Source organism: Dasypus novemcinctus, chromosome 21 (assembly GCF_030445035.2).
Source record: "Dasypus novemcinctus isolate mDasNov1 chromosome 21, mDasNov1.1.hap2, whole genome shotgun sequence".
Taxonomy (NCBI): domain Eukaryota; kingdom Metazoa; phylum Chordata; class Mammalia; order Cingulata; family Dasypodidae; genus Dasypus; species Dasypus novemcinctus.
Genome location: NC_080693.1, coordinates 73,495,026 through 73,609,281, shown reverse-complemented (window position 1 = coordinate 73,609,281; position 114,256 = coordinate 73,495,026). Strand labels below are relative to the sequence as shown.

Here is a 114,256-nt window from a genome sequence, read left to right as displayed (position 1 = left end):
AGCTGAGATTTCCCAGTGGATTTGTTCAGGCATTATGCAAAGGGATGGGCACCCAACATAAAATAAGCAAACAACAAACAAAAAACTGGCTTTTTGTATCCTGCTTTGAGATATTATCCCACTTTCAACAAAAGCTGAAGAGAAACTGAATTGCACTAACATTTAGTTCTTTCAAACCTATTGAGCTATGTGTGGCTTCTGTAACTCTACCTGTAACTTAAAATGACATGTAATTATAATTGACAGTAATGTTTGGGGAACCATAGCCTTAACAATTAGAATTATATAAGGTGAGAATAAGAGAGAAACCAGTGTAAACCCAATGACTTTGTTTCATAAGTTCAAAACTGGTGAATATAAGTATCAAATATTAAATCATAATTACTTATGCATTAGGCAAATTAGCTTTAGTGAAAAGAATGAAATATCAGAAATATTAACAAATCATAAGTCACTTCATGCTCTCTTTTTTTACATTTCCGTTTTTGTAATTGAGCTAATAGTGCTGATGCTGGTGTCCTGAATTTGAATAATTGAGCTTGTTCAATGACTTTTTTCCCCTTGTTCTTTTTAAGCATTTTCTTGACAAGTCTTCATGTAATTCAGTATTTATGTTTCAGTAGTCACTGGTAGGGGGAAACAGATGTGACTAAACCAATTGGGCTCCCATCTACCATATAGGAGATCCAGGGTTTGATGCTCAGGGCCTCCTGGTGAGGGCAAGCTGGCCCACACGATGAGCTGACCCATGCAGGAGTGCTGCCGACATTCCTGTGTGGGAATGCCATCCCCGCACAAGAAGCCACCACTCGCAGGTGTGCTGGCCGACGCAGAGGGCTGGCGTAGCAAAATGACGCAACAAGAGACACAGAGGAGAGAAAATAAGAAAACTTAGCAGAACAGGGAATAGAGGTGGTGCAAGAGAGCAATCTCTCTCCCACTCGGGAAGGTCCTATGATCAGTTCCTGGAGCCACCTAATGAGAATACAAGCAGATACAGAAGAATACACAGCAAATGGACACAGAGAACAGGCAGCGGGAGGCAGGGTGGGGGGAGAAATAGAAATAAATAAAAATAAATCTTAAAAAAAGTAATTGATACAATTCCTGATTCTCAAATGATTTTAATTAATAATAAACAGCATTTTAAAATATGGGATTTTGAGTCACACAGCAACAAAACACACAAATTCCCTTTTTATTTTGAGAAACACTGTGTACTTCAGCAGGGTTTTCATCATGACCTGAGAACTCCTAACAGGTTTAAAGTAAACATCTTCCATTCCTCTTGGTAGCTATTTCAAAACTCATAACACTCTCCTCAGTTGTCTCACATGCCTTTTGGTCTGTTCACTGTGTACCCTATTTTCCAGAAAAATACCTGGACTCTCTCAGAGGTGCAATCTTTACTTTATGTTGTCATAGTTAAAAATTCTCTCAGTTCTCATTTTCATTTCCTTCTTTCCTTGTCACAGAGGGGGAAAAAGTGTCCCTTCTCCTTTTCAAGGCCGTGCTTCTGGGAATCCTGTCTTATTCCCCACCCCACCAAACATTGCTCCATCTTTTGCTTGATTTCCCCTATATTTTCAGTATCTCCCTCTTTACTTCCCCCTTCCAAATACCATCTAAAATTATCCTTGGCCAAAACAAACCATTTTACTTACCATACACCCAATTACCTTTCTTTCATAGCCAAGGTTCTAGAAAGAATGAATGATACTCATGTATTTTGCTTCCCACCTCTCACTCAACACTTTGCATTAAAAATTCAAAACATATGTATGGAGCAACTCTTAATGTGCTAAGCTCTGTGGTATTTACAATGGTGAAGAATTTGAAATCTTCTGGGGCAGAGAGATTGTAGTCAATAGGGAGAGGCAGTTAAGAGTAGGAGTTAATTCTAGGAGAGCAAGTAGAGGTATGTGAGAACATGGTGCATTCATTGAAAAAAAACAAGTGTAAATATGACTAGAGTTGGAGAACGGAAATAAGACAAGGGAAGGCTGGAGATGGAAACATGGACCAGAGGATAAAAAGTCTGGCTATCCTGCAAAGAAATTAAGATCCTGTCAGGTGGGCAATAGGGATGATAAAATAAAAATTGCATGTCAGAAAGATCATTTATATGTGGTGTGAAAATGGATTGTTTCTAATGTCAAGATAGCCGACAGGCAAAAGATAGAGGCAAGGACAATAAATCTTGAATATCTAATAAACTTCCAGAAAGAAAGAATAGAAAGGCTAGAAAGAAAGCAATATTTGACCAAAGCATTAGCTGAAAAATTCCCAAAACTTAAAAGATACAAGTTCTTGATTGCAAATGACCATAAATTATAAAGATGGATAAAACACAAAAACAAAACCTACATCTAAGCACATCAGTAAAAATTCATGAACTTGAGGTTTAAAAGAGAATCTGATTCAAATATAAGGGGCAGAAGAGCCATGTGTAGGGAAATTATAAATGAGTCTAACTCCATTACATTGGGGTGCATAAATTCCTAGGTAAGGCCCTCTGACAGGTGCTGAATTCCTGAGATTGTCTGCTCTGCCTAAAGTGTCTAGATGTCTCTACAGCCCTCAGGAGCCCCGATGTTTGAGGCACTGTTTACTGTGCCAGTCAGTGAGATCCTGCTGAGATGTGCATAAGCATAACCTCTGGATTGACCTCCTAACTCACTTTGAAATCTGCATTCTCCAATGTGGCCATCAGTTGTGGATAGTGTACCACACTAATGAAAGATGTTGTTAGTGGGATAGAGTATGGGAGGGGGAGGGGCTGGGATATATGGGAATTCCCTATATTTTTGATGTAACATTTATGTAATCTAACACTTCTTTAAAAATTAAAAAAAATTTTTTTAAAGAGAATCTGGAAAAATTCTAAGAAGTAAAACAAACTACCACAAATGAGAAGCAGAGTTCTGTCAGCATTCTTTTCAGCAAAAGCAGATGCAAGAAATCAATATATATAATTTTATCTTTTTAAAAAATTTTTAAAAATTAATTTATTGAAGTATATCACTCATAAACATACATAAACAATAAATGTATAGTAATAGTTGTGAACTTACAAAACAACATATATAACATCATACAGGACTCTCATAACTCACCTTACCACCAATAACTTGCATTGTTGTTAAACCTATTTAACTAATAATTAAAGATCATTGTCAAAATAATACTACTAACCAAACATTTTTCCCCAACCCACCCTATTATTATCTTTATGTTATTTATATATGAACATACATAAACAATTAAGTGTATAGTAAAAGTTGTGAACTTACAAAGCAAACATGCATAATATCACACAGGGGTCCCATACACCAACCCGCCACCAACACCTTGCATTGTCATGAGACATTTGTTACAAATTATGAAAGAATATTGTCAAAATCTTACTATTAATTATAGTGCTTATTTTACATTTGGTGTGCTTTCCCCCCAACCCACCCTATTATTATTTTTTGAACATTTTTTTTAATGACAGAAGTTGTAAACTTATAAAACAATCATGCACATGTGCAGAATTCCCAAACAACATCCCTCTATCAACACATCACACTGTGGTGGAAAATTTGTTACAGATAATATCATCTGATTATTACCACATCCATAGTGTACATTTGGCTCATTTTCCATACTGCCTCATTATCAACACAGTACATCTTTGGCGTAGATGCAAGAATTGTATATTATTACTGCTAACCACAGTCCATAGGTCACTCCAGTTGTATTTTCCCCATGCTTCTCCACATTCCCAGCACCCTGCAGTAGTGAAGTACATTTGCTCTAGCTCACAAAGGACACTCTTGCATCTGTACCATCAACCACAATTCTCATCCACCTCTTGGTTTACTGTGCTCTTCAGTTCCTAGATTATTCTCTAGCATTCTGTCAGTTGGCATTTACATTCCTAGACTACCATTTTCAGCCACATCTTCATTTGTAAACTAGCTGTTACTCAGTATTTGTTACCATCTACTCTATAAATTTCCACACTTTTACAGTAAAGTTAATTAGAACTTCTACATACATTAAACATCAGTAGTCCATCTCAGTCCTCCTTTTATCTCCTTAAAGAATCCACCACCTACCACCAGGTCTTGAAGACATTTCCCTACAATTTCCTCTAGAAATTTTATGGTTCTTCCTTTTATTTTTAGGTTTTGATCCATTTTGAGTTAACTTTTGGATGAGGTGTGAGATAGGGGCCCTCTTTTCTTTTTTCAGCTATGGAGATCCAGTTCTTTCAGCACCGTTTGTTAAATAGACTGTTCTGCCTGAGCTGTGTGAGTTTGACAGGCTAGTTAAAAATCACTTGACCATACATGTGAGGGTCTGTTTCTGAACCATCAATTTGGTTCCATTGGTCTATGTGTCTGTCTTTATGCCAGCACCAAGCTGTTTTTACCAATATAGCTAGGTAATATGATTTAAAGTCTGGAGATGAGGTTTTTCTTTTCTTTTTTATGGTGATTCTGGCTATTCAGGACCCCTTACCCTTCCAAATAAATTAGATAATTGTGTTTTCAATTTTTAAAAAATGCTGGTGGAATTTTTATCAGGATTGCTTTAAATCTGTGTGTCAATCTGAGTAGAAGTGACACCTTAATGGTTTTAGTCTTCTAATCTATGAGCATGGAATGTTCTTCCAGTTATTTAGGCCTTTTTAAAATTTCTTTTAACACTGAGTTGCAGTTTTCTGAATACAAGTGCTTTACATAATTGGTTAAGTTTATTCCTGACTACTTGACTTTTATCTGTCATATTTTATTTTCACCACTCTTTTGACACTTTTGGTTACTTTTATTGATATAATCTTCATTTCTAGACTCTCTTCCTGGCCTCTCTCTCCTGTCTTTTCTTTTCATGTTCTAGCACACCCTTTAGTATTTCCTGAAAATCTGGTCTCTTGCTTAGAAATTCTCTCTTTCTGTTTATCTGTGAATATTCTACTCTCACCCTCATTTTTGAAAGTCAGTCTTGCTGGATTTAAGATTCTTGGTTGGAAGTTTTTCTCTTGTAGTATCTTAAATATATCAGACCACTGAGAAATCAGTTCTTAATCTTATTGGGAACCCCTTATATGTTATACATTGCTTTTCTCTTACTGTTCTCAGAATTCTCTCTTTGTTTTTGGCATCTGACATTCTGATGAGTATGTGTCTCAGAATTGGTCTATTTGGAATTTTTCAGATGGGAGTATGTTGTGCTTCTTGGACATGGATATGTATGTCCTTCAATAGTGTTGGGAAATTTACTACCATTATTTTTTCAGATATTCCTTCTGCCTCTTTTTCCTTCTCTTCTCCTTCTGGGAAACTGATGACACATATGTTTGCACACCTTTTGCTGTCATTTATTTCCCTGAGACCTTGTTCAATTTTTCCTTTATTTTCTTCATCTGTTCTTTTGCATGTTCACTTTCAGAGGCCATTTCTTCAAGCTCACCAATCCTTTCTTCTGCCTCCTCAAACCTGCTATTATATGATTCCAATGTTTTTCAGATTTAATTTATTGAGCCTTTCATCCCCATAAGATCTGCTATTCGTCTATGTATGCTTTCAAATTCTTCTTTGTGTTCATCCAGTGTCTTCTTAATATCCTTAATATCTTTAGCCATCTCACTGAATTTTTAAAAAAATATTTATTTGTTTATTTCTCTCCCCTTCCTCCCCCTTGCCCCAGATGTCTGTTCTCTGTGTCTGTTTGCTGTGTGTTCTTCCTTGTCCGCTTCTGTTGTTGTCAGCGGCATGGGATTCTGTGTTTCTTTTTGTTGCGTCATCTTGTTGTGTCAGATCTCTGTGTATGTGGCTCCATTCTTGGGCAGGCTGCACTTTCTTTCATGCTGGGCGGCTCTCCTTATGGGGCTCACTCCCTGCACGTGGGGCTCCCCTACATGGGGACACCGCTGCATGGCAGGGCACTCCTTGCACGCATCAGCACTGCACATGGGCCAGCTCCACATGAGTCAAGGAGGCCCGAGGTTTGAACCGCGGACTTCCCATGTGGTAAATGGACACCCTAACCACTGGGCCAAGTCCGCTTCCCTCATTGAATTTATTAAGGAGATTTGTTTGAATATCTATGATTATTTGTCTCAACTCCTTTATGTCATCTGGAGGCTTATCTTGTTCCTTTAACTGGGCCATATCTTCTTGTTTCTTGGTGTGCATTGTAATTTTTGATGGTGCCTTGGCACCAGGTTTACTAGAGTATTTATTCTGGGTGCAGTTTTTCTCTTTAGTTTAGGGCTTCCTGCTCTTTCTCCCTTGCTGGTTGTGCAGTAGGAACCAAGGATGTAATTGGTGCTATAAGCTATGGAAGCTCAAGCTGCCCTAATTGCCCCAGGGGCCAATGAAGCGTCCCCCAACTTTCTCCTTTGTGAAGGGTAGGGACAGAGTCACAGCTATATGAAAAAATCTAAATCATGCAGGCCTAGACTGTAGTTGCCCAGAGAGACTGATGAAGCTTGACGCCCCTTTCTCCCCTGCCTGGGGCAGGGATGAGCTGCAGGTGTGGGCAGCAATCTATGCAGTGCAGGTCTAAGATGACCACAGTGGCTCCAGTAGACTTTTGATTATTCAGTCTGTGCCAGCCAAAGTTGCCTGCAGTTACCTGGATAGGCTGGTGCAGGGACTGCCAGCCTCCTCCCTGCCTGATGTTGGGCTAAAGCTTATTCTAGGGCTGCAGTCTGATCTGGGTGAAAGAAACTGGTTCCTACAGTCACTGTGATATTTGGTCAGCCCAGCTTCCCCTCAGACTGGAAGCAGAGTCAAAATGGTGGCCACTGACCTCTTTCTGACTTGAACAGATTCACACCCTAGCTGTTCACAGGGTTTTACATTAACCAGCTGAGTCTATTACTCAGTAGCCGAAATCGGTAGCCAACTCTCTCTTCCTCCCCTGTTTTTGGGAAATGGAGCCTGCAATTCCAGCCACAGAATAGCTCCTCAGGTGCTTGCGCTGCTAGAGTAGGATAACCACTGACCTCTGCAGCTTGGCTGGTAATTTCCCAGAGAGGCTGACACAGGCCCCACATCTTCCTCCCTGCTGGAGGTGGCTCTGGGGCCTAGGCTAGAGCTTCAGTCTTATCTAGATGGAAAGAAGTCAGTCCCTGGTAGTACTGTAATTTTCAGTCCACCCTGCTTCCCCTCATGCCAGTTGTGGAGTTAAGTTGGCAGCTTCTGGCCTCTTTCTGACTTGGACAGGCTCCAACTTCAGCTGTTCTTAGGATTATACTTTAGCCTGCTGAAGTTACTCATCAGTAGCTGAAGTCAGTGCCCAACCATCTCTTCCTTTCCCATTTTGAGAAGAGGAGCTTTCCATTCTGGCCACAGAACAGCTCCCGAGGCAGCTTGTGCCTCCACTGGAGGATGGGCACTGGCCTCCATAGCATGGAGTGCTCTACTTTAGAATCTTCTCTGCAGATGGGCAGTCTCCTCCTTCCACTTCTTCAAGGATGTTGCAGGATACTCTTCTGGTCCCCCAAACATGTGCTTCAGCTAGCTCCAGATAGCTCTGGGTGTTTACTAACTGCCCTGTTGCAGGAGCTGACTCTAGGAGTTCCTTACTCCGCTGCCATCTTGCTGGTTGTCAGTAATATATTATTTTTAAATGAATATTTTAATACCATTTCAATTAGCTTCACACCCAAAAAAGAAAAAAGAAAATAAGAAATGATAGAGTAATGGAAATATAGATGGAGAAAATGGACAGATTTCCAACAGATGAAAAAAATTACAAATGGCCAAAAATTGTATTAAAATGTGCTTAATATTGCAAGTATTTAAAATATACATATTGCCATCAAAAGGGCACTATTTTTTATCTAATTAGTAAAAATTTAAAATACCTGTAATATCCAGTTTGGACAAGGCTATGGTGATAAGAATTGTTAGTGTTTGTTGAATCTTCACTATTAGGTAGTGTGCTAAATCCTCTACAGATGTTGTTTCATTTTAATCCTAAAATGACCCTAGAGTACTCTTGTATCCTCTGTATCTTATAAATGAAGAAATGGAGGATTTGAGTAAGTCACTTGCCCAGCATTGTACAGCTAGTAAGAGGTAGAGCTGAGGATTCAAGTGAATGTACTGAAGGATTTATCCTGTCAGGGTGGGAAGAAGTTGTATACATGGCCCTGGTGGGAGAAAAGATGGCTAAGAGAAACAGGCTGATTTGTAACATTGCCAGGTATGTTTGTTAACACTGAAGGGCAATCACAGTAGAATGAAATACTGATTCAATATTCTACATGAGAGGTGGAGAAACCGAGGACCTGAAAAAAAGGAACAGAGACAACATGAATCAGTATAAAAATGGAGAAATAGAAAACCACAGGAAGGCTTTATTTAAAGGCATTATAAAATAAGATAACTGGACCAAATGGATTGATCATCCTAGGGTTTAATATTCCCTTATGGAAAGTAAGTATTTGCAGACTAGAAAGAAAGGAAATAAAAATTGTACTGTTTCAAGAGACATCCTGTTGGTAGATAATGAAGTTTTTCAAAATAGACCTGACAAATACAAATAAAAATAAAATGGAGAGCAGGAATATATCATACGAAGGACATTTTGAGGCAAAAAAAAAAAAAGAGTACATACTAGGACCAAGTAGAATTTATTCTATTTTTAAAGAACAAAAATAAATTATTGAAGGATATCTGACAAAATCTAAATATAGGCAGTGCAGCTGGGCCCGAGGAAGGATGAAAAGTAAGACAGAAAAGCCTGTGAGAAGCAAGCAGATGTTCTCATTCTGTTTCTCCCTCGCTTGTAACAGGATGCTATGCTACTTCGTTCTCTCTGCAAATTGGGTTGTTCTGCTGTTGCTCGTACAGCATTGAGGATGGCTCACACAGACCCTGTGTACTTTGTATGAGTAGCTAGCAAGGCGTCCATGAGGAGTGTTTTGCCTGGTACAAAGTATAGCTCAAGAAAATTAGATGGCTTCTGGCACTAAAGAATATTGCTTCAAAATACACAAAGCAAAAGGCAAGGAGAACTGGAAAATGTGTCCCTAAATTGAGATTTGTATGAACAGAGACATATACAGACGAGGCAATGTAGAATATATAATTTATACTCAGACTCTCAAGATAGATGGTTTGGGTTTTAACCTAGCTTCTGCTACTTGCCAGCTGTGTGAATTGGGGCTTACTTAAACTCTCTGGGCTTCACTTTCCTCATTTGTAAAATAGGGTGATTATAATGGCACTTGCTCGTGAGATTGCTTTGTGTATTAAATGTGTTAATATTTAAGTATGTCTTACACATAATAAATGCTATATATGGCTGTGCTGTAAGTATGCTATGCTATAAAATCAGTGAAATTTCATTTTTCTACCACAATTAGACTGTGTATTTAAATTGGCAAGCTTATTTGCAAGAGTAAATATATATGGCTTTTCAAGAAAATGTTTAAGAAGATTAATGATGGTGGCCTTGCACTGTTAGAGTGCTCCAGATTTTTAAAAAGTGTGGTACGTGTGAAGGAAGAGGCCACATATTGAAGGAAAATAATAAAATCCAGAAGCAATCAGGGCCAGAGCATAGAAGCTTTAACTTAGTTCCTTCTAACAAAGTTCCTTTTAAGGAAACAAGTTACTGAAAAACATTCTCCTAAATTAATTCTCTATATACAAAATGTTGGCAATGTTATTGAATCTGATAATTTTATATCTTCTACAGAAAACATTTACAGACCTACAGAAACAATCAGAAGCTTTTTTTAAAAAAAATAACTGTCTCCTAGATTAATGAGGAGTTCATTCTGCCTCCTGAACAATTTCTGGGCCTCGCCTAATTATCAAAAGGGTAAATCTGATTGAATAAATATTGACAGAAATAGGTAAGGGAATTTCATGCAATTATCATTGGCAATGAAACACAGATGGAGAGTCTGATTTGAGAATAACAAGCATAGTACATTGTTGCCTCTTCAGTTGTGTGTGTGGGAAGTAATTATAGTGCAGAAGAATTAAACAGATTTACTGGCTTTAAGTAGAAAGATCTTGGTCTTTTTTCACCTTTTTTCTTCAGCCAAAAACAAACTCCATGAATTACAAGAAATATTATAATTGCCTTGTCTTCTACTTTAACAAGATGCTCAGAAAAGATGAAATTAAATGTTTAAAATGTTATTTGAATGATACTAGAAAAGGAATATTAAAAATCAGTGATTGCTTATAGGGAAAGTTGTTTGTTTCCTGGGACCTATTGCAGAAATAACAAAACTTTAGGCCTTTGAAGTACAGGTGTTTTCATACGGTGATACCCTAAAGAGTGTCCTATATTTTCTTCTTCAAGAAAGATGCTGAAATTAGTGTACATGCAATGCAACTAAGATGCAGATGAAATTTAGAATTCATTTTGTTTTCCTGAAAAGAAATTACATTGCTCACTTGCCAAGTTTCTAGATGCAGGTTTTAAGAACTAAAATTTCAAATTACTTTCTGATCTGATTTATTTTTTTTATAAACATTAGTTTTAGAAATCTCTCTTTAGTTTTCTTCCAGTTCACTCTGCTCTTCTCTGAACTGGTTCTTTACTTATCTTTGTTTAAAATATTGTGTTTAGGCTCAACTCTCCCAATAGGACCTTCTATTAGAAAGCCAATTGAAAAAGACTAGATTTTCCTTGGTTTGATAGTTCATAATGTTTTGATATGTCCAGCCAACCATCTGCATCTATAAACTCCCTGCTGAGGAACTGGCTGGGAGACAAAGAAATGACAAACAGTAAAGGAGTCATCAAGTGAACACAGAGTTTTTGGCAGCCGGGCTGAATTGAGACCATAATCCTTTTCGGAAATCAGTCTAAAAAAGGACTATTCACAATAAACATGAGATTAAAAGCACAATGTAGTAGTGACTCAAAAGGAACGTGAATTCTTCTCCACAACATGAAGAGACCCACCATCAGGCTGTGTTTCTAGATTCTTGTGCCAGCTTTCGTGAGAGTAAGTTAACTTCAAAAGTGTGTTTGTTTTGTGTATGGAAATATAATGAGAGAGAGAATGCCAAATATTGGGGTGGAAACCATTAAAAGCAGTAAGTTATTAGTAAGTTTTGATTTTTCAAATTATCTGACTGTTTTGTATTGAATGGCTAATTAACCAACTTTAGAACTAAAATTTTCCATGGCTAAAGCATGTTTGGACAAATAGCATATTATTCAGTTTGCTATTGGGTAAATTAAAAGGAATGTGATTGTGTTGTCGCTTTGCAAGTCTGAACTATTTCTGAAGTTATTTAAAAGACTTTTCTCTTTCTTGTTTTCAATTTTACTGCCCATGGAATTGTAAGCATTGGGGGATACAATTTTTTTTTCTGAATTTTGAATTGCTTTTAATTGGCTTATGAAAATTTTCATCAGGAAAATTTAGGGCAATATTTTTATTGACCTTGTTTTTCATACTAAGTAGATAAGAATTTTGACTTAATTTGTTGTACAATGTATTTATTCTCTAGATACTAAAAACTCTATCTGACTAGGAAATAACTGGCTTTTTACAACCAATTTATTATTTCTAAATAATACAATTTCCTATTCAGAGCAATTTAAGTTAACTAGATATTTCATGTTACTATGGTGAGAATATTTTTTCCTGATATTTATATCAGGTTGTGCAGTGGGGGGAAATCAGTCTTATTAGTCATAAACAAACACATTCATGAGATTTACATTACATTAGTTGTTCTTTATTCATAAATATTCTCCAGCACATACATTAATTCATAGAAAGAAAGAAGTGTAGGCACTTGGCAATATATTTAAACTTTTCCCATTCTGCAATTTACAGCACTGATTTCTTCACTTGGTATGTTGCATCTTGGTATCAGTTGGGGTCTCCACTACCACAGCCTATTATGATGGTATTGTCAGCAGGAACTCAGCCACACAGCTGGCAAACTCCTTTGTTCTTTCCTGAACAATTTTTAAACATAGGTCCATGTCCTTTGTTCCACAGAAAGGAACCACAGCAATTCTTTTTGTCTAATAACATTACCCTAGACCTATTTTAGAGTTTCTTCCTGCCACGTTCTCTGTCATCATTCAACCAGACTCCCTTTTTGTTGTTGGTCCTTGTATTAGTTTCCTAACGCTGCTGTAATAAATTACCACAAACCCAGGGGCTTAAAACAACAAAGGTTTATTATCTTATACTTCTGGAGGTCAGAAGTGTGAAATGAGATTCACTAGGCTAAAACCAAGGTATTGGTAGAGTGCGTTCCTTTCAGGTGTCTCTAGAGGAAAATCTGTTTCCTTACCTTTTCTAGTTTCTAGAGGCTGACCGCAATTTTTGGCTTGTATTCTAGCTTTCAAGTCAGCAATGGCACATTCTTTCTCACATCATATCACTCTGACCTCCTCTTCTGCCTCCTGCTTTTAAGTGGAAGTGTTCTAAATGGAACACGTTTTAAGTGGAATAAAATTACATTGGGCCCATCAGAATAATCCAGGATAATCTCACTATTTTAAATTTCAACTGATTAGCAAACAATTTCCTGAGCTATCTTAATTCCCCTTTACCATGTAATGTAACAAGTACTGGGATTAGGGTTGTAGTCATCTTTGGGGGATCTTTAGTCTGGCTATCACATTCCTTTTCCACAATTCCTTGCTTTTTGGACTTGAATAGCAGCGGCACAGTCTTCTCTGGAAACCATGTTTACACTGTCTCTGGCAGTGCCTCCTGAGGCTACCTTGAGTACGCCACTCTTCCCAGTTGAGCTGGCTCCTGAATACAAGCAGGAACTGGCATATTCATGACTTTCCTCTTGCCCTGAAGATGAGATCAGCATTTCGGGCCACGAATCTAGGAGCCAAGAACAACCTCATTGGTGAATTCATAGAAGGGAAAATAAAATTACTATGATCTCTATCCCTGTTCAGTATGGCACTGAAGGAGGACAGCACTACCCTGAAAATCCAGGGCTTATTAGCCACCTGGCCTTGTGTTCCAAGTCATGTCCCAAAGTCCAAGCCCTGGAATATTTTCTGGGCCTCCCTTTCTTCTCCTACAATGTTGGGTTCTGTATCTTGTCAATTGACATCATTTGTGGACATTCAAACTCTAAAATTTTCAGGAGAGACGAAGCAAATTGTATTTTTTGTTATTCTGCCTGATGCAACAATGGTGATATGGACCTTCTTGCAATGGAATCATGTGGCTCTTTCTGGAAAATAGATTAGCAGTTCTTGGGCAGCACTAAGATGACCACATAAATAAATGCACTGTACAACCACTACCAGACTGAAAGATTTAAAGTGCCATACTGAAATCTGCTGTGTTCGCTGTATGAAGCAGATCAGTTAATGGCTTACAGACGGCTGTGGTCCTGAATTCTCATTTATGCGGTGTCTAGACTATAATTAGAATACTCTGCGGACAATTCTATGAAGAGTTGCTGATAAAGTGGCCCATGTGTGTATTGGAAACAGACAGCCTGGCTGACTGGTGCACCTGTGTGTAGAGACGAAGCTAGCTGCCTCTCCCTGTAAACCTGGGCTCTTAACACAAGTTACCCTTCAAAGTCAAGATTGAGCCCATGAAAAGAGGGCCACATGGGCAATTGTCTTCCATTGACAACAGCAGAGCTGTCTGGAAATAATTATGCCTCTATTGCCTCCAACAATAGACTATTAGAATGAAGTTCATTGAAGGACTTCCAAGTACAAATTCATCTGATTTATGTATCTGTTGTCAGGTTATCCTTTTACCCACTCCCCACCTTTCCACACACATGTATGCATGAGTAGTAGCCATAATGGACTTGGAAGATTATTTTATGTGCTGTTTTCTACCAATAGTAAAGCTGGACCAGATACTTTGTAAGAATCAAATTTGTCTATGATACAACCATTCATATTCCTTCAACCCCAGCTCTCCCCACAATAACTGTATTTTTATGCTATTATTTTCCCATCAAAAAGCACTTTTGCAACACTGGCAGTCAGTTAAACATGAGAAGAACTCTATAACCTTTTATCGCTTAGGAGTTCCATAGGAAAATCCCTGTTGACCAGGTAACTCTGGTCTGGCATTAATTACTATACATCTTCACCAACACAGATTTAAGGACACCATTGTCCTTCTACTCTAGTTTCTTCTGCTCACCCTCTCCTATATAGTGTATCAGATTAATTATGCTCCAATTTATAAAGTAGACTTTTGCAATTGTCCTAGGGATTGAAGGATTAGGAACTGAAATACATAGGTCAAAAGATTCAGAATTTTACTTTCTTCACTTTTGAATACGTAATACATGCTCATAGCAAAAAAAAAAAAAAATCAAAAAGTTAAGAAATAAGAGTTTTCTTTACTCACTCCTTCTCTCCTCTGTGCCATAGCCCCTCAAATCCTGTTGCCAGAGGTAATAACTATTACTGGTTGTTAAATATTGGGTTGAATCATATACATTTGCCTTTTTAAAGGTAAAATATAGTTGCCTATTTTTATTCATTAACTTTATATAAGGTAATAGGTTCTGTAACAGATAAAACCCCAAATCTCTGTAGCTTAGCAAACTTCCATCATATAGCAATTCAAAGTGAGTGCTTCTGGTTGAACAGCACTCTTAAAAACAGCTACATAGAGATCTAGCTTCCTCCACCATCTTCAACAGATAGCTCTCAAGGGTGCTCTGGGTTTACTTCTATCTAGCAAGAAGTAACAAAGTGCATGCAGGATTGACTGTTGGCATTTTAATGGATAGGACTGGAAGTAACATTCATTTATGTCAGGCACAGTGCATTAGCCAGAAATCAACCATGTGGCCAGTCTTTTCACCCACCATGGGCTTGTTTTTCTTTGGAATTCAGTTCATCAAAGACTACTTGAAACTATTGTTTTTTGCTAGTCCTATGGAAATGTATGATTTCATTTTTTTTTTTTTTTTAATATTTGGATTATTGTTACCGTTGGTGAAAAGGTGGTTCACATTTTTCTATATCCTGATTTTGGAGGCAAAGAAAACAAAGATGTTGTATTGTATCCACGCAGGCTCTTCTTCACCTACAGCCCTGGCATTCCAGGATGTGGAATCAGACCCCATGCTTCTGCTTTGATCTGCTCAAGCCCATATCAGCATAGTCCATTTCAAGTGTAGGGATATTGGATGGATTTTCAGTGCTTTCTCAAATAATTTTAGATAAATATGTACATGGCAGTCAGGAGAGTTGAAAGCCTCCTATATGTTTTTTCCATAATTTGAGGCAAATTTTAACAATTTGGCTGACTTTTCAGGGGGAGAAGGATCAATGGTTTGGGGTTAAATAATTTTCTGATGTTGTTACAAATGGCTGTTTCCTCTGTGTTATTCTTTCTTTTGTCCATTTTGTTAGATTTTTAAAGAGGAAATTGAGCAAATGACCCTTCTTTCACTTCCATTTTGAAGATGTCAAGCTAATTTTAGTTCAATTATAAACTGTTTATACCCTCCCTCAACTCCCCTACTTCCCAACTTGATTCCTACAGACATTTTTCAATCCTTTAATTTCAAATATTTCACAGGGTTTTTTGTTTTTTGTTTTTTGTTTTGCCATTATATTTGGTGTATGGAAAGCCTTTTTGGGAAACATAAATTTTCCCACTACTCAGAAAAATTATTTTCTGTTGTGTTTTTTTACAACATATTTTCTTCTATATGTTTTCTACTATGAATTATTTTGCTTCCGTATTTTCTGTGCTTTGGATTGTTCTCCACCAAGTGTCTTACTTTGGTCATTTTTTTCTCTCTATTCTACATATTTTTAAACTCATCATTGTTTCTATATGTTGTAATTTTCTTTTGAAATTTGGAAGGATCACAACATTTTTCTCTATACCATGGGCAGATTTAATGTCATTTACTTCTATTCTAATTGCATTATTTGCTTTTCATTTCTTTCTACCTTTCTCTCTTGTTTCTTGAATTTTTCTATGGGTATTAAAGAGGTTTTAAAATTTCCTTCTATTTGTTTTTATAAAGTTGTTTTACCTTTAAAATTATGTATATTTTATGCATCTGAAGTGTAACCTCCATTTTTTCATGTTCCACCGTTTTAGGAATCCTGCTAATATGTGCTCAAAACAAAGCCTGTGAATAAACAGCCTAAATGGATTTTTCCTGAAACTCCTCACTGCCTTCTTGGATGGTGACAGAATCTCTGATCTTGCACTTGGGAGAGAGTGTACATATTCCTTAGTCAATTTTTACAGCAGTGTGGTGTACTGGCTAAGGGTGTGGTCTCCAGACCTCAACTGCCAGGTTAAATCCCTGTCTTAGCCACCATTAGCTGGGTTTGGCAAATGATTTCATCTCTCTCTGCCACATTATCCTTATCTACAAAATGGGGAGAATAATAGGATATAACCAAAAGTTTTTTTTTGTGTGTGTGTGAGGATTAAACTGATTAATTTTCACTCTCTTCTCTGCAATCTCTCTTTTATTCCAGCCATAATAAACAATAGGAAGTATTTTGATATTTCTGTGAGAGTTTCTATTTATTTGCCTTTGAGTTTTGTTGTTGTTGGTCTCATTGTTTCTGTGTTTGGACATTTGGCTTTTGGCTTTTTTGGACCCCAGTTACAAAGAGTCAAGTTAATTATACTCAAGTTCATGGCATGACAAAATGACTAGTTTATCCCAAGCTCCTATCTTATTTTTATTATTTATTTCTGTTAATTTCTTATTCCTATTTCCCACCCTATATCCATTGCCATTTCCCACTCCCAAAGGCAACCTGTTATATTTGTGTTCCTGCAAAATGTGTTTTGCGTGCAGAACTAATTGGTATTAATTCTATTATGCTATAACACTCAATCTTTTCTTACGTTTTAAAATTAACACTACATTTTTAAAATCTCTCCAGGGGTGTGGTTGTGACTCAAGTCATTGACTGTCTGCTTCCCACATGGGAGATCCTGTGTTTGGTTCCCAGTGCCTCCTAAAAACAAACAAAACAATGAAAAAACCAACTTGGGGGGAACTGAAGTGGCTCAGTAACTGAGCACTGGCTTCCCAAATACAAGGTCCCAGGTTCAATCCCTGGCCCCAGTACCTCAAAAAAAAAAGTCTCCGTGTTGGTGAGTGGATACCAATCCATTGTTCCTGTTCCTACGTAGTACTTTGTGGCTGTATCCCTCAAAATGTATTTTCCAACACATGGACACAATACTCCATTTTTGTAAGTATTCTTGTATAAATTCTAACATGGACCCATGTGATAATTTCCTTGGGACACATACCCAGGAGCCGAACTGACTGATGGTGGAATATTGCTAATTAGTAATAAATTTTTCATCAAAATGCCTGGATAAGTCTATATCCCCACCAGCAATGCATGAAAATTCCTCCATTAGAAAGCTCAATACCAAGTGTTGTCAGTCCAAGGAGAGATAAGTGATATCTCATAATTGTTTTTCAAGTTTTATTTCTTCCAATACTATGAATTTGAACATACTTTGATAGGCTTTTTAGCCTTTTGGCTTTCTTCTTCTCTAAACATGCTATTGGAAACAGCTGTTATGACTTTTTTTGCTTTTATTGCACAATGTTTTCTCTTTTAGAGTTCTACATTGACCTCCTTTACTTCCTCTTTTTAACCACACAGGTCAAAATGAATAAGAGACACATAAGCATGGGTCAGCAAACATGGGCCCTTCTCTGTAAGAACTTTATTAAAAAGTGGAGGATGAAAAGACAGACATTATTGGTATGTTTCAGAGTCTATGTTTTCTCATATTTGTAAGAGGAAAATGTATTTTATCAGGCAGAACAAATACTTTGTCTTCATTATTTAATGTCTCATATATTTTATTTTTAACCAGCGGGCTATTTTTGTTTAATTCTGGGCTCTGCCATCATGTAAATCAGACTGCTTTAAGATGTATCATTACATGTCTTTAAGGAGGCATTATTTTTAAAAGAATTCATATTCAGAAATTCCCCACAAAATAAAGCTACATATTTATATCTCAGATAACTATTCTTAATATCTAACCTCATTTGAATTTCATGAAGGCATAGGTCCAAAAATTCAGAGCAAAAGTCAAAGGAAGAGGCAGAATTTAATCTAGAATCAATTCAGAAAGTAATCCAAAATTTAATAAAAACCCAAAAGACAAATTATACCACTTCCATACAACTTCACAATGGAGACAATGTCAATTTGAAAGAAATGATGAGCATATAAACTAACAGGAAAAGAAAACTGCATTTTGAAACTCCATTTCTAATAAAAAAGTAATTTTTTTTCTTAAGAGTGATCATGTGCTTCATATAGAAAATTCAGTAAAAAATAAAAAAGGAGATAAATTCACTCATAAATTTCCGCAGCTAATGTGTTGGTAAATTAGCATCAATCTAATGAACATTTTGTGTGCGTATGTATGTGTTCATGCATTCAACAAATATGTATTGAATATTTGTAATGTGCAAGGTACAGTTCCAGATGTTGGGGGTTGGCAGTGAATAAAGTAGTCAAAAATCCCTGTCTTCAAGGAGAAAGGTTATATAACTATACATAGATGAGCTGGTATTCTATTCTATACATATGCTTTACCTCTTTTTTTTTTTTTAAGATTTATTTTTATTTATTTCTCTCCCCTGCCTCCCCGCCCCCCCAATTGTCTGTTCTCTGTGTCCATTTGCTGTGTGTTCTTCTATGTCCACTTCTGTGGTCAGCAGCACGGGAATCTGTGTCTCTTTTTTTTTTTTTTTTTAAAGATTTATTTATTTTATTTAATTCCCCTCCCCTCCCCCGGTTGTCTGTTCTCTGTGTCTTTTTGCTGCGTCTTGTTTCTTGTCTGCTTCTGTTGTTGTCAGCGGCTCGGGAAGTGTGGGCGGCGCCATTCCTGGGTAGGCTGCCCTTTCTTTCGCGCTGGGCGGCTCTCCTTACGGGCGCACTCCTTGAGCGTGGGGCTCCCCTACACAGGGGACACCCCTGCGTGGGGCGGCACTCCTTGCGCGCATCAGCACTGCACATGGGCCAGCTCCACAAGGGTCGAGGAGGCCCCGGGTTTGAACCGCGGACCTCCCATGTGGTAGACGGACGCCCTAACCACTGGGCCAAAGTTCGTTTCCCCTGTGTCTCTTTTTGTTGCGTCATATTGCTGCGTCAGCTCTCCGTGTGTGCAGCGCCATTCTTGGGCAGGCTGAATTTTCTTTCGCGCTGGGCGGCTCTCCCTACAGGGTGCACTCCTTGCGCATGGGGCTCCCCTTCGCGGGGGACACTCCTTGCACATGGCCCAGCTCCACATGGGTCAAGGAGGCCTGGGGTTTGAACCGTGGACCTCCCATATGGTAGATGGATACCCTATCCATTGGGCCAAGTCCCTATGCTTTACTTCTAAACTTTTGCTTTATATATATTAATAATACCTTCTATCTATCTAGAAAGATGGATATAGATTAAACATACCCACACAATTAAAATGTGGTGAATACAATATATACCTCTTTTAAAGCCCACATTTTCAGCATTGTAATTGAATAATAAAGTGGGCTCTTCTCCCTGGGCTGCAAATGCATAATGTTGCATATCCAATTCCAGAATTTTGTTATAGTGACAAAGACTATTTTTTAACCCTTGTATGAGCAATGTATTAGAACTATCTTCGTTCCTTTACAAGCAAGCAGCAGAAGAGAAAAATATGACCTTGCCCTGTTGATGGAACCTGGTTATGTATTTCATGCTACTTAATATTTCTTTTTCATTGTTACTCATTTCATTGTGCCTATAAACTATTGGGCCATCCATGAAACAATTTAGCCTTTTACTCATTTGATAGACCTAGAATCTTAATTATAACTAAAACTGTCTACAATGTACATATTTGTCTACAATGTACATATTTCTTTGTCTACAATGTACATATTTCAAAGTGTTCAGATTGAAGGACAAAAGAGAATTGAAACATTAAAAACTGGAAAAGAGTAAATGGAATATAAATGGGGAACAGAATTGTTTTAAATTGTTTGTGGATGATTAATCTGTAGTTGAACACCTACTGATTTGCTTCACTTTTCTATATAGGAATGGTTTTTCTCACTTCTTCTACCCTTTGCATACCTATCTTCCTCCAATTTACATCAAGTAAATGACTTTTCTCACATGCCTGCAACGGATTTGGGACGTGTAGATAATTTTAATGATTCTGATTATGTTATTGCATTTGCACCCGAATCTAAAACAACCCAAGAGATAATGAACAAAGTGGCTTCAGCCCCATTCATGAAAGGTATGTTCTGTGGCAGCCTGTGATACTTTTCTTACTCACAAAATACACAAATTCATTTTGAGATTGCCTTGCTAAACATGTTAAATGTTGAAGTGTCTCGATTTTGCTAAAAACATTAATGTATGTTTCTTTCCAATATCAAGGACATTTTCTTACTCTGTTTACTAGCATCCTAGGGATGAAATTTTATGTTCAAAGGTCTATCCTTCTCGTAATACATTTCAAAATGAGATAGTCCAGGGATATTCAAATTTCTTGGTTGTGATAAGATTCTTGAAACATTAAACAGTGATAACAATGTAGTTAAAAAAAAACTTTCAAAACACTCACATAAAAATGGAAGGAATAACTAGATAGCAATACCAAAACCCACAGACACTATTTACAACATGAGGGCATCTCCTTGAAACCAAAAATATAAGTGGTTGGGAAAGAAGCACTTATGGTCACAAGTCCTGCATGAGACTGGCCACTCACTGGGTGGATGGGTGGTTGGATGGGAGCAAAGGAAAGCAGTGGAGCCTCTGATTAACCTGGGATGAGGAACCCCCTATACCCACCAGAAAACAGAGAGGGCCAGTTTGAGAACAGCAACTGAAAATGCTTTCAGTAATTATATTGGTAGTGTATATTAGGACATTGTTCTAAGGCTGTTGGGTGTGTAAAGGGGGATAGAGCAAATGACTAATTGTGAAATGGTGTAATTCTATTACCCCTATGTACTTAAAACCAGGGGTCCCAGTACAGAAGATAGGAGATAGAAAGATCTGGAGCAGGAAATTTACAGGATGAGTGGCAAATACTTTGTCCTTCCAGAAAGCTCTGAAACCATCTAGAACTACCAGGTCACCACAACAGGACTCAGCAGCCAACCTGAAGAGACTTACACTGTAAATGTTGGCAAAAGTTGGGCTTCAATAAAGTTAATAATTGTGATGAATTTGAAACTCATAAAATATATTTAAACCCATGCTTTCCTAATAGTATTAAAAGAATAAATACAACTAATTGTTTACCTGAGAATGATAGGAAATCAATTATTATGAAAAGTCTTAAATAAAGGGGAAATAGCAGCTATTACCTTATATGAGCTGTACATTTGGATAACCAAACTGATGATGGAAAATACTGTTTTATAAAGATTTTCTACTAGTAAATGAAAAAGAAATGACAGAAATAGGATATCACCATTTTGAAACTCCCATTGAATAAATGGATCTAGGCAGTGAGCATCAATGGCTAGCAGCATCTGAAGAAGAGAGATAATCAGAAATTATGAGTCTCCTACAAACAACACATCAATATCTGTATTCTTACCAAAAGTTGAACCTGAGTCTGATAAATCTCTTGACGTAGGAAACACAAAGAACAAAAGGGCATATTGAATTGCACCTGAGTACACAGTCAACAAAATGCAAACTTTGGGAAATTGTATGAGTTAAATGACCTGGACTAGTCAAAAGATCAATTTTGAAGAAAAGGAAGAAATAGAAAAGAAATCTGGAGAGTAAAGGAAACTTCAAAGGAAAACTGGGCAAGTTTGCACTATAGTATCTAAGGATGCACATTTGGATGATAAAGTTACCAATCCAGGGGAAATAGTAATTCTTCCCCAGTAGGTCCAACAACAGATACAGAAGGAAGTCTCTTTGGCTCCATGTAGATTCAGCTGTGTCATAGTTCCTGTCCCTGTCCCAGAGCCCTGCACATTGAATCACATAGTCATTTATCCAGACCTAATAACAGTCATCCATTTTCATAATGTATCTTGAACAAAAAAACACTATCTAAAATTATAAAATCTTATGCTGATTTTGGAAATTTGGCCATATTGACACCATTGTCAAACAAAAAAAATGTGTATACACACACACATATATATAATTAGAATTACATATGTTATATATATGTATATTATACATTACAAAAAGAAAGTGATGAGTATAATTAAGGTTAGAGGTTTATTAAAATATAACTAATAGAAATAACTTTTAACAACATATATACATGTATTATATGTATATATTATTATATATTATACATAATATGTACTTCAACACTGGATAGGCCATTGTCTACATGAGTTTAAAAGTATGCACTGGTAATACTATTATTTAAAATTAATTGTGCTCTCAATTATAAGGTAGCTTTTTTAGAAAGGGATAATATATTTGTGATTAAGAGTGATTGCCATATACCACTTCTGATTTTAGCTAGCATATTAGAAATTTACCCACCCACTCTCTACCTCCCTCCATTCATCTCCCCCCCCCACCCCTTAAAATATGAGCCTCTTTATTTAGTACCAACACTAACTTTAGTGAAAATATAACTTTTAAGCAATTGAATGCAGCATGCGTTCTTTGGGCCATAAACATACTGTCTTATTAGCTATTCTCTTGTTGCACATGGCAGGAAGAACAATCATGGGGCTGCGGAATGAAGAAAGCATGGATGAATTGGATTTGAACTATTCTATTGATGCAGTGAAAGTCATCTTTAATGATACTTTCTCATATCATCTGAAATTTTCTTGGGGACATAGAATCCCCAAGATGAAGGACCACAGAGACCATTCAGGTAACTTTCCTATTAGAAAATTGTTTTTGCTTTATTTTATTTTTTGCTATTACCTCATCAGCCACAAGAGAGCATTTGTGACAGCAGAAGTGAATTGAATGAAATACACCAACACACATGCAAAATATATACTTAAAAAAAAAAAGATGTATTTTATTTATTTATTTTCACTTTATCTGTCTGTTTGTCTTCTTTGTTTGCTTAGTAGGCACCGGGAGCCAAACCCAGAACCTCTGATTTGGGAAGGAGGTGTCTAATCGCTTGAGCCACCTCTGCTCTCGGCTTTGTTGTGTCTCCTTCTTTTTTTTCTCTCCACATCTCTTATTGGGTCAGCTCACTGTGCCTGCCCGTTGCACTGGTTTTCTGTCTTCTTTAGGAGGCACCGAGATCCAAACCAGCAACTTCACAAAAGTCCAGTCACCTGAGCCATATCTGCTTCCTTACAACATATACTTTTAAAATTTTTATGTGGTATCACATATAAAATACAAAATTTCCCATTTTTAACCACTTTCAGGTGTACAATGCAGTAGTATTAATTACATTCATAATATTGTGCTACCTTCACCACTATCTATTACCATAACTTTTTCATCACCCAAACAGATACTTTGTACCTATTATGCAGTAATTCCTCATCCTCTCCAGCTCCCTGGCACCTGGTAACCTCTAATCTAATTTCTGGTTCTATAAATTTGTATATTCTAGTTATTTCATGTAAGTGGAATCATATGATATTTGTCTTTTTGTGTCTGGCTTATTTCTCTTTGCATGATGTCTTCAAGTTTCATCTATGTTGCAGCATGTATTAGAAATTCATTTCTTTCTAATGGCCAAATAATATTCCATTGTATGGATATATCAGACTTTATTTATCCATTCATCTGTGGGCACTTGAGTTGTTTCCATCTTTTGGCTATTGTTAATAATGCTGTTATGAAAACTGGTGTACAAATATCTGTCCAAGTCCCTGTTCACAATTCTTTTGGTTGTATATATGGAAATGGAATTGCCAGGTCATATGTTAGGTCTATGTTTAACTTTAATGTCTATTCAAGTGCTTTGTTCCTTTTTTAAAAATTGGATTGTCTTTTTGTTGTTGCGTTGTAAGTTTTTCAGATAGTCTGGATATTAAACCCTATGATTCTCAGCTATTTTCTCCTAATCTGTAGATTGTCTTTTCACTGTTTTGATAATGTCCTTTAATGTACAAAAGTTTAAAATTTGATGAAATCTGCTTTATCTATTTTTTTTCTTTTTTTCCTCATGCTTTTGGGGTCATTTTTAAGAAATTATTGCCAAATTTTATGCCATAAGTGTCCTTCATTTCTTCTATTGCTGATTTCTTTTTTGGTAAAGTTGATCTTTCGTAGTGAAACAGTTTGATTCTCTTCTCTTTTCCTACTTTTTGTATCTTTGAGATATTTTCTTAGTGGTTACCATGGGCTTTACATCTAACATCCTTAATATGGCTTGAATTGAAACCAATTTAATTTAAGTTCAAGTTTCACAAGATCTGTTCCTTTTTATGTTCTTATCACAAATTAATTTTTATATTTTGTGTACCCAATATCATAGAATTATGACTATTTTTATACATTTGTGTTTCAGATCACATAAGAAATAAAAAGTAAAGTTAAAACCAAACATACAGTCAATAGATTTTAAATGACCTGTGTAGTTACTTTTATTGTGGATCTTTACTTCATCATATGACTTAAGTATGTTGCTGTCCCTTCATTTCATCTTAAAGGACTCCCTTTAGCTTTTCTGGTGGGCAAATCTACTGGTAACAAACTCCCCCAGCCTTTTTTTTTTTTTTTTAACCTGGGAATGTCTTGATTTCTCCATCATTTTTGAAAGACAGCATTTTATTAATGGGTATAGAATTCCTGGTTGACAGTTTTTTTTGTGTTTTGTTTTGCTTTGTTTTTTCACACTTTAAATATGTCATTGCTTTCTGTCCCCTCTGGTTTCTGAAGAGATGAGATATACTTACGGTTTTTAAAACATATATTTTTTATTTTTAAAGAAGTTTTAAATTACATATATGTTACATCAAAAATATAGGAGATTTCCATATTCTCCACCCCCACTTCCCCCCCCCCCCCACTTTCCCCCATTAACAACATCTTTCATTAGTGTGGCATATTTATCATGATTGATGGACACATAGTGAAGCATCGATACTAACCATGGACTATATTTATGCTTTTTGAACTTGAAAAGGATTCAGCATTACTAGTAAAACCTGTATTCTTAAGTAAATTGGCTTATTAAGAAATTATATTGGCTATTATTTCTATGTTACTCATAGAAAAGACCTCAAGGAAGGGCTCATATTCAATAACTCCCAAACATTCTTAAAAAAATTTTTTTAAGCATTTTCTTGACACAAGCAATAGAGGAGCAAAGCTCAACAAAACATTCTTGATTAATGGAAAGAGAATTTAATGAAAAGTTTGGAGTTAATAAATGAATTCTAATGTATTCTTGGGTGTGTCCTACAAAGTTCAACTGAGAATTCTTATCATACACTATATTTTATGGACTTTGAGTCCATTTTGGAACAGCTATACTTTTGTTTTCCCTCTCACCAGGATTGCCCCATCCTGTAATCATGGTTGTGTTATTCTTCTTTTCCTTAAGCTCATTGTCACGCGAAGGATGGAGAAATCACATGTGAAAGTTCAAAGTTCTGGGAGAAAGGTTTTGTAGCTTTTCAAGCTGCCATTAATGCTGCTATCATAGAAGTGAGTATTAAGTTGAAGAAACCTAATTTCATTACAAATTAAAATTTGATAGGTGGTGAGATAAATAGATTATCCTATCCTATCATTTATTAACTGCATTAATTTGGTTCAATACACTGAACAACTTATAATCAAATCATTGTGCAAAGCTTTGGGGATCAGGGAATAAATAGAACTCAGTCACTTTCCTCCAGGAATACTGCATAATGGGAGATATAGAGAGGTACTTAGAATGTCTTTATATTTCTCATGGAGTTATAAATTTTATGGTAGGCAAGCAAAAGAGCAGAAGATTCTCTGCTAAGAAATGCCAGTGAAGATTTAGTAATTGAAGTGACATTTCAGTAACTCTTGAAATCATGAGTAGAATTTTGTCAAGTGAAGAAGGTAAAGAGGGATGTTCAAAGGGATCAAGACAAAACCTGGAGTGAGCATTACAAAAACAAGGGGCCAGATCTTGCCATGCATATATATATTTTTAAAGTATCATGCATATGACTATTTATAATTAGAAAAAAAGCATGAAATTGTCTAATAATAACCACTTGTTTATTGATATCTTATTTTAGATCACAACAAATCATTCAGTAATGGAGCAGCTGATGTCAGTTACTGGAATAAATATGAAGATACTACCTTTTGTTGCTCAAAGAGGAGTTGCAACTGATTTTTTCATTTTCTTCTGCATTATTTCTTTTTCTTCATTCATATACCATCTTTCAATCAATGTTACACAAGAAAGACAATACATTAAGGCATTGATGACAATGATGGGACTTCGAGAGTCAGCATTCTGGTAAATCACTTTGCTACAAACCATCATGCAGGATGAATAAACATAAAGATAGCTGGTTGGACTCTTTAGAGCTATAAAGTATTATTTATAACGAATGCATCCACATACTGTTACATTATAATAAATGAATGGGGTATTTGAACCTCCAGGCTTGATAACTGGAACTTTCCATACTTCTCATACTTGGACGTAAACAAAGTCTGATGCTATAGTTGCATCAACCAATACAAATGGTGGCTCTCCATCACTAGGGAACATATGTGGATGAGCTCAAATATTTAAGAAGTTGAGTTTTCTGAGGTCCAATGAAATATATGTTTCAGATACTTTGTTAGAAATGACGGTTGATTTTTATCCCATGTTAGGGGAATCATTATTTTTTATGATATTGAGGGAAAAAACATTAAGCATGGAACCTTCCATAGTAGAGGTAATACCTGAGACGTTAAGAAAAGTCTTGGCAGGCAGGAAGCCCTGTGTCTCCATTTTAGCACTTAGTAGCTAATTCTTGCCCAAGTTACTTAATCTCTTTAAACATCAGTTTCCTTTTCTGTAAAACATTGATAGTACTATCTATCTCTCATTGATCATGAGTGTTAAAGAAGAAAATGTATATTATATTCTTTACATGGTGCTTAAGAAAAAGTCAACAGCCAATAACTCTTGGCAATTGATAGACCTTTGGGATGTATTATGGCCTGAGAAGACAGCAGATTGATGAGTTTAATCAAGAGATGCTTTAGAGAAATGTAGCAGTAAAAGCATGAATTCTAGAGTCAGAAAGTAATGGTTTGAATCTTGAGTTTGCCTTTCACACAATGCGAATATTTTTCTCAGTGTTAAACAAGATATGTAGATAGATGGAATAGCTCTAGGCATATGCTTTTTGGCTTTAAAAGAATGTCAGATACTGTTGAGTTGCATTGTGGACCACACATTTTTAGTGTTACCAATGTAACACTAGACTTATCCCTCTCCCCCAAAAGTGTTCAACAAAATGAGTTGTAGGAGTGGAGAAGATGGACTGCTGGTTTTGTTTAGAATGGGAGTTTTTTGAGGCATTCCTCTTTGCATTGTGTAATTCAATACTGAGGAAAAAGTTGGTCAGAATATTTAAAAAAACAATGGAAATATATGAAGTCAGAAAAAAGGAACCAATATAATTTTTTTAAAAAAGCAAAATAAATCCAATAAGCATTTATTTTTTGTTTGTATAAGAAAAGGTTGTGGCTTTCTATCTATTTAGCATTTGAATGAAATTAAGGAGAAGTTCATGGAACCAAGAGTTGAACAATTTCAGATGAAAAAAATTGTATCGCAAAAAGGGAATCATTACAATTAAGCTGTAGAAATAAGACTTCCCAGAATATGGCATTTTCTACTTTGGAGAAAAAGGAACTAAGCATTCATCATGAACCATTATAAACCAGTCACCATATTAAACCCATAACACACATCATTTATTTAATTCTTATGTTATTACTTCCAGTAGAGAAAACTAAAGTTTAGAGAGATCAAGTAACTACCTCTTGGGTCTCATAGTTACTGTGAAGCAGATAAAACTTGAACCCAGTACTGTGTAATTGAAAAGCTTATACTCTTTCCACACACACAAACAAAAGCATAAACCAGAATTTTTTTCCTATTTTGGGGGTTTAATAGTAGGAAAAAATATATCTTCATATCTATTTATCTCTCTTTCTAAATCTCTATGTCCTAAACTTGTATTGATATGTAGATCTATACCTATATCTATATCTATTAATCATTTAAATTAGGGGTTGGTAGATTACAGCCTGTGGGGCAAATCTGACCCATTGGCTATTTATGTAAGATCTGCAAATTAAGAATGACTTTTGCATTTTTAAATTTTGGGTAAAAAAAGTACAATAATATTTTAGTGGCACGTGAAAAGTTATATGAAATACAAATTTCAGTGCCCATAAATAAAGTCTTATTGGAAAACATACTTACACGTAGACATACTTATCTATTTATATAGTTTGTGTGATTTCTTTTGTGCTACAGTGGCAGGGTAGAGTAGTAGCAACAGAGACCTTATGGCTGCAATATTTATTTTACAGCCTAAATAAGGCATGAAATACTTACTTTTTAGTTCTTTAGAGAAAAAGTTTGCTGACTCCTCTTCACTAGGACTAACATATCCTACTAGATGTTTTTTCAGAAAACCTCTCTGGAAACTTCTCCCAATTACTTTCACCCCGTTTGTTTCCTTTATATTTGGCAATTAGCACCTATTTTCTCTGTTTACTTGCTTATTACCCCCCACCCCCAAAAAAGTTACAAGAGTCAGCAGCTTTCTGATTTACTAGCTTGCTGTATTCCTTTCATCCTTGATACATAGTAAGCGTCACTTCACATATTATCTGTGAGTGACTGAAGAATGAAGTTGAAGAGTAGCCGTGCTCTGACCTGATGTTTTTTTCCTGTGCTAGGCTCTCCTGGGGTCTGATGTACGCTGGCTTCGTCTTTATTATGTCCATTCTAATGGCTATAATTGTAAAATCTACCCAAGTTGTTGTCCTCACTGGCTCCGTGGTGGTCTTCATTCTCTTTTTCTTCTATGGCATGTCTTTGGTAAGTTGGTGAATTTAATTCTTTCTCTTTCTCTCATGTGGGTCTTTCCCATAGAAACCTGCCATTCCTTTGTCCTGAGCGATGATCCTAGTTGTAACTCTTCTGTTTGCAGTGTCTGCATGAGGCAGTATCTCGGGTTGGAAAAATTAATAAATATACTTTTATATATTTTATGCTACTGAAGATTCTCAAAGGATTACAAACCAGCTCAATTTTCTCCCTTCTCAGATAACTTTAGCTTTCCTGATGAGTGTGTTGATAAAGAAACCTTTCCTTACTGGCTTGGTCATCTTTCTCCTTATTGTCTTTTGGGGGAGCCTGGGATTTGCTGCATTGTACAGACATCTTCCTGCATTTTTGGAATGGACCTTATGTCTTCTTAGCCCCTTTGCCTTCACAGCTGGAATGGCCCAGGTGAGAGTCAATGTAATTGTTTCATTTGTTACAAATGTCAAAACAGATTTCCTCTTATAATTCATATTAGACGTTCTAAGCATTAAAATTCCCACTCACTGTCGCAAAGATAAACTCATAAGAAGGGAAAAGTTGTAATTTTTCTCTCTAAGCACAATTAATTTTTAAAAGTCACTTCATTATTGATGTGGTTCAGTTTCTACTTTTAATGGATTATCCCAACACATTTGTCTGATCTAATGCTCAGGAATCATGACACTTAGCATTAACACAAACATTTGAAAACCAGGAATTAGGTAGAAATTGATTTGTTGAAATCAGCCAGTTCTATACTTTATCATTTTCTTTTTACATGAAACTGAACCTTCTTGCAGAAAAATTAATTCTTGTCATGACATCATCACTACACAAGGCTAAACAAAAGGCTATGTTACATAAAAATTCTTTACACCTTACTAAAGTTCAGTAAGAAATTATTCTGACTTTTTCATAACTATTGAGTATTTTCACTCATTCCATGTTTTTACTCTCAAATGGTGGCCCCTGTCTGGAATGGCTTCCTTTGTTCCCATCCAAAGCTTGATGAAATCCTAGAGAAGGTCCATCTCAAATATCACCGTCCTTGAGTTTTTACCTCCTCCCAGAGGACTTGCCTGCTGCTGCCCCTGGGTCCCTAAGCATTCAGTGCCCCCATGCACTGTGGTACTTTCCATGTTGCTTTGTGGTTAGATGGTTCCATTGCTATGTCCTTCAATAGACCTGAGTTCCGTAAAGACAGAAACTGTGGTACATTTATCTTTTGTATTCTGAGAGTCTTGTAAAAATTAGCAGTAATAATTCTTAATATTAAATTAAATGTATCTATTTTTCCCCAGCTTATACATTTGGACTATGATGTGAATTCTAATGTCCTTTTGGATTCTTCAAACAACTCATCCCTAATAACCGCAACTCTTTTCATGCTGGTGTTTGATGCTCTTCTTTATTTGTTATTGACCTTATATTTTGACACAATTTTGCCCAGTAAGTAGCAGCATACTTGTAATGAAACACAATTTCATTAATTGCATTCTTTTGAAGTAACTGTCTATTATGTGTTGAATACAAATTATCAAAATTTTTCCTCAAAACTCTAATACAAGCTTAATGGTATTCTTTACTGTTTATAGAATCACTCTCTAAGACTTTGTTCTATTATATAACTTTAGTTTGTTTCTTTTTAAAAATAGAGACTTCTGAGAGATTATTGATTATTATAGACCAAGTGTTTACATCAGAACTAAATGAAGATTAGCTGGTATTTGAGATTTGATTTTAGGAATCTCCAAGTGCTCCCCGTCTAACTCATCTGACAGGCCATATTAGGTTATTAAGTTACAATATTTTAATTGTGTGTCAAATGCCTATAGAAAGGTAAGGTCTTTACCTGTGGATCTCTGGAGTTTGCCTTTCTCCTTTTAGTACATACTAGACACATTTCAGGGAAAAGAAAGAAGGGGAAAAGGGGAGATATAAAGAAGGAAGAGACCTTTTGACTCAATTAATGGATTATGTTTCCTAGAATACAGAATACATGGTTCTCTGTGCTTTATAAAAGCCTCCAAAGTAAGAAATATTATGTCCCATGACGTTTGTCATTATGTCATAATATTATCTATCAAAATTATATTTTTAAAAGAAATTAATATAGTATGTACAGTGTCCTTTTTTTTTATTTTCCAACTTTATTTCAATCACAGAATTTTGTGTTATCATTGCTTCTTTTTTTAAGACAGCTTAATTTTTTATCTTCTAATTTATTAAAGTATTTTGCATCCCTTTTTAAATAACTAGGCCTTGCTGATTTGGCTTATTTCAGATTTTTGATAGAAGGTTAAATATGTTCTATTTCTAGGTTGGTAAGAAATTTTTATTAAAATTTATGCATATTTAATTTGATCAAATTATATTTTGTATGGATTAAGAAAATGGCATGGTTTTTAAAAAATCTGTTATTTTGATAAATTCTATTGGTGGAATAAATTCCACTTGATTATTATATATTAATTATATAAAGCACTGCTAGAATTCATTTGTTTTTACTCTATTTAAATTTTACAACCATGTACATATGTGAGATTGACCTAAACAGGTTTTTTTCTTCCTATAACATTTTTTGTATTTTTTTTCATGCCAGCTTTGCTCTGCTCTAAAAAATTGAAGTGGTTGCTTTATGTGAGTTCACTTTCATGCTTCCTAAGAAGCAGTTTGGTGATTTCCTCCATTCTGAATTTATAAGGGTCATATTCCATTAGAGGAGGCAATTCTGGGCTTTGAACATGCTGGCACTGTTAGCCCCATTCCAGGGCTTCCAGGGGCTGTCCCTGCTTCCACTTCTGCCCATGGGCAGACAGTGCACCTCTGGATTTGACTCGTAGTAGTCAGGGCATGACTCCAACCTGGGTAGGCAGTGCACTCCTGAATCATGACTTCCTGTCCCTAAATGATCATTTGGGTCATTAATTCAGGTGTGTACTAAGTGAAACTTTATCTTTTTAACATAACTTGATGTCTATTTAAACCCCACTTCCTTTCTCCAATGAACACCTCTAAGTCTGAAGATTTTTATTTGTCCTGATATCCTTTGTGTGTTTCTGGGATTAGGGGTGGCTGCCCACTGTTATGTGTGATAACATTCATTGTACCTATTACAGTAGAAATAGAGCAATGAGAAACCAGAATACTTCCATTACTATTTGCTCTCCCTTTTTTCTGTCAAGGAAAATTATATTTGGACAGACATAGCAAGTATGTTTTAAGACTAATACATAAAATAAGATGTCTGGTTACTCTAAATGAGGTTACGTTGCATTGGTAACACATCTTTAAAATGCAAGTGATTTGAAGTAATCGAGGGAAAGTTCAGAGAACTACTGTTAGTAATCTCTGAGCATATCAAGAGCAATACTAAAAAAGATGAAATCATAAAGGTGCCCCCTGCTTTTTGAAATAGAAGAAATTATGTATCAACAGCTATGACTTGCTGAGTTTGAAAATTGTTCTGGCTGAAGTTTTAGAAAAAGTTGGAAATAGTTTATTAAATGGAAAGTCTAATAATTGATTGCTAGTTTGAGTTCACTAGGAGAAATAATTTTTAGGAAACCTCATATCAATTTTGACAGGATTCTGAACTGAGAGATCGGAGAAAGTGATACATGTAGTGTATCTGGACTTCAATAAGGCATGCAAAAATGAAAGTCATTTCTGTATCCTTAAAGATAAAAGGGAAACACAAATAGTTTTAGATGGTATATTTTTTATAAAATTCAAAATACCCTCCTAGAAGATTGGAGCATTTTAACAAGGTCTGGGGAGAAATCAGCACTTCCTAGGGGAGCTTTCACAGAACCAATGGATTGGTGACACAAGGAGTAGATTTTGGGTCAGTATTAGGTGGTTGTACCTTACCATGGAGGATTAAAAAAATTGTATTTCCCAGTGTAAGTTCTCTACCACTGGCAATCACGATGTATAGGGCATTCATATGACATATAAAGCACTGTTTAGATTAATTTTGAAGCTCTTTTTCAATCTGAATTTATAAAATTTTAAATCATGTGATAATGGATAAAACTTGATTTCGATGGTTTACTGAAATGTTGCAGGCCTCTTTGAAAGGAACTTCAGACATAAGTAGACAGTAGGTAGATCATTCAGAGGAGATGGAATTTGCTAAACAATCATGGTTGTAAATTTGGATTCTTTCACCTTATTAGGATGAAAATATTTTAAAACCAGTCTCTATATTTATCCTCCTTCTTGTTCAAACTGATAAAATTAACAATATTTATTTGGTAGAATTAACCTATTTCATTCAAATATATCTCTGCTCTTCCAAAGAATCTTTATCTCCAAGGAAGAATTAATTGTCCTTTATTTTTCTCTCTTTCACTCGATCTCCTAAAACTCTGTCTTTGTAACCATATCTCAAAAACTCTGTCTTTGTAACCATAGCTTCTCATCTCTTTTCATAGTTTTCCCCTCTGGCTCCTAGATCTTTAACCACTCTGAGACTGATAATGCAGGGGAAACTTTCCTTCATAAACTTCTCTTAGTGAGATTCAAACCCTTTTTTTTCTTAAAGATATGAGTGTGTTAGAAAAACATTGGTAATAAGACAACTTGACTATGCCTTTTCCCTTTATTTGTTTCGGTCTCTTCTAAAATATTCATTAAATGTAATATGAATTCTAGAATTTGCAAACATATTTTGTGGGTTGGCATTTTTCTTCGAACCTTTCTTTATATGTAACTTTCCTTGTTTCCCTTTTTATAAAAGCAGCCGTTAGAAAAGAAAATACATCATTTTTAGGTTCAACAGACTGATCTGGCCTTGACACTTTCAGGTGGTGAGACACTTTACCCTTTTGATGTCTTTTGACTTACCTTTAAAGTGATAATAACTGTGCCTATTGACCTTGTATAATCTTTATAAGAATAAAATGGGAGAATGTGAAAATGTTTTGCAGAGTAGTCTACAGTCTATGCGCTACACACATGTAATGTTTTAATATTATCCTCTTTCCTAACTTTTCACTACATCCTTTTCAAATTTTGTCTTTTTTACTTCAAAATATTGACATAATGCCTTTCAATAGTCTTTCAAAATAAGCATGTGAAATGTTAAAATTGCACTAATTTGTATCCTGCTTTTCTTTCTTGCCTTTGAAACTGTCATCAATCAGTTAACTGACTATGCATAGACCTAGTCATATTTTATTTCTCCAGAAAAATGCACATGAGCTACTTTTCAAAATGATTAAATATGAAATTTTATATGATGTTTAAAAGTTTTCATTGGTAGGAAAATGAGGTCCACATATATATATAGGTAATATACATGAATATAAACTCAGGAAAATGTTTTATCAATCATCCTTATTATCTTGTGGACACCTCTACAACTCACCCATATTCCATTTTCTCTGTCACTTATAAGCATTTTCTAGTCCTTTTTCTACACTATTGCTGCTAAGATTAATACTTATCAAGTCTGTGTCTGTAATGATAAGAACCATATAATGATAAGAATTATCACCAGAAAGCCCTTTGCTTTGCCTCTTCATTATTATGCATTTGCCCCATTTCTTCTCTTCCCAAGTAGTTGTACCTAATTTTGCTGCCTCCTGTTCCAGGTTCTCAGGGATACCTTTTGTTCCAGATTCATCATTCATTTACTGACTTTTTAAAATACTGCCAACATATGACACAATGTCTGCTTCTCAAAGTAGAAACTCTGGGGAATGTCTTTAACTCTCTGGCCAAACTGAAGTTAAAGTGGTTCTTAATGTTAAATTTAAATTCCTCCTGAAACATCTGACTCAATTTGAGGAGTTTTAAAAAAATTTAGTTAACAATGATACGTGCATCTCATACTAGGAAGCATCATATTAGACTGTAACATCTCAGTTATTTTTCCTCACTGTTCTGAATATGTCAAAGCCTATTAAAACAGTAATAACAAGTTGATCATGTGTGTTGAGGTTTAATATCAAAGGGGTTGCATTCCTATGTGGCCTGAGAGTGACTCTACCCCTTAAAGTGATGACTCACCCAATATTAAATTGCCTATTGCTCATGCAGCTGAATATGGCCATCGGCGTTCTCCCTGGTTTTTCTTGAAGTCCTGTTTTTGGTTTCAACGCCAAAATGTTGATCATATGGCCCTTGAGAATGAAATCGATTCTGATCCTTCGTTGAATGATTCTTTTGAACCAGTGTCTCCAGAATTCCTTGGGAAAGAAGCCATCAGGTAAGAAATTACATAGAGGCACAAATGGAGAACAGGTCGGAGACCAAGGTTCTAAGCAGGCAAAACACTGATGTGAGCAGTGATCTCCTTCTGTGCCCCTTTGGGCCCATCCACACCAGGCTGCTACACCTGTGAAAGGCTACATTCACACTTTTTTTTTTTTTTTTTTTGGTACCGAGGCTGGGGATTGAACCTGGGACCTCGTATATAGGAAGCCTGTGCTCAACCATTGATCCACATGGGCTCCCCTGAGTTGGTTGTTTCATTTGTTTGCTTGTTGTTTGTTTTTTGGAGGCTCCAGGAATCGAACCTGGGACCTCCTATGTGGGAGGTGGGCACTCAGTCACTTGAGACACATCCGCCCCCCCACATTCACTCTTAATAACACCCTGCTTTCTCACCTTGTCAGCATTTACATGTATTAATACATTATTGTATAGCAACCACTGTCAATGAATAAATCATCTTCATATTTCCTTTTTCCTCATTATCTCTTGGTTTTCCTTTTCATACTTTGATATCCCTTTCTATGCCCCCCACTTTGTGATAGACTCTATCATCTCCCTTGTTATTCTTACCCCTTTTTTCTGTAATTCACCCTGTCCCTCTTGTCTTCCATTCCTGATAAATAAGATAAGGAGGCAGGGGCAGGTGTTGCAGTAAAAGGGAGTGAGACAACCCAGGGAGAGGGGAAAGAACGATGAGAAGTTAACACTCTAAAATGATGTTCATGTTTCATGCAATGTTGGTTGCTTTGATTTCCAGGCAACTAGAAAACCCTAAGTTCCCTCAATATTTGTTCAAATTTTTCCCAACACCTAATGTTACATTTGTCTCACCCCTGAATGAAATCTTTCCAAATCTACATCTTCCATCATCTATTTTAATTGTGCGTTTGTAATCCATACAGTTTCTAATTTTTAGTTTCTAAGACCATAGGTTGAATATGAACAGACAGAAAGGAATAATATTCTCTCATTACTTACGCATTAGTGCTGTGTTCTCAACAAGCTGGGCTCTAACTTCAGTGCTCCTCCAGTGCCTAGGCCAGAATCGGGTGCTATTAGAGCAGTCATGGAAGGCCAGGGATGCTGAGAGAAGGCATCACCACCTACCCAGAGGGCAAGGAGAAGGGTATTGAAGGACTGTGAGCTGTAGGTAAAAAGACTAATCCTGTGCGCCAGGAAAATTATCTCTAGTAATCGGTGGAGGTGTTGGACACAGAAAGCCTCATGTAGCTGAGTGCTGGGATGGTCTAGGTAACCCAAGCACGCAGTCCTGCTTTGTTGCTGAGACCTGCACTGTGCCCAGTGGCCCAACACACGAATTCTTGCAAACTCTGGGTCTCACTATCCCATAGACCAATTCAACTGGGCCCACATCACCACTTAGTAGAGAAGCAGAATGAAATGCCAATTAAGATGCATTATTGAACTAACCAGGAAGTGGATTTTATCTAACCTAGAATCTACTACCTCAACGTAAGGATAAATTCCATTAAAGCATAGGGGGAAAAGTCATAATTTCTATTGCACAGATGAAAGGAAGGAATCAAACAAGCTAATTTTCTTTATTGCCTTAAAAAAAAAAAAAAAAAAAAGATGGGGAAATGGAGACTAGGAGAAACCAAGAAACTTGCCTGAAGTCGCATGGTTTAGGAAGAGGCAGTACATGAACCCACATGTGCTCGACACCAAAGCCACTCTACTTCCCTGCCTGTCCTCTTTGTAGTTCTGTCCATACTTAACTGGATTATGACCAGACTGACTGGTTTGTTGCAACAATGTAAGAAATTAATGCAGATCAAAGGCTCAGCACAGGGACCGGCCTATTGTACACCTTCAATGTATTTTAAATCCGTAATCAGTCATTTCTTTGATTTTCTCCTCTCTCGTCATCATTGGAGGTTTACTACATTGCAAGCATGTGTGGTTTTTCTTTCCTCTCAGCTAAATGAGGGTTTTAGTTGTTTATTGCTTTCTTAAGTAAAGCAGTTCCAAGAAAAGTGAAGTCACAGCCTAGGTTGCTTATTTTCAGTTCTTAAAAAAGAGCCAGTTTCAAAAGGGAAGCTCCCCTGCCCTAGCACACAGGCTTACCATTTTCTGGCATGTGGTGATTCCTGATAAGCCTACTTTGATTTGGTACCCAAAAACTAAAACCCCCAACGTGCCCTGTCTTTTGATGCCAAGCAGGAAGCACTAGTGGCAACAGTGAGAGTCATTAATATTCAGAGAAACCGGAACAGTTCCGCTAACATGCCCACGCGGCCCCTTCCAGTCCAGAGCCACCGGCATCTTGGGGGGACTGTTGGACAAAACACACAGCACCCTCCTTTTCCCAGGCCCACACCCCAGAGACATGGTACTGCCCAGGCAACAATGTCAGCCCACCAGGCAGCGTTTACCAGAAGGCAGGTGAGGACAGACTGGGCAGAAATGGCTCAGGGGGTTCTCGGCAGCCGGGGTCAGTCTGCTGGCAGAAAAGGTTTTAGATCCGGGGCGACCCTCAGTCGGGCAGACTTGTGTTCAAAGTCTTAAAGAGTTCACCACAGGTCCAGCTCAAGGGGCGACTGCTGGGTACCCCATAATAATTTTGTAATAAAGTTTTAACCTAAGCACCCTCTAACAGATCCATGGACTATATCAAAGTTAAATTTCAAAGTAACCAAAAGCAGCTGCCGCCCTGTGAAAGCCAAGAGGATCCAAAGGGGTCCTGGGTGGGATCCTGGGGCAGAAAAAGGACCTGAGGCAAGAAAGGAAATCCAACTAAAGCCTGGACTTCAGTGGACAATCGCGGAGCCCTATTGGTTCATTTAAGAAATGAAACAGGGTAATGTAAGCTGTTAATAGGGGAAACTTGGGTGGGGTATATGGGAAGGCTCTATGCCATCTTTGCAATTTTTCTGTAAATCGAAACTGTTGTAAGAAATAAAGTTTATTGTTTTAAAAAGGCAACTGAAGAATGGAAGTAAGAACTGACTACTCCCAGCAGCAGGGCCTTGGTGTCTTCCATGTGCCAGAAACCACGTCACACAAAGTGTGTCACATGCATCTGCATTTTTTCCTTACACCAGTGTTAAGAGCTGAGTATAATCTGCATTTTAGAGATGAAGAAGCTGAAGCACAGAGAGGTTAGGTAACCTGCTCAGAGTCACACAGCAAGTTTAGTGCCAGGTGAAGAGCTCAAATTCAGGTCTGTAGGACTGCAATGCTCCCATTAAAACTCAACAGTGCTGCTTCAAAAACCCTGAATTTTGAACAAAGCTGCTCAAAAGAAGCTTCAAACTTTTAACAAGCCCAGATCAAGAATTTAAAACAATGTGTACTCTCCAATATGTCCTACCTTTAAAGAAATTTCTATAGTTTGAAAACATAACGGCATATAAAACCGTTTATTGCTTGGAACATCAGTAACCCAGACAACGCTATAGCAATATTGGAACAAAATTCGACTCCCTTGACATTCTCAAGCTCAAGAGAAATGAGGCCGGGGTCATAGGCAGAGAGCAGAAGCCAAATGTTCTACACAACCACAACACAAGAGTCACTCCCTGCAAAAAGACATAAGAATTCTAAACCTGCAGGTTGCTCCCTTGTGATCTCACCGAAAGTTAGGAGGCAGAAGTTTAGTTAAGGTCTGAAGGTCATTCCCAGTCTCGATTTTAATGCCACTCTATGGCATCTTTCGACAGAGAAATTCTGAGCATGCTTCAACATTTCTGGGTGAAGAAGCATGGCAGGTGTCACCCTCTGTATCTCGCAGGAAAGTGACCCTAGATGGCTGAGTGGAAGTGGAAGGAGCTGTATCTTTGCAACGGCCACTGTGCCTGCCCTTAGTAAATGCCGTTTGACTTGCGAACTGGATGTGAAAGTCATTGATGGAGGAAAAACGGTGTCTCTGTGATGTCATTCCTTTTTTACGAAGTCTGTTTTCCTGCCCTTAATCACACTTGAATCACTGTGGGCAATGATTGAGAGTCAAATTTTGCACAGTAAAGCAAGTCACAGCAGTAATGGAAAAAAGTATCAATACTTGTAAAATTTGGAAAATGCAACTTGAAATTGTGAGTTAGAGAGAGAATATTAACAAACTCAAAAGAAAAAAATAAAACATCTGCTTTTTATCAGCAAACATATTCAAAGCAAGGGACAATAATGGAAGCAGAGGTAGCTGAAGTTTCCTAGTATTAAAAAAAAATCCTTCATCCGGACATGTTGATGAAGCAAAGCTCTCTGAGAAGCTTTTAGGAAGTATACGTTGTATGATGTCCATGAAACCGACATGGTATTAGAACCTCAACAGCTTCAGAATCTCAGTTGTCTTGATGTTCCAGCACCATCTAAGGAATATTCCCGTATTAGCCTTCCACTTCCAGTTCCCACATGCCTTCATGGATGGGATTATCAGAAAGATCTGTCACTTTCACAGCCTGAAGGCACAGCTCGGGGTTGCACGCCTGAATCACACCCATGACCATCACCTGCTTTCCCGGTTCGAGGCAGGGCCATCCACGCAGCACCGCTAGCCTAGCCTAGCCACCACCAGCTGCCACCTTTCTGCTCCCAAGCATATGTGTTTTGCACGTATTATCTTATTTACTCCACAGATAATCTCTATGGGGCAGTTCAAATGATCATCTGCATTTCATAGCTCACAAACTAAATGCACTGAATTCGGTGACAGAGTTAGTGAGTGGCATGCTGGGATTTGAACCAGACCTTCATCTTTGGGTTTTGGTGTGCTGCTTCTCTTTTCTCTTCCACATTTTCTCCTAACCATTGATTCCATCTCCAGGTTTTTCCTTATCCAGTCATTTCTCACAATCCTTACAGCATTATATTCCCCCTTGCTAGTTGCTGTCTCTGTGGCATAGCCTGTCCAAGTGGTGAAGATCAGGGATGCAGTTTCTGATGAAATGCGCTAGATGCTCCTGCCAGCCACCTGTGCCCATGGGCAGGAAAAGAACCCCAGGTTTTTTCACAGTCCAAAGGCTTTCTTTATCTATCCTCTGTCCACCTCCACCCTTTCCTCAAGATATTTTCCTCTTTTTTTCAGAATCAAAAATCTTAAAAAAGAATATAAAGGAAAGCATGAAAAAGTGGAAGCATTGAAAGGTAATAAAGTAACATGAAATTTTACATGGCAATTTGATTTAGTGACTATGCGTCATTGTAGTAGGGTCTTGCAGGGATTAAAAACAGATATTCCAGATAATATGCCTCTCCTTTATTTGAACTCATAATGTGTTCTTAAAAGTAAAACCCATGTACCAATTTTAGAAAATTGGTTGTGCCATTGAGAATCTTAGGTGTTTGAAAGTTATACAATAGCTTCAATGCAATTCTTTATTATTTTCAACTCAACACACTCTGTGATCCTAATTTATTTATTTATATATGTTTTATGTATTTACTATATAATCTGACTTTCTTTTATGGTAAAAACTGCTTTTATCTAAAAATTGTTAACCATGTAATAATATATCATCTGTAATGCTACAGCTATAGAGTATGATTCATATGAGATAACAATTTTAAAAGAATGAGCTTTGAGATGGATTTCATATTGCTAGCCAAATACATTAATATCATAAGATTTTTTGAAAATCAGAGAATGTGAAGTTAATATTTAGGTTCTGAGTATAATTTTATTTTAAAAACATATGTTAGGTCTGGTATTTGACATATATGAAGGACAGATCACTGCTCTCCTTGGCCACAGTGGAGCTGGGAAAACCACCCTGCTAAACGTGCTCAGTGGGCTGTCGGTCCCAACATCAGGTGAGAGGGTAATTATCCATAGATGAGTACACGGGGCAACAAATTAATTGTCCTTTTATGTTTTGCTAATGATTAGTCACACACAGATATTTAAGAGAAACATTTTTAAAGTTTCTTTAAGTTATATTTTTAAAAGGAATTATGTTCTATTTATCCGGGAAAATGTTGCTTGTGATATAAACATTTCATGACAATTAGGTTTAGGCTTATTTAGTTATTGTTGGGAAAAAATGGCGCTACTGGGACACGGAGACTGATTGACTATAGACAAAGAAAGATTTATTGGGAAGCTTTCCCAACAGAGAGGGTCTGAAGAACAGACTTCAGCCCGCCCCTGGAAGGGGGGGATTTGAATTTATGCAGAACTTTCCTAGGCGGGGGAATGATAGTTGGTGGGAGGGGGTTGAGGGTCCCAGTGAAGAGCAGGGACCAACGGGAAGCCCTTAGAGGTGGAACTTTTCCTGATAGTGACTAAGAGATAGTGGGTTAGGGTGTTATGGTTTCTTGGAATGCTGCAGGAGCAGACGTTTCTTTGTTCTGTAGGAAATTTTATCTCCCTCTGATTTGTAGGTAGGGAAGGTTTCCATTTCCCTTTACTCCTTCCTCTATGTGGTTTCTTTATTTAACCTGTGGGGAAGTGCTGTGCCCTTGGACAGTAGGCTATGCATATCAGGGGAAACTGAGCTACAGCTTGTTAATTATTGCAAACCTCTAACGGTTACTAATTGGCATCCCAACTAGAACTGATGTTATTTTGAACATTGTTGGAGAAAATACAGTGCTTACTGGGACACGGAGACTGAAAGACTATAGACAAAGATTTATTGAGAGGCTCTCCCAATGGAGGGGGTTTGAAGAACAGACTTCAGCCCCCCCTTGGAAGAGGGAAACTTGAATTTATACAGAACTTTCCTAGGCTGGGGAATGATAGTTGGTGGGAGGGGGTTGAGGGTCCGAGTGAAGTGCAGGTGCCAATAGGAAGCCCTTAGAAGTGGAAATTTTCCTGATTGTGACTACAAGATAGTGGGTTAGGGAGTTAAGGTTTCTTGGAATGCTGCAGGAGCAGATGTTACTTTGTTCTGTGGAAATTTTATCTTCCTCTGATATGTAGGTAGGGAAGGTTTCCAGTTCCTTTTACTCTCCTTTCTTATGTGGTTTCTTTATTTAACTCATGGGGAAGTGCCGTGCCCTTGGACACGTAGGCTTATGTGGGATGGGGTTAGCCTTTCCCCAGTGCATATCAGGGGAAACTGAGCTACAGCTTGTTAATTATTGCAAACTTCTAACAAACATTACTTTGAAGTTTTTTTAATTAGGTAAAATATATTTAAATAAATTAGTGATTGACAACCATTGTTTCCATTTTAAAAGATCTTAAATGAAGCAGGATACATGATCTTGAAGCTAACTTTCTACTTTCTGCTTTTAGGTTCAGTCACCATTTATAATCACACAGTTTCAAAAATGGCTGACCTGGAAAATATCAGCAAGCTCATTGGATTCTGTCCGCAATCCAATGTGCAATTTGACTTCCTCACCGTGAGAGAAAATCTCAGGCTGTTTGCAAAAATAAGAGGGATTCAGCCACAAGAAGTGGATCAAGAGGTACATGAACGTGTTAGAAGTCACATAGCCATAAAAATGAAATTTTTTATCTAGCAAAATCCTAAATGTATTTTGGTTAAATTAATTCTACACAAAGCATTCCTAAAGGTTAAAAAAAAAGGGTCTTTGTAAACAACAACAAAATAATAGTGTTTTAAAAATAAATATTTTGGGTTTTGTTCTAAAGATTCTTTATTTGGTTAGGTACAACAAGTTTTACTGGACTTGGAAATGGAAAATATTCAAGACCTCCTTGCTCAAAATTTAAGTGGTGGACAAAAAAGGAAACTAACCTTTGGGATTTCCATTTTAGGAGATCCCCAGGTAAGTAGAATTAAAATTACTGGTGAAATCACATTGAAGGCTATGACATTATTTTATATCAAACTTATTTTGCAAATAATAAATGTCAGAGAACTTTTACAATAAGATATTGAGTGCTAAAGTAACTTTCCCAAATGCTTTTAGAAACATATTGCTTTTAAAAACAACCTTGCTTAAAAGGGAAAAATTCTTTTATGTAATTCCCTACCTGTGCAGGTTTTGCTATTGGATGAACCAACTGCTGGATTAGATCCCCTTTCAAGGCACAAAATATGGAACCTTCTGAAAGAGAGAAAATCAGACAGAGTCATTCTCTTCAGTACCCAGTTCATGGATGAGGCTGACATCCTGGCTGGTAAGTCTTGGGTTCCTTTTATGTATCTTAGTGAGAATTAGAGTCATGTGTGGAATACGAAGAGCTATGTCCCACAGCTAGATCTCCCTGGTGTATGCGATAAGCCAAGGCAGGAGAATGTGGTTCCTATCCATTTGAGTGCATACCAGAATACCTTACCCCATCAAAGTGTTCTGATCCCATTGTAAAGTAACTTATTGATTGTAAAATATGTGATGTATTCAAGTTTTATTCAGTATAGATGTCAGTGAACTTGACACGATTAGATCCTTTGATGCATGATGACTTTTATAAATATACTAGAGAATAAACTAACATTATTTAATCATTTATTTGTTGGATGACAAAGAAAGTGATTTCCTTATGACTAGACTTAGAATATCTATTTCATTGGATCATGCTCCTAAATATATTATTTATTAATGAGTTCATTCTATCTTTTATAAATAGTGAAGAAATAACACCTTAATATGATTTCTTTTTTGGGTCTTTATACTTAGATAAGAAGGTGTTTATATCCAGTGGGAGGCTGAAGTGTGCAGGTTCTTCTCTATTCCTGAAAAAGAAATGGGGCATTGGCTACCATTTAAGGTAAAGCCCATAATGTTGGAGACATATTAGAACATGTTAGAAATACTGGGGACATGTGATATCAGTATTAGTCTATCAAAGTAGGCTACAAAACTAGTAAGTTCATTTCAAGAGCATTGTGCTGAAACTAAGCCATAATTGCCTGCTGTTTTAGCCAGAATATAGGATATGTGAAATCATAGATATTGAGGATAAAAAGATGATTAAACTAGGTTTAAATAAAAGTTTTGGAAAAGTTTTCAAACTTGCTTGTTGCTTGTGAAGATTCATTTGTTGATGTTCCAGCTCCTTTCTGCTATCATATTTCAGATGCTTATTTTTGTTTACCTTAATGATTTCAAGTCTTCTCTGGTCTTCCTGACCTCATTCTCTCCATCATTCCATTCGTCTCAGTCTCCTCTTTCTGATAATCATTATTATTGTGATTAATGTCTATTATGTATTAAGTGCTGGATATATTTTTGCTAAGATGTTTACATAAAGACTATGCATATTATAGTACTTAATCCTCCACATAACTCTAAGAAGAAGGTATAACTGTCATCCTTTGAGAAATGAGGATACCACATGAGAAAAAGTTTTAACAAGCTGTGCAATCTCACAGAATTTATAAGTAACAGAGTCTGAACCAAGATTACAGGCATGGTGTGAACTGCTTTGTATCCTTCTAATTAAATATTAATATTTATCAAAACATAATTTAAATTGCATCATCCCCCATGGTTAAATGGATCCCCCATTACTTACCTAGAGTGCTTAAATTGCTCAAATCTGCCATTCCATCCTTGTTGCTGATTACAAACCAACTGAATCAATACCCTCCAACTAAATGAACTCCCTGTTATCTAGGTAAGCTGCAGATTGTTCTCCTGTTTATGCTTGAAATGAGACTTCAGTCTGCCATGTTTTCCCCAACTCCACTTAACCATATTTAAATATCATACATTCTTCAAGGTCTTTTTTGAATGCTTTTTCCTCAATGAACTTCTTTTCTGCAAACTCAATTAAAATGTTGTCTAAAGCAATCAAATTAACTTCTTTGATTCTCAGTAACTTCATTTACTAAATGGGGTTAAAAATCCAGCAAAACAAATTGAATGAGTGAGTACATGATAAAATGCAAAATGCTTAACTAATTTCACTCATCTTCCCACTCCCTCATGCTTATAATATGTTGATTTATATTGCAGTTAAATGTTATAAACCCCATCATGGAAAAGATTATATTCTTCCCATTTGGTATCCTTAACTGTTCTTAGCACAGGGTCTTATAAGCACAGAATAGTTTCTTTTAAAAATTTTTTTTTTCAGGTTTATGTCATTGTCATAAATTGTGATGCTCTTATCACTTCACCTCCTCAGTAAATTTCAATGGATATGATGAATGATGGGATTTCCAAAATTCAATAATTTTATGATATTTAAAAGTTTTCATCAAAAAGTGGACCAGCCTTGACTTGAATAGATTTCAGCTCAAAAGGATAAAAAAAAAATCTAAAATTTATTGAGCGTTTACTTAGGTTAAGGCTCTGTGTTAACTCTTACATCCTTAATTTTTGTCCGTCTTAGAAATCCCGGGAGAGCTGGGTATTATCTCATCTTGCAGATGAGAAAAGGGATGCTCAGAGACAGAAAGCCGCCTGCCTGAGCTCTGGAACCTGGGTAGGCCTGACATGAAGCCAGTGTTCTTAAGGACTGCACCAAATTACTTGCATTTTATGGGTTGCCTGTTCGAGTCCTAACTTTTTGCAGGACTTATACCTTCTTGTCAAAAGAGAATTCAAGTTGAGTTTTTTAATAGACGGAAACAAAATTGGGCATTCCACTGCCAGGCCGCCCCTCTCCCGAGCCAAGATCTCTTCTGCAGATAACCATGCCCTCTGGTCTCCTTATCTGTCTCTAATGATCCCTTACCATAGCTTCTCTGTCACTTCCTAGAGATTAGTTCTTTTCTATGTCCTGCTTCTTCCAGTAGATTTTGCATTTTTCAGCTCATAAATATCATGAAGTGACAGGCGCATACCACATGCTTAGGAAATTGTTTTTTAGAGATAACTTTTTTTTGAAAAACGATTTTTAATTTGAGAAGTTGTGAGTTTACAAAATATTCATGTATACCATATAGGACTCCCACACATTGCCCCACCACCAACAACCACACATTGTTGTGACACATTTGTTACATTTGATGAAAGAACTAATTTACTCTTTTTAATGTCAGTTTGCAACTGAATGAAATGTGTGATCCAGAGAATATAATGTCACTTATTAAGCAGCACATCCCTGAAGCCAAATTAACAGCACAAAGGGAAGAAAATCTTGTATATATTTTGCCTTTGGAAAGGACAAACAAATTTCCAGGTAACAAAGTCAGAGATCACAGAATGATTTGGGAATAATGTTACTAGCAATAATGATAGCAACTAAGAATAAGAGCGACAATTTCATGTTTACTAAATGCATGACTTTGTGCATTGATGTATATAAAGCTCCCCAAGGTCAGTTCTAATATTAGACTCTGATATCATCCTCATATCCCTTATGAGAAAACTGAGGCATGAAGATACAAAAGGTGTAATTAAGAGATGCAAGATCTCATCAAGCTAAAATTAGGAATATTTGGGAAATTTTTCTCAGGATTACAGTCAGGGCAGGAAAAGGTCTGTGCAAACAGTGGCACAGTATTGAAGGGGAGCTTAAGGACTTGTATACAGCATTTAGGCTGATAAACACTATTATATAATCTTATAATCCAAGTCATTAAAGAGTAATTACAATGAGCTTGGAGGCTGTCAAACATTCTAGGATTCATAACTGTACTCAAACCCAAAAGGTTTAAGGACCACTGTCCTTACTATTTTTCTATTGTATCTCCCTACATGCCCCTTCATTTCCTAAGAGTTTTGAGGTAAATTGCTTTTTTAAAAGTGTAGCTTATAAAAATGTGTTTACTTTATTAAGTTTAAGGAATTTGGCAACTCTTAATGGAGGAGAGAGAGAAAGAGCAAAGTTATATAAATATGCTTTACTTGCATTTTATTTAGATATTTTTTCATTAGGGAAGATTCTGTAGCACCTAATTATTTCTGTAAACATTAGGTCTTTTGTATTTGTTACAGTAGTTGTATAACAATTATCCTTAACATGAAAATATAATCTCTGTTCTCAGAAAATCATTCTTTAATTAATGGGAGCTTAGAATTAAACAGTTCCCATAATCTAACGTAGTTAAAAAGTTTAAAACAAATTATATAAAATATAATACTTTTTAAAACCACATATATAGTCTTCTAAGAATGGAAAAATAAATGTTTAGACCTTTATACTCAAGAAGACATGGAAACTAACATACTGTGTAAATAGTTTTAGAAATACAAAGACATGTATAATGCAGTTTTGTTTCTCATGAATGCATTTGTTTTATCATAAGTGTTCTCTTTTTAAAAAATATAATTATTACCACTATTGTTACAAATCACATTCTTTTAATCTATTTTTTTGCATTCTTTTTAGATCTTTACAGGGATCTTGACAGATGTTCTAACCTGGGCATTGAGAATTATGATGTTTCCATGACAACATTGAGTGAGGTGTTCCTGAAACTAGAAGGAAAATCGGTTTTAGATGAATCAGGTAAAAAAAAAAAAAAAAAATCAACATCAACCTGAATTTTATCTTTCTGAGCAGTATTCTATCTTGAAAATACTTTGAATGGTATTAAATGCTTTTGGAGGTGCTATGATTGGAAAAACATAGTGCAGAGAAGAAATATACCACTGTCCCTCTCTTCCCTTTTCTCTCATTGCTGCTCTCCCATCTTGGTTTCCTTATTTTGTACCATGCATCTTAATAAGCACATACAATACAGCATGTACAATAAGCATGTACAATAAGTCCTTGTGGAGCAGATAATAAGTACACAATATTAGTTGACGTGAGTGTTATAGAGAAAGGTAAATAAGAAAATAAATTGACAGTTATTTTTCTTGCAGCATTCTGAAGACATCATTTCAATGTCTTCATAATTCCATTATTGCTTTTGAAAAATCTGCTGTCAGTATAAATATCATGCCTTGAAAAATGTCTGTCTTTTCTTTCTGATTGCTTCTAAGGTATATCCTTGTTTCTGGATTACTACAAATTATTGTGTTTACTCTTTTCACTCTTATGGTCATTTTTGTTATTTTATGTATGTTTTTTCATTGATTATTTTTTAATCCCCCTTTCCTCCTTTTTCCACTGTTGAAGTTTTATACTAAGTATCTTTTTTAGTGACTACACCTAACTTTTAAGTACATTTAGCCATCTAATGAGATCTAGAGTTAATCAGATTCTCTTCCAAAAGTGGTAACATTTTTTATCCATGGTTATATAACAATTATTGTCTCTAACATTTTCTTGTTCTTGGAAGAGAAATCTATATTTACTAACTCATCTATCAAGTTAGAAATAGTAAGAAAATTTATCTCTGGCAATGAAAAAAAATTTTCTTGGCTGTCTAAATAGAATTTTCACTGATTTAGCTAGAATGAATTAAGGTCTTTAAAGCTACAGACCTAGGACTTTCTTCAGAAAATGCAAGATTTTCTTCTGCTATGTCATTATTTTTGCTTTTTTCTCATTTCTTCAGCAGTCGTTTTAATAATGCCATGATTTAGACTACTTGTATCTTTGACCAAAACTCTCTAGCTCTGACACCTGTGGGTGAAAGAGATGATCATAGGAAAAGTTTAATAATATATACCTACAGTGACACTTTATAAATCTAATTTTTGTTTTATAGATACTGGAATTTGGGGACAGGTACAAAGTGATGGGGCAAAAGACATAGGTAACCTTGCTGAGCTGGAACAAGTTTTGTCTCCCCTTAATGAAGCAAGTAAAACAATCAGCAACATGGCTCTCTGGAGGCTGCAACTGGGTGCAATAGCAAAAGTTCGCTTCTTAAAGTTAAAGAAAGAAAGAAAGAGCCTGATGCTCATGTAAGTATTAGAGTCTTTCGGATTATTTGATTAGTACATTAAAAATAAACTTGAGAGACCAAAACATAAAATACTCAGATTAAAATAAATTCCAACAACTGAATATGGCATTTTAAATAGAGAAACCAAATGCATAGGTGAGTATATAATTAAAACAGGTAAAAACTTGGAGTTTTCTTTTAATTTTGCACAGAATCTGCACTTATTAGCAGGTTAAGTGGTTCTTCAGAAGTATGTGGAAATTAGCTCTTAGGTACCATCCCAAAAATTTCCTTCTTTCCCCTTAGTAGCTCTGATAACATCAGGCCCTGCTAAGGCTTTGCTCCATTATCTGGGGCCTCTGTGTGGTTCACACATTCCCCTACAGCTTCAGTCTCTTCCCTAAGTACTACCTCTTTGCTATACCCAGCTCTCCACTAAGGACAGTCATTCATTCAGAAATATTGGTGAGCACCTCTGCACACTGCTCTGTGATAAATGCTTGTAAAATATAGTAAAATATAGAAAAGTGTATCAGAAAGTATAACACACAACAGACAATCCTATAAACTATGGCTTTTAATAGGAGGGAGATTATGTCCAAATGGGGGCATCAGGGATAGAGTCTTTCATGAGGGAGAATTCGAACTTTGTGTTGGAGAATGGACCTGATGTAGATAAGGAGAGAACAGAGGTTGAAAATTCAGGCAGAGGGGATAGTACTAAGATAGGGATACATGAGGAACCTGAAAAAATGTTACTAATTTGGAATGACTGTAGCATAGAGTGTATTAAAAAGTAACAATAATTTTGAGAATGTATTACATAGAACTAAAGAGGTTTTTTGTTTTTCTTTTTAAAGATTTATTTATTTATTTATTTCTCTCCCCTTCCCCCCACCCCGGTTGTCTGTTCTCTTTGTCCATTTGCCGAATCTTCTTTGTCCATTTCTATTGTTGTCAACAGCACGGGAATCTGTATTTCTTTTTGCTGCATCATCTTGTTGTGTCGTTTCTCCGTCTGTGCAGCGCCATTCCTGGGCAGGCTGCACTTTCTTTCATGCTGGCGGCTCTCCTTATGGGGCGCACTCCTTGCTCGTGGGGCTCCCCTGCGTGGGGATACCCCTGCGTGGCACAACACTCCTTGCACACATCAGCACTGCGCATGGACCAGCTCCACACTGGTCAAGGAGGCCCGGGGTTTGAACCACGGACCTCCCATGTGGTAGACGGACGCCCTAACCATTGGGCCAAGTCCACCGCCAAGAGTTTTTTAATTAATGTTTTTTTATTAGAGAAGTTGTGAGCTTACAGAACAGTCATGCATATGGTGCAGAATTCCTATACATCACCCTTCCACCATCACCTTGCATTGCTGTGGAATACTTGTTACAGGTTATGAAAGGATATCTTCAAAATATAACTACTAACTATGGTCCATAGCTTACATTTGCTATTTTTTCCCATTAAACCCCCTCTTACTAAAACCATGTATTAGTACTGTACATTTGTTATAGTTCATGAAAGAATGCTTTCATATTTGTACTGTTAACCACAGTCCATCATCCACCACATGGTTCAGTGTGTTATACAGTCCCAGGCCTTGCACCATCCAACCACAGTATATATGCTCAGCGAGTCTCACTTTTATCACAGAGTTGTGTAATCATCTACCCCGGTAAATTTTTTAATGTTTTCCATACCCCCTTTTATTGACCATTAGCATTGATATAGTACCTTCTTCGACGTTGATGTATGAATATTACAATACTGCTGTCAACTATAGTACATAAGTTACATTGATTGTATTTTTTCCCCTGCATCACTGTATTCTTACCACCCTGTAATAGTGATGTACATTTGTTCTAGTTCATTGAAGAACATTAGTCTATTTGTACTATTAACCACACTCCTCATCAACTACTGGGTTCACCATGTTATTCAGTCCCAAGATTATTCTCTAGCTTTCTCTCAATTGACATTTACATCCCTAGACTACCCCTTTCTACCACAATCCCATTTATAAACCAGCCATGTTAGTTATACTCATCATGTGTTACCATCAACTCTATCCATTTCCACACTTTTACAGTCAAGCTAATTAAAAATTCTGCATATTTTAAGCATCAGAACCACTGCTCAACCCTCACACAATCTCCTAGTAATCTATACTCCAGATTTTAAGTCCATGTGTTTATTCTTCGTATTTAATTCATATTAGTTAGAACTTACAATATTTGTCCTTTTATGTCTGGCTTATTTCACTCAGCATAATGTCCTCAAGAGAACTTAAGAGTTTTAACTTATGAATAATGAGGAACTATCGAGATTTTCTTTTTTATTTTGAAGAGGTTATTGACATAGTTAGAACAGAATGCCAAGAAACCTAATGGGGCAACAGTGGAAAATTGTTTGGAAATAGTAGACAGTGGAGACAGTGAAAACATTTAGGACAATAAAGAAGGAGGTCAGGAAAGAGATAATAAAGATTCAAATTTGGAACAAATTTTAAGACAAGCAATAATGAAGATATGGTAGGAAATTTCAACCTTTTGAAAAAGGGACTTAAGGAAGAAAAATGAATGAAAACTGATTGAGCTTTGAAATCCACATGAATGACAAATTTTGTAAATTACAGAAATTGGAATCAGAAGGAGGAACAGGTTGGGAGTGTAGGACACTCCAGGTATTGGTGATAAATCAAATTTCAGTGGTCTTGCAAAAGGAAGAAATGCAGGACTGAAGCAGAGCAAAGAAGTAGGCATTGAAGAGAGAGAATGAAGAATTGTGATCATCATATTTCAAAGGCCTGAATGAAATGTCCAAGGTGTGAGGCATTTAGGGAGAGTAAAAGACCAAGGATAGATATATAGGAACCATCTCATTTTAGAAAGAAGAAAAGAGGGGTAAAAAGCATTGTACGTGTGTTTGGTTAGTTTTTTTTTTTTTTTCTTTTGCATTTTCCTCCATGTAGGTTACTACTTTTTGGGATTAGCTTTTTCCTTCATCTTTCGGAATGTTTATACTTTGAGTTGTATTCAAAAAGCTACGCTTGGGGACTGTCTCCTAACATATACTTTCTCTCACCGGGACAACCACCACAAGATCCTCTGACCCCCTTATTGATCATCAATAAAACAGGTGAAAATGGGTCTGAAAATGCAACTTGCAAATGTTTTTCTTGTTAAGAATCCCCAGAAAACATAAAGCATAAATTAAAAGTAGCTTCTATATGTTTTTCAAAGCAAAAAGCAAAAAAGAGGATTTAGAATGGTAAATTATTGACTGACCTTTGAAGTCTCTGTATCTATTTTGTAAGTTAATGTATTCCTGGTCTCTGCAAAAACCTTTACCAAATTTATAAGAAGATAGGAGATTAATACCTCTAAGGATTACAATGTTAACTTGAATTAATAATTTTTACAGCGATAGAGTTGTTAATACCTATGATCTAGGTAAAGTAACCTTGTCATATCCATGATGTCAGAATGGATTTTAGAACCACTGTGTCAGTTCTGCTATTTTAAGGGATACTCAGACAATCCTTTTTGTCTGCTTTGAGTGACATTATTGAAACTTTTAAAAATGTTACTTGACACTGGTTTTATTTCATCCTTGCATCCTTTCACCTTTACCTTTATGGTAGGGTCAAGCATTGATGACTTTATACGTTCATTGAAGAGGCAGAATATAGCTTTGGAAGTAGATGACTTTGGAACAAGAAATGGCACTGATGACCCATCATACAATGGTGCTATTATTGTGTCTGGTACTGAAAAGGTATGTTGGACTCTGTGGCATTTCAAAAGAACAATCTGAGTAATATATACCAGCTGACATAAAAGGATAATTTGACACAAGTAAATGGGATTTTTCTCATTTTTGTAGGAGAACTGGACTACAATTATTTGCCAGAAGCAAATAGCTAATGAAATACAATTTGATTTCATTTCTTATTAAATTGTGTATGATTATGGTGGTATATGGTATAACTAATAAAAGTTAAATCTTTTTATCAATTGTATTTCATTTCAATAAGCTATTTAAATTTGATTATCAATTGTATTTCCATTCAAATTTCATTGTGGTGTTCTTCTAAACATATATCTGATGTTTATATATATTATATTGTGAAGTGCAGCTCCAGTTACCAAGAGTTAATATTATCTTTTATTTTTTTTACAAAATATTTTTGTGTGATTTCTGATGGGAAAAAGCTCAAATCCTAGCTGCAAAGTTTTACACAAGTGGGTCAAATCTTCAGATAAATATTTATACTCAGCACTCTGATATTTTTTAAAAATATGTCTTAATTTCTTGCAATTCAAAGTGTGGCCCATATACCCTAATCATTGGAACACCTGCGAGTTTGTTAGAAATGCAGACTCTCAAGCCCCATATCAGCCCTTCTAAGTTTGAATCTGCATTTTACTAAGATCTGCAAGTGATTGCATGCTCTTTAAAGTGTGGGAAGGATTAGCTTGTTTGGCAACATTTAAAAATTGGTATATTTTACAAACAAATGCAAATTTCTGGCTTCTTTTGAAAAATTACTCCATATGCCAGTTAGACCACAAAACAGCTGAAAAATTGCAGCCAAGTTTAGAAGTGGCATTTACATTCTAATTTGCTGATGCTCCATACTGCTTCACTCATTGATATGACCTGCCAAGACCCTGTAGTTTGAGTTGGAGATACCTATAGTAGACAAATGGAAACAGATGAAAAGATAGTGTTAAATGTGTAAATCACAGTTGCTGTATTGCAAAGTTTAATTATTTATAGCTTGTCAGAGAGTTTTCAGATATAATTTCCATGACAAAATAAAGTGAGATAGTACCTTCAATCAAACCAGTCCTTGATATGTCCTAATGAAGTTAACTGCCAGTATGCTCAGAATAACAGTTTTAAGAAATGGCAAGCTTAACATCAATGAACAGTACTTAAAGTTATTAGGTTAGATGCAATACACCTGATTTATTTATGATTGCTAAAATGCTTTCTCCAAGATTGCCCACCTTTTGGGCAATAGAGATAATGAATTTACTTCTCTTCTTTTTCTTTGTGCGAGAAATAAGTTTTTATTTCAAAAGCAAAAATATTATTGGATGTTGTTTTTAAAGAGAATTTACATGTAATGTTGCTATTGCAAGCTCAGAATTCATCAAAACCTATGATTTCACAACTGCCACCTTCTGCTTTCTACGTATCCACACATTCTTTACTTATAAAATTAATATATTTAATGGGTGTAGTGCTAATCAAAGGTTCAAATAAATGGGGCAGAAGAACCATGCGTAAGACAATTATAAGTGAGTCTAACTCTAATACATTGGGGGAGATAGGTTATCATATTTTCCAAGATAAGGCCTACTGACAGGGTGCTAATTTCTTGGAGTTGTCTGCCCTGCCTACAGTGTCTAGATGTCTCTAGAGCCCTCAGGAGCACCCCTACTTGAGGCATTGTTTACTGTGGTAGACAATGAGATCTTCCTGAGACAGGTATAAGTGTAACCTCTGGAATGACCTCCTGACTCACTTTGAAATTTCTTAGCCATAAAAACTCATTTGCATTCAATATTTCCCTCTTTTGGTCTAGGTCTTTCTCCAAATGGTTGGTGCTTGGATTTAGTCCCTTGGTGCCAGGGACAAAAGTCTACTTTCATGTTAAAATGAGGTTGCAATATGGACCTTTACAGTGTTGTTGCTAGAAATCATTTGAGGTCTTTTGTTTGGTGAGAGTTAAAGGCATAAGTAGCCAAATGACAGATGTTGTTGTGGGTGGAAACCCAAGTAATGGATTCCTTGAGGCATATTTGGAGTTAATCAAATAATAATGGTGGTAGTGACCTTAATCCTTAGCCTTACCATATTATTAATAATTTGAAAGATTTTATATCATATTCATCCACTGAATTTTGTATTTGCTTTCCAAAGACTTAGAATTCATATTTCTTATATTTTAGGATCTAAGATTTTCAGTAACATGTAATACCAAAAGGCTGAATTGCTTTCCTGTCCTCATGGATATAATTAGTAATGGGCTACTTGGAGTTTTTAATTCCTCAGAACACATTCAGACTGACAGAAGCACATATTTTGAAGTAAGTGTAATATCATCTCACTTATACTGAGCCATCAATTGTTTTTAAGAAAAGTCTTGAAATGCTAAATTCACATATTAATTTTATGAAGCAATTCTACAAGATATTTTATGTTCTGCATATTACATATACACATATAGAAGTGTATGTTTTAGTTTTCTAGCCTGCTCAAGCAAATGCCATGCAATGGGTTGGCTTGAGCAATGGGGATTTATTAGCTCAAAGTTTTGAGTCTAGGAAAAAAGTCAAAATCAAGGCATCAAGGTGATGCTTTCTTCCTGAAGACTGGCATTCTGGGGCTAGTTGCCAGTGATCTTTGGATCTTCTCTACACAAGGCAATGCACATGGCAGCCTTTCTTGGCCTCTCCTTCTCTTCTGGGTTCCACTGACCTTCAGCTTCTTGCTTCCTATGGCTTTCTCTCTGTCTGAATTTCATTCTGCTTATAAAGGACTCCAGTAATAAGATTAAGACCCATCCTGATTGAGTAAGGCCACTCCTAAACTGAAATAACCTTACCAAAATTTCCTATGTACAGTAGGTATACACTCACAGGAATGGATTAAGTTTAAGAAGATGTTTTTCCAGGTGCAGAGCTCCAAACCATCACAGTGTATACAATGTGTGTATGAGTGTGTGTGTGTGTGTACAATCCTTAGCAATGATAGTAACATTCTAGCCTTATTCAGATGACTTGGATCAATAGAGCAGCAAAAATACATTCAGTTGGAAAAAGAAGAGATAGCTTTTATGTTAGCTCTGTCACCATTTTTGACCCTAAGTAGTTGGACAGTTGAAACGGCCAAGATCTTTTTGCCCAGTCACCCTGAATATGGCTTCAGATTACATGGCATCCATGAACAACTTAACTCCTGTAGGCCTAAATTCACCAATCTGCAAAAAGAAATGCAGATAAAACTTCATCACAAACTTTTCTTGAGGAGTAAATGAGGCAACATGAACACCAGGCTGAGTTGGCCAACTTAACGAGGGACAAGAGATTAGGCACTTAAATACATACAAAATTGTATGTGTTCAATAAATTGTACTTAATATCATTATTGATACTAACGTTATTTTTCTTAGGAATGTGCCAAAAGAAGTTTCTATTAAAGAATGTTCAGATTAGACTAGAGTGGGGACAGGCTGAGTAAGAATATACAACTTGGTATATTCTATAGCTTTCTGATCACCTTTTGTTTAAAAAAATTAGCCCAATGCAGCCCACAACTTCAGTTTTCTATCCAATTCAAGCACTGCAGTGTCCTCTTGTGGTGAAAAAGACTTGGACTGAGGTGGGGAGTGGTGTGATTTCCTCTTTCATTCCCCCTTATAGTCTAGTGCCTTGGAGAGAAAGAAGACACTGACCTAGATCTGGGACAACCTCTTTTCATCTACCTTCTGAGTAAAACAGTGCTGGGGCTGGGAGTAGAAAGGAAGGATGGTGAGACAGGTATCTTCCTATAGATATCCTTCTTGGGAAATGTCCATGCTGTCTTTACTTGGATCTGCTGCTGATATCATCTATTTTCGTGGGGACCACAGCCTGTGCAATCTGGGAGTTTAGCTTGGTGTAGTGTTTACTTTGACCCCAGTCCCTTCTGTAAATGAGGATACATTTGGTGTTGCGTAGAGAGTTTTACATAGGCCACAGCAGACAGGTCCACACCATCAGGTTTTCTCCAATTTATGTTGATCATTGTTTGGCGTGGCACTCATCCAGGTAGATCAATAAATTTTTCCCCTTCTTTAATCTCTGTATACCTTTCAAAGAGCTATAAGAACTGTGAGTATCCTCTTCTATGTCATTTAAAATGATGAAGATCCGGAATGTGATGTGGGTTTTCCCATCTTCTTCATAAATGTGTTATACCATTATCTTCTCAAGCCACACTTGAGAAGTTCTCCTTCCTTTTGAAATCTCTAGAGGAGAAAAGACAATATCTCCCTACACATTCATAGGTGGCCCCAAGTTAACTCTGAATATTTACCATGTGCTTTATATGAATTAACATTTTTAATGTCCTAACAAAACAATTAGTCAGGTATTATTATATTTTATTAGTATGTTACTATTTTAATTTTTACAACTGAAGAAACAGGCACATAGGGGTGCTGATGTGTATATTTTCTTAGCCATTAAGTAGACTAGTCAGTCATCTGGATAACCAAGGATACAGTGTTCCCCAAAATGAGCAAGTGACCTGCAGTCCCTCTTCAAAAAGATATCTTAACTACAATGCATTTGCTATCCACCAGTTCAGTTGACCTAGAGTTTCTTTGAGATAAATTTTCCCTCTTTGAATTGTTCTTGCTAGTTTGCCACCTAGTCCTTGGCATTCTCCTTACAATTTTGAAAACTCATTTTCTTTTTCCCAAAGCACATAGTTTGTTGTAGGTCAGACCCTGCTTCTGACATCACTCAGTGGCTTTAACCAGCAATTCCAGTGTCCTGAAGTGTTCCCATAAAGCCATTCCTGCATGTCTAGACTTGTCCAGACTACTCTGCTGATATCAAGTGGTTCACTTTGGGTCCCTGCAGGCTGAGACCCACCAGGTCTGATTGTGGGAGGATATAGGCTAACATGGATATCATGTATCATTTATGAACCAAGATGACTGTTGAGAGTAATTGTGAATTTTTCATCCCCAAGGAAGAAATTTCAGGAAATTGAACAAGATTGACTCTTGGCAAAGATATGAGATTGGTGAAGTGACCCTGGGACCTTTTCTTCTCCAGGGCCTCATTTCAACATATGCATCATTGTTTATCAGTATTTATATGCTGTACCATCCTAGAGAGGTACTACCTTCTAGAAGGGGATAAAACATAGAATGAGGAGAGAAGTAAGGAGACCCCAAAACTCTTGACTTGTACTCAGAGGACTTATGATGTTGTGAGACAACAGATGGTAGACCAAATCAAATCCTGTAGAAAAATCCATGGCCTCTTCTGCCTGAACAGGGTTTTGAATTTTTCTTTAAATTCAGTGCCTTTATACAGAGTATGTGCTGTCTGTTTTTCTCTAAGCTGCTTCACATTTATGTTCTAACATCCATCTGCCTGATGCATTTCTTTCTCTCTGTCAGGTCCTTGAAGGCATTTGATTGGGCTACTCCTGCATTAGCTGCCAAACCAGAGAAAATGAATTTGCATAAATATTGAACTGAACTGACCTAGCACCAATTTCCGAGTAGCTCCATTGACAGCCCACAGTCTCTACTTCCTATTAAAACATCAGTCTAAATGTTATAATTATAAGGTCAGAAAGAAGAGTTCATGCCTGCCACACTCTTTATAAACTGTGGGACCTTAGTCAAATCTTCTAACTGGGTTGAATCTGCTTCTTCATAATTAAGTTGAATATTTGTCCAAAACCCAAGTTGCCACAATACAGGGTTGAGAAGGAAATGTGGGTAGGTGGTTGCAAATAGGACCTTAGGCATGGGTGATCAGACTGATTCATTTATTTCGGGGGCTTGATTTGTTGGCTTTTTAAAAAGATTTATTTGTTTTACTTTATTTATTCACCCCTTGTTGTTTGTGCTTGCTGTCTGCTCTCAGCTCTGCGTGATGGAGTGGGCTGCCTTCAACTCTCTGCCATGGCGCAGGCCAGCTTGCCTTCAACAGGAGGTCCCTGGTTGAGGCCCCCAGAAACAAATGAGGGGCCTCCCATATGGTAGAGGGGAGCCCATTTGCTTGAGTCACATCTGCTTCCAGGGGGTTGGTTTTTTAAAAAGTACAAATTAAATGTCCGACCACCTGTCATCAGCTCACAATGGTCTGCATGATTTCAGGAGCACATATCTTGTGAGTCTGGATACCTGAGTAATGCCCTCTTCTGGATACCTGTGGCAGCCTGTTTCACTCCTTACATTGCGATGAGCAGCATTGGAGACTACAAAGTAAGAAGAGTAACAAAATCTCATGTGTTTTCAATACTCAGGATTCCTCCGATGACCATATGTACACATGCAAATGGTGCATTTAATTTTTGTGCTTGAAACAATGAATAACTAACCATTTTAATCCCAGCTATGCTCCAGCTGCACTGGCCTCTTTCCAGCTTCCCCGCACACCAAACTCCCCACTCCGGGGCCTTCTCTCCTGCTCCCTCTGCCTGCGATGCTTTTCTCCTGACCTGTCACCTGGATACAACTACTCACGGCTCAGAGTCTAACGTACGTATCACTTCACAAGGGAACTCTCCCTGATCCAATCCCTAATTATAATTAATCTCCTCTCTAAAAGCTCTCATAAGACTCTGAACCTTCTTTTTAACACATACACCATTTTAATTATGTAACTATCCGTGCACTTTTTGCTTATTGTCTTTATTTCCTCCACTCTGGAACTTAAACCCCATAAGAGCTCCGTGACCAGCACATAGCCAGGCACATAGTACATACTCAGTAAATACTTATTGAAAACAACAGTGAATTGGAAATATCAAGTTCTCCAACCTGTTCTATCATTCTCTTTTCTGTCGCCTTTAGTTGCACTCTCCTTTTAAGAATGTTATCTGTATTCCAACTTTTTTCCTAATGAATCTCTTTATATAGAATCAAGTTCCCATTTAAAGTTTTAATTGCTCTTGTGTTTTACTGTTATAATAGTCTACGTTATATTTTTAAAGACCTCTTGTTACCACAATCACTGTAACAATAAGGCTCATAGTGAGTCACTCATTAGTTTTCACAGTGTTATAGGGAACATTATGACTTACTTCAAGAAAATAGGTAAAGTGCAGGATTTTAAAGGCAGTCTTATTTATCACTAGTTTTCACGATGTAATCTTGAAAAATTTAACTTACTTCAAGACAATAAAAAAGTGTGATGTTTTAAAGGAAGTCTTGCTTGTTCCATCCTAAAGAGTTGTTTATGAAACTGACTAGTTAACCATTTCTTAGATCTCAAATTAAATGCCAATTATAAAAGTACTGTTGAGTTCCACATAAAACTCAAAATTTTACAGGAAATTGTAAAACTATTTCCACTGAACCTTTGTGCAATTTTCAAGTCTTCATAGTGCCAAAAGAAATAATAGCTTTGGGAAGCAACGGTGTTTTCTCATTCCAGGATGAAACATGAGGTAGTGACACTGGTGCCTTTTCCCTTTAGGTAATTAGGTCACCATTATCAATGGTTTGGCCTGAGGCTTCCATCCCCAGAAGCAGAGTGTGGCAAATGGCAGTGGCATTTGCTGAGTCAGCACAGTATTTATAAAAGAGATAACAGCAGAAATAACTGATTTTGTGATTATGTGTTTGCAATGTCTCAAACCTCAATTTTTCAGGACCCATGATGTTTCTTTTATTTCTTTATCAGAAAAAAATTCACTCCCAGCTACGGATTTCAGGCCTCTACCCTTCTGCTTACTGGTTTGGGCAGGCGCTGGTGGATGGTCCTGTGTATTTCTTGATCCTCCTTCTAATACAAATAATGGACTACATTTTCAGCCCCGATGAGATTATATTTATAATTCAAAACCTGTCAATTGAGGTAGGTGGCAAAAACGACAAGAGGGATGTGTTGGTTTTCATTAATGCAATAATATGATTAATCTTAAGCCAAAGAACTTCAAATTACCTGTGTTGAGGCATAGTTTTGGAAAGTTGAGGTTAAAGTTTGAAATACTTTTCTATATAGCATTAACTTTATCCAAACTTAATATTTCTATTTCCAGATCTTGTGTTCTATTGGATATGTTTCATCTCTTATTTTCTTGACATATGTGATTTCATTCATTTTTCGCAATGAAAGAAAAAACAGTGGTATTTGGTCATTTTTCTTTTTAACTGTAAGTATGTATATAGTCCACATTGTTTTATTTTTTAACTCATTTTTACATAAATCTAGGAACATAAATTTTAATCTCTGCACTAAGCAGAATGGTAAATTAATATTGTTCTTTAGAAAATTTGTATTTTTCTAAGACAATCATAGACATATTTAAAACATGCTGTATCTATGAGAATGTAACATCTATAGATTGATGACCTCCAGCATGTCTGCAGCTCTGATCTTTCCCCTGAGTTATAGACATCTACCTCAAAAGTTTACTTACAATTTCACTTGAATATGTAAAAAGCATCTCCATGATCACATAGTTGAGGTATACCTTCTCCTCAAACTTATTCCTCTTCTTTTCTAACTATATTACGTTACTGCACTACAACCCACTCAGCTTGTTGCTCTTGCCAAAATCCTAGAATCGTCTTTGATTCTTCTGTCTCTTCCCACATTCAATCCATTCACAAATTCCTTAAACTCTAAACATTTGTTGTGTCTGCTTGTTGCTTCCCAACTTCAATGTACAACCATTGTCTAAGCTTTCATCATCTCTCACCTGGATTATTGCAACAGATCTGTAACTAGTCTCCCTGCTTTTACTCTTCCCTTCCACAATCTATTCTCCATGTAATAATCAAAACGATCTTTTAAAAATAAATTGTGTTGTGTTGGCACAGAAATAGATAAATATATCCCTGGAACTGAGTAGAGACTCATGAGACAAATACGTGTGAGAATTTATATTTTAGTTTAATAAGAAGATGATGGTTTGTTTAACAAATTAATCTTATATAATTGGCTTGGTAGCTGAAAAAAATGAAGCTAGACTCCTGACTTATACTATAAAAATAAAAATATCTGGAAAAAAGAAAAATTAAGAAAACATATTTATAACCTTGGTGTAGGACAATTTTTAAAGCATTAAAAAATATTGTCAGATTTTACTAAATAAAAATTTAACAGTATATTGAGAAACATAAAATAAAAACCAAATACCAAAATTAACTGCAAAAATATATTGATAAAATATCTTTACAATAGATATGATAAAAAATTTGTGCCTGTCTCTACAACATAAAGAATTATTAAAAACTGCTGCAATCACAGCAAACATGTAATCAATGGGAAAATGAAATGAACAGGAATCTCATATGATTAGTATTAAAAATACTCCACCTCATTAATAGCTGTTCAAATACAAATTAAAACAAGTACATTGATAATTTATTTTTATTTTATTTTATACCTATTTTAATGAAGAGTGCCATTAAGTGCACTCTAATACCTAGTGGTTTTGGGGGGAAGAGATTGCCACAATCTTTTTGAAAAATAATCTGTTAGCATCTGTTGAAATCTTAAATGCACATAAATTTTACTTCTCAGAATCTCTCCTTAAACACTAAATGAGTGAAATGAAAAAAGAAAAATGCAGATTAATATGTGAAAAATAACCCCTTTATCAGAATTTGAGTTTTAGCAAGATCCCTACTCCACCCCCAGTTTGTATAAACAATAAAATTTGAGAAGCCCTGTTCTGTCTCTCTAAAAGTTCATAGTTAAACCAATAGAGTTTAACTGTGCAAAAAGGAAAACTTATTGTTGGCAATATTAATATTAGCTTATAGAATGAGGTGCAAACTGGTAATAAGAACATCGGCAAGATGAATTCCCACCTTCTTGGAAAACAGCCTAAAATTTAGATCATTACATTTTAGTGACACTTTGCTATGCTTTATATTTAGATAGCCATCATCGCAATAGCTGCTAATGAACTAAATAGATATGGATTTCCAGGGCTATTTCTCTGCACCGTATTATTGCCACCCTTCACACTGACTGGCTCCCTATTCATCTACTTTGAGGTACGTAATTTCACTCCTGTCTCAGAGTTGTGAAATGTGTGTCTATTTGAGAATGCTTTGATTTTACAAAAATGTTGTGACAGTCCTTAGCTATGTAAAGTATGAAGTTTATGTTGCCAGAAAACCAGTTCTCTTATTACAAGGCAAAGATCATGTTCTCATTCAGTAGGAAGACTTGCCTCCTGAGAGCGAATATCCTGACTGACCAAGAAGCTAAAAGATGTCAAGTTTTGGACATGTCAAGTTTGAGATGCCTGTTTTAGTTTGTGAGGCTGCTGAAAGCAGATACCATGAAATGGGTTGACTTAAAAATGGAAATCTGTTAGCTTATACTTTGAGGCTAGGAAAACGTCCAAATAAAGGCATCATCAAGGCAATGCTGTCTTCCCTAAGACTGGCTACCGGCAATCCTTGACTCTTCTGCCATATGGCAAGACACACGGTAGCTCTGCTGCTCTCTACCTTCTCTTCTGGGTTTTGTTGCTTTCAGCTTCTTCTCTGGCTTTCTCTCTCTTTGTCTGGATTTCCCTCTCATATAAAGGACTCCAGTGAGAGGATTAAGACCCACCCTGGGCCATGCTTTGGTGACGTAACCTCATTAAAATGTCCTACTTAAAATAGGTTTACAGCCACAGGAATGGATTAGCTTTAAGAACATGGTTTTCTGTGGTAAAAACATCTCCAAACAATCACAATACCTAATAAATATGCAAAGGGAAATCTCAAGTAGCCAATTAGATATATGAATCTGGAATACAATGCATGGGGATGTGTGTGTGGAGATAAGGACTGAAGCTAAATATTTGAGATCCATCAATATATAGGTGGTATTTTAAACCATAGGGCTGGAGTATATAAATTACAGAGTAAGAGAAATGAAAATGATGCCAAGGACTTAGTCTTGAATCTAAAATTTAGGAATTTGGAAGAGAATGATTCAGCAAAGCAGTTTGAGAAGGAGCTAATGAGAGGAGGAAAACTGGAAGACCATTGTGTGCCAGAATATTTTCTCAGAAATTCTCCTTAAATATCAAAAGTGTCAGTATATAAGGGTATGTGCAGATGGCAATAGAGAAGAAAGGAGTGTTTAAACTATCAAATGTTGCAGAGACCACAGGATTTGGCTGCATGGAGGTCACTGGAGAAGTTAACAAGATAGATTTCATTGAAAGGGTGAATATAAAAACCCAATAAGAATAAGTTGAGTAGAGAATGTGAGATAATAGGGTAGTGAAAATGAGTATGTTCTTGAAGGACTAAATACTTGAAGAGCTGAGAAAGAATAGCATACAATGCACAGTGGAAGTATGGCCATCCATTAAAGTGGGAAATTTGACCTACTTAACAATGGGGCTGCTAGAGTACATGAATACAGAGGTAGGTAGTTCAGTGGCTTGTGGCTTTGTTGGTAGAAGGAGGAGATGATTCTCTTCTGAGTGATTCTACTTTCTTAGAGAAATGAGAGCTAAGAGTTAAGTGTGGGAGGAGTTTGAGATGTTAAGAATAGAAGAAAAAACTATAAAATATTATTTCAGAGATTGGGTAAGTAAGGCTTCCAGGTTGTGCTAAAGGATCCCCTGCCCTACTTTGCAGGTTAGGTTAACAAAGTTAGTGCTTTTCCACTGTGGTCTGCTTCTCAGATGCAGTTCAGAGCAGGAGGAGAGTTGGCCTCAACCAGCTTTGGAGTATTGCAAGGTGGGTTTGACAGAAAACGGGGTAAGGGAGCATTGGTTCTATGTAGGGAGGGATAAAAATGGACAGTGGACTCTTAGTTGGGGAATGACAGTTAAAGATATGACAAGGTTTGTGGACAGTGATATAATAAGATACTAGATAAGGATACTAGATTAAGGGATCCAAAAATTAAAATGTTGTGGCAGGGAGGGCAAAGAGCAGGGAGCTGGAAGTTGATTTTGCATGTAGTATAATCATTGGAAGTGGGTGACTGAGAAAAGTATTTCAAAGGATGTCAGGAGCTGGCAAATGATTCAATGTGGAAAAAACAAACGAACCAACAAACCATACCATTACCTGGTGGCACATGGCTGTGATTTACTACATGGATTTAAAATTGCTCAGAAAGAAAGTCTTGGTAAATATATTTCCAGAAACAATTTGACCCTTTACTCTCTATTTACTGAAGAGTTAAAAGATATAAATCTAATGTAAACCAGGAGTTCTCTCTGTAGAAAAATGCACTTACATGTCTGCATGCAAAACTCCCTCTGAAGAACTTCGTCTTTGGTGTGAAGGTATTGTCATAATTATTCTCAGAAGTGAGTGTAATGAACCCAAGAGCCATGCAATGCTTTTGGGGGCAAGAAGAGAGGGAAGGGCCACCAAGGAGTGGATAGAAGGGTAACAGGGGAGAGAGTTTGTCTTAAGACAAAACTTAACAATGGCTTCTATGGCTCCTGCCAGCACTGCACAAGGGTTCTTCTAGCCAGGTAAATCCTGTTAATTCACAGTGTTACAGAAGAAAACATCTCAGCCTATAGCCAAGAACAGGTGAAGAGTTCACTGAGATATCTTGGAAGCAAAGATGAAATACTGCACAGTCAGCAATTGATTTTTATGTGATGCACAAGGAAAAATCATGTAGTGTTTAATTGACACTAAGTTATCTTTTTTTATTAAAAGAGTTGTGGGGTTACAGACAAATTATGCATTAAAAAACAGGGTCCTTATATATTGCCCTGTTAACACCCTGCATTTGTGAGGAGCATTTGTTACAATTGATAAGTCATATTTTTATAATTGTACTATTAACCATAGTCCATGGTTTAACTTAGGGTTTACTGTTTATGTCATACAGTTTCATGGGTTTAAAAAATTTTTTATTCTAATTACATATATACAACCTAAAATTTCCCTTTTAACCACATTCAAATATATAATTCAGTGCTTTTAATTATATTCACTATGTTGTGCTACTGTCACCACTATCCATTAATAAAATTTTCCATCATGCCATATAGAAACATTATATTTTAAGTCTTAATTCCCTATTCTTAACTGTGCCCTCACCCTGTCCCATCGTACCCTATATTCTAGATTCTGACTCCATGAGTTTGCTTATTCTAATTATTTCATTATTTTATGCAATATTTGCCATGTTGTGTTTTTGGTATATTTCCATCAACATGATGTCATCCAAGTTCATCCATGTTGTCACATGTATCAGAGCTTCTTTCCTTTTAGAACTGAATAATATTCCTTTGTGTGTATATTCCTCATTTTGTTTATCCATTTATTGATTTATGGATACTTGGGTTGCTTCCATCTTTTGACAGTTGTGAATAATGTTGTTATGATCATCAGTGTAAAAATATCTGTTCAAGTCCCTGCTTTCAATCCATTTGGATACATGCCTAGTAGTGGGGTTGCTGAGTCATATGGTAATTCTATACTTTCTGAGGAGCCCATCAAACTGTTTTCCACAGCGGCTCTACCATTTTGTATTCTCAACAGCAATGAATAAATGTTTTTATTTCCTCTTCAACACTTGTAATTTTTCATGTTTTAATAGTAGCCATTCTAGTGAATGTGAAATGGTATCTCATTGTGGTTTCAGTGGCCAATGATGTGGAGAATCATTTCATGTGCTTTTTTGCCATTTGTATGTCTTCTTTGGAGAACTGTCTATTCAAGATTTTGCTCAATTTTTTGGGGGGAGGGGCAGGGGGAATTACTGGGGATTGAACCTGGGACCTCATACCTGTGAAGCATGAGCTCAACCACTGAGCACTAAACCTCTCCTCACCCAATTTTTAGTTGGGTTGTTTGTCTTTTTGTAGTTGGGTTAAAGGATTTCCTTATATATTCTGGCTACTAAACCCTTATGAGATGTGTGATTTCCCAATATTTTCTCCCATTGTGCAAGTTGTCAATTTACTTACAGGATAAAGTCCTTTGATGCTCAAAAGTTTTTAATTTTGTTGAGGTCCCGTTTATCTATTATTTCTTTTTTGCTTGTGCTTTGGATATAAAGTCTAAGAAACCATTTCCTAATACAAAGTCCTGAAGAATACTTTTCTTCTACATTTTCTTCTAGGAGTTTTATACTTATTGATCTTAGATATGGGTCTTTGATCCATTTTGAGTTGATTTTTGTTTATGGTGTGAGGTAAGCATCCACATCTATTCTTTTGCAAATGGAGATCCAGATAGCCCAGCAACATTTGTTGAAGTCTATTCTTTCTCAATTGAGTGGTCTTTGTTCCCTTGTCAAAAATCCATTGATCATTAATGCGAGGGTATGTTTCTGAACACTCAATTCAATTCCGCTGGTCTATATGTTTGTTTTTGTGCCAGTACCATGTGATTTTGATTACTGTGGCTTTGGAATAAGTTTTAAGATCAGAAAGTGAGAATCCTCCTACTTTGTTCTTTTTCAAGATGGCTTTGGCTAATTGGGGCCCTTTAACTTCCACATAAATTTGATCATTAGCTTTTCCTTTTCTGCAAAGAAGGGTATTGGAATTTTGATTGGGATTGCATTGAATCTGTAAATTGCTTTGGGTAGAATTGACATATTAACAATATTTTGTCTTGCAATCCGTGACCATGGAAAGCCCTTCCATTTATTTAGGTCTTTGATTTATTTTAGAAATGTTTTGTAGTTTTTTGTGTACAAGTCCTCTACATCCTTGGTTAAATTTATTCCTAGGTATTTGATTCTTTTTGTTGCTATTGTAAATGAAACAGTTTTCTTGATTTTCTTTTCAGGTTGTTCATTTCTAGTGTATAGAAACATGACTGATTTTTAGGTGTTGATCTTGTACCCTGCCACTTTGTTGAAGTCATATTAGTTCTAAGAGCTTTGTTGTGGATTTTTCAGGATTTTCTTTATATAGGATCATGTCATCAGGAAATAGGGAGTGTTTTATTTCTTCCTTTCCAATTTGGATGCCTTTTATTTCTTTCTCTTGCCTAATTGCTCTGGGTAGAACTTCCAGTACAATGTTGAAAAACAGAGGTGAGAGTGGGCATCCTTGTTTTTCCTAGAGAGAAAGCTGTCTGTGTTTCGCCATTATGTATGGTGTTGATTCTAGGTTTTTCATATATGCCTTTTATCATATTGAGGAATATTCCTTCTATTCCTAGTTTCTACTTGTTTTTCATCAAGAAGTGGTGCTGGATTTTGTTAATTGCCTTTGCTGTGTCAATTGAGATGCACATGTTTTCCTTTTTCTCCTTCATTCTGTTAATGTGATGTATTACAATAATTAATTCCTGTGTTGAACCACCCTTGCATACCTGGGATAAATCCCACTTGATCATGTTATGTAATTTCTTGAATTTGCTATTGGATTCAGTTTGCTCTTATTTTGTTGAGGATTTTTGTATCTGTACTCAAAATATATATTGGTCTGTAAATATTTTTCTTGTGGTATCTTTCTCTTGCTTTGGTATGAAGTCATGATGTTGGACTCAGAAAATGAATTAGGGAGTGTACTCTCTTCTTCAATTTTTTTTGGGAGAGTTTGAGCAGGACTCAGGTTAATTCTTCTTGCAATGTTTGATAAAATTCCCCTGTGAAGCCATGTGGTCCTAGACTTTTTTCCCTTGGATGATTTTTAAAATTACTGATTCAATTTCTTTATTAGTTATTGGTTTGTTGAGATTTCTATTTCTTCTTGAGTCAACGTAGGTAGTTATTTAATTTGTTGGTTCACAGCTGTTCATTGTATCCTCCTTTAGTCCTTTCTATTTCAGTGGAGGTAGTAATGCCCCCCTTTTCATTTCTGATTTTAATTATTTGTATCCATTCTTCTTTTCTTCATTAGTCTAGCTAAAGGCTTATCAATTTTATTGATCTTTTTAAATAACCAACTTTTGTTTTTGCTGAGTCCCTTTATTGCTTTTTATTCTCTAATTTATTTATCTCTTCTCTAATCTTTGATATTTTCTTCTTCCTGATTGCTTTCCATTTAGTTGGTTCTTCTTTTTCTAGTTCTCCCAGTTATGAGGTTAGGCCTCTGATTTGAACATTTTTTTATTTTTTTAACATGGCATTTAGTAATTTTGCTATATTATTTAAGTTTTGGTATGTTGTATTTTCATTTTCATTTGCTGCAAGATATTTCCTAATTGCCCTTATGATTTCATCTTTAATCCATTGGCTGTTTAAGAGTGCATTGTTCAATTACCACATGTTTGTGAATTTTCTCATTTTTCTGTTATGCATATATAGCTTCTGTCTCTTATGGTTGGGTAAGACACATTGTATGAATCTACTATTTTTGAGTTTATTGTATGCCCCAAACCATAGATTTGTCATTACTTTTTTTTTCATGTTAGGAATTTCTTTATTATTATTATTATTAAGCACTAGCTTAATACTGCAAAAAATTTCAGATTGCCATTCTACAATTCACTCCTCCCTTCCCCACCCAAGTTCCTGATAAAGGGTTATTCAAGTGCTCTCTTCTCTTTTCTGTACAAAACTATAAAGGCAAAGAACTGTATACATCTCGCTGTGAAATGCTGCCTGTGGTTGCGAAGTCATGGTTGCCCAGGTTCCCTTTACTGTCCAGGTCCTGAAACACTCTTGTTCAAGAACTCTCTCTTCACAGAGCAAGTCCACCATTTGCTAGGTTTATCATTCTGGGGGTCAAAACCATTTTCACAAAGTCTCAGTCCAGTCTCTTGCCTTAACTGTTGTAAGTAGGCCCTCATTACTTCATCTTTCGTTCGTTTGCAGGTTTAGTATAAATTCCATTAAGTGGAAAACTGGGCTCTCCAGGAAAGGAAAATTAGTGATTCCTGCTGTATGCATTTCTTTTTCACCTTGGCTTTTAGAATCACTCTTTTAGAGTTTCTTTAGATGCTCAAAAATGTAAAGCGTTATATATATCATGTTCTTGTCAGCTTCACTCTTAATTTCCTAGTTTTTGAAGAAGACATCGGTCTTGAAGTAATGGCCTCATTCACAATATTTGTATCTTTTGTCTTTCTAGGGGTGGGTCCTTTGAACTGACCTCTGATAGGTAACAGTGCTGTGTTTCCACTGACTCTGGTGTTGGGGTCCATGAGAGAAGAGTGGCAAGCTGGCATCCTGCTGGCACCCAGGTTTGAACCCAGCTGAGGAAGATCGAGTCTGAGTGCAGGCTTCCAGCCAGGAGCTTTGTCATTACTTTTTTTCTTCTTCCTTATTTTCTTTTAAATGTCACATTAAAAAAATATGAGGTCTCCATATACCCTCCACCCCACCCATGTCACCCCTCCCACATCAACAAACTCTTCCATCATTGTGGCACATCCACTCTACCCGGTGAATACATTCTGGAGAACCACTGCAGCACATGGATAGTGGTCCACATTGTAGTCCACACTCTACCCCAGTCCAACCAGTGGGCCACGACAGGACACACAACGTCCAGCATCCATCCCTGCAGCACCACTTAGGACAACTCCAGATCCTGAAAATGCCCCCAAACCATATCTCTTCTTCCCTCTCCCAACCATCAGCAGCCACCATGGCCACCCTCTGCACATCACTACTACAATTTCTTCCCTTACTAATCACAATAGTTCCCTAGCAGAGCACCAGTAAGTCCTCTCTAATCTATACTCTATTCCTCCATCTTGTGTACCTGGCATGGTTATGTCCAGGCCCCTCTACATCAAGAAGGGGTTTAGATTCCACATGGATGATGGATGCAATTCTCCTGCTTGCAGCTGTAGGCACCCTTGGCTCCCTGGTATGGTGGTTGACCCTCTTCACTTCCCTGTCAGCTGGCCAGGGTAAGTCCAAGAAACCAGAGGGTAGGAGCTGCAAATCTGCTGAGGCCCAGGGCCTGGCCGTCACATGGACAGTTCAGAGATTCAGGTCTCCTGAACCACAGGTCCGGTAAAAGTGACAGAGGAGGCATGTGAAGAAAAGTTATATCTGAGTTCAACTCCATCACACTCAGGAACACAAACTCCAAAATAGGGCCAACGGACATGGCCCCGAACTCCAGAGTCATCTGCCTTGACAACAGAACCTGTGGGTCACTGCAGCCCTCAGGAGAACCAGCACCTAGGTTTCCATCTACCTTGGCTGTCTCTGGGACCCTGCTGAGGCATGCATAAGCATTACCCCCTGATGACCTCCCAACTCTTTTTTGAGACTCTTAGCCATATAAACTCACTTGTCCTTTCCATTTCTCCCTTTTTATCCAAAGTCAAAAAGCAGTTTTTAACACCTGATATTACATGTAGGCTGAGATATTCTGCTGGTCTGAGTTGACCTCTTTGTTCATGGTCTTTTTGTAGTTACATCATCAGCTGGTGCTTGGTAGTAATCCCTTGGTGCCAGGGAGGCTCATCCCGGGGAGTCATGTCCCACGTTGGGGGGAAGGCAATGCATCTATATGCTGAGATTGGCTTAGAGTGTGTCCACATTTGAGCAACATGGAGGCTCTCAGGAGGTAACTCTTAGCTGCACCCTGCAGTTCTAGGCCTAGTTAAAAAATTCAGGCACACAGTATCATAAGCATAGTCATCAGTATCAAGGGCTCTTTGTTGGACCATCCTTCTTTCTTGGTTTTGCCATTGTACTTGGGGGATTGTTGTTGTTCCATTGGGGAATGTGATAGAGCTCCCCTGGTCAGGAATTCAGCACTCTCTCAGCTGTCGTTTCCAACTGAAACTACTATGAAAATATCCAAACCTTTCTATGTACCCTGTATACATGCCCTGGAGAACTCCCTCCCAACCATACGCAGCCCACCAATGACACCCCACACAAGTGCTTCTCCCCCTTCATAGTTGAACCTCTCTGTAGTCCAAAACTTCTTCAAAAAGGAAGCCCAATATATTGCCAGGTTCCCTTAACAGAAAAATGGAATATAGTGATGGGTTTAAAAGTTAGATATAGAATACACAGAAATTTAGAAAAATTAAATAAAGGAAAAATAAATTGGGGTATCAAAGAAATGAAAAAATGAAAAAGCTTTGTTTTTGACATTTTGCCTTTCATCACTGCTACAGGTGTTGCCCTGTATGTACAGTGGCAAGGCAATTTCTTCTATTTCTTCCTCAGTGTCTACCTCCTTTCTTTTCTTTTTTTCCTGATTATTAAGTTTCTCTTGATATAAGTTTTAGATAAAAGTAATTCACATATACAATATATGGTACTCCCACATATCAAACATCAAACCCTTTGTCCCTTCCCCAACAGTGATCTTTTTACATGTTCATATAATATTTGCTGCAGCTAATGTACAGATATTGAAACAATAGCTTTCAAACATGGTTCCATTTGGGTTTACATTATGGTTTATATTTTAGACTATATAATTTTCTAATTTCTAGTTATCTTATGTTTTACATTATGGTTTACATTTTAGCCTATAGACTTTTATACATTTTTGGTGTAATTTAACATGACCTATATCCACCATGGCATGATCTTGTGGAACATTTCCATTGCCCCACAGTTACCCTGATTCCATGTATTCAACACCTCTTTCCCCCTCCCCTCAGGGCCCACCATGACAATCAATCTTCATTACTTGAGGGACTATATTCAGAGATACTTGCAAAAATGTTGAGGGCTTGACATACTTGACTGCCCTAACCCATTGGGAGCCACCGATTCTCTCAAGAGACACAATTCCCTCTGTTTGAGAACATCAGTCCTCCCCAGGATGTGGGTATACCTTCACTCTCATTGTATGGGTCTCCACCCAATGATATAATCCACTATGACAAAATGAGCACCCACACACTCCCCTGAAACTTGCCCTGTGACAGATGCCCCCCACCCCACTTAAGCATCCCAAACAGGCAATCTTCTATATTACATTCTCTAAAGAGTTTTCTCTGCACCACAATTTCAAACACATACCTGACAATCTCCCATAATCAAATGTTCCCCTCACCCTCTCCCCAATTTCTTGGGCAATCTGACCCATCCGCCCATCCCTAGCACCCCTAAAACCCATGCAGCCCCACCCTAAGTTATCCCTATGCCCCCATTTTATCCCTTCCCTGTACAAATACTTACCTCCAGCTTATCATAGATTTCACCCAAGTAGCTGTCAGCTCACAACCTTCCTCTACCCTCCAACTACCTTAAAGTTTATCATCCAGTCTCCAGCTCTCTGAGACAGCTTGGTTTACTTATTTCATATCAGAGAGGTCATGTAGTATTTGTCCTTCAATGCCTGGGTTGCTTCACTCAACATAAGGTTCTCAAGATTCATCCATGTTATCACATGTGTTTGTACTGTATTTGTTCTTATAGCTGAGTAGTATTCCATTGTATGTATATACCACATTTTATTTATCTATTAATATGTTGATGGACATTTGGGTTGATTCCAACTTTTGGCAATAGTGAATAGTGCTGCTATGAACACTGGTGTGCATATATCTGTTTGTGTCCTTGTTTTCAGATCTTCTGGGTATATACCCACCAGTGAAATTGCTGGGTCATATGGTAAATCTATAGCTAGTTTTTTGAGAAACTGCCAAACTGTCCTCCAGAATGACTGGATTCTTCTGCATTCCCACAGCAGTGGATGAGTGTTCCCATTCCTCCACATCCTCTCCAACAATTGTAGTCTTCTGATTTTTTGATAGCTGCCAGTCTTATGGAAGTAAGATGGTATCTCATTGTTGTTTTGATTTGTATTTCCCTAATAGCTAGGGATTTTGAGCATTTTTTCATGTGTTTTTTAGCCATTTGTATATCATCTTGGGAAAAGTGTCTATTCAAATCTTTTCCCCATTTTTTAAATGGGCTGTTTGTCTTTTTATTTCCCTGTCATTACTTTTTAATGCATTTGCATTTGAGCACCTGTTGGGAGTAAGAAGTGGAGTTACATACTAAGAAACACAATACAATAGTATTAGCATTTATCATTATCCAAATGGTTACTGTTACTGGAGGTCTTTATTTCCTTATACTGCTTTAAACCACTGTCCAGTGTCCTTTCTCTTTCCTTTGAAGAACTGCCTTTAGCATTTCTTGTAGGGCAGATCTAGTGGTGATGAACTCCCTCAGCTTTTATTTATCTGGTGATGTCTTAATTGCTACCTCATTTTGTAAAACATAGAACCATTTTATTGGCTTAAATTACTTTTATTATAATTTTACATAACTATGTACAATCATAAACTAGGTATAAACTACATTTCTTAATCTTATAGCTCTTATATAACTATAAAACCAAAATCAATTTACAGGTTAAACGTAAGCAAAACAATAAAATTCAAATTGACCACATTAAGTTAATGGGGCAAGTAATATTGTTTTGTTTAAGCAAAATCACCAATGCAGAATTTACTGGTAAAAGCATAACATATTTTTGTTAACCTGGTTCTTTTTAATTTGTGCATGGCGGATTTGCATTTGAATCATTATCATATCACTATCTGGATAAATTTCTGTTCTAGAAAAGTAACTCATTTAACCATATCTCCCTCATTTTTAAAGGAAAGTCTTGCCAGATATAAAATTCTTCGTTGGCAATTGTTTTATTTCAGTCTTTAAGTATTTTGACTCATTGCTTTCCTGCCTTCATGGTTTCTGATGATAAATTGTCACTTAATCTAATTGGGACTTCACTTTTCTCTTGCAGGTTTAAAGCTCCCTCCTTGTTCTTGGCATTTGATTGTTTGATCAGTATATGACAGGGTGTATTGCTCTCCACGTTTATCATATTTGGTATTCTCTGAGCTTCTTGAGTGTACACATTCCCATCTTTTGCTAAGCTTGGGAAGTTTTCTGTCATTCTTTCTTTGAATATTCCATCGGCCCTTTCTCTTTTCTCTTTCTGAGACTCCCATAATAGGTATATTGGTATTTTGATGGTGTCCCAGAGGTCTCTTAGGCTGGTTTCACCTTTTATAATTCTTTTTTCTTTATGCTCTTCAGCCTGGCTCATTTCTTTTTTTAAAGATTTCTTTCTTTCTTTCTTTATTTCCCTCTCCTTCCCCTCCACCCCGGTTTTCTGTTCTCTGTCTATTTGCTGCATCTTCTTTGTCCACTTCTGTTGTCAGCAGCATGGGAATCTGTGTTTTCTTTTTGTTGCGTCATCTTGTTGTGTCAGCTCTCCATGTGTGCAGTGCCATTCCTGGGCAGGCTGCACTTTCTTTCGTGCTGTGCGGCTTTCCTTACGGGGTGCACTCATTGCGCGTGGGGCTCCCCTATGCAGGGGACACCCCTGCGTGGCATGGGACTCCTTGCGCGCATCAGCACTGCGCATGGGCCAGCTCCACACAGGTCATGGGGGCCCGGGGTTTGAACTGTGGACCTCGCATGTGGTAGACAGACGCCCTAACCACTGGGCCAAGTCCGCTGCCAGCCTGACTCATCTCAATTGCTTCTCTTCAAGTTCACTGATTCTTTCATCTGCCTACTCCAACCTGTTATTGAACCCTGCCCTGGGAATTTTTCATTTCAGTTATTGTGGTCTTCAACTCCAATAGTTCTGTTGGTTACTACTTAGAATTTCTATCTCTTCATTGAGATTCTCATATTGTTCATTCATTGTTTTCCTTTAGTTCTTTCTCTGTGCTCTCCTTCATCTTCTTGAGCATACTGAAGATAATATTTTTAAAGTCTTTATCTGGTATGCTCACAGTCTCTTCTTCTTTGTTGATGTTGTCTGAGCTTTTATCCTCTTCCTTTGGATAGGCCATCATTTCCTGTTTCTTTGCTTGTAATCTTCTTAAAAATTTTTTTGCACACTGTACATTTTAATATTTTAAAAGGCTGACATCCCTGAGATACCTGTTTCTTGAGTTTGTAAACAGCTGGAGATATGGCAGATTTTCTCGAGTGTCAGGACCTAACAAAACCAACACTTTTCATCATCTTTGTAAATTGGCTTTACATTGACTGGTACTTTCCATCAGAGTTTAACTCTCCTATCAAGAAGGTCAGCCCAAGGTGAATGCAAAATACAGGGTCCTTTCTTACTTTTCTGGGCCTGTGTCTTGTCCTGGGCTTGTGCTTGCTAGTGGTCTTAGGAATTCCCCTGTTTATAGGAATCTGAATGCTCCCTCTACTTCCCATGTAACAAATCTTCTCCCTGTCCTGGGTCTTCCAGTTCAGGACTTGAAGCAGGTTAAGCCTTTGCCCCAGTCTGTCCACCTCAATTGTTTTTTACAGTACTTTCATTGTCCCAAGTTGCTTTTGCCTGGAGGACAAATTCTGGAAGATGGGCATGCTGTAGAAGAGTTTCCCAAGTCAGTCTTTCCCAGCCAGAATAAGGCCTGGTACCCACAAAGGGAGTGATGGCCAGGTACTAATTGCCCTGGGGAGGGGAAGTGAGAGGCCAGGAAGGGTGCCAGGAGCATCTTCCACAGCTCCCCAAGCTGTGCTTTCCTGACTCAGCCCCTAGCCAGGCAGTGCAGACCTTCAGCTGCCCTCCATAGTTTTCAGGAAGCATACTGTCTTTAAGTCTCCTCTGCCACCTTTGTTGGGGCAGTTTGGAACAATGGCCATCCTCAGAGCTGGGTCCTGAGTGATGCATAGTACCTACTCAAAAGCAGTGATCAGTGATACCCCTCCCCGCCAGATCTTGGGGAAGTGGATTTTTATGTTCTTCTCTAGCACAAGTCAACTATAGCAGGGGCCAGATTCTACCATTGCCTGTCATAAGAGTGGGGATGGGTGCCTTTTACCACCAAAGGGAGAAAGCAATTTACTAGTATTTACCGTAATTTACCAACCTCTTCTTTCTGCTCTTCCCTGGATGCTATATAGTGTTCTACTGGACTCTTGAGTTATAAAACAATTAATTCGGACAATTTTGACCTGTTTAATAGTGGTGGAGGGACTCATTCCTGGAGCTTCCAACTCTGCCGTCTTCCCACCAACACTTCTTTATCTTAAATGGGATGAAATTCATGAAGAGGTGAGAGTTTAACTAAACACCTTTCTCCTTATTTTACAGATTTCTCCTGACTTCATGGATTATTTAGGATCTGCAGAATCTGCAATTGTATATCTGGCATTGCTAATAGTAAGAAGGCACCTCCACTTAAATATTCTAGCATGTGGGGATATAACCTGTGTGTGCTTTGAGTTTCTTTGAATTGCATCAGATTTTAAAGGTTTGGACATTTAGTCATCAGTGGCAACCTCCCACCTCTTCCACATACACAATGGCTTTAAAATCTGGACCACTATCTTTATAATTATTATCTCATGCTGAGTATGAAGCCCAAACTCTAAATGGTATAGATAGTATGGTGTTGTGCTCCAAAATGTATTCATCAAATACAATGAATGTGCCACACTGATGAAAAAAGTTGTTGATGTGGGAGGAGTGGGGGAGATGGGGAGTAGGGTATATGGGAACCTCATATTTTTTAATGTAACATTTTGTGTGATCTATGTATCTTTTTTTAAAAAGACAAGAAAAAAAGTAAAAAATATATATATATTTTAAAAATATACAATGTCAACCTATTGCTATTATATTTCAGTCATGCTATCTCTGTATAGCACAGATGCTAACTTTGAGAAGTTCAGAGAATATTTTGATTAGATTGTCTTTTAACCTTGTGAAAATATTGTCAGATCATTTATATATATGCTTAACCTACTTAAATTGATTCCAGTATCGAAATAGTTATTTTTATGGTGGTGCCAATTTTGATTGTCTTTCTTTTTCTTAGCCTTACCTTCAGTTTTTCATTTTCCTTTTCATTCTACGATGTCTGGAAATGAAATTTAGGAAGAAATCTATGAGAAAGGATCCTGTGTTCAGGTTAAGAAATTTGACTAGAATGTCATGTTTTAATATTTATTTTTAAAGGCATTTTAATGTGCCCAAATTTATTAAGTAAAATAAGGAATGAAACTGTTTTTAAGGGATAAAGATTGTATGGAAAAATTATTATAATTCATGGTACTTTAATTTAAAGAGCTTACAATCTAGTGAAAGAAATCAAATGAGTATACATGAGACACTGAAAAATTAAGGCAGACTAATTTCACTTATACACTAGAAGAAAGTTAATGAAAGAGACAGTATCTTTAAAATAATGTATAAGTATAGATAAAGCAATTGAATAAATGTAGCCAATCCAGGAAGAAAGAGTACTTTGAGAAATAGGGTGAAGGTTGAAATAAATACTATGCTCCTGTGAATTTGAAAAGGCAGCTGGAAATAACTAAAAGACTTATTTTGAAGGCTAGTGGAAAATTAAATTGAAGTTAGATATTGGAGGCATTTAAAATAAAGAAGTACATGGAAGGCTTTGCAAATTACATAATAGGAAACAAAGACTTAGCTATGTCTTGAACACCTATTCTATCTCACAAATATCAGTCATGCTCAAGGTTAATGTAGGTTGTAGAGAAGGAGAGTGACAAGATAAACTGACAGCAGTAATTTGGGATGGTATGAGGAAGAGACAAAATCCAGCAGTAACTGAGTAGGCAGAGGATGAAAGAAAAAAAACAAATGGATTTGGTAGCATTTGAACTAGTGAGAAAAGAGTGATTCTGAGACATATAACCAAGAATTGACAGTGCTTGCTAACAGATTAGACATCAGTATGGTTATCATATGTCCTGGATTTTCTGGGGCACATCTGTGATATCAAATGTTCTGACCCAAAGGTATATTAATTTTTTATGCCACCCTTCTGCAAAATCCTTTGCCAGATGGTGTGTTCTATTTCATTATTTAAAAAGGAAGTCACCACAGACAAGGAAAATTAAACTTAAGCAAGAAACAAGGATGATGGAAGAGTAGCATCAATGTTGGAAGCTAAATGGTTTTAAAGGCAGATGTGCAATGAAAGAATGGAGATTATGTCATGCACATAGATACTCTATTCAAATAATTGATAATATTATATAGAAAATTCATTATTTTTGCTCTAAGTTTTTCAACTAGGAACCCATTACTATCACACTCTTGATTTTAGAATTTCTCCAAGGAGCACTGATATTTTTCCAAACCCAGAACAGCCAGAAGGAGAGGATGAAGATGTTCAGGCGGAAAGAGTAAGAACAGCAAATGCCATGACCACCCCAGAATTTGATGAGGTAGAACTTACAAAAATATTCTTCTTCATCAAATAATTTTACCTATTAGTTAAAGTGCACAACTTACTGATATTAATTTTTGAAAATTACTTGAGGTTCTTATTACTTGTCTTGAGTGGGTATACAACACCCAAAGAGCTAAGTGTACAAAGGAAACACACACACACACTCATTATATATTTTTCAGGGTCTTTGTTTTTGGTAAGGGTGGATAAACATTACACAACTTAAGTAAGATTTTGTGAAATTTCAAACCTGAAAAAATCTTACTCTAAGAAATTCATCATAAAGTGCTAATCTGATGTCTGTGTCCGTGTGTGTGTTTGTGTCTCTGTGTGTGCCTGTGTGCATGTATGCGTGTTCATATGTGTGTGTTTACATGCATGTTTTGACAGACCTACTGGTTCAGTGAATCTCTCCATTCCTACTCTCTGAAGAAGGAGGGTCTTCCCTATATCATACGTTATGGCACAAATGCCCCTTTCCCTGCATGAATACAGGCTGGGAGAGAGTCCTTGAAAATGGCAGATTCCAGGGAAGGACTGGTTTGATTCATGATCCTGTACAGGAAAAGTTTGGTCACAGTGAGTGTGGAGCTGTCTCTCAATTCAAGGAGAGAATAAAACCCCATTGTTATTTACTTGTCTTTACAGAAACCAGTCGTCATTGCTAGCTGTCTACTGAAGGAATATGCAGGCAAAAAGAAAAACTGCTTTTCTAAGAGAAGGAAAAAAATGGCCACAAGAAATGTCTCTTTCTGTGTTCGAAAAGGTTGGAAACAGTAGTTTGGTTAGGAAAACGATCTTGACTTCTGAAGATGGCATTTTTTCAAGGGAATAGTAGTATCTGCATCTGGGGCCATCTATTGATAAACATGAAAGGCAGTCAACCCATCAGCTTACTTAGACTATCCACCCTATTTAAAAGCCTCAGTTCTAATTGTAGTAAAATTATTTTGTTGTGCAGAAAAAGATTACATCTCACTGTAAAACACACTGTAAAATGAATAGCATTCATTTTTTATTAATAAGTAGTATAATTTTATGACAATGTATACATACACAGAAGGGAATTGACTGGGCATGGCAATACATTCTTCTTTCCTAACAAATAAGACATTTTGTGGAAGTGTTGATTAAAGGGCTTTAGGCTAAGAATTTGTTTCAAATTCCACCTCAGTCTCTTACTGGCTGTGTGACCTTGGGCAAATCATTTATCTTATTTAAATCTCAGTTCCCTCACTTGTAAACTGAAGCTAATAATAGCTCTTCAGGTCTGTATGTGAGTGTGTGTGTGTACATGTGTGTATGTGTATGAGAAATAACTGAAATAATGTACATAACGTTTACCATAACACCTGGCACATTTTTAGTCCTTGAATGGAATTTGTTTTATTTTTATTGTTTGAAGTTACAATTCTGAGTGTGCCTGTTTTATTCAGGTGAAGTTTTGGGGCTGTTAGGACACAACGGAGCTGGCAAAAGTACGACTATTAAGATGATAACTGGAGACACAATACCAACTGCTGGGCAGGTCAGTAAAACTGACAGAAATATGGTGGTTAATGCTAACTAAAAGAAACATTTTATAATAAATAATGGTAACAATTGTAAAATACATAGATAATAATTACTTATTAATCCTAATATGATTTATGCATTGAAGATAATTAAAATTTATCTCTTTAATATAAAAAATTTTAGTTGCTGAAAAGGGCTACATATTTTCTATACCATGTCCTTTATTAAATGAAAAATAGGGACATTAAAAGGAAACATATGATCCTTGAGATCACTTTCATTGCTTTGTTGATTGATATATTCCAAGAACTTGTTGGATTAAATTGTCTTATCCAGAACTACACCAGAAACCTTTGTCAGAATATGACTAGGACTACTTATGTGGTCTCAGAGCCATACATATTCAGTTTTAACTGTTCTTTTATGTGTATGCTGCAGTTAAGTATTATATGTGATTTGTGTAACAATGAAGAGTACATTAACAATAAGACTTCATGGGTGTTCACAGAGAGTATATGCAACAGGTGCTTTCACATCATTATTGAGATGTCTACTGGCCTTTTAAAAAATTTTAATTATTTTTTATTTTTAATTTTTTACATAGACATATATTTTCTTTTTCTCTCTCTTTATTTATTTTAAATGTTACATTAAAAAAATATGAGGTCCCCATATACCCCCCACCCCTCTCACCCCACTCCTCCCACATCAACAACCTCTTTCATCATCATGGGACATTCATTGCATTTGGTGCATACGTTTTAGAGCACTGCTGCATCACATGGACAATGGTTTACCTTGTGTTTACACTCTCCCCCAGTCTACCCAGTGGGCCATGGCAAGACATACAATGTCCAGTGTCTGTCCCTGCAGTACCACCCAGGACAACTCCAAGTTCTGAAAATGCCCCCACATCATATCTCTTCTTCCCTCTCCCTACCCTCAGCAGCTACTGTGGCTGCTACAATTTCTTCCATTGCTAGAGTCACAATAGTTCCACAGTAGAATATCAGTAAATCCACTCTAATCCATACTCTTTTCCTCCATCCTGTGGACCCTGGGATGGTTATGTACACTCCACCTCTATATCGAGAGGGGACTTAGATTCCACATGGATGATGGATGCAATTCTCCTGCTTGCAGTTGTAGACACCCTTGGCTCCCTGGTATGTTTGTTGACCTTCTTCACCTCCCTGTTAGCTGGCCAGAGTAAGTTCAATAAACCAGAGGGTAGGAGTTGCAAGTCTGCTAAGGCTCTGGGCCTGGCCATCACATGGACAGTTCAGAGATTCAGGTCTCCTGAGTATACACCAACCCTAGTGCCAGCCACAGATCTGGTAAAAGTAACAGAAGAGGCATGTGTAGAAAGGTCACATCTGAGTCCAACTCCATTACACTCAGGAACACAAACTCCAAAGTAGGGCCAACGGACATGGCGCTGAACTCCAGAGCCATATGCCATGACCATAGAACCTGTGGGTCACTGCAGCCCTCAGGAGAACCAGCACCTGGGTTTCCATCTACCTTGGCTGTCTCTGGGACCCTGCTGAGGTGTGCATAAGCACAACCCCTCTGATGACCTCCTGACTCTTTTTTGGAGACTCATAGCCATATAAACTCATTTGTCTTTTCCATTTCTCCCCTTTATTCAAGGTCAAAATGCAGTTTTTAGCACCTGATATTGCATGTAGGCTGAGATATTCTGCTGGTCTGAGTTGACCCTTTTATTCAAGGTCTTTTTCTAGTTCCATCATCATCTGGTGCTTGGTAGTAATCCCTCAGTGCCAGAGAGGCTCATCTCTGGGAGTCATGTCCCACACTGGGGAGAAGGTAATGCATTTACATGCTGAGTTTGCCTTAGAGGGTGCTCCTGGCCTTATTGATGTAATGGGTGCAACTAATGGCAGTAGATAAATTAACTACTGGAGAAACTATTATCTTATGTACACTGAAGTTCATGCAGCACAACAATGATGCTGGACTAATGCTCAAAGATCCAGGATTTATTAAGAAAATAAAGATCCTAGGTCAGAGAAAAAGTAATTTTCTAAATGTCAAAGCAAAAGCTAGAATAATGCATGAATATCATTTGGTAGTATGTCTAGGTCAAGGTTGGTAAAATAATTGGACAGCGGTCCAAAGGAAGAGGTCCAATTTTGAAGGAGAGATGCTTTAGGTATTTGACATAAGGTTAAGGTCAGAGAGTTCACACCAAGGTATTGATTGCTATATGGATTTCCTATTGTCTTTCCATTTCCATTCCTGCTTCACCCAGTGCCCAGAGTGATCCTTTAAAATGAAAATCAGGTCAAGTAGCTCTACTGCTTACAACCCTCCACTAGAATTAATCCTTTATCCTTACAGGAGCCACAAAGGCTTGGCATGATCTGGCCTCTGTCTGCCATGAACACCTTTCAGCCTGCTCTCCTCCTTACACATATTGGCTTTGGCCACCTTCCCACCTTAGGACTGTTGAGTTTGTTCTTCCTGTAGCTGAAGTGCCCTTCCATTGGCTCTTCATGTGGTTAGTCAACTCCCTCTCATCACCTTAAAATTTACCTCCCCAAAGCATCTTTTCCTAACTACACCCTTACCTAACTTAGATCCTCCCTATTATGCTTTTTTTTTTGCATTTTTAAAATTATTTTTAATTGTCTTTTTAAAAAGATACATAGATCACAAATAATGTTACATTAAAAATATGAGAGGTTCCCATATACCCCCTCCCCCTGCAGTACCCCCACATCAACAACCTTTCATCATTGTGGCACATTCATTGCATTTGGTGAATACATTTTGGAGCACAGCCGCTCCGCATGGATTATAGTTTACACTCTCCCCCAGTCCATTCACTGGGTTATGGCAGGATATATAATGTCCTGCATCTGACCCTGCAATATCATTTAGGACAACTCCGAGTCCCCAAAATGCCCCCACATCACATTTCTTCTTCCCTCTCCCTGCCCTGAGCAACTACCATGGCCACTGTCCCCATATTAATGCTACAATTTCTTCCACTGCTAGAGTCACAATAGTTCCATAGTAGAATATCAGTAAATCCACTCTAATCCATATTCTACTTCTCCATCCTGTGGACCCTAGGATGATGATGTCCACTCCACCTCTAAATTGAGAGGGGGCTTAGATCCCACATGTTTGATGGATGCAATTCTGCTTGGAGTTGTAGGCACTCTCAGTTTCCTGGTGTGGTAGTTGATCATCTTCACCTCCCTGTTAGCTAACCTGGGTAAGTCCAATGAACCAGAGAGTACAAGTTGTAACTCTGCTGAGACTTAGGGCCCAGCTGGCACATGGCCAGTCCAGAGATTCAAGTCTCCTGAGTATACACCAACCCTAGAGCCAACCACAGTTTCAGTAAAAGTGACAGAAGAGGCATGTATAGATGGACACCTGAGTCCATCTCCATCCCACTCAGGAGCACAAACTCCAAAGTAGTGCCCACTGACAAGGCACTGAAGTCCAGAGCCATCTGCCATAGAACCTGTGTGTCTCCATAGTCCTCAGGAGCACCAGTACCTGGGGTTGTATCTACTTTGGCTGTCTCTGGGATCTTGCTGAGACATGCATAAGCACGACCCCTCTGATGACCTCCTGACTCATTTTGAAATCTCTGAGCCATATAAACTCACTTGTCTTTACCATTTCCCCCTTTTATTCAAGGTCTTTTTCTAGTTGCCTCACTAGCTGGTGATTGGTAGTAATCCCTCGATGCCAGGAATGCTCATCAATGCTGAGTTTGGCTTAGAGAGTGGCCACATTTGAGCAACATGGAGGCTCTCAGGAGGTAACTCTTAGGCACCCTGCAGCTCTAGGCCTAGTTCATATTTCAGGCACACAGGCTCATAAGCATAGTCATCAGTATCGAGGGCTCATCATTGGACCATCCTTCTTCACTGGTCTTCACCCTTGCACTTGTGGGATTGTTGCTGTTCCATTGGGGAATGTGACAGAGCTCCCCTGGCTAGGAACTCAGTAGTCCCTCAATTTTCATTTGTAACTCTAACTACTATGACAATACCCAACAAATATCCAAACATTTTTATATACCCTATATACATGCCCTGGAGAACTCCCTCCCAAACATGTGTTCCCCATTCTTTAGCACATCTATTTCCTTGACAGCATTAAGTAGGGGCTATGATTAATTCATTTAGGTATTTACTTGTATATTTTTTGCTTCTCCATCCAGATTGACAGCTCATTGAGATAGAAGAGAACTAGTTCTTTCCTCCTATTTATTAGGAAGAGACAATTCAGTATAGATGCATGGGCTTGGGTTCTGAAGCTAGATCCCAGCTTCACATCCAGGCTTACCTGTGTGACCTTCTGCAAGTTTTAAAGCCTTGTATTCCTTACTCTTCTCAAATGTAACACAGAGATGATAAAAAAGAATACCTTACTTACGTGGTTATTGTAAAAGAACCCAATATAAAATATATATAGTAAGTACTGAGAACACATTGTTATTGTTATTGTATAGGATGTTGCCTGACTTTTAAAAATAATCACTACTATGATGTATTACTGATTTCTGAGTGCCAGACGTCTTGCTAAGGGCTTTCATCATGCACTGCTTGATGTCTAGCACCATCCCTGGCCCTTACCCACTAGATACCAGTAGCACCCTTCCCCAGTTATGATGACCAAAATGTGTCTGGACATTGCCAAAGGTCCTCTGGGGATTGGGGGTGGTGAGGTTTCCTTGTTAAGACCCTGCGCCTTATTTATTCCTTGCAATAAACTTGAATTAGGTCCTGTAATTATCACCAGTTTGCCAGTGGGAAAGGGAATCCTTGAGTATATATCCATTTGAATGACTGGACCAATGAATGGACAAGCCCAGAAGCAGCCTGGAATTTGACAACGTGATGCAATTGGTAATAAACTGTAAACCATCATGGGGACACATAACAGTGCAGGATATCTGGTTTTTAAAAAATCATCTTTCCTCAAGAGCTAAGAAATTAATTATTTACTCCTTACTATTAGATTTAGTGTGTGAAGAGGTGCGTTTCATTGAAATAACCCTCATATGCATCTACAAACACAGTTTGGGGCAGAATCTGAGAGTGAACTCTTCGCTATAGGTTCTACTAAAAGGGAGCAGCGGAGGCGAGGCCGTGGGGTTCCTGGGCTACTGTCCCCAGGAGAACGCGCTGTGGCCCAGCCTGACGGCGCGGGAGCACCTGGAGGTGTTCGCAGCCGTCAAGGGGCTGCGGGGAGCCGCCGCCCAGGCCGCCATCGCCCGGTACCGCCCGTGCCCGGGGCGGGGGAGCGGGAGGGACCGACCGCGCGGGAGCCGGGGAGGGAGCGTCTCGATGCCCCGCGCCGTGTCCAGCGGATTTGCAGCGGGAAGCTGATGTCCTAGAGTCACTTATCCCCCCTCATTTGAAGCTTGGGAAAGAAAAAATAGTAAATACCTGATAAAACTTACATTTATTTAAAATACAGTTTAACTAACTGTAGACCACCTTGATCGTAGACGACTCTTTGGAGATCATAAAATGGGCTTAGAGTCTTTCAAAGGGCAGAGCTGCCTTGTGGGGGCCAGACCGGCAGGTGGAGGGGCCGCCCGCTGCTCCTCCCAGGCCCGCACTCGTGGGCCCTGCCCGCGGGACCCCGCCGGCGTCCCTGCAGCCTCTTTGCTGCAGGAGGACGCGGGACACAAAGCCTCTTGTGCCCCCGCCAGGCTGGTGGAAGCGCTGCAGCTGCAGGACCAGCTGAAGGTGCCCGCGAAGGCCTTGTCAGAGGGGCTGAAGAGAAAGGTGCGTGCCTCCCGCCAGCACACAGCCTTGTTCCTGCTGGTGAGGGCGATGTGGCTCTGCTGGTTCTCCTCATCGCCTGTCTCCCTTCCCTCCTGGCAGCTGTGCTTCGCGCTGAGCGTCCTGGGGAGCCCGGCCGTGGTGCTTCTGGACGAGCCGTCCACGGGGATGGATCCCGAGGGGCAGCAGCAGATGTGGTGAGGGAAGCTCACGAATTTTGGGATCATTTGTGGTAACCCTGTAACAGCAGGTTGAACGGTGACGCTCCAGAACCTGGGCAGGTGACCTTATTTAGAAAAGGACTTTTTGCGGATGTAACTAAGTCAAGCTCTTGAGATGAGGCGATCATCCTGGTTAAGCCAAGTGGGCCCTGAATCCACCAACAAGTGTTCTTACAAGAGAGGCTGAAGTAAATTACCAGGAGAGGAGGAGGCGCTGTACTTCTGGGCCGGGAGTGGAGTGGTGTGGCCGTCAGTCAAGGAATGCAGCAGCCCTCAAAAGCTGGGAGAGGCAAGCAACCGATTCTCCCCCAGCCTCTGGAGCGAGTGTGGCCCTATACCGACATCTTGATTTTGAACTTTTGTCCTCAGGAACTGTGAGAGATCATTTTCCATTGTTTTAAGCCACCAAGTTTGTGGTAATTTGTTTCACTAGCTACAGGAAAATAATACAACAAACCTGAAGTGAATTTACTGATCCTGTAACAACTGTCAAATTTGTTGTTTACTCATGAAGTAAAGGAGACTGACATTATCAAGAAAAGCAATATGAAGGAAAAACATTATCTCATGTCATATCACAGCCAACTTATATTGAGAAGAAAGAGAAGTAGTCTAAGAATCTAATACTCTAAGAATTTTGCTTTCTCTTCAGATCTTCTGGGTCTGCTTGCACATTTTTATACCCGGCCAAATCAATGTAATGTTAAGTTTTAAATCTTTCTGCAACATCACATGATACATAGATCTTATTGAGGAAAAAGCAAACGAGAAAGAGAAACCATAGACAGTGTAGATAATATATAAATATTAGGAAATTTATGAAATTATTCTGCCTTTAGCATATGACTTATTATTACTATTAGTAATAACATTATTACTATTATTAGTTTTTATTTTCTGTCTCTATTACTTCTTCTCATAAACATTCCTGAAACAGCATCTTTTTTCTGAATGACCTTTATCCACTATCATTTTCTATGTTCAGTCTAATCCATGTTCTCAGTTGTAAACACTAACCAGTAGTTTGGCTGTTTCCAAGACTGTCATCCCTCCAAAAATCCTTTCTTTGTCTAATCAGAATTCACTAAGAGTTTAAAATACATGCTGACTGCAACTTAATTTTCTAAAAAATATTATTTCCAGACTTCCTTAAGCATTCCTTTTAATTAATATTTTCCCTTAACCTAAATTTAGGCAGGCGATCCAGGCCACCATCAGGAACACAGAGAGGGGCGCCCTGCTGACCACCCACTACATGGCAGAGGCGGAGGCCGTGTGCGACCGCGTGGCCGTCATGGTGTCGGGGAGGCTGAGGTGGGTGCTTGTCCAACACGCACTTGACCTCCAGGTTGTCTGCCCTGAAAAGGGAAGTTTCCCTTGGGCTGGGTTACTCACTGTGAAGAACTGGGGCTGCTGCTCCCAGCTCTGCATGCCCGCCCTGTTGCCAGTCTTCCAAGGCTAAAAATCCCAGCAGGAGATTTCTCCCTTGTTTTTTTGTTTTTGTTTGTTTGTTTGTTTTTACCTCCTCCTCCTCCTGCTCCAGATGTATGGGATCCATCCAACACCTGAAAAGCAAATTTGGCAAAGACTATCTGCTGGAGATGAAAGTGAAGACCCTGGAAAACTGGGAGGCCCTCCATGCTGAGATTCTGAGACTTTTCCCCCAGGCTGCTCATCAGGAAAGGTAAACAGAGGTGTTATTTTATTTCACCTTGGTCTTTGCTTTTTATTTTAATATTAGTATTATTATTACTATGGCTATGAGAACTATAAGCTTTAAACTACCATTTAATTTTTTGAACTCTGTAATTGTGAATACTTTAGTTCCTAAGGAAAGGCCCAATTCCAAGAGATACCACAGGAGGGAAACAGAACAAAGTACTGATTTGTAGGCTGATTCATGTAAGAGAATCAACATCCGTGGGGGTTCAATGATGTGCCTGGTACTAATGTATGCACGTATGTATTTCAGTTAGTCCTCCAGCCCCATTACATAAGATTCCCTGTATAATGTCCATTCTCAGGACAGGGCATCAATCAAATCTCAGTAAATGGTGTTTCTTGGCATTTTTATTATCATCAGTTTTGGTTTTTTCTTTATCCCCCTCCCCCTTGTGGCTTTTTGTGTGCTGTCTCCTCTTTATGTTCGTTATGCGTTCTTTTGTGTCTTTGTTTTATTTCCCCTCCCCCCTTGCAGCTTGCTTGCTGTCTGCTCTCTGTGTCCACTTGCTGAGTACTTTTATGTGTTTTTGCTTGTCTCCCTTTTTTTTGTTGTTGTGTCACCTTGCTGAGTCGGCTCTCTGCAGTGCTTGCTGGCTGGGCAGCTCTCTGCAGCAAGTGGGCGAGCCTACCTTCACAAGAAGGCCCCAGGACGCGAACCCACAGCCTTCCATATTGTAGATGGGAGCCCAACTGATTGGGCCACAGCTGCTTCCCTATTATCATCAGTTTTGACACTTGATGTGCTGGAAGGTTAGGTGATGCCAGAAGTAAACCTAACTTTCACCTTCAATTCTGCTTTCTTCTTACTAAGAAATAAGGGTAATAATTCATTCTGCCTCTTCCGTTCTTGAAACCTATGCACTATTAGTTTCCTCCCATTAGTCGACCCATCCTCCTTTTTAGTAAATTCACTTCCTGTTGATCAAGAGCATTCACACTATGGTTGTCTCCAACACCATACAAATGCACGTGACTAACCAGAGTATTGCTCTTTTGTAGATATGCTTCCATCAGTGGTTCTGACTTTGAGACCAGAGTTTAGCCTCACTCTCTTTTTCCCCACAGGTTCTCTTCCCTGATGGTCTATAAATTGCCTGTAGGAGATGTGAAACCTTTATCGCAGGCATTCCTCAAACTAGAGACAGGTAAGAGTGGCCATTTTGAAACTAAGAATCTGGGAACAGATAAATCCAAATCTACATATAATAAATCAGTTTTTTTTGGTCTTTATTTTTTAATATTACATTAAAAAAATATGAGGTCCCCATATACCCCCCACCCTCCTCATTCCACTCCTCCCCCCATAACAACAATCTCCTCCATCATAATGAGACATTCATTACATTTGGTGAATACATCTCTGAGCACTGCTGCACCTCATGGTCAATGGTCCACATCATACCCCTCACTCTCCCACATTCCACCCAGTGGGCCATGGGAGGACATACAATGTCTGGTAACTGTTAAAACCTCTCATTCAGTAGTTCTCAACCAATGGTGATTTGGCAGAGTCTGGTAATATTTTTCATTGTCCCAAACATTGTGTGTGAGAGAGCTACTGACATTTAGTGGGAAGAGGCCAGGATGCTGCTACACCTCCTAAAATGCACAAGACAGCTCTCCACAGCAAAGAATCACTAGACCAAAATGTCAGTAATGCTGAGATTGAGAAATTCTTCTCTCATTGAGGAAAGACACCATTGCCAAGTAGGGCATTAGCTATCCAGAAATTCATACAAACAAAAAACTAAAAATTTGATTTTGTTTCCAGCACTCTTTTTCTAGCATTTGACTATTGATAAGGAGGTTCCTTTCTCTGTTCAGGCTGTGCACTAACTTTTTGGGGACTCTTGGATTTTAATCTTTTTTTTATTATTATTTTTTATTTTTAAAGAAAATTTATATTATATAAATGTACATAAATAAAATAGGTGATTCTCATATTCCCCACCCTTTCCCCCTCCCTCTCCCACACTTTCCCACATTAACAAGTCTTTCATTAGTGTGGTCTTTTATACTGTGTTGAATTATCATGAACTTGGTTTGTACCTGCCATGTTAGTGGATGAACGCTCATGAACTGCATACCTTCCCCAAGCTTCTTGATCTGTTCTTTCTTCTTGTCACTATCCTATAATCAGAGGCCCCAGGCATCCTAATTCTTAAAGAGATTCCCTTCTGACTCCTTGTGACAGGATAAGGATTGTCCCAGTAGGTTCTCTTTTCACTTTATCATCCTGCTGGTCACCCTTGATCCATGTAGCCATTCTCCACAGTGACCATTTCGGTGTGTATTTTGGTTTGTATAGAGTGTTGTATCATGCAGTGGGAAGAACTCCCATAGTGGACTAGAATGAACATGAAACATTTAAAAACCCATGGGTGGGAACTGGACTTGGCCCAATGGATAGGGTGTCCACCTACCACATGGGAAGTCTGCAGTTCAAACCCCGGGCCTCCTTGACCCGTGTGAATCTGGTCCATGCACAGTGCTGATGCATGCAAGGAGTGCCCTGCCATGCAGGGGTGTTCCCCACATAGGGGAACCCCACGTGCAAGGAGTGTGCCCTGTAAGGAGAGCTGCCCAGCAGGAAAGAAAGTGCAGCTTGCCCAAGAATGGCACCGCACACACGGAGAGCTGACACAGCAAGATGATGCAACAAAAAGAAATACAGATTTCTGGTGCTGCTGATAAGGATAGAAGCAGTCACAGATGGACACAGAGAGAGAGAGAAGACATGGGGTGGGGGTGGGGGGGGGAAATAAATAAATAAATAATAAATCTTAAAAAAAAACCCATGGGTGAAAAGAGGGAGATGTCGTAGGAAAGTTTTCCCCTAGAATACAGTGGAATCTTTTCTTAAAGGCCTTCTAATATTTCCCCTTTCAATAATCTGCCCCCCTCCCCTCAATTCCTTCTTTTGTGCTTAATTTGCTAAAACTGTGGTTTTCATTTAAGGAAGGGGGAAAATTTTATCACTGTTTCCTGCCCCATCATGGGAAGATTATAGAAAGTACAAAATATGAAAATGTAAACTTGCATTTATTTTCCCCAGAAGTAAATTAGAAACAGCATTACATTCTCAGCTGCAATGCATTTATTGAATGATTAGAACCAGCGTGCAAGCAAAATGCATACCCCATGACTAATCCTTTGTTTGTAGATTTATTCTTCCATACTACCAGGTCACTTTTGGGTAATTCAAACTCCAGCAAAACGAGCCTCTCATGCCTACTCCAGATCAGACTTGCCTCAGAGTTGGAGACCTACAGCTAGGAAAGGGACATGGTTAATTTTATCTCTCTTCTTACCCTGTATCTATTTATAAGCTAATGCTTGGGTTTCTTTAAAATAGAATATATGGGGAAGGGGGAAGAGATTATATGGCAACAAAATTTGATTTGGTCACCAGAGATGTTAATATAGCATTAGAGTCTCTTGTGTGGACGTGAACAGTTGATGACCCTTTCCTAGATGCCTTTGTGGGTTCCTTGAAGTCTCCTCCTCTCTTCCCAGTAGCCTATAAATTCAGATCCTTGGGGTGGGTGATGCCTCCTCTTCTTGACCTCTTGTACTTTCCTTGTAATCCTCTTACCCTCCAAGGGGTCCTCTTCAGGTACATACTCTTTGAAGTCCATGAGAAACACACAAACATTTTTCTTCTCCAAACTCTGGAAGTTCAGTACAGCCAGCCAGAAAATATTTCTTCTGTATATTTTTTTTCCAGAAATGGGTCAGAAACCACCACCCATGTGCCCAAAGAGAAAGTATATGCCATAGCATTCCAATAACTTTCAAAAAAAGAATCTTTACTTTCCAGTCTTATCTTTACATTTATTACTTTCCTTATCCTATGTACTTACAAGTTGGGGGCTCAGTCACTGTCCAAATTGGTGACAGCTGGTAAATGCAAAATAAGGTAATCAAAGAAGGTATTGTTTATAAAGAGACTATTTGCTGAGGTGCAAGAAACAGTGCCAAAGCCGAGGGTAGGAACAGCAGAGTTGTTATAATTCCTGGGTCCAAATGGACTAAAAGAGGAAGCAGTGACTGGAACCAGGAAGAACAGTCTTGTAGAGTTTTCTGAAAAGCAGTGGAAGGGAGGAAGCGAAAGTAATAAATGCCTTAACCCCATTCTCCTCCATTAGGAAGAGTCTTTAAATCAGCCTCTAGAGCAGAGAGCAGGGCTGAGAAGGGTGAGGGTAGATGTGGAGGAGCAAATGGTAGTTTTCCAGCACAGAGGTGCCAATGCTTAGCTCAGTCTACACATGTGGTCTGGAACTTCCTGTTGTTTTCCATCCTTGTGATGCCTGTGCTGAAGCTCTAAGACAATGAGGGAGAGAAGGAGAGAGAAAGAGAAAGAGAGAGAATAATTTCACCCTGTCATATGACTATATGGTGTATTTGCATTCCCACATTCAATCAAAGAATATGTAATACCTTATCTTCTATATTTAAGATCTCCTTGCATTTAGTTTTTGTACATGACTTGGTAACAGTCTGAATAGAAAATACATGAACCCCTAATATACATTCATCGTTGTGCAGTTAAACTGAACTTTGACCTGGAGGAGTACAGCCTCTCTCAGACGACCCTGGAGCAGGTAGGTCATGTTAGTGTCTTTATAGCATCCATGTAATAAAAATGAGCAACATGTACATACTCTTCCCACGCCTTTGAGCTCCAGGAGGAGCATGACATTCCTCTCTCTTTATTCCTTTCCTCCCTTTCAGGTTTTCCTGGAACTCTCCAAGGAGCAAGAACTGGAGGATTTTGAGGAGGAACTCGATCCTTCAGTGAAGTGGAAGCTCCTGCCGCAGCAAGAGTCTTAAAGCCCAAATACCCCATGGTTCTGTTTAAACTTGTGATTCTTTTTAAAGACAGTATTTTATACAATTCATATGCCTTATATCAGATATGGTACAAAATACTTTTGAAACTTAAGTCCTAATTTTCCTCAATAATATTCATTATAGTAGGAGTGGGAGAAGGGGGCAGGGTAAAGTCAGGGGAGCAATGGCAGGCATGGGATTCTGCCAGTTGATGTGGCCTCTGTGCCATCAGCCAGTGTCCATATTTTAGGCAGTATTCAATTTAAAATGCACTTATTATAGAATTATTTACGCCTCTGAAGACGGTACAGAGATTGCTTAATTTTCTTTCTCTGATCTTCAAAGTATTGAATATTTTCTTATCTTTTTCATTACATAAAGTCCACATGAAGGCATGGTCCTAAAATAAGGGGAAAAATGAATCAATTGTTCACACAGCAACATAGTATTGACCATTTTTAATTAACATATTTTTAAAAAATATTTTCAGTTCCCTGGTTTTCCTTTTCTGTCATTTGATAGATTTTAGATTGTAGAATACATGCTTTGAATATTGTAGCTATAATGAAATTCAAAATCTGTTCAAATAAAGCAAATAACTATAGTAAAAATTTGAATTATCAAGTTGATGAACATTTTAATACATTTTCTGCATGTACTTTGAGACATGTTTCAGATTTTATATGTTTTCTTAAGATGCAAGGGTCTGCCCAATGCAGAGCACTAAAACTACTTCAGTCTGAATATCTCAAACCTACAAATGTTATATCTTTCCAACTGGGATCCTGTAAACACAGGACCTTAAAATCATCACAATATAATTGTACACTCTTATTTGGATGAGTTTTGTTACTGTTGTTGTTATTGTTGCTAGCTGTTTGAACATTGGAAAGAAGTTTTGTGAAGGACTTTTACTCTGATTTTAGTTGCTTTTTGTATCCTTCTAGTTTATGAAAATAAAGTGCTGATATTGACATTCAGAAGAATACTCATATGGGACCTTGGACAAATTATTTATTCTAGCAGGACCCCAGGTTTCATTGTTTAAAAAGGAGACATTAATATTGGTCCTACTGACTCACTAGGTTTTTATGAAACAAATAACCTGATACAAGTGAACACATTAAAAACTATGGTTTCCACTACTTATATTAGTATTAGAGTAGAACTCCTTGCAGTGAGCCAAATTGCCAGAACTGAGCCATTATAATTGTATGAAAATTTTGCCCCTTACATGCATGGCTTTTTAAGACTTTGTTCCAATTGCACTAATGATGCTCTTGTAGATTCAGGACTTTAAAGAAGTATTTTTCAATAAGAAAGTGTTGATGTGCTGTATCCTGGTGTTACTGGATTTTATTTAGGTTCTTGATTACACTAAAGAAATGAATTTCAAAAGCATGCTGGATGAGTTAGGTCAATAATTTATTCAGGTAGGGAGGGAAGAGAAATGGGAGAAAATACAGATCAGGGGTCCCAGGTGAAGAGGAAGGGGTTGAAAAGTGATGAAGTGGGCTGATTTACAGGCTACAATTCCCCATTTTACATTATAAATCTCCAGTTTACTTGTGTAGTGATCCAAACAGGGAAAGGCAGCAAGTGTTGGGGTCCAGAGGTGAGAGTGAGAGAGAGAGCGCTCCTTCAGGCCTCGAGTGTGGCCTTTTGAACTGTTAATTATTCCGCCTCTTTGCTAATGGCAGGGAAGAGTTCCAGCTGTTTGCTGTTTTGATTGATTACCCCACCCACCAATCCCTTATGAGGGCCCAATGATAAAGTTCTTGGGGAATAACCAGGGCTTCTCCTGGCTTCCAGAGGAAGTCTTTGTTCTGGGTGACAGAATCTTGGGGATGGGGGTCTTCCAGCAGCCATCTTGGGGATTATTGATGTCCCACATGGACTCTCCACCAGGTTCCAGATCCATCTATCAATTCCCTATCTTAGGGAAACGGACTTGGCCCAGTGGTTAGGGCGTCTGTCTACCACATGGGAGGTCCGCAGTTCAAACCCCGGGCCTCCTTGCTCCGTGTGGAGCTGGCCCATGAGCAGTGCTGATGCGCACAAGGAGTGCTGCGCCCCGCAGGGGTGTCCCCTGTGTAGGGGAGCCCCACGCGCAAGGAGTGCGCCCATGAGGAGAGCCACCCAGCACTAAAGAAAGTGCAGCCTGCCCAGGAATGGCACCACCCACACTTCCCGTGCTGCTGACGACAACAAAAGCGGACAAAGAAACAAGACGTAGCAAATAGACACAGAGAACAGACAACCAGGGGAAGGGGGTGGGGGATTAAATAAAATAAATAAATCTTAAAAAAAAAAAATTCCCTATCTTACTAGCCAGCTTCACTGGGAACAGACAAAGAGATGCTGACATCATTTTAATATTCTTATAGTATGTCTCTGAGACACTTTGAAGATACTTTATGAACCTCAAAAAGAAAAATTTAACTAATCTTAATTCTTTAATTAAGTTTTAACTCTGAAGCTAATCTGTTGCTGTGGGTGTGGTACCGTTTGATTGCATTAAATTCAGTTGCAGGGCCTTTGATTAGATTACTTGATAAGATCAAGATCACCTTAGGACTTTTGATTGGACTACACCAGTGAAGTGTGACTCTTCTTGAGTCTCTGCCCTCCTGTTGGGTCTGATATAAATGGAGACACAGAGAGAAACACAGAGGAAAAGGAGGCTGCCATATTTGATCTGGTCATGTAAGAGAAAACTCCAGTTTTGCCCACAGCTGAGCTGAAAGGTAGAACTCCCTGAGACGCTCAAAAAGTGAGGCCCGGGATGAGATGAGCCATATGCCTGATAGCTTGCAGCTGAACTCAGGAAGAAAGCAGAGCAGCAAAGTCTGATAGAGGAAGCCTGGAAAGAGACGAGGCCTATGTCTGGTTACCCACAGCTGAACACTAAGAGACAGCAGATTCTGGAGTGGAAAGCAGACACTTCGGAAGAGATCAGTAGCCATCTTGCTTCACCAGTGGCTGGACAAGAGGATCAACAGTAGCACTTCTGATAGTGCTGTGACTTGGACATTTCTCAGCCTCAGAGCTGTTAGCTTTTACCTCACATAAATCCCCTTTATAAAAGCCAACCCATGGGGGCTAAGCCAAGATGGTGGCAGAGTAAGGTGCTCTAAGAGTCAGCTTGTCCTACAAGATAGTTAATAATCACCCAGAGCTATCTAAAGCACCTGTTTGGAGACTCCAGGAGACCAGAAGAGGATCCTGCAACATCCTTGAAAGTATGAAAGGAGGAGACTGCCCATTTGCAGAGAAGATTTGTGAGTAGAGCTCTCCACATTGCAGAGGCCAGTGCCCACAGCACAAGCCATCTCAGGAGCTATTCTGTGGCTAGAGTTGGAAACTCCATTTCCCAAAAATAGGAGGAACAGATGATGTTGTCAGCTACTGAATAGTAAATTTGGAGGGCTAAAGTATAATCCTAAGAACAGCTAAACTTTAAACCTGTCCAAGTCAGAAAGAAGCCAATAACCACCATTTTAACACTCTCCCCAGAAGGGAAGCAGGGCTGACTGAAAATCACAGTGCAGGTAGGGACTGGCTTCTTTCCACCAAGATTGGACAGCAGCCCTAGCCTAGGCTCCAGCCCCTCCTCCAGCAGAGAGGAAGCTGGCAGGACCTGCACCAGGCTTTCTAGGCAACTGCAAGTGCTCTCTGCTGGCACAGACTGAATAGTCAGACACCTGGGGCTGCATCCCAGCACTGCAATAGGATAGTAAAGGAACTGGGTTTCCTTGGCCTCTCCAGGACACTGCAGGTGTTTTCAACCCACATGAGTTTGTGTGTTGAGCACCTTGATATCCATCCCACCTCTTCCCCCATAGGATAGGAGGGGGCTGGTGTTCCCTCAGCCTCTCAGGGCAACCGCAAGCAGTTTTGACCTGCACAAACTCAACCGTTGGGCACCTGTGGCTTCATCCCCATCCCCAATAAGACAAGGAACAGAGTGTGCTTGCCTAACCTCTCTGGGTAACTGCAGGTGCTTTTGGCCCACACAGCCTGGACTGGTGAGTACTTGTGGTTCCTCCCCTACCCCCCAAAGGAAAGGACAGGGTGTGGTTGAGCAAAGCATTGTGAGCTACTGTAGGGGTCGTGTGTACTTGATGCTTGCTCCTTTTGATCTATAAGAATTAGAGGGCATTCTCACTGGTGTGCTGATACTTGCTTGTGTAATTTTGTTATAAATCAATAGTAAGGCTAGGACCAGACCTATGTGTCTGCGGAATCATTAGGATTCATTTAGGCATTTTCAGTGCCTCGCTTTAGACTTAAGCTACATTGACTGTGTAAATTTTATTCTATTTTTCTAGTGAAAAAAAAAATTTAAAAAAATTATGATAAAATTTAAATGTATAAATTTAGTTCTATTTTTCTAGTGAAAAAATTTTTTTTTAATTATGATAAAATTTAAATGTATAAATTTAGTTCTATTTTTCTAGTGAAAAAAATTTTTTTTAATTATGATAAAATTTAAATGTATAAGTTTAATTTTATTTTTCCAGTTGAAGTTTGGGTTTGGGTAGTCTGTGTATATAATACACGTACAAATTACTTGCTGAGCTGTATAGTTTTTGGTGTTGCTGCCTTGCTTTTGGGGTTTGACAGGGCTAAAGGTGATGCTTAAATTCTGGCTTGTTTGCAAGGGGGCGGGTAGGGGGCAGTTTGGCAAGAGAAAATAGTATATAGTAAATTGCTTGTATGTGTATGCATGTGCGTGTGCGTGTGCGCGAAAGGCGTAAAAATTTTTATGTCCTGTAACCACTGACTGAATAACACCATGCATAAGTGCATGCGGGTAAATAACATGCAATTAAAGTCCAGCTACAATTAATTTATGGCGTAGGCCATAGCTGAGTCGGTGCGATTTCCGCCCCCCCCCAAAAAAATGATACCAAATGTATGACAGATAAGGGGATGCAAGGTCACAGTTTAATATGGCATAAGTCCATCGAGATGTCTTATTTAAGGGGAACGAGTGGACGGTTTTAGGTAAGATGGCCCTGAAGAAAGAACCAGATGCCAGATAAAGTTTCACTTATAGAAACCCCCACGGTTGATGGGCTCAGAGCAAGCAGAGGGACACCTGCCTGGCGGGTTGCTGGTTTCTCAGGGGTTGGTGAGTTAGAATTTTGGTTGGAGGTGATCAGTGTTCGTCTGTAACTTGGTATTCGTTATGTCCGTGTGTAGGTTTTGTTGGGTTGTGATATGCATGGGGCAGATAAATGTATGTGTGATTATACATAGAATGTGCTATGTAAGATTAATAATGGTTAGTATATAATGATATGCATGGGGTAGATAAATGTATGTATGATTATACATAGATCAATAGTAAGTACCTTTGGCCTCCACACCTGTGGATCCACACCACCACTGAGTAGAATAGGAGGTCTGTGTTTCCTCAGCCTTTTCAGGCAATGGCAGACATTTCTGGCCTTCATGGACTGTGCTGTTGGATGTCTATGGATCCAGCCCCACCTCCAATAGGATAGGAGGGATCTGGTGTCTCCACAGTCATACCAGGCAGCAGCAGGTACTTTTGGCCTACAGAGACTGAACTGTTGGGTACCTATGGACCCAAACCCACATCTTAATAGGATAGGAGGTGTAGCAGTTTGATATTATTGATGAATTCCAAAAAGAAATATTGGATTATGTTTGTAAACTGGTCTTTTCTTCTGGGCATATGAGATTATATTGGATTCAGAGGTTTGCTTGATTACTTAATTACCGGGAAACTGCGTCTCTTTTTTGTTGCATCATCTTGCTGTGTCATCTCTCCATGTGTGCGGCACCACTCCTGGGCGGGTGGCACTTTTTTCATGAGGGGCAGCTCTCCTTGCAGGGCACATTTCTTGCACATGGGGCAACCCCACACGGGGGCACCCCTATGTGACACAACACTCCTTGTGTGCCGCAGCTCTGTGCTTGGGCCAGCTCACCACATGGGCAGGAGGCCCTGGGTATTGAACACTGGATCTCTGGTAGGCAGATGCTCTATCAGTTGAGCCATGTCTGCTTCCCATGGAGTTGGGGGTTTTTGATGTTGGAGTTTTGATGTTGGAGTTTGATGCTGGAGCCCCAGGAAGTAAGCACACAGAAGAAAGAGAAGCAAGCCCCAGAAAGGGAAGAACCCAAGAAGCCTGAACATTTGCAGATGTCAGTAGCCATATTGCTCCAACACATGAAAATAGACTTTGATGAGGACTGTAGCTTATGCTTTATGATCTGTATCTGTAAGCTTCTATCCCAAATAAATACCCTTTATAAAAACCAACCAATTTCTGGTATTTTGCATCAGCACCACTTTGGTTGAATAATACAGAATTTGGTACAAGGAGTGGGGTATTGCTTTGCAATTATTGAAATGCTGGAATGGATTTATAAATGGGTCATGGGTATTTTTTGGAGGAATTGTAAGATGCTTGGAAGAAAAAAACCTATAGTGCTTTGAAGAGATTGTTGATAGCAATATGGATACTAAAGAGACTTTTTATGATACCTTAGAAGTAAATAATGACACTATTATTGGAAACTGGAGGAAAGGTGATCCATGTTTTAAAGTTGCAGAGAACTTAGCAAGATTAACTCCTGGTGTTTTATGGAAGGCAGAATTTGAAAATGGCAAGCCTGGGCATTTAGCTGAAGAAATTTCCAAAGTAAACTAGGAGAATGTGACTTGGCTTTTGCTTACAACTTATAGCAAAATGCTAGATGAGAGAGATATGCTGAGGACGAAACTATCAGTTACAAAGAAAACAGAAACTGATTCTGGAAATTAAGATCCCATATCAAAGTGACCCATTAGAGGACTTAACCAAACTTGGAACTGGTAATTCAAAACTGAAGATGCAATTATCTTGGAAAGGCTTGTGGGAAGTCTTACTGTCTGATAGCTTGGACCCGTTTCCTGCATGCTAAACCAACAAGATTTTTGAGAGAGCTGTAGGAGCAAAACCACTGTCAGCCTGTAATAAAAAGGACATGGAAAGGAGAGATTAAAGGAGAAGCAGCTTTAAGAGGAAAATCATGGAAGCTGAGATCTGGAATTAGGACATCACCTTGGGCCAAGAGAGGAACCCCACCCATGTGTACAGAGAGGATGAGTTTGCCCCAGCAGTTGAAGAGGGTGGATGCTCCTGTCTGATGTTCTGGGAGAGTTTTCCTGCCCAGAGTACAGAGAGGGTGGAGCACGTTCCCCAAAGATTAGGGTGGTTAAGGTCAGTACCCCACAGGTCTGAGAGGGGTGGACCTGTTCCCCAAAGGTTAGGGAAGGCCAGGTGGTCAACTCATTTCTCTGCAAAGGTTGATCCTGTATGCCAAAGATTAGGGGGAATGTTGTCTTCACATCACTGTACTACAGGATTTAAGATTTTAACCCAAAATTGGGTAAAGTGTGGCAATCACAGCAACTCTCTTAGAGGGAGAGGTCTGGAGCTTGGTCAACACCCAAATGCTTGATGAGGGCGGAACCAAGAAAATGGCTATTGGGCAAGCTGGTGGACAGGGTGGATCACCATATGGTGCCAAGGAGAAGAAACCATCATCTTAAGAATGACTCTCAGAGTAAAATCAAATAATTGAATGGAGGAATGCCCTGCAGGTTTACTGAAATATAAAGAACCAATGACTGATGTTTCCCCCCCAATTTCTCCTTATTATAATGAAAATGTTTATCATGTCCATTTGTGTATTGGAAGTAGATGAATTGTTTTGTAAGTTTCAGAAGTCTATAGCAGACAGAACTTTGCCCCAAGACAAACTGTATTTCTTTAAATTAATTGTGATATGATATAGTACTTGCATTGTAACTGATTTATGGTTTTTTAAAAAATATTGTGATGTCTTTTTGGAATTCAGAGAGTGTAGTATAGCAGTTTGATATTATTGATGAATTCCAAAAAGAAATATTGGATTATTTTTGTAAATTGGTCTTTTCTTCTGGGCATATGAGATTATATTGGATTCAGATGTTTGCTTGATTAGTTAATCAAGTAAAACTCTTGTGTCAGTAGGGCACTGAGTTGCTGCCCCTTGGTGGTTGGGGACTTGCAGATAAAAGGCATGGCAAAGGACAGAGATGGGGGGTTTTGATGTTGGAGTTTTGATGCTGGAGTTTGATGCTGAAGCCTTAAGCTGGAGCCCCAGGAAGTAAGCACACAGAGGAAAGAGAAGCAAGCCCCAGAAAGGGAGGAACCCAAGAAGCCTGAACCCTCACAGATGTTGGCAGCCATCTTGTTCCAATACGTGAAAATAGACTTTGATGAGGGAAGTAGCTTATGTTTTGTAGCCTAGTATCTGTAAGCTCCTATCCCAAATAAATACCCTTTATAAAAACCAATCAATTTCTGGTATTTTGCATCAACACCCCTTTGGCTGTTTGGCTGACTAATACAGGAGGGGACTGGTGTTTCCTCAGCCTCTCCAGGCAAAAGCAGGCACTTTCAGTCTACAGGGACAGAACTGTTACGCATCAGTGGTTCTGTTCCCATCCCCTAAAGGGCAGAAGGGACAGTACTCCCTCAGCCTCTCAAGGCAACTGCAAGCATATTTTGCCCACATGGATTAGATTGTTGGGCACTCCAGAGGGTCTGTCCCCACACTTAGTGGGGGAGGAGGAGGTACAATATCAGTTTACCTGGACAACTGTGGTCATTTTGGATGTACATGGCACAAATTGCTGCCCATGACTGCAGCTACATCCTGACCTCAGGTAGGGGAGGAAGGGGTGTAAAGCTTTATCAGTCTTTCTGGGAAATTACAGACAGTTTTGTCTTGCACAACTTGGATAACTACACACAGCTGCAATTCTGACCCTGGCAAAGGAGAAGGGTGGGAGAAGCTTCATCAATCCCTGGGGCAACATGGGCAGCTTCAGCCTCCATAGCTTACAGCCCCAAGTACATCCTCAGCTTCTACTACACGACCAGCTAGGGAGAAAAGACAAAACCCTAAACTAAAGGGAGAAACCACACCAGAATAACTACATTTAGTAAGCCAGATACAAAGACACCAATAAAAAGTTAAAATTCATACCAAAAAACAGGAAGATATGGCCTGTTAAAGGAAAAAGATGAGCCTCCAGATGACATAAAGGAGTTGAGACAAATAATCATAGATGCTCAAACAAATTTCCTTAATAAATTCAATGAAATGGCAAAAGAGATTAAGGGTATTAAGAAGACATTGGATGAGCACAAAGAAGAATTTGAAAGCATACAAAGGAAAATAGCAGATCTTATGGGAAGGAAAGGTGCAATAAATGAAATTAAAAATACACTGGAGGCATATAACAGCAGATTTGAGGAGGCAGAAGAAAGGATCAGTGGGTTTGAAGACATGGCTTCTGAAAGCAAACAAACAAAAGAACAGTTGCAGAAAAGAATGGAAAGAATTGAACAGGGTTTCAGGGAACTAAATGACAGCAAGAGACATGCAAACATACATGTCATGGGTGTTCCAGAAGGAGAAGAGAAGGGGAAAAGGACAGAATGAATATTTAAAGAAATCATGGTAGAAAATATCCCAACCCTATTGAAGGACAAAGATATCTGTGTCCAAGAAGAACATCATACTTCCATCCAAATAAATCTAAATAAACCAATGCCTAGACACAAACTAATCAGAATGTCAAATGCCAAAAACAAAGAGAATTCTGAGAGAGCAAGAGAAAAGCAATGCATAACATATAAGGGATACCCAATAAAATTAAATGCCAATTTCTCATCAGAAACCATGGAGGCAAGAAGGCAGTGGTAAGATATATTTAAGACACTGCAAGAGAAAAAATGCCAGCCAAGAATTTTATATCTGCTAATATTATCTTTCAAAAATGAGGGTGAGTTTAGAATATTCACAGATAAAGAGAAACTGAGGGAGTTTATAACAAAAAGATCAGCTTTGCAGGAAATACTAAAGGGAGTGTGACAGTCTGAAAAGAAAAGACAGGTGAGAGAGGCTTGGAAGAATGTCTAGAAATGATGATTGTGTCAGTAACAATAACTAAAAGGTAAAAAGAGTAGTGAAAATAAAATGATAGAGAAAACACAAAGTTAAAGTGGATAAAATAAGAACTGCCTTTACAGTAATAACATTGACTATTAATGGATTAAACTCCCTAATCAAAATACATAGAATGGCAGAATGAGTCATCTATAGGCTGTCTGCAAGAGGCTCACATTAGACCCAAGGATACCAATAGACTGAAAGTGAAAGGTTGAAAAAAATATTTCATGCATGCAGTAACCCAAAAAAAAAACAAACAACAACAACAACAACAAAAAACTCCACCAAAAAAACAACAACTGGGTAGTTATACTTATATGAAATAGACTTTAAAAGCAAAACTGTTATTAGACACAAGGAAGGACATTATATATTAATAAAAGGAATGATTCACCAGGAAGAAATAACAATCATAAATGAATATACACCTAACCAAAATGTCCCAAGATAAATGAGGCAAACATTATCAAAATTGAAGGGAGAAATAGCCATCTCTACAATAATAGTTGGAGACATCAATATACCACACTCAACATTAGATAGGACACCTGTGGAGAGGATCAATAAAGAAACAGAAAGCTTGAATAATATAAATGACTAAACCGAATAGACATATACAGAACATTGCACCCCCAAACAGCAGGATATACATTATTTTCTAGCACTCATGGATCTTTCTCCAGGATAGAGCATATGTCGAGTCACAAAGCAGATCTCAATAAATTCTACAAGATCAAAATTATACAAAATGCTTTCTCGGTTCATAATTGAATAAAGTTGGAAATCAACAAGAGGCAGAAAAAGGGAAAATTCACATTTTTGTGGAGATTAAACAACACATTCTTAAATAATCAGTGTGTCAAAGAAGAAATTTCAAGAGAAATCAATAAATATCTCAAAACTAATTACAATAAGAGCACAACATATCAGAAGCTATGGGATGCATCAAAGACAATGCTGAGAGGGAAATTTATAGCCCTCAAAGCTTACACTAAAAAAGAAGAAAGAGCTAAAATCAGTGACCTAACTACACAGCTAGAGGAACTAGAAAAAGAACAGTAAATGAATCCAAAAGCAAGTAGAAGGAATGAAATAAAGATCAGAGCAGAAATAATTGAAATTGAGAAAAACCAAAAAAAGAACAACAGAGAGAATTAAAAAAAGAAAAGTTGGTTCTTTGAGAAGATTAACAAAATCAACAAACCCTTAGCTAGACTAAGAAAAAAAGACAGAAGATGCAAATAAATGAAATAAAAAATGAAAATGGGAACATTTGACCCCACAGAAATAAGGGAGATCATAAGAAGATACTATGAACAACTTTATGCCAAAACACTAGGAAATGTAGATGAAATGGAAAAATTCCTAGGAACATACAAATAACATACACTGACCTGAGAAGAAATAGAAGACCTCAACAAACCAATCACAAGTAAAAAGATTGGAACAGTCATCAAACAGCTCCCCAAAATGCAAAACCCAGGACCAGATGGTTTCACAGTTGAGTTCTACCAAGCATTCAAAGATTTAATACCAATCTTACTTAAGCTCTTTCAAAAAACTGAACATGAAGGAACACTACCAAACTCATTTATGAAGCCTATATCATCCTAATACCAAAGCCAGATATAGATATTATGAAAAAAGAAAATTATAGACCCATTTCCCTAATGAATACAGATGCAAAAATTCTCAATAAAATACTTGCTAATCAAATCTAACAACACATTAAAAGAATTATTCATCACGATCAAGTGGGTTTTATACCAGGCATACAAGTGTGGTTCAACACACACACAAAAATCAATCAGCATAATCCACCACATTAATAAATCAAAGAAGAAAAAAATCACATGATCATACTGATTGACACAGAAAAGACATTTCACAAAATACAGCATCCTTTCTTGATAAAAATAATACAAAAGATAGGAATCGATGGAAACTTTCTCAACATGATAAAGACCATATTTGAAAAACCCACAGCTAACATTGTGAAAGACTGAAAGGTTTTCCCACTGAGATCAGGGAAAAGACAAGAATGCCCACTATCACCACAATTGTTCAATAGAGTGCTAATTGTTCTAGCTGGAACAATCAGGCAAGAAAAAGAAATAAAAGGCTTCCAGATCAGAAAGGAAGACGTAAAACTTTTACTACTCACAGATGATGTGTTCCTATATTTAAAAGTTCCTAAAAATCTGCAACAAAGCTGCTAGAGCTAATAAGCAATTTCAGTAGCGTGTCAGGATACAAAATTAATATGCAAAAGTCTGTGGTGTTTCTATACAACTGTAATGTGCAATCTGAGGAGGAAGTCTTGGGGAAAATTCCATTTACAATAGCAACTAAAAGAATAAAATTTTTAGTAATAAACTTAACCAAGGATATAAAGCACTTGTATTCTGAAAAGTATAATGCATTGCTAAAAGAAATTTAAAAAGACCTAAATAATTGGAAGAACATTTGATTCTCATGGATTGGAAGACTAAATATCATTAAGATGTCAATTCTACCCAAATTGATATACAGATTCAATGTAATCTCAATAAAAATTCCACCAGCATTTTAAAAGCAAATGGAAAACACAATTATCAAATTTATCTGGGAGGGTAAGAGGCCCAAAATAGCAAGAAACATCTTAAAAAGGAAAAGTGAAGTTGGAGGACTCTCACTTCTGGACTTTAAATCATATTACCTAGCTACAGTGGTAAAAACAGCATGCTATTGGCATAAAGACAAACACATAGACCAATGGAACCAATGGAACCAAATTAATGGTTCAGAAACACCTCACACCTATGGCCAAGTGATTTTTGACAAGCCTGTCAAAACCTACCCAACTCTGGCAGAACAGTCTGTTCAACAAATGGTGCTGGAGAACTGGATATCCATAGCCAAAAGAAAGAAAGAAGACCCCTGTCTCACACCTTATACAAAAATTAACTCGAAGTGGACCAAAGACCTAAATATGAAAGCAAACACCATAAAGCTCCTTGAAGAAAATCTTTCCTAGGGAAACATCTTCAGGAGCTGGTGGTATGTGTTGGATTCAAACCTTACACCAAAAGCATGAGCAACAAAAGAAAACATGGATAAGTGGGACCTCCTCAAACTTACACTTCCGTGATTCAAAGAACTTCATCAAGAAGGTGAAAAGGCAGTGCACTCAATGGGAGAAATTATTTGGAAACCATATCTCTGATAAGGGGTAGATTTCCATTCTATATAAATAGATCATACAACTCAACAATAAAAAAGTGAGCAATCCAATTTAAAAATGGGCAAAATAATTAAATAGATATTTCTCCAAAGAGGAATACAAATGGCCAAAAAGCACAGGGAAAAAAATGTTCCATATCACTAGCTATTAGGGAAACACAAATCAAAATAACAATAAGATATCATCCAACACCTCATAGAATGGCCATTACTTAAAAAAACAGACAACAGTAAGTGCTGGAGAGGATGTGGAGAAATAGGAACATTCCTTCAATGCTGGTGGGATTGTAGAATGGAGTGGCCTCTGTGGAAGACAGTTTGGCAGTTCTTTACTAAGCTTGATAAAGAACTGCCATATAATCCAGCAATTCCTCTACTAGGAATATATCCAGAAGAACTAAAAACTATGACATGAACAGACATCTGCATATAGGTGTTCATAGTGGTGTTATTCACAATTGCCAAAAGATGGAAAAAACCCAAGTGCCATCAAGCAATGATTGGATATAAAAAAAAAAGTCATATGATGGAATACAATGCTGCAGTAAGAAGAAATGAAATTGGGACACATATGATAACATAGATGAATCTTGAAGACATTATGCTGAGTGAGGTAGGCCAAACACAAAAGGACAAATATTGCATGGTCTCATTAATATGAACAAAATACAAAGAATAAATGTGTGGAGTTAAAATCTAGAATATAGGTTATTAGGCGATAAGAGGAAGCCTGGGCAATGGAGGGATACTGGTATGGGATACCAATGACAGGTGATATATGACTGACAGGGAGCTGTACAGAACATATGTCCAGGGTGCATGGTAATGTTTGGATATACTCATAGTGGCAACAATTAAAAACCACAGTAGGGGGGGTACTGGGTTCCTGGCCAGTGGTGCTCTGTCGTGGTCCCTAGGGGAGCAGCGACAGTCTCCCAGGTACAGTGGTGGGGACCGGGAGGGAGTGAGGGTTCAACAGTGAGCCCCTGATACTAATGACTATGCTTGTGAGCTGATAAACCCAAAATAATAACAAGGCCTAGAGCAACTTTGTGCCTGGGAATTTCCTTCTGTCAGCCTTCATGTTACTCAAATGTGGCCAGTCTCGAAGCCAAACTCAGCATGTAAATGCAATGCCTTCCCTCCAGCGTGGGACATGACACCCGGGGATGAGCCTCCCTGGCAACGAGGGACCACTATCAACTACCAACTGATGATGCAACTGGAAAATGACCTTATACGGAAGGTTCAATGCGGATCAGCAGAATATCCATGTCTACATAAAATACCATGACTTTAAAATGCTGTTTGACCTAAAGTAAGGGGGAAATGGAAAGGAGAAATGAGTTTATATGGCTACGAGTTTCTAAAAAAGAGTCTGGAGGCTGGCAGAAGGTTTGCCCTCATGCACAACTGAGCAGAGTCAGAGAGACAGATAAAGCAGATACAACCCCCAGATATTAGTTCCTTTGAGGGCTAAAGAGACCCATGGGAGTTATGGTCATGGCCGATGGGGTTAACTACCAGGGCAGATGGCCCCTCTTTGGAAATGGTGTTTATGTGTGATGAATCTGGACTCAGATGGGATCTCCCTTCATAAGACTTTCATGCTAATGTGCTGGAGGTGCAGTTAATGTTGGGGTTTAAGATATATTTAGGGGATTTGAATCTCTGGACTGACAATGTGATAGCCAGATCCTGAGCCTCAACAGACTCCAGCACCTACAATCTGATTTATTGGACTTACCACACTCAGCTAAGATGGAGGTGAAGAAGGACAACCACCACACCATGGAGCCTAGAGTGATTACAACTGAAAATGGGAGGATTGCATCCAGCATCCAGGTGGAATCTGAGCCTCCTCTTGACATAAAGGTGCAATGGACACAACCAATCCAGTGTCCACATAGAAGAGGTGGCATTGGATTGGGAAAAGTGGACATAATGGACAAAGGGTATGGGGAAAGGCAGGAAGAGATGAGAGGTGGAGGCGTCTTCGGGACATGGAGCTGCCCTGGATGGTGCTTCAGAGGTAATCACCGGACATTGTAAATCCTCACAGAGCCTACATGATGGAATAGAGGAGAGTATGGGCCATGATGTGAACCAATGTATATGAGGTGCAGAGGTGCCCAAAGATGTACTTACCAAATCCAATGGATGTGTCATGATGATGGGAACGAGTGTTATTGGGGGGGGGGGGAGGGGGGGGGGGTGGGGGGGTGGGGTTGAATGGGACCTCACATATATATTTTTAATGTAATATTATTACAAAGTCAATAAAAAATTAAAAAATTAAAAAAAAAAAAAAAAAAAAAAAAAAAGAGGAAGCCTGGGAAAAACTACTGATGTTTAATGTATCTGGAATTTTTAATTAATTTGGCAGTAAAAGTGTGGAAATGGATAGAGTTGATGGTAACACATTATAGTGAGTAGCAGCTGGTTTATAAATGGGTCTGTGGTTGAAAAGGATAGTTTGGGAAAGTAAATGTCAATTGAAAGAAAGCTAGAGAAAATCCAGGGACTGAAAAACACAATGAACTCAGGGGTGGATGAGGATTTTGGCTGATGGTACAGATACAAGAGTGTACTTCTGTGAGCTACAGCAGAGGTACATCACAATTGTGGGGTGGTAGGAATGTGGAGAAGCATGGGAAAAATACAATTGGTATGACCTATGGACTGTGGTTAGCAGCAATACTATAATATTCTTGCATAAATGCCAAAGATGTACTGTGTTGATAATGGGGGTATGTGGAAAAAGTGTGCCAAATGTACACTGTGGACCACGGTTAGTGCAATGATGTAACAGTCTGATTATATTATTGCATAATCTGTAACAAATATTCCACCACGGTGTGTTGTGTTGGTGAAGGGGTGTTGTGGTGTATTAGTCAGTCAAAGGGGTGCTGATACAAAATACCAGAAATTGGTTGGTTTTTATAAAGGGTAGGCGCTTACAGATACCAGACCATAAAGTATAATTTACTTCCCTCACCAAAGCCTATTTTCACATGTTGGAGCAAGATGGCTGCTGACGACTGCGAGGGTTCAGGCTTCCTGGGTTCCTCTGGGCTCAGCTCCTCTGTTTTCTCCACAAGGACAACTGTAGACTATGAGGTTCTCTAGGCTTTGCCTCTCTCCACAAGGTCAGCTGTAGACTATCAGGCATATGGCTCCGTCTCTCTCCCTGGGGCTCCAGCTTCAGCACCAAACTCCAACTACAAAACTCCAACATTAAAAGTTTCCAATTCTGTCCTTTGCCATGCCTTTTATTTGTGAGTCTCCACCCACCAAGGGGTAGGGACTCAACACCCTAATGATGTGGCCCAATGAAAGTCCTAATCATAACTTAATCACGCCCAGGTACAGACCAGATTACAAACATAATCCAATATCTATTTTCTGAATTCATAACCATATCAAATTGCTACATACGGGAATTCTGCACATAAGCATGATTGCTTTGTAAGTTCATAACCTCTGTAGTAAAAATATATTTTTTAAAAATAGGGTGGGTTGGGGGAAAATTACACTAAATGTAAGATAGGGACTATATTTAGTACTAATATTTTGGCAACGCTCTTGCAATAGTTTGTAAAAAAATGTTTCACAACAAAGAAAGGTGTTGGTGGAGAGGTGATATAGGGGACCACTGTATAGTGTTATGCATGTTTAATTTATAAGTTCATAACTTGCACTATACACTTAGTGTTTATGCATGTTCATGTATGAATGATATAATTAAATAAAAAATATATTTTTAAAAAAGCCAACCCAATTTTGGTACTTTACATCAGCAGCCTTTGGCAAACTAATACAGTCCCCAAACTAAGAAATGAAGGAAGGGAATTCCGATCATCTCAGCTTGTTAAGTGGAGGGTTCATATCTAACAGTGGCATAAAAGAAACTGAAAGAAAAAATTTGGACTATATAGGATTTCAAATTCACAACAATTTTGTAAGCATAGTGTGACAATGGCAATATTATTATCACTTATATAAGGTAATGAATGCACTTTACTTGCCAGGTACTATGCATATATTGATTGTTATATTTAGGCCTCATAATATCAACACAAATAATTATTTTTATTTTCATTTGGAACTATGCTTGGCAAACTTCTAAAAATAGCCCAGCAAAGATGCCTCACTCCAATCTCTGAATATGAGGTGATATCATTCCTCATATTATGTTGTATGGCACATTTGATCTTAAGATGGGGAGATTATGTGGGTTGACCTGATCTAATCACATGAGTCTTTAAATGCAGAGAACTTTTTAGGGCTGATGGCTGAAAGGAAAGTCAGAGAGGTTTGAAGCATAAGGAAGACTTGAGGTACTATGGTTGGCTCTCAAGATAGTGGGGACTATGAGAGAAAGAATGAGTAGTCGCTGGGAGTGGCTCCTGTTTGACATCCAGCCAGGAAACAGGAACCTTAGTATTACCTTATAATCCTTTTTATTTGTGTAATATTAGTAGTGATGTCCCCTCCTGCATCCTTCATTTGAAAGTCATTGTTCACCTCCCAGGCAGTACCATCACCTCCACATCTGCTGGTTTCTCTTGCAGAGTTCCTCAAGATAATTCTAGTAACAGACATAGCCCCAGTTGTGTTAGCCTTTATGCTTCACATGGTGAGTGTTACTGACATTGAGCTAGAGTTCCATTACTGACATATTAGGTAACATACCAACAGACTTGGGATCCGCTTCCTAAAGAACTGTACTCAGTCTTCAAAAGCATGAAAGTTAATTCACTGGGGGGTTAACCATGCACAATGAGGAAACAGAAATAGCTAATTGCTGGGAAGATAAATTACCAATACTTTCTCTTTTCTCTTGCCTAATCCAAGGTGTATTACCTTCTTGCAGTCATTACAGAGAAATCTTAAGTGGCAAGTGAACACACTAATTTAGCAACCTCCTTTTTTTCACTTTCATGATGAAACAGTAACCAGCACAGCAACACACACAAGCTATTGTCCCACATTGTTCCTTGGCTTTTTCCCATTATTCTCACCCTCACTGCTCTGGACTTGCATCTTCTAAATGAATTTTAATCTTTATCTCAGGCTCTGCTTCCTGTGGTTATCAGATCACAAATTCTAGTTTAGAAGGGATGTGGGAATGGGGTTGAAAGAAGTGGGAGATTGGGTCGGATCTATATTTGAGAAGACTATATCTGCATGGGAGTTCTGGTGATGATAGATGACGTGGGAATTTTGGGCTTCTGGTGATTGTGGCAAACAGGAACATCAGGCTTGATGCAGCAGTTCTGTTATTTTTGGTTTTGTTTGTAGCGGGAGATTTGGAATCAGTTTTAATAATGATCTTGCAGTGAAAGAGTAAGTGATTTTAACAGTGGGGAATGGGAAGTTTGTCTAGAAGCACATGGAGCTCCAGGATTTTTCTTAAAACCCTTTATGGCCTAGACCTTCTTTTGGATGGAGTGCAATATATTTTTGGTCATAATTTCTTTGTTATAGTACTTAGTTTTCATAAATATACCAAATGTACCATTGAGCTTTAAGGATATGAATCTTCTGAGCAACAACACAGAATATCTATTCTCTAGGGCATTAAGGATTTTAACTTTGAATAATCAGGTGTAAACATTTAATCGAACTGCTGGTTGAGAACATGTATGTGTGGGGAATTTCTTAAGCACATAGAGTTTATTTTTCCAAGTCAAAACATTAATCTGTATAAATTTCTTACATGTCTAAAATTCCCAAGGATATTATATCTATAGTGTATTGAGGAACTGAAATGAAATATATTTTAAAACTCTTCTATTGCATTTGGTAGGCAAGGTAAGTTCATTTCTTTAGCAGTAAACATCCTCACAGATTAAAGTGGAGAAGGGTGGAAGGGATCCAGGTTTTGAAAATTTAGGATGGGTATGGTGGAAGGCCACAGTTGTAAGGCAAAAATCTGGTAGGTGAGTGTAGTTCAAGTGATAAAGAAAGGGCACAAAGTTCATGCAGGTTGGAAGCAAATCAAGTGCTGGTGGACCTTGAAACTACAAATTCTCTTGATAATCGAAAAAATGAGGAATTGATGACAATGCAGTTTCTTTATTTAGAAGTTTTGGTTTTTCAAATGAAACATAATGGTTAAATGTACAAAAATTGTTTTTTTAGACAAATCTAGAAAATTTGCAATGACCATGGTTGATAAATGATAAAAATATTTTTAGTCATTGGAACAAATTTTGCTTAAATTTCACATTTTTAAATATTTGTAAGAGGGCATAGGCTTCAGTAATGTGTTACATAATAGTTTGTAAATTATTTATGTGAGGAAAATAAAGAACTCAACAAATGTGGTGTATACTGAATCAGCAAAACTTCTGGAAAAGCAAGTGCAGCATATACTACACAAGACAAAATGAAGTCCCTCTGTTCAGTACTGTTACTCTACCAGGTATAGACAAAAAGACCTTTCCTGTCGGTGTCTTGACAGGAAAGGAAAATGTTGACACAGATAATATCAGTTTATATTGAAAAATCTCCTTACTTAGCACTGATTCCTCACCTGAGTCTTGGGAGTACATTTTAAACAACAGTACAAAGTTACCTTAGAATTTTATCTCAGGACTTCACTAAATTTACAGACTTATTTATTGAAAATTCAGTGTAAGATGATATATCATTTTTACAATTTACTATTAATTCTATTTTGTCATGAAATATATAATTTTAATTGTACACTGGATAATGAATTGCAGTTCTCCTGTCATACTAACTCATGTTTTAGTCATTTCCATGTACTTATTTCTACCTACTAATACTGGTGACATGAAAATTTCTCTAAAGAATGTTGTGAATCACCTATGTGACTTCGTTTTGGAAATACACTTCTATGCATTCTTTTGACATTGCAACCTATTGAAATGCAAGTTGCTCTTAGAGGGCTATGAATCACTTCTGTAACTTAGTCTTGGAAACTGAGTTAAAATGTTTCAGTCAATTCCATGATAAACAGCTATATTCCAACAAATTAGGTAACAGACTGAATGGAGAAATAACTAGAAGCACACAATTACCAAAACTGAGTCAAGAAGAAATAGAAAATCTCAATGACCTACAAATAAAGAGATTGAATTTATAATTGAAAACTTATGAAAGCCTAGGCCCAGATGGCTTCACCAGAAAATTGTACCATATATTTAAAGAAGAATTAATACCAATCTTCACACAATCTTCAAAAAAAATACAAGATAAGGAACACTTCCCAACTCATTCTATGAGGCCCATATTACTCAGATTACCAATACAAGACATGAATATCAAACAAAAAAAGAGAAAGATACAGACCAATATCTCTTATGAATATGGTGTGGAAATCCTCAACAAAATGCCAGCAGGGGACTTCTGGGAAGATGGTGTTGAAACAGGTAAGCAGAACTCAACTCTCTCACAAAATACAATGGAGAATGGGTGAAAAGCTACCTGAGGGAGCTGCTTTGGGGATCTGCAGAGCAGGAATATGTTACACATAATCCAGAGGGAGCAGGACAGAGAGACAAAGAGACCAAAGGAAAATTGAGTTACTCACCTGGGTGGCCAGGGAACGGCACATATACCTCACCCTCAAGGCAAATGACCTTGGTAAGACCCCTGACTCACTGCAGCCAACTGAGTGGGAGGAAGAGGGGTCTTGGGAGAGGGGAGAGTAGCTTCTTTTCAGTGAGTTTGGCCAGCTGAACCACTTTTGAATCTCAAAAAAGACCCCAGCCAGCACTGAGTGGTCCCAGGGAGAAGGGAGGGGGAATCTGATCAGGCAGGTTGTCATACCCAGCTGCCCTGGGAGAGAGAGGAACCATGTCAGTGAGGGAATGGAGACAGGTGCTTAACCAGCCCAGCTCCTGCAAATTGTTAGAAATCCAACTTGCCGGAGTGAATGGGGGTGGGACAAACCAGATAAGCTTTAAGAAGTTTACTTAAACTGTGGAGTAGATATAGCACAGTGTAGGATTCCTGCCTTGCATATATGAGGTTACTGCTTTGATTCCTGTACCTTCTAGGAGAAGGGATCCAGACAGTGATCCACCGGGTTATTAGGCACCCAGCTGGTACCTAATGACAGGGATGTATAAACTGAGATTTTTTTTTGTTTTAGGTTTATTTTAATCAATTTTAAAATTTTTATTGCTTTTTTTATTCTTTAATTTATTCGTTAAAACCAGTACCTCTCCTGTGGAGAGGTTACAGGATGAATGATTGATGAGCACCAGCAGCCAGAGAAGGTCCCTAGGGAAGTTTGTTTTTCCTGGGTTGTTTTTCTTTTTGTTGTTTAATTTTTGTTTTGTCTTTTCCTTTTCATTGTTTCCTTTTTTTCTTTTACTTATTTTTTCTACCTACTTTAT

General features: G+C 37.9%; 1 protein-coding gene and 1 pseudogene across 7 annotated transcripts; one reads left to right on the top strand and one right to left on the bottom strand.

Annotated features, from left to right (window-relative positions):
- The first annotated feature begins 10,742 nt into the window (after window positions 1–10,742).
- LOC101424603 (ATP-binding cassette sub-family A member 9) lies at window positions 10,743–93,621 on the top strand. Of its 7 annotated transcripts, none has more exons than XM_023589098.3 (40): window positions 10,750–10,975; window positions 16,067–16,155; window positions 17,614–17,715; window positions 20,038–20,242; window positions 22,658–22,822; window positions 25,472–25,575; window positions 26,145–26,371; window positions 28,828–28,969; window positions 29,198–29,383; window positions 30,259–30,406; window positions 35,006–35,174; window positions 40,230–40,288; window positions 40,844–40,954; window positions 42,384–42,559; window positions 42,764–42,883; window positions 43,100–43,238; window positions 43,739–43,829; window positions 46,051–46,190; window positions 47,343–47,462; window positions 48,613–48,811; window positions 51,764–51,930; window positions 52,436–52,569; window positions 54,756–54,893; window positions 58,691–58,798; window positions 60,222–60,395; window positions 60,580–60,693; window positions 62,429–62,548; window positions 76,447–76,515; window positions 77,174–77,265; window positions 78,434–78,554; window positions 79,208–79,325; window positions 79,996–80,087; window positions 85,183–85,343; window positions 85,785–85,860; window positions 85,960–86,054; window positions 87,273–87,392; window positions 87,622–87,762; window positions 88,866–88,945; window positions 92,349–92,404; window positions 92,535–93,621. In XM_023589098.3, exons 2-40 carry the CDS (start codon window positions 16,153–16,155, stop codon window positions 92,631–92,633), a joined length of 4,881 nt encoding a protein of 1,626 aa, XP_023444866.2. In that variant the 5' UTR covers window positions 10,750–10,975; window positions 16,067–16,152; the 3' UTR covers window positions 92,634–93,621. The 7 variants fall into 7 exon arrangements, 6 of the variants coding, with proteins under 6 accessions (XP_012380991.2, XP_071066882.1, XP_071066883.1 ...); XM_071210779.1 differs by having other exon boundaries at window positions 10,780–10,975; window positions 16,067–16,268; XM_012525537.4 differs by lacking the exon at window positions 16,067–16,155 and having other exon boundaries at window positions 10,743–10,975.
- On the bottom strand, window positions 69,077–69,693 carry LOC101425651 (actin-related protein 2/3 complex subunit 3 pseudogene; annotated as a pseudogene).
- Window positions 93,622–114,256: the final 20,635 nt, after the last annotated feature.

Coding starts and splice junctions, on each gene's coding strand:
- LOC101424603 (XM_023589098.3), top strand. Junction 43,239..43,738: donor TGAGGCTGACATCCTGGCTG/GTAAGTCTTGGG, acceptor CTTTATACTTAG/ATAAGAAGGTGTTTATATCC. Junction 79,326..79,995: donor CTCTTTCTGTGTTCGAAAAG/GTTGGAAACAGT, acceptor TGTTTTATTCAG/GTGAAGTTTTGGGGCTGTTA.